Raw genomic sequence first — 121,896 nt, forward strand, 5'->3', positions numbered from 1 at the left:
TGATTACATATCCAAGTCTGTGTGTACATTTGAATTTGTACCATTGATTTATCTGCCTAGTCCTCTGCCAGCACCACATTGTTTTAACTATCCTCTGTTATTTAGCTCAACTCGTTTTTTTTGTTTTAAGTTTTTAAAAATATTTATTTATTTGTTAATTTATTCAGGCTGCACTAGGTCTCAGTTGTGGCATGTGGACTCAGTTGTGGCGTGTGAACTCAGTTGCAGCATGCAAACTCTTAGTTGCGGCACGCTGCGAGATCTAGCTCCTGGACCCGGATCCCCTGCATTGGGAGCACAGAGTCTTACCCACTGGACCACCAGGGAAGTCCTTCATTTATTTTTTTAAGTAATAAACATTTATATAGTACCACGTGCCCAATGTTATTTTTAGTGATTTATAACTATTAAATTATTTCATCTACAAGTAATCCTATGAAGTGATTTCCGTTATTGAATCCATCTTACAGATCAGCAAACTGGAGTACCAAGAGGCATGACATAAGTTCTAGCTCCCTCAATCCATATTCAGTGGGAATGTTAGTGGCCCCCCTTCCCCCCACGATTTCTGGAATTCCAAAAGACTTAATTTCTCATGGTAATTTTTTGTTTCAATTTTATGTGTCTTGCAAACTCTAAATTTTAATAGCGTTTCCTTTCACAGAGCTGTTTTCTGCTCTCTGCCTTGTGCCTAGTAAGCTAAGAAAAACAACCATCGTTTTTTCCATCTTGATGTCCCTAAAACACTCCTATATTCCCACAAGACTTTTTATGTAATAGTCAATTTTACAGAATGTTTTGCAAAATAGACAGTTATTATTACATCTCAGCATTGACATGTCCTTCAGTTCATTATCAAGGCTATGTCATTGTCTATCTAGTTTTCAGTCTTTCTCTTACTTTCATATATATATATATTTAATAGAGAGAATTCTTTTGCTTTTCTCTTTCCTCTTCTCCTTCTCTGTCCCCACCACACCAACACACATTTACCTCTGTTCTGTACAGAGACAGAACACCTTTTGTTCTGTTTTCTACCCTCGACGAAGTCATAAACACAGAAGATTAACTCTTACGTGCAAACTCTCCTATTAAGGCGGTTGCTGAAATAATAAAATGGGCATGTCCTCTGGATTGAAATGATACCAACTCAGTTAGGGACAGACAGAGCTGTAGTGAATTGTAGCTTTAAATGATAATTGACCCCCTTTTCCTCCTCATCATTGAAATATTGAGTGTTAATTTATGTTTGTTAAAGAAAAACTCATAGACTGTTACAACTGGAAGAGGATTTTGATGTCATATAGTCTGAGTTCTCTTTTATAGACCAGTAGTTCCCAACTTGGTTGCACATTGGAATCACCTGGGAACCTTAAAAATTACTGATGGCTGGGTGCACCCTCAGATATTCGGGTTAAATTAGTCTGGGTATTGTTTGGATATCTGAATTTTTTTTTAAGTTCCCATAAGATTCTAATGTACAGCCAAGTTGAGAATCACTGTTATAGATCCAGAAAAAGAAATCTGCCAAAGGTCATATGATTAGTTAGGGGCAGAGCTGGATTTAAATTCAGCTTGACGTTTAAGTCCAAGTTCTATTGTTTGCTGTGGTACCTTGGGTGAGTTTCTTAATGCTTCTCTGAGCCACTGTACACAACTATTGTACTCTGTCCAGGTTCAAAGTTGGGAGGTAATGGGGACTGACATGGTGGAGACCAGGGAGATATGTGCATGTCCATGGAAATTCTATTGCCTTTTTAGGGGTCACTCCTGGCATCTTTAAAATAAATTTACTAATAAGTAAGATTATTTACTCTCAATCAATATGATGAAAACAAGGGCTCTCTAAGCCAGGTGCACAAAGGGAAGAGAAAAACATTAAGAAAGGGATGACAGAGAGCAGTTGTTTTCAATATATTGAAAAGCTCCTTGTATTATTTTTCTCTGGCTGTGTCATGAATTATGAAACTCAGTGGCTTAAAACAGCACCCGTTTATTAGCTCAGAGTTCTCTAGGTCAGAAGTCTACCTGTCATGGCTGGATTCCCTCCTCAGGGTATCTCAAGATTGAAACCAAGATGTCAGCTAGATAGAGTTTTCATCTGAAGGCTCTGGGGGAAAATCTTCCAACTTTATTCTTAACCATTGGCAAAATTCAGTTCCTTTTAGCTCTAAGACTGAGATCTCCATCTCCATGCTGGCTGTATTAGCCAGGGGCTGCTCTGAGCTCTGATATGCCACCTGCATTCTTTGCTACATGACCCCCTCCGTCTTCAAGCTAGTGGTGGTATGCTGGTCAAATCATTCTTGTGCTTTAATCTTCGGCTTCTTCCTCTGCCACATGGCAAAGAAAATGCTCTGCTTTCAAAAGGCTCACATGATTAGATCAGGCCCATCTAACACTCTCTTTATTTTAAGGTTGACTGACTTGGGATCTTAATTACATGTACAAAATCCCTTCACAGCAGCACCTAGATTAATGTTTGATTGAATAACTGGGAGAAGATATGTGTACACCAGGGACTGGGAATTTTGGGGCCATCTTAAACTTTTGTCTACCACAGCCTATTCAAGTTTCATATTTGGTTGGAAAGCTTTTCATTCCATATTCCATCGTCAATTCTAAGAGCAGCGTGGCAGTATTTTTAAAAGGCTGTATGATATGCTGAATAAAGAGCAAATCTGCTTAATACAATAATTAAGCATCCAATCAACTTAATTCCTAAAATATAAAAAGTAATCAACCTCCATCCCCCACAAATATTAAAGTAAGAAATTGGTTTCTCTTCACCAAAATTTTTCTCATGGATAAGGGTAGGAAGTATATTCTGGGACAGAGGAAACTACAAAAAAGCCATAAAGGGTGAAACTGAATGCTGCTTTCCAGAAACTTGAAGTAAAGATTTTAAGCCATGGAGAGACTAGAGCAGATTTATAATTTAGGAATATCACCCTGAGACCAGAGGACTGGCTGGTCTGGGGGAAGGTTTGGAGGCTGGAGAGTCTGTCAGGTTTTCAAATGGGAAGTGATGAGGGCTGCTGCAGAGGGGAGGGGGAGAATGTTAAGGAAGAGAAATGGGCAGGATGGACAGACAGATCAGAAACATGAGGCATAGAGGGCAAGATGTGCCCCGTTTGTGTCCGGTTTTACTTGGCTGAATCCGGAAGGGGCTGTAAAGGGCAATCTGAAGCCCTGGTGGCTATGTTTTGGGGTTGGGGAAATGCAGGGGAAGTCAGAAGGGGGAGATGCATCAGAGCAACTGCTTTGAGGAAGAACACTTACTTTTCCACAATTCAGGAGAGGGCCCTTAACTGCCCGGATTTGTGGCAGTAGAAAGAGAGCTTGCTTTTGGCTTCAGGCTTGGTCGGAAGGCTACATTTATTTTCAGTCACCAACATCTTTCTCTCTTTTTTCTGCCTTCCCTCATCTGTGCACCTCAGCCACCTCCTATCTTGTGCCAAGAGGAATAATACCTAATAAAAAATGATTACTTACACTTAGAACATTAATGAGTACCAAGCACTTATCCATAGGCATTGATTTGTTTGGTCCTCATCACAGCATCGTGAGGTTGCAGGGCAGATGTCCTGCCCATTTGATAGATAAAGAAATAAAATTTGAGATTAAATGATTTGGCCCCATATTTGCTAAGTGGCAGAGTCCTGTCCGGCGCTCAAGTCTTCTGATCAGTAATGTGGCATCCTTTGCACTAGGTCACTTTTCAGTGTACTACTGGATGAGTACCTTTAAAGAGCATTGCATTTTATTTAAGGATCTAGAACAGTGGTTCTTGTAGTATTTCACAAATGCTGTCTTGACCCAGTTTTGATGTCATGACTAAAAACTCTCAATTCTCCTTGGCAGGCAGTTTGCTAAGCCCCTACTCCAGCTACTGTACTTGTCTCATCAGTCTCCAACACCACTGGGTTACAATACACACATACCCAGCTAGAGAGAGCCCCAGATACCTAACTTCCAGGGACGACCCCTTCTTCCTTGAGCCCAAGGAATTATTCAAATATATCCAATCTCCAGGAAGCCCATGAAACCTAGCTAAACCCACCCCACTTGCCAAACATACACCTCCTTCTACAATTCCAGTTTACACTGTAACCCTGTCCCTGGTACAACACACTATGTGGCCCTGCGTGGCAGCCTTCTGTTATTTGGAGAAGTAAGTGAAAAGGAGTTTTGCTTTTCATCTATCTGTGTGTCCAGCCATTCAAAGAATCTGTAATCACACCTAATATGTAAACTAACAGTTAGATCATACCTAGCAGTTCTCACCCTTGGCTGCACACTGGAAACCCAGAGAGCTTTACAAACTACTGATGCCTGGGTCCCAACTCAGAGATTCCAATTTAATTATAGTGACGACTAGGAAATTAAACGTTCCCCAGATGATTCTTCATGAAACCAAGGTAGAGACTCTGCTATTGATCTAAACATTGTGGGTGTGAAGAAGTGCAGGAGTCAACAAACCTCTAGAAAGTTTGGTATTTATAAAACCCCTTAGATTTTACCAAGTATTCTCGATTTGGTTCCAACCACATGTAAAATCTAGTAATGAAAAACTCTGAGCATAGAAATACTGGAAGAGTACTAAAGAAACATTTGGTCACAGCTCTGTAATCAGAAGTTGTCTGCATCAACAACAGTTATAGCTGATATTTACTGTTTATGGTCAGGTACTTTAAGGGCTATATCTAGTTTATCTCATTTTATCCTCAGAGTAAAGCCATGAGGGAGTTATTATTATTACCCGCATTTTACAAATAAGAAAACTGAGGCACAATTAAAATGCAGAGTCAGCATTCAAGACTGGAGTATTGATCTGTTTGATTTCAAAGCCGATGCTCTTAGCTACTGAATTGTACCTATTGATAACTTTGAAACATATAATATACCAGAAGCCAGCTAAGAAGTTCATCTTGTCATTAACAGCTATCAAGAAACGCCACATACACACCTATGTACACTTGCACTTAGGCACGCACACACACATAAACAGAACCAGTAATAGGTAGATCCTATTTACTAGATATATTACTATTGCAAGTTAACTTATATCTCTTGAAAGCTGAGTTTACCATAGTTAACCTATAGCATCAGAGTTATAAAGGGGTTTAGTGTTATGGGGTAGAAATGGACTAGGAATTAGGAAACCTGAGTCAGTTGCCTCTCCCAACCTGCCTCCATAGCACAGACCAGCCCCAGGACCCTGGGCTACCACTGCTCCCGTTGAATCTGATGTTCACAGTTGTGCAATATGGCATTTGCACTGAATAATTTCTAAGGTCTTTTCTAGTTTAAAAGACAATAATTTATTTTTGATTACTTGAAACAATTGTGTATCTAATACCTTTTCTCTAGTATTTATTTATTTAACTTTTTGGTCTTCAATTAGTTATTTTATTTTTGAAATCCAATTTTATATCAAATAGTTCAATAATAGTAAAACAATGGTAATGATAATTATGATGATAATAGCTAACATTTATGAAACACTAAATTCTAGGTATATTTATGAATTATATATATTAAATCATTTTTATTTTTGGAATCCAATTTTATACCAAATGGTTCAATAATAGTAAAATAATGGTGATGATAATTATGAGAATAGCTAATACTCATGAAATACTAAATTCTAGGTATATTTATGAATTGTATACATTAAATCATTTAATCCTCATAAGTGTCCAAAGAAATAGAAGCTATTATTACCCCCATTTTAGAGATGATGATACTGAGGCACGGGAGAGGTAAGTAGGTGGCACAGCCAGTATGTGGAAGAAGACTGAGGTAGTCTGACTCCGGAATTTGTTATTTAAACTACTACACTCTATCTTTCAATTTTCTTTAGGTGCTGTGAATGGAGGGTTTACTTACTAATTAGTGGAGTTTATTTAATGACACATTAAAAAACTGTGGAGCCCCGTAATAATAAAGCTGCTACATTTCATGGCCTTTAATAAAATTCTAGGTTTTTACCACCTTCCTCACCATATACACACACACCATATCCTGAAGCCTATTCTTTATTTTATTTATAGCCCATGAGACAGATAATCTCTGGGATATTCCTTTATGAGAAAAATATACATGTCATATTTAGAACAAACAAGAGCATCTGTTTTTATGTTCAGGACTTTACATCTCCTCACTTTTCTCTGCCTCCTGGGGATTTAATTAAAATAATAAAATGGAGAGAGCTACCATAGTTTGTCACATAATGATGATAGCAAAAAAAGAACAGCACAAAACTAATCTCTTCTTTCTACAATGTTGCCTTATGTGCACCTTCATCTGGAAACTAATCATTCCAGTCATATCAATAAAGGGCAGTGAGCTCACTGCAGAATCTGTGCGATTGGTTGATTGTAAACAGTGTTTCAAGTGTCAGCTATAAAGATCTAGAAAATACACAGCGCCATAGGAAGTTGCCTTTGCAGTGGCCGTCGGTTACCATGGTTTCTGGGTCTGAAGGTAGAGCTGCTGTAGCCGTAGAGGCTTCTGAGTCCAAACCCTTACTCCCAGGGCAAAAAAACTGAATCGGAGCAATAATCCAGATCATTATCACAATGAGAAGCGAAAGGGCCTCCCCCACTCCCCTAGGAATTATCTGTCTGAATGATAATTGAAAATCATTTCCCACCCCATTGTCTGGGTGATAACGCTGCTTGCTCCTCATGGCACGTGTGGATTAGCAGGGGGTGGGCAGTGCTATGCTTTTAGGTGAAAGTGAACTCTTGCAGAAAGGTTTGAGAATTTTGTTTTTTGAATAGCACCTATAGAACTGTACATATTATTTATTGTATATTACTTATATATTATGATGTTATATATTACATAATATATGTATGTTTTTTAGATACTAAGACAGCAGAAGCATATTAGAACAAAAATGAAATATTGTAGGTAGTCTCCAACTCAGCAATGTGTTACTTTCCCAAAGTCTATGTATAAATTAATTGTTTAGGAAACCCTGGGGTACTTTTCTACAGAAAATAACAGTCTGGCTAATTTCTTATCTCACTTTCCCTCTATGAAAATATATTTAGTGTTACATGTAGTTAAAGTATACCTTGATTTCTCTGGTTTGTGGAGTCAGGAGTCTTTTGTTGTTATAAAAAGGCGCTGGGGCTTCCCTGGTGGCGCAGTGGTTGAGAGTCCGCCTGCCGATGCAGGGGACACGGGTTCGTGCCCCGGTTTGGGAAGATCCCACATGCTGCGGAGCGGCTGGGCCCGTGAGCCATGGCCACTGAGCCTGCGCGTCCGGAGCCTGTGCTCCGCAACGGGAGAGGCCACAACAGTGAGAGGCCCGCGTACTGCAAAAAAAAAAGGCGCAGCAGAAGACACCGGAAATATCAGGGATGGGTCTGTGGGAAATTCCAAGTTTCCTCCTACCTCCTTTTGCCCTTCGTCACTCAGCTGAGTCCCTGGGCTCCTCTGCTAAGCACTATGAGATGCCCCTAAGAAGTGTTGCCATGGGTTGGGAAATGGATCCCATTCAAATTACTTTCAATTACGTGAGCTATTAGGGGGATTTCTTTGAATTATAAACAATATCAAGAGCCTTGAGGTGTCCCGCCACATATTTAGAGCACATGCACATTTACCTTTCGCTTGGATTAAACTGATTATGGATGCAAATTTGCACAACTGTATTGTATTTGATTATAAGTTATTGAAAGTCAGACCTAAGTAATAATGTGTGTATTTGAATCATTATCCTAACTTTAAAAAATTATCAAGGAAATAAAAAAAATTATAAAAAAAATTTAAAACATACAGATGAAAGCAGTCAAATGATACAAACTTCTAGTTATAAGATAAACAAGCACTAGGGACGCGATGTAGAACATGATAAATCTAGTGAGCACTGCTGTGTGTTATACATGAAAGCTGGGACCAGAGTAAATTCTACGGGTTCTTGTCACAAGGAAAAGTGTTTTTCTATTTCTTTAATTTTGTATCTATACAAAATGATGGATGTTCACTAAATTTACTGTGAAATTCATTCCATGATGTATGTAAGTTAAATCTTTGTGCTGTACACCTTAAACTTATACAGCGCTGTAGGTCAGTAAAGCTGAAGAAAAAAAAAACCCATATAGAACTCCAAGAATAGACTCATTCCCGAAATTGTACATGCCCTTTAGTTTTTTTCAGAGAACACAGGGTTACCAGCTGAAAGAGAGCTCTCTGCCTTCCTCAAGGGGGATCAGGGGAGACCACCCTGTTCTCCAAAGACCTAAGTCCAACTTTGTTCTGTTGTTAAAGCAGCCTTTTCCAATGGAGTTAAGCTTCTAGACACTCTGAACTCTCTGTAATACCTCCTGCAAAGATCTAATCCTACACCTCATACCAGGCCCAGATGGAGCATGTGTACACTCTGAGCAAGTGAGTAACTCACTCAATAAAGCACTTCTCTGAGTATTGTACATGGCTTAGAAAGTTCCCTAACCTTAACTTTCTGAAGTTAAATTCAGGCGTATTTGCTAGACTAGCATTCCAAGTAAAATGAATGATAGTAGAACTAGATCTATTATGATGATGTGGTACAATCTCAAGAATTAACCTTAATACAAGCTAACGATGTGACTTTCTGGGTGGCAAGCATTAATGGTGGCAGTACTGACAGAAACCTCACCATCATAGAAATTGTTGCTAACCTCATTGTCTCCTCTGCCCATCTGTTCTTTTGGCTCCTGCACCCTCCAATTCCCTAGTTGCATTTGGCTCTTTGTACTAAGGTTTCAACTTGCCGTGTCTCACATTTTCTTAGGGGTAAACTTGCTAATGTCCAACTGTCACACTTATATTACTCAGGCCTCTGGTAGTACATGTAACTGTCTCAAGATAATTGGCAATTCAGAAATCTTAGGTAGCACACATTAGACATATATTCATCAGCTGTGTCACTAATGCAACTCTAATTTCATAAGCATCCTCATAGAAAATCTCACATTGATTAGAAATGACAGTAGATTTTTCCTGTGTTTTTATCCTTTTATTTCCATATGGAACATATACTTTTATTTTTATATTTATATTTACTTTTACACAAAGTCAGAGCCACTACCAACCTAAAAGAGGTATTGTGAATATAAAATAAGTATCAACTACAGGCAAAAACACATTTTAGTACATGTACCATATGACTTGGTATAATAGAATTTAGAGATGAAGAAATCCCAAAGGATTTTTCGACCCAACCATTTATTTCATTATAGAATTTCCTCTGCTTAGAACACTATTCCTGATGGATGACCACTTTCCCGTTGCATGAATAATTCTAATGCATTATTTTCTTGTAAGGCAGTTCTTTCTACCTCTAAAGAGCACTGTTTGAAAGTATTTCCTAACATAAACTTAGATCTACTTCATCGTAATTTCTAGTGACTAGTTCCTGCAAATTCTTCCCCATGAGCTGCTCCTAATAATTTGAATTTCTTGATCACATAATCACCCTTCAAGTATTTAAGGATAATTCACATTCCTAGATAAAGCAAAGGAATTATCATGAAATGAAACAAGGAGGTATCTTATTCATTGGTGGAAAGAAACAAAGGCATGAATTGACAGAACCAAAAGAAAAGAAGGGAATGAGACTCAGAGCAAGAATAAAGGCAGGCAGAAGTTACCCTAATGCACTGGAACCAAAGAATACGTGAGAGTCCTTAAATTCAGAGAAAGACACTTGACCTTCAGGAAGAGAAGCAGTATGAAGCTCTGCAGACCTAATTGGGAGTCTAAAGGAAAGCAAAATCATTCTTGGTGCTGGTGGTGACCAGGGAAGAATGACCATATACAGGGTGAGATGCTTTGTCAATGAAAGGTAGATTTGTCCAACAGGAAGAGGTGTGCCGTGATGGTTATGGCTCCCAATAGGTAGAGGCAACTCTATGATTACCTAATGAGACCATCGGGAAGTGTTTCTTCTTCTTAAAACTTGTATATGGGATAAAAAAATGTCCTCATGTGTAAAATAAAGATGTACTTTGATTAGGACTATGTTGTCTTATATTGATACTCATAGTTGCCAAATGTATATATTATACAAATGTATACATAATAATATGAAACATATGTATTATAAAATATTATATATAAATATAATATAAAATATTATATATATATCTGACTGACAGAAGATTGAATAGAATTTTCCCCTTTGCCTGGAACCTGTGGGCATGCATATTTTGGTGATGTACACGCTGAGTTATGACCAAGCTAGGCAGGGAATGAGACAGATCACACCACTCTATGTGTGACTTTTTTTCTCCCTCTAGCTACTTCTCAAGAACACTTTCTCTGTTTCCTTGAATCTGGCAGCCAGCATCTTTATACCACTTATATCTGGAAGTAAGCTGAGAACTGTAGGAGACCGAGGACTTTTTCGAATATAAAGGGGGTCAGAGGCCCCTGGAGGACCTGAGATTACTTAATTTAGGCTATACTTAGTAATAAGTGGTCTAGATGTCTGTGGTAGTGAATAATGGTCCCTCAGAGATGTCCACATTCTTAATTCCTGAAACCTGTAAATGTCACCTTACGTGGCAAAAGGGACTTTGCAAATATGATTAAGTTAAGAATCTTGAGATGGGGAAATTATTCTGGATTATCCTAGTGGGCCCGAAATGTAATCACAAGGGTCCTTGTAAGAGGAATGTCAAATATTAGTCAGTAGTAGGAAATGTGATGGAAGAAGCAAGAGATCCCAGTGGTGTGGACAGGAGACAGGGATGCAGGCAGCCTCTAGAAGTTAGAAGAGGCAAGGAACAGATTCTCCCCTGGAGCTTCTAGAAGAAAAACACCCTTCCAACACCTTGACTTTGACCCTGTTAAGACTTATTTTAGATTTCTGACCTCCAGAATTCTAATAGAATAAATTTGTTTTCTTTTAAGTCACTGAATTTATGATAATTTGTTACAGCAGTGATAGGAAACTAACAATATTTTGTATGTTTTCTATTAATTTAACTTCTTTCTATAACTCTAGTAAAGAACATTTGTTTCTATATCAGATATTCCCAGGGAGCTGAAAGAGGAAGGCTGATTGAGGGAGTATACATTCAACCATGCCATAGTACATGAAACTGAATTGTATCAGTCAAGGTCTGTTAGTTGTAAGGTTCAGAAAACAACTCTGACAGATTTAAGCAGAAAATGAATTTACTTAGAGGATATTGGGAACATTACTGAGTGTAGGATTTGGAAAATAGGAACGAGGGAGCAAGGCATCAGCTAGGCCCAGGCTGAGAGTATGCCCCGAATGAGTGCTGTGGAGACGCAGCTGCTAGTGCCACTGACTCTGACCATCAAAGCTCACGGCAGTTCATCAAGGCACCAGACCCCAAGCACTACCCTGCCTGGCTGTCCCCGAGGTCTCTGGACACCTAATGGTTTTGCTGCCAGCTGCAAAACCATATCTGCTAAGAAAATGTAGTTTGCGTGGCCCCTGCATCTTTGAATCACTGACCCTTGTTCATAGTGTAAGTTGGGTACATCTGATTGATCAATTCTGGATCATATTTGGAACACCCAAGCTGCAAAGGAAGCTGGGAAATTAGCATCTGGTGGGTTTAGCTCCATCAGGGAGAGTTTGCTCTTTTTCTCATGAGTGGTAAGATGTGAATTCCCAAAATGCAGGGAAGAGTTTCAAATGATGGGTGGCTTAAAAAAGTACAGATGCTCATGACCTTAGTGTTAAGGGAGGCTGGTATAAAATGCACTGATACATGAGCAGGAAAATGAACATAACAATGTAGTAAAATATACATAATAAACATGGTATTTTGAAACTTGGAAAGACTGAGCTTAAAATTTAAAACAACCCTCACAAATGGAAAAGTATCACTTTTCAAAGAACTAATAGTAATAGTTAATATTTATTAAGTGCTTGTTATATACCAAGTGCTCTTTTAATATTTAACCTATGTTAACTCTATTAAGTCTTGTAGGAAAGCATTTGCCTCATTTGTAGGTAAATAAATGAAGGCATCAGATGTTTAAATAACACACCCAAGGTCGCACATCTAGAAGAAGCAGATCCAGGCTATAAACCCAGCAGTCTGATCCAGAGATGTAATCATTAGACTTTATTGACTCCTGAGAAAAAGACCTGCTTCTTTAAAAGAAACAAATAAGCAACAAACCTTTACTGGCTTTTTAATTTAAAAAGTTAGGCACACTTACTGTTGGAAGAGCAATCACTACAGAAGTTTATTTGGAATGGAAAGTGGTAGCGTTCTTCCCCTTTTCCCCATAGATCGCACACCGCTCAGATGGACATTTATTCATGTAGTGCAAGTTCCCATGGTCTCCATGGGATACCATGTGTTAGGCTGGCGCTTTTATTATATAAAATCCTGTGAAACTGAGCCTTGTTAACTTCAGGAGACTATATGAATGAGGATAAAAGGGTGGAGACACTTTAGTATTTCTAACGTGGGAAGGTTCTGTTGGGATTTTATCCACTTTTTTCCTGAGCCCCATCTTACACACCTGGGTTTTGGATAGTCTTTACATAATATTTGAGCTCAGGTAATGAGCCAGTGACAATGATACAGTGAAATTAACTTACACTCGCACAGTTTTTGTTTATAGGGGTGGGGGGCTTCAAGGTGGTCTACTGAATTTGGTAACTCTCGCCTACAAATTAAATTACAATTGAAGACTCTCAGAATAAGACTACAAATCTTACCCCCAAATCTTAGGGTAAAGGAATGGGATTGATGAGCTCTCAGTCCACACTACCATGTTGGAACCATTAATCCTCCTCCTTCATGTAAGTCTCCTACTTCTTTGAAGATTTTGTAATAAGCTGTGCTTTTTTTCTTTTTTTACGTCTTTATTGGAGTATAATTGCTTTACAATGGTGTGTTAGTTTCTGCTTTATAACAAAGTGAATCAGCTATACATATACATATGTTCCCATATGCATTTTGTATTATCTGTAGCTGTTGTCAACTTTCTTTTTCTTTCAACCTCTGCTTTCATCCCCTTCCAGGATCCAGGGTGAGGTCAACATCTCTGGATGAAGAGCCGACATCTGGGCTGCCCCATCTTTCAGGTGCCTCACCTGTACTGACATCTACAGCTTCTCAGTAACCCATTTCCATTGCCATATTGTGGACCAGATCAGCACTCAGAACTGGTCCAATCTATCACCCCTCCGCCTACCTCACTCAGTGTATCAGTCAGCGTTCTTTATTGCAAACAAAATAAACTAATCTGGATTTTTTATGAAAAACAGAAGTTAGCTCAAGGAAGCCAGAGAACCATGTCTAAATAAATGCCAGAAAGTAGGAAAGGGGTTTGACCCTATTAGGGACTGTTGTAGTGAAAATACCCCTGCTGCCAATATTCAGTACCATTGGTGTTGCTGGTACCAGTGATGACACTGGTGTCACTGGATGCTCAAAACTCTCCACCAGTTGTCCTGAAGAGCCAGGCATCTTTTTTTTTTTTTTTTTTTTTTTTTACAGAAAGGGTTAGGGTTCCCTAACCCTTTCCTTTTACGGAAGGGTTAGGGTTAGCTCCTCACTCCATCTTTCAGGGCCATGAGGTCTCTCTCAGTGGTTTTTTCAAGCAGGTCAGCTTCGTCCTTGCCCCCAGTGGATTGCCTTTTTCTGCTTCTCAGTGCACGTGGACAGCTGATGTTGGATTTACATTCTACATAGATAGTGTTCTCAATACAACACTAGAAATATTTCTCAGAGATCTCATGGTTTCCAAGGAAGTACTGCCCAAGTCCTAGTATCATCCATTCATCCTAGTTAAGAACTGTTTTCGGGTCTGAAATCAATGTTTTACTTGTATTTTACTCTGGATTTAGAAATCTTTTTCACTTGGCCCCTCTTTTTCTTCCTGCTCTAAAGTTATCATACCGTATCCTGGCTGATGAATGCATTCAGGTGTTCTTGTGACCTTGAACAAGCTATCTTATTTCCTTTCCAATTTCTTCCGGTGTTCTGCTCTTCATTTCTCTAAAACATCCTCTTCTTTACCCATCACATATTTTTCACTATAATTTTTAAACAACTCTCAAATTGTATTTTTTTTTAAATCCTCCTATAATCTTCTTAATAAAATGTATAAACTCTTAACCCAGGAACCATAGTTTTAAAAATGAAACCATCATCTATATAGTCAGTAAACATCTTTAAATGCATACCATGTATTGTATGATATGTATGGCTCTGAGTATGTAGAATGCATAAAATTTACTTCTAGTCCTCCATCTTCTGGCATCATGACCTAGTAATATTATCACTCTTATTTCATAAATGAAACATTGAGACTTGGAGAGCTTAAGTAATATTTGCCCAAGGTCTCATGGTTATAAATGTAGAGGCAGTATTCAAACTCATGTCTGAATCCTCAGAATCTGTGTCAAATTCTTGTGGAAATCTTCAGTAGTGGCAGATCTCCACCCCTTTTGTTTGGTGGAGAATTGCATTCAATGGAGGCTTCCAAAAGTAATAAAAAAGGTATTTTACTAGATTGATATGTATGATAATCACAATATGAATGTAAAGTTTTATATATATATATATATATTTATATTGGTCTCAGAACTTGAATAAAGGTAATTGTAAAACAAGTTCACAAAATATTTAGACTACTGACAGCCTCCCTGGAATGAGTATATGTCAGACTCTGAAGGATAACTTTCAATTATATGTACATGTTCTTAGGTTTCAAAAAAGATATCCTATTAATTTACCACTAGTCCTAGAAGGCTTTTATTTATTTTATTTACTTTTTTTTTTTGGTCACCAGCCTGTCAGGTTCCCTGACCAGGAATTGAACTTGCACCCCCTGCAGTGGAAGCGCCGAGTCTTAACCACTGGACCGCCATGGAAGTACCCTGGAAGGCTTTTAAAGGAGAAATAACTTACTTCAACATCCACCATTTACCACCATAGGCCAATTACTTTGTCATATTAATTTTTGTTACTTAGGCAACCCACGGGGAATAAGAGAACAAAGACTATTCAAATACTAAGCAAAAGGTATTCTGAAACATAACAGGCTCTACCATAAAGTTGACTTAAATGTATTTATGTAGCTGGGCTAGTAAAAAGATGAAGATCTATAACATCTCAAAATATGTATTTCTTATATTTTGATTTAGGCTATGAGTCAACCTTCTTTGGATTATAGTGTTTTTAATTGAAAGAAAATGTGCTCTTTCTTTTCATAGCACATGAAATCTACTTATCCTGATTGTTTGTTCATCATGTTATTCTTAAGGCAGTTTTCTGTTCTTTCATATCTTTCTGGATATCACTTCAAATAAAATAAATAAGCATCTCTTCATTCTTGTTCAAAAACACAGACAAATACCATCTGTTCCTTGAACTGTTCCAGGTACAGTGACCACCTAGTGCTCTCCATCTGTCAGATGTTCATTTATCCACCTCAGCTGTGCTGCCAATAGATTCTACGCTTTAACACAGTGAAAATAGTTTTTTACATCTCATTTTATGTTTGGTACAATGTGGAATTTTGATATAAAATAAAATATGAAACTATAAAACAGTGAATACTGTTTTCTAAGTTGACTTGGAAGGACATTTCAAGGGAGGATTTTCAAAAATGGTTGCAGCAGCATTGGAGTATGTGTTTAGCCTTTCAAGTGAATAATTTGGATGTTAGCACTCATTTGGATGTATACCGTTCAGTAAGTTAAATTTTTAAAAGTAAATCTTTCTATTTTATCGTTATAACTCATACAAGTAAATACTATAAGAGCAACTATATTAAATAAACTTAAATAAAGTAGGCATCTAAGTAGCAAAATATTAGCATTGTCCACCCCCACTTTTAAGTAGCTTTTATTGTAACAAAAAATTGTAATTTTAGCAACATTCATATTAAAACTTTTTGCCTCAAAATTTAAATTAAATGAAGATAAAGGGGGAGAACCCCCCAAATCATAGGGCATTTGACCACAATTACTAGACTTTTAACTATATATTAAAGTAATTCTATCTATTTGTCTTTAGAGTTGAAGAAGTTAGCTAGGAATGTTAAAAAAAAAATTACAAAATACACATTCATAGAAAGAGTTCCACAAAAATGGTAGAATAAGAACTCCTGGCCCTCATTACCCAACAGAAGCACCAATTTAAAAATAATATATGGATCAAAATAACTTTATGAGAAGTCTAGAATCTAGTTTAAAAATTGTTATACTTCAGGGCTTCCCTGGTGGCGCAGTTGTTGAGAGTCCTCCTGCTGATGCGGGGGACACGGGTTCGAGCCCCAGTCCGGGAAGATCCCACATGCCGCGGAGCGGCTGGGCCCGTGAGCCATGGCCGCTGAGCCTGCGCGTCCGGAGCCTGTGCTCCGCAACGGGAGAGGCCACAACAGTGAGAGGCCCGCATACGGCAAAAAAAAAAAAAAAAAAATTGTTATACTTCAGATGAGCATAAAACCAAGAACAGCCACACTGAAATGAATAAGAACAGCAATCTCACTTTACCTCCATCAGCCCCTCCCCAAGACAGCACCTGGGAGGAAAGAGAGAATGGAATAAGTCTTTTGGTGCACTGTCCTATGGGCCAGTTTCCTGTCTCACCTCACATGAAGGACTGTTGGAATTGACATAGTTCAGAGGCCTAGATTCAGTTAAGAACAAAGCAAAAAGAGCAGGTGACTTATTGTGGCTGACATGGCTCTATGAGACGGAGGTGAGGCACAGAACCTGAGGCTTCTTCCCCAGGAGAGAGGGAGAGTCATGGAGCATGTCTCCACCACCCCAATCTTTCACTTCATTGTCTGAGGGGCTCGCTTCTGTCTTGCCTCACCAAGAGCACTGACAGACCCTGCATAGTTTGGTGGAGACAGCTAAGAACAAAGGGAAAGGGACAGGAGACTGGTGACTGGGAGGATTGTGCCACTGGGTCCCTTAGGACATCTTCTACCTAAGGCTACTCTTTCAAGACAGGAGACATAGCTGATATGCCTAATACATAGAAATAAATACAGAGAGTTAGGCATAATATGGACACAAAGGAATACTTTCCAAATGAAAGAACAAGGCAAAACCTCAGAAAAAGAAATAAACAGACCAACCATTAGTAATGAAATTAAATTAGTATTAAAAAACCTCCCAATAAACAAAAGTCCAGGACCAGACAGCTTTACAAGTGAATTCCACCAAAAATTTAAAGAAGAGTTAATACTTATCCTTCTCAAACTATTCCAAAAAAATCAAAAAGAAAGGAATGCTTCCAACTCATTCTACAAGGCCAACATAACCCTGATAACAATACCAAACAAAGAACTACAAAAAAAGAAAATTACAGGCCAATATCCCTGATAAACAAGAGATTTAAAAATCTTCAACAAAATATTAGCCAACTAAATTCAGCAATAACATTAAAAGGATCATACACTATGATCAAATGGGATTTATTCCAGGAATGCAAGGGTGGTTTAATATCTGCAAATAAAAGTGATACACCACATTAACAAAACAAAAGATGAAAATCATATAATTATTTCAACAAATGCAGAAAAAAATTGACAAAATTCAACATCCATTTATGATAAAAACTGTCAACAAAGTGGATACAGATGAAGCATAGCTCAACTTAATGTAGGCCATATATGACAAACCCACAGCTAACGTCACACTCAACTGTGAAAACTTGTTCCCAAGATCAGGAACAACAAAGAGTACCCACTATCACCACTTCGACTCAACATAATATTGGAAGTCCTAGCCACAGTAATCAGACAAGAAAAAGAGATAAAACCATCCAAATAGGAAAGGAAGAAGCAAAACTGTCACTGTTTGCAGATGACATGACTATATATATAAAACCCTAAAGACCCCACCAAAAAACTATTAGAACTGATAAATGAATTCAGTAACATTGCAGGATACACCATCAATGTACAAACATCTGTTCTATTTTTGTACACTAATAACAAACTATCAGAAAGAGAAACTAAAACAAAAAAAAATCCCATTTACAATTGCATCAAAAAGAATAAAATATTTAGGAATAAATTTAACCAAGGTGGTGAAAGACCTGTACTCTGAAAACTATAAGACACTGATGAAAGAAACTGAAGATGACACAAATATATGGAAAATTATACCATGTTCATGGATTGGAAGAATTAATATTGTTAAAATGTCCATACTACCCCAAGCAATCTACCAATTTGATGCGGTTCCTATCAAAATATCAATGGTATTTTTCACAGAACTAGAGCAAATAATCATAAATTTTGTATGGAAACACAAAAGACCCCAAATAGTCAAAATAATCTTGAGAAAGAAGCTGGAAGTATTACACTCTCTGATTACAAACTATGCTACAAAGCTATACTAATCAAAATAGTATGGTTCTGGCACAAAAACAGGCACATATATCAATGGCAAAGGATAGAGAGCCCAGAAATGAACCTTCATAAATACGGTCAAGTAATTTATGACATAAAAGCCAAGAATATACAGTGGGAGAAAAGACAGTCTTTTCAATAACAGTTGGGAAAAGTGGACAGCTACACGCAAAAGAATCAAACTGGACCACTTTCTTATACCGTATACAAAAATAAACTCAAAAACGATAAAGACTCAAATGTAAGGCCTGAAACCATAAAACTCCTGGAAGAAAACCTAAAGAGTATTATCTTTGACATCTGTCTTAACAATAATGTTTTTGATTTGTTTCCTCAGGCACTGGCAGCAAAAGCAAAAATAAACAAATGGTACTACACCAAACTAAAAAGCTTTTGCAGAGTGAGGGAAACAAGCAACAAAATGAAAAGACTCCCAATAATCTATTGAATGGGAGAAGATATTTGCAAATGATGTATCTGATAAGGGGTTAATATCCAAAATATATAAAGAACTGACACAGCTCAATCTAAAAAATAAACAATCTGATTAAAATATGAGCAGAGGACCTATAAATTGGTGAAGCCACTATGGAAAACAGTATGGAGGTTCCTCAAAAAATTGAAAATTGAACTACCATATGATCTAGCAATTCTACTTCTGGGTATTTACCTGGCAAAAATGAAAACACTAATCTAAAAAGATACATATACCCTTATGTTCATTGTAGTATTATTTACAATAGTCAAGATATAGAAGCAACCTAAGTGTCCATTGATAGATGAATGGATAAAAATATATAGACTGGAAAGAAAAAGCAAAGAAACAAACAAATGAAACAGAAACAGATTCATAGATACAGAGAACAACCTGGTGGTCACCAGAGGGGAGGGTGGCAGAGGGTTAGGCAAAATAGATGAAGAGGTTAAGAGGTACAAACTTCAAGTTCTAAATAAATGATTCACAAGGATGTAATGTACATCATAGGGAGTATAGTCAGTAATATTTTAATAACTTCGTATGGTGACAGATGATTGATAGACTTATCATGGTGATCAATTCATAATGAATTTAAATCACTAGGTTTACTCCTGAAACTAATATAATATTGTATGTAAAGTATACTTCAATAAAAAAATAAAAAGGAAATAAAAAACAGGGAAAATGACTGAAAACAGTGAAGTAAGTCAGAGAAAGACAAATATCATATGATATTGCTTATATGTGGAATCTAAAACAATGGTATAAATGAACTTACTTACAAAACAGAGTCACAGATGTAGAAAACAATCCTATGCTTACCAAGGGGGAAGGGGCAGAGGGATAAATTAGGAAACTGGGATTGACATATACACACTACTATATATAAAATAGATAACTAATAAAGACCTACTGTATAGCACAGGGAACTCTACTCAATTCTCTGTAATGATCTATATGGGAAAAGAATCTAAAAAAGAGTGGAGATATATCTATATCTATATCTATATATCTGATTCACTCTGCTGTACACCTGAAACTAACACAACATTGTAAATCAACTATACTCCAATAAAAATTTTAAAAAAGACTCAAAACTGTAAAAAGGGCAAAGGTTATTATATAATAATAAAGGAGTCAATTTACCAGGAAGATATAACAATTATAAGTACATATGCATCCAACATCAAAGTATCCAAATATATGAAGCACATTGTCAGAACTGAAGGGAGAAATGGACAGTAACACAATAATAGAAGATTTCAATACCAAACTTTCAATAATGGATAGAACATCTAGACAGAAAATCAGTAAGGAAACAGAACTCGGACAACTTGCAATTAACTATTCTGTATAGATTTTGCTGGAAATTTTAAAGCTTGAAATTACTTCATTTATATTTCTCCTTTGTTTACTGTCATATTCCATACTTCTCTCCATGAAATCTACTTTAGTCTTATACAATAAAAGTTGTTTCTCACTATTGTTGGTGAAAGTAAATAGTATTATTAAGAACGGCAAGTCAGAATACACATAGTTCATCAAGGAATTTTGTTCCACTAGTCATGTACTCTATTCAGAGTCAAATCAAAGAATTCATATCAAACACTTCAATGTTAGGCCACAGTTTATCCAATTTGATAGGAGACTCTATTGACCTCATAACAGCAGGAGTTGCAATATAGAAGACATTAGGAGTAAGCAGGCATTAATGTTATACTGAAAAATGTCTTAAGTCTGCCTATAATACAGAATTAAAAAGAAATTCCATTATATTTCTTTTAGGCCTAGGATGAAATTAAAACCTCAGGGAATATCAATTTGGTTTCAGTATCCTTCAATAATTACTTTTTTAATTAAAAAATATATATTTCCTTCAGGTCTTATCTTTAAACACTAAGTGAATACTTGTTACTTCTCCCAGAAATAGTAAATTCAAATAAAACCATTATCTTTTTATTATGAAATCTACAAAACAAATTCTCTATGGATAGGTAAGGGACAATGGTATACCTATAAACAAATGTCTTTTTCTTTAAATTTCCTGTTTTCTGTAATGTTTAAAGTCAAGATCAACAGTAGGTCAACGTTTCAGTAGATGCGTCTGTTTCAGACTTCTGTTCTTAAGCCCTTGGAAAATGTTTTAAAGACATAAAACATTATAAGGGCATTGCCTGCAGGATGATGATTTATCCAAGTATTATATTCATTTGTCTAAGACATGATGTTGCTGCACCATCTTCCTCAATTTATGATCTTCAATCTCAGCATGGGAGGACTAGGAAGACAAGTGTAAGAGGTTAAAAAAAGGGATTGAGGGGCTTCCCTGGTGGCGCAGTGGTTGAGAGTCCGCCTGCCGTTGCAGGGGACACGGGTTCGTGCCCCGGTCCGGGAAGATCCCGCATGTTGCGGAGCGGCTAGGCCCGTGAGCCATGGCCGCTGAGCCTGCGTGTCCGGAGCCTGTGCTCCGCAATGGGAGAGGCCACAACAGTGAGAGGCCCGCGTACAAAAATGGATTGAGGATATTAAATGTCATCACAAAGAAAACATAAGATATTATAAATATAGTCTGAAACAGTATATATAGAAAGTTCCTATTGGACTATTAATAATGCTTTCCAAGAGGCAACTTAACCACTTTTAAATCTTTTAACTATTTCTTCTCTGGTTGTCTTTATATCTCTAAATAATATCCTCACATTGACATGTTTTACGTTATCAATTTTATGCCTCATAGTTTGATTTCATGTTATGCTGGCTTATTTACACTATCTCATCCCCTTCTTCATTTATTCATTTAGGAAATAGTCACTGTGTGGATATTGTGAGCCAGGTTGTGGGGATACAACAATTAATGAGACAGATAAGGTCCCTGCTCTCAAAGAGCATATGGTCTTGTGAGGAGAGAGATCAGCATGTAAATGAATTAATGAGAACGTTCAAATGTTAATGGAGTGAAATGACAATGAAGCATCGTAATGTTAGGAAACAACGTGCTTGGAACCACGGTACTGCTTTACATGGACTGTCAGGGAATGCTCTCTGGGGAACAGATCTTGAGTTGGGACCTGGTTAGAGGGATACCCCTTATGGAAATGGGCAGTACATTCCAGATAGCAAGAAAAGCAAACACAAAGGCCCTAAGGTGGGAATTTTCTATCGCGATTATAGTTACCTACTACATAAATTTTAACACATTTATATACTTAAGCAATTGGTTTTTTCCATTTATATTAGACTGCATATCTTCGTTTTTCAATACGTAAGATAAGGATTTCATTGTTTTCAAATCTCCTTTTCACCTTTTCCATTTTAGGGTTTTGTCATCTAAACTTTTGAATTGTTAATGTTAATAATATCTAAATTATGCTCTATAACCAAAACTAGTTGTTCAATTTTTCCATAAGTTCATTCTAAAAATTCAAAAGGAAAACAACGTTTACATTATTGTGAGCAGTAAAATCTTGCTCTTTAAAGAACCAGTGGTTTGCCATGAGCTTTTTTCCTTTTGTGTACAGTATTTTACTTTTCCTCAAGTTTCCCTTGCTTTTTTCTTTTCCTTGTATTATTTAGTTTATCATATTTTCATTTTTTAATCTACCAGTCAAGCATTATATTAACTTCCCTTTTGCTCTTGAGGCTCGCTTCTGAATTTTTTTGGCCTTGTTTGCCATCTAGACCTTTTATATCAATGTAACTATTATCTTGAGACTTTCTCTATTTTTCATATTTTATCCCAAAGTTTCCTGAATCCAACGCCTTTTTCTTTGAATCACTAGAATAGTTTGGACTACAAGTAACAAATCCATACCCAGATAACCTAAGTAATTACAAAAATAATCACCTCACACAAAAGAAGGCCTCAGATGGAATGATTCTAGGGTTGTTTAATTCAGTAACTAAGTGGAAACAAGGATGTAATTACTTTCCATCTTTTTGCTCTGCCAGCCTCAGTGCATCGTTTTTGTCTAACTGTCTTGCTGCTGTCAGGATGGCAACATGGAAGCCACAATTCTAAGTGTCATACATAGGCATGGAAATATGCAGTCTCTTCTTTATTTCTCTATTTCAGGCTTAGGAAAACTTCCTTAGAAGCCATTACGTAGACTTCTGCTCTTGTCTCACTCCTAAACAAATTATTGGCAAGGATAATGGAATTAGTATGATTAGTTTAAATAATCAAAATTTACTTAGATAGGAGCTAGGATCACCATTCCAAGATCATCTGGGAGAAAGGTAGGCACCTACCCACTCCTTTCCCCAACCTCAAAGTAAGAAGAACGGAAAGATTGGCTATTGAAATGTGTCTGCTGGACGTTGGGTTTTTTTTTTTTTTTTGCGGTACGCGGGCGTCTCACTGTTGTGGCTCTCCCGTTGCGGAGCACAGGCTCCAGACCCGCAGGCTCAGCGGCCATGGCTCACGGGACCAGCCGCTCCGCGGCATGTGGGGTCTTCCCGGACCGGGGCACGAACTTGTGTCCCCTGCATCGGCAGGCGTACTCTCAACCACTGCGCCACCAGGGAAGTCCTGCTGCATGTTTTTTTAACTGAGACCTTTTATGATGGGGCCCACATTGCCTTAAAGAGTGCCCTAAGGAAGAGTGTGTGGAGGTAAATTTTTGGGGCCCCTGCATGTGTGAAAAATCTCAATTTTACCTTCAAAAAGATTGGTAATTGCTTACTTTTGGACTCCTAGAATGAAAAAGTGCTTCTTCAGGACTTTGAAGGGATTGGTCTATGTCAAGCAGGTTCCGGTGATGAGACTTTCATACAGAACTTTGTAAGTGATCAGCTTAATCCTCTGTAGGTTTTTAAGATATGCTCTTTATTCTTGGTGTGCTAGTTTCATAATGTAGTGTTGTGTTTTGTTTTTTCATTCAGTGCCGTTCACCTTTGAATCTAGGGTCTTATGACCTACTTCCACTCTGGGATATTTGGTTTTATTGCTTAAATGACAAGTTCCTCCCACTTCTTTTCTTCATTCTCTCTTTCTGGAATTTCTATTAATTACGTGTTTGATGGCATGAATCGGTCTTCTAAGATTTTGTATTTTTTATCTTTGCTCTTTCATTTTTGCCTCTTTTTAATTGTTATGATTTCTGGGAGGCTATCTTCATTTTATCATCTAATTCTCAGCTGAATTTTTATTTCAGTAATCATATTCTTAATTTTCACGATCTTTTTAATTCACTCATATGATTACTTTCTTATTGCAGAGTATTCTGTTTCAAGTATAGACATAATATCTCCTCCAGGCTAAACTGCGTTTATACTAAAGTCTACTTGTCTCATTATTTACTATTAACAGACAGATAATGTATTTTTTGCATTTCTGAATTGACAAAAGGATCAAGGGGAAACTTTAATGGCTCTGTTTCTATACAGAGATATTGACTTTATAAAGCCATTACTCCTTAGCTGACAAGACTAATTCAGGCAGAGTGGAGGATGATATACACAAGGACCAACAACATACGACAGCTGGGATGTTGATTTCAGCAGTGTGATCTTGGGGACACCATCAAGATTTGCCATTGTCAAAATTGCAAAGATGCTGGATTTGTGTTGAGTGTTCACCTAGTTCTCTTTCTCTTTCCTATTCTGTATTGACATTTTCCCAATTTTCTCCAAACACAAATTGGTCACTGCTCTCACATTGCCTACACTGAGACTCTATTCCGGCCTTTCTTTCTTCAGAGTATGTCTAGTTTACTTATACTCTTCATCTATTAAATCTGCAAATCTGTAACATTTCAAAATTAGCTGATTAATTCATGTTTAGATGTGAATGATTAATGGTCCAAAGAGAGATCTTGAAAACTCAATAACCTTTAATTGGCATAACTGAGAAGGAAGAATATTTTTGAGAGTGTTTCCAGGGCCTCTTGTTTCCTCTAGGCAGAGTCTCAGAAGCTCCATCCCAGGCACATTAAAACAGTAATCAGCAAGTTAATGTCTTAATTCTGAAGGAGCTTTAGTATACCTAAAATGATTTGCAAATGTATTCACTTGATATAAATCTACATATACATTATATAGATAATCATAACCATCCTCTGTTTTTAGGCAGAAGAGTATTTCTGTCTTTCCATATTTTTCAAGATCCAGATACAAATTTTAGCCAATCTCTACACAATAAAGTCTTCAGAGACAAAAAGTTAACAGAATTGTTATACCTCATATGTTCCTTCCTTCTCAGAAATATCTAATGTCATTTTGACTGCAACTTGAAGTCCTTTTTCATACTGACTAAAGAAATTAGCTACACACAAATGAGGGTGTTGGACTTGTTATATATTGATTACTGATTTAAGAATGCACTTAGAAGCATATACCTGGTTTTTCAGTCTGATTATTGTAAACAAATTTGCAATATATGAGCCACAGCTGCAATCTGTGTCTATCAGTTCAAGGCCTCTGCTATGTTTATGCTGGACATGCTGCTTAACTTGTCATATCTTTTGCTAATCATCAGTAAAGGCTAGTACTGGATAAGACTTGTGTTTTGGGATATCTATTTAATGTTCTCAGCCTTTGTGATCATGCTGTCTGTTTAGGTACAAACATCTACTATTCATGATGTCTTTTGAAGAAAAATATGTTCAGGCAAACACACACATCCCATACTCTATTTGAATACAAGCACAGAAAAGGAGCTATTGTATAATTTAAAGAATAAGCACTTTGGAGTTGGACGTAGGCTTGAATTTCATTTTTGTAATTGACCAGTGTGTACATTTTAGCGAGTTTCTTACCTCTCTGAATTTCAGTTTCCTCATTAGCAAGAAGAGGGTATATTAGTAATCTTAATAGACCATGGCAATTAAATGAGATAATTTATTGATGATACTTTAGTCTTGTCAGATAGTAGATTCTTAAAATACCTAATTTTCTCCTTCTCTTCATTTCTCACAGGTCCCGCTTGGAAGTCTTTTCTGGCATAGCTGTTACACTGCTGCACATGCATGTATACATAAATGTACGCAATTATGCACATACCCAATTATGCACTTACATTTAGTGAGGGGGGTTGGTGAGTATAAATAATGATGCCTGAATAGGTAAGAAGACAGAAAAAGAAAATTTTCTTTAAAATGTTAGAATCAGTGACAAGCAGTAAAATCAAGGCTGAATATTAAATAAAAAACCAAGCTTTTCTATTACAATACAGATGTCACAGGTTTGTGCTTTGCAAAAATATCTAGGTTTTTGTCTTGGAATAATTTTTAACCTTGCACTCTATTTCCATACATAACCCATTTGTAGTTAGATGTTAATTTCATGCTTTAGTCCCTCTCTGTATAATCTGGGACAGCCCATTGCCTGTAATGGCTTTTAAATGCCTGTCATACAACTATAGCATGGGAGGTTTTGATGAAGAAATCTGTTGGTTTTTAGTTACAAGGACCAGGAAATATCAACAAAAGGTGGAAAGAGTATTTGTTGTTAGTGTTATTGAAATAATATCAGTGTTATTGATGTTTTTTGAAAAGGTTGTCTTAATATCACTTCCAGAAAGATAGAAATCTAAACATTATAATTATATATGGTATATAGTCTAGTGCTTAGTGGTATGATATTTATAATTTTACATGTATGTGTGTATTTAAATAATTATTTCCAGTTATAATTTCATCCATAATGTGTGTGTGGAACTATTTTCTGGTAATTCTTTTATTAAAAAAAAACAGATTAAGTAACTTAATGAGGTATTGATTTTGACTGACATAGTGGGAATTCCAGCTTAAGTTCAAACAATACTCGTATCTGGGAATCAGACATATATGGACATCTCTGGAGAACTGGTGGGACAATCATATGGAAATCCATTTTTATGGATAGTAATTCATCCTAAGAAGATGGAATAGTGCATAAAATATTTGACTTAGTAAGAAAACTTAAAGTGAGGGTGAATTCTTCTTTGTGTAACAGCAGATTACTATGGAAAGTTGGCATTTTGAAGACTGCAGTGCAGCTCCTTTGGTGGAGACAAAGTGGAGATTAGATATCTTAAGACTGTAGGAAAGACCTTTAAAGCTCAAGTCCACTTAGAAGCACTGGTGAAACAAAAACCTGCGTGGAGCACAGTGAGCACGACATGGAGTGGACTGATAATTAGGAATGAATTTTAATTGATTCATTACGTAGATTGAATTCAGTAGGGTATGACCAGGAAACAGGGATTTTCTCCTAACACCACCACGCAAACATAGTCTCCAGGATCAATCTTTCCTACCCCTTCTTGATATTTTGGAAAGATTTCATAGTTTTCAGTCATTTTCATTGCAAAATGAAATCTAATGTAAATCAAAATTCTAATTTTACCTATGATTTAAGGTTTATCTCCTTTTCTTAACTCAAGCCTAACCCAAGGCTTAAGAACAGGGATGGAAAGGAGAACCAGAGAGAAAGAGAGAGAGAGAGAGGGAAAGAGAGAGAGAAAGAGAGAGAGAGAGAGAAAACGCCTAGGCAAGCACCTGAGGTGAGATGACTATTTAAGAAACAATCACAGATTAATGCAGAAAATCTTCCTTTAGAATGACAATAGACTGGCATTTACAGCATACTTAAAAAAAAATGTCCAGACATTTTCTGGTTAAATCATAAAATGTAACAACCAAAGTGCATTTTATTTATTCTCAAACCATTTCTCCTGTGGCATTGTGCAAAATGATTTAAATGAGTGATAATGAGAGCAGGGGGTTTTTATCCCAGATATTTAGAATGTATGTGTGAAAACATAAATAATATATCCTCATCCCTGCAAAATTGAAGTGTGGAAACTGAGAGGTTGGAGTGTTGATATAGATTGATATTACCCTGGAGGGAAATAAGATATGCTAATGAATATTTATGTTCTCAATAAATACATGAAGGATTTCTACTATGGATATATAGCTAAAATTGCAGTACTGAACTCAGGTTAGAGGCAAAAAGGAATTGAAACATCTGAATATGTTCAAAATTCAGTTGGAAATAGCTGTTTTACAAGCACTCTATGAGCAATTCCTTTAGAAAAATCTTAATGTTAAAAAAAAGGTTAATGTTGATGTCATGATGCAAATATATTTAAACTTTTGCTGTTTATTGGTAAAACTTTGAATTAAAACTATTTATTTTTCTGCTTTTAAAAATTATACATAATGATGTACGTTATATTAAATTAGAAAACATTTTTAAGAAAAAAATTTAAAAACCCTGAAATTCTACCATTTAGAAATAATAATTATTGATAAATGTTTGATGTGTTTTAGTTTCTTTTTCTATGCAAATATAAATTTATATATGTATTTTATAAACATGGCATATAAAATGTATTTTTAATTTGAACTTTTTAATCACATGATTTTTTAATAAGAGAATGTCATAATTTTTTTGTTACTATAAATAGTGTCACAATAAAAATCCTTGCACATTTATCTTAGGTACTGCTATGATCTGAATGTTTGTGTCAAACTCCCCACACCAGCAGATTCATATTTTGAAATCCTAACACCCGATGTGATGGTATTAGGAGGTGGCACCTTTGGGAGGTGCTTCAGTCATGAGGGTGGAGCCCTCATGAATGGAATTTGTGCCCTTATGAAAGAGGTTTTACTAAGCTCCCTAGCTCCATCTGCCATGTGAAGATACAAGAAATCTGCAACCTGGAAGAGGGCTCTCATCCAATCACACTGGCACTCTGATCTCAGACTTCTAGCTTCCAGAACTGTGATAAATAAATGTTTGGTGTTCATAAGCCACCCAGGCTATGATATTCTCTTATAACAACCTGAACAGATTAAGATAGGTACGTACAAGTTCATCATTTGTATATATCTCTCTGATACAGGTGTATTTTTATTTTTATGTGTCTCTTTATCTTATAATGAATTTTTCCATAACATATTTTGTCTAAAATTAACATGCTACCTTGGCTTTCTTTTGATTAGTTTTTGCAAAATATATCTTCTCCCATCATTTTAAGTTCAATATGTGTATGTGTGTATGTGTACATATGTTTGTGTGTGCGTGTGAGTGTTTTGGATGTTTTCCTTGTCAGTAGTGTAGAGCTGGATTTCGTTAAAAAAATCTAACCCAACAATCTGTTTTTTTAATAGGTGGATTTAATCCATTTACCTATATTGGAGCTAATGATTATAGTTAACAATTAATACAATGGCTTTATTTTTGCAACTTATCTTGTGTTTTCTACTTTTTATTTTTTTTTCCTTTTCTTATTTTTCTCCTTCCCTGCCTTCTGCTGGATAGTATCTTTTTATTCCTCTGTTATTTTAGAAATTTTATTCAGTTCAGTATTAATTTGGCATTTTATGTATATTAAATGAATTATATATTAACTAATTCAAACAGCTCCATGAATTATATACTGTTAGTATGTTAATTTTATGGGTAAAGGAAAATGAGCCCTAGAGAGATAAAATAATTAGCCTAAAGTTACACAGTCAGTAAGTAAAAGAACCAGAATTCAACTCAAACATTTTTGCTCCAGAGTCTATGCTTTTCTCAACCACTGGGCTAAATCAGAGCCATGGAGCAAAATACAGAGTTTTGGACAAGGCTACAGGATATTTTGTGACAATACTACATACCATGGTAGTAAATAGCATACTAAGAAAGGCTTTATTAGAAGGTGATATTTGAGCAAAGACTTGAAGGGGGAGGAGAAAAAATTTATACAGATATCTGAAGAAAGAGAATTCCAGGGAGAAACGAATACTAAGCCCTGTGGTGACAGCCACAAACCAGGAGTCCTTGTGTCTGTGAGCAAACAAGTGTTGAATGATGACAGCGAGCAAACAAGAGGCTAGGTCATGTAGAGCCTTGTAGGTTATAGGAGAAGCTTTTGTTTTATTGGAACACAGGCCCACCCATTCATTTGTGCATCATAGAACTGCAGAATAGAATGGTTCCAACCGAGACTATATGGATTGCAAGGCCTAAAATATATACTATCTGGCTCCTTACAGAAAAGTTTGCCAACCTCTGTTCTACTCCAAAAATGTTTGAATGAATGAAAATAAAAGCTCAATTTTGATACTCTATCATAAAATTATATTGTTATAGACCACATAATGTATATTATATAATATATACTGTATGTATATTAAATACATAAATGTAATGTATATATACACACATAAAAATGTATATTGTAAATATATTCATTTCATGTATATTAGATACATATTAAAATCATGTTGTATAATATATAAATAATATATAATAGCATAACTATCTACACTATATAATTATATATAACTGTTTAACAATATGTAATTATAGCTCTGTATAGCTCTTATATAATACATACATATATGTGTGTATATTAAAAATATATATGTCTGTACAACTTTTATTCTCCTTTCTCAACTAAATTCTAAAATAGGAACTGTGCCTTATAATTGCTTTATTACTTTGTTCCCAATTTAGCCTGGTGGTAAAGCGTTTAATAAATACTTGAGTTGGCATAAAATTGTTTCAGTTATAGTAATTCTTAACCTACTGACCTATTATAACCACTTGCTCTTAAGTTGGAGGCTTATGTCAGAGATCTAGAAGAAAGATATGAAATGGAGTAACATAGTGATTCAAATACAAATCAGTAAATTATTGCTGGAATTATATGTTTGCAGGATAAATAAACTGTCCTTTATGAGGTGTGATTAAGCAGTCTCACAGAGTTAATGAACTTCTTAAAGTGCCTTGTTAGCAACAAATAGTTACACATAGGGACTATCTAGCTTGAGGTACTATTGAGTCAGAACTTTCTGTGTTAGATTTGTATGCTTCTTTTCCACAGGCGTTTTGGTCCATTTTAAAAGCTATGGACATTGATGGATTAAAAAGTACCATGGCCAATATTGCATGAAACCATGTAGTCCCAAACTATATCCTTCACTGAAGCTGCTTAAGGAAGTGTAACTCTTGTTTAGAAAGAAAATGTAAGTGAGAGAAGTGAAAACAACTTGGAGGAAGCTAAATCCACAAGTGAAGGGCAGTGATGTGTGTTGTTTGGAAAAATGTCTTTGATAATGTGTTCTGAGAGCAAAAATCTATAGTAGAGTTATTTTAGAGCTAGCTGTCTCTTCAATTATAATTTGTCACTAGCTGTGTGGACGTTTTAAGGTATCATAAACATTGCCTGACAACACACAAAATTTAAAATCTCTACGTTACACAATGGACACTATTTGTATCAGTGTCACTTATCCAATGACTCCACAAACCATATAAATGATATAGTTCATAAATGCACAAATATTTCACAAAGGAACATGAAATACTAAATTTTTATTGTATCAGTTTAAATCTGTTCTAGCTTATTATGTGGCATGGTGTCCACCTGATTGATACTCCAGGGTCGCTACAAAAAAAGATGGAAGTTTAAATCACAACTTATAGGTTAGAAGTTACTGATCCAATTGTTTCCTTGAACTACAAATGGTTATATGCAGGACCTTAGGTCTCCCACTCCTTTGGCATATGCATTTATGTATTTTGGGTTGAGTAAAACCCAGTGGTCTCCTCCAGTGCCTACAGTACTGGTACATTTTCTCCTTTGCTTTTATGTAAAAAATACTGCCTGAACATAGTCTGTACAGTTTGGTGAGAGAACACTCTTTCTGGTCTTAGACTTCAAACATGAGCTTTCAGCTCTGGATACTATGTTCCTATATTCCAATTTTTATTAACAGTGCTGTCAGGCATGTAAATTTAAAATTTTGTAGAAAAATTGGGGCTGGGAGGGTGGGAATTGACAAGGGATTTGTAATAATCTTGTTACTGGGAACAAAAGACAAAAACCATTTTTCTTGTTGAGGAATTGTACGCTTTTCTTCTGGAAACAGATGTGAGATTTATTTTTTTTTACCCTATGAAACAAAAAATAGAAAGCACTTTCCTTAATAAGTCTAGGGGTATGTGGGGAAAGAAAAGCTGAACCTCAGTATACAAGAAAGAAGAGGGAACTAATACGTATTGAGAACTGAATGTGCATGACACTGATAGAAGCTTTAAACACATTTTCATACCTTAAAATTTTTTTTTATTGAGTACAGTTGCTTTACAATGTGGTGTTAGTTTCTGCTGTACAACAAAGTGAATCAATTATATGTATACATATATCCACTCTTTTTAAGATTTCCTTCCCATTTAGGTCACCATAGATCATTGAGTAGAGTTCCCTGTGCTATATAGCAGGTTCTCACTAGTTATCTATTTTATACATAGCAGTATATATAAAACATTATCATATTTAATCATTACAAGGACTTTACAGATCCAAGAACTGAGCTTTAGCTATATTAATGACATTCTCCAATTCATCCCATTATGCTTTGGTCTGCAACTATTAGAATTTATGATTCAAACTTACACAATAAAAATTCACATTGCATGTAATTCAAAGCTAAGGGTGGGCTTCAGTGTTGACAGATTCACTGAACCAAATATGTTATCAAGGACTCAGGCTTCTTTGGTCTCTCTGTGCAGCCACACACAGTTTGGGTTTCAACCTCAGGTCAGTTCTCTCATGGTCATAAGATGCCTGCCAATAGCAATTGAGCATACTTCCTTGTTCACATGCAAGGGGAGTGACAGAGAACATTGTTTTTGGAGGCTCTCCCAGAAGAGGAAGGCAGACTTTCCCAGAACCTTCCAACGGGACAGCAGTCCTTTCCTTGAATTACATTAACTCCGGTAAAATCTCATCATCATGGAACCCAATAAATCTCATCACTAGCCAAAGAGATGAGATGATCTTTAGTGGGGTCAGGCCCACCTCCAGGAGCTGGTGGTAGAGTCAGTTCTCTTGAAAGTCAGGGACTGAATGGGATGGAGTGCATAAAGTTAAGTTCTGTTAGAGCCAGATGGCAGAATAGGAAGCCCCAAAACTTCCTTCCCCCACAGAGACACAACATTAACAGAACAAAGGATAAAGTCACATGGTCAATAGAGGAAGAAAAAGCATTTGACGAAATTCAACACACTTTCTTAAAGACACTCAACAAACTGTGAATAGAAAAATTTATGTCAGTATAGTAAAGGCCATAATATGAAGAAACCACAGCTAGCATAATCTCAATGGTGAAAACGTGAAAGCTTTTCCTCTAAGATCAAGAATAAGGCAGTGATGCCCACTGTTACCACTTCTATTCAACATAGTACTGAAGGTCCTAGTTAGAGCAATTAGGGAAGAAAAAGAAATAAAATCATCAAAATTGGAAAGTAAGAATTCAGATTATTTCTGTTCACAGATGACATGATTTTATATGTAGAAAACCCTAAAGACTAGCAACAACAACAAAAACCTGTTAGATCCAATAAGTTAATTCAGTAAAACTGCAAGATATAAAATCAACACATAAAAATCAATTGCATTTCTATATAATAAAAATGAATAATCCTCAAAGGAAATTAAGAAAACAGTCCTATTTATAATAGCATCTAAAAACACAAAATAGGTATAGACTTAACCAGGAGGTGAAAGATTTGTACACTGAAAACTTCAAAAATTATAAAAGAAATTAAAGACAAATAAATGGAAAGACATTCCATGTTCACAGATTGGAAGAATTAATATTGCTAAAATTTCCATGCTACCCAAAGTGATCTACATATTCAATGCAATCCCTATCAAAATTCTAATGGCATATTTCATAGAAAGAGAAAAAACAAGCCTAAAATTCATATGGAATGAAAAAGGATCCTGAATAGCCAAAAGAACCTTGATAAAGAATAAAGCTGGAGACCTCACACTTTCTGACTTCAAAACACATGACAATACCGTAGTATTCAAAACAGTGTAGTACTGGCATAAAGATGGACATATAAACTAATGGAATAGAATAGAGAGACTAGAAATAAATTTAGGTATATACAATCAAATAATAGTCAACAAGTGCCAAGGCTACACAATGGGGAAAAGACAATCTCTTCAACAAATTGTGCTGGGAAAGCTGGATATCCACATGTAAAAGAATAAAACTGAACTCTTATCTTATACCACACACAAAATCAACTCAGCATGGATTAAAGACTTAAAAGTAAGGCCTGAAACTATAAAAATCCTAAAAGAAAACACTGTGGCAAAGCTTCACAACATTGGTCTTGGCAATGATTTATTAGATATGACACCAAAAGTGCAGGCAACAAAAGCAAAAATATATAAGTAGGACTACTTCAAACTAAAATGTTTTGCACAGCAAAGGAAACAATCAACAAAGTGAAAAGGTAACATACTGAATAAGGGAAAATATTGGCAAACTATATATATATATGATAAGAGGTTAATATCCAAAATATATAAGAAACTCCTACAACTTAATAGTGCAAAAACAAATAACCCAATTAAAAATTAGGTAAAGGACTTGGATAGACATTTCTCCAAAGAAGACCTACAAATGGCCAAAAGGTATATAAAAAGATGCTCAATAACACTAATTATCAGGTAAATGAAAATCAAAACCATACAGAGATACAACCTCATATCTGTTAGGCTGGCCATTATAAATAAAGCAAAATAACAAGCCATGACGTGGGGAAATTGGAATTCTTGTGCACTCCTAGTGGCAACATAAAATGGTAGAGTCATTATGGCAAATTGTGTGAAGTTTCTTCAAAAAATTAAAAATAAAATTACCATATGATCCAGCCCCATATCTCATTTCTGGGTGTATTCCCAAAGAAACTGAAAGAGATGTTTGCCTTCTCATGTTCATTGCAGCATTATTCACAATAGCCAAGACGTGGAAACAAACTAAATATTCATTGATAGATGAGAGGATAAAGAAAATGCGGTATGCATATGCAACAGAATATTACTGATCCTCAAAAATAAGAAAATCCTATCATATGCTACAATATAGATGAAACTTGAGGACAGTATGCTAAGCAAAGTAACCCAGTCAAAGAATAAACACTGTGTTATTCCAGTTATATGAAGTATCTAAAGTAGTCAAACTCATAGAAGCAGGAAGTAGATTGATGGTTGCCTGGGGCTAAGGGGAAAGGGAGATGGGGAGTTGCGGGTTCGATGGGTATAGTTTCATTCATGCAAGATGAAAAAGTTCTAGGGATTTGCTGTACAACAATGTGTATGTAGTTAACAATACTGTACTGTACACTTAAAAATTTGTTAAGAGGGTAGATTTCATGTTATATGTTTTTTTACCACAATAAAAACAAATAAAAAAACAATCGAGTTCTGTTAAAAGGAAGAACAGAGTTAGATTCTGGGTAAGTTAAACAATCTACTCTGCTAAAACAGGATCTTTGAGTCCTGAGGAAACAAGACTATTTCAGCATCAGAGGCTGGGATGTGTTGGCCTATGACAACTAGTTTTCATTTAAAATAGAAAACTTACTTTAGGAAAAAGGAATGTATGTTATATAGAGCATAATATTATTAACTACCATTTCTTAAGTACATGTCAAATACTTATCTAAGCTCTTTGTTACCTAAAATGACCCTCACAACAATCTTATTAAAGTAGGTACAATTATGTTCATTTACTGATACGAAAATTAAGAGCAGAAAATTTAAGCAACTTGCTCCAGCTAGGGTGTGGAAGAATTCAAACACAGCAGCGTAATTGCAGAGTCCGCTCTCTAAAAATACGTGAGAGAAAAATCCAAAGAGGGCTCCACTATGAGAAAAATCTATGTTAGAGTTAGCCTGCCTTACATGATTGACAAAATCACTATAGCATCTCAAAAGCAATAAAAATATTAGCATTGATTCACAGCATCTTGTGCTATTGCTTGAAGATAAAGGGAGCAACTAGAATCATTAATAATGTTCTTTTTTTTTTTTCTGTACGCTTGCCTCTCACCGCCGTGGCCTCTCCCGTTTCAGAGCACAGGCTCTGGACGCATAGGCTCAGCAGCCATGGCTCACGGGCCCAGCCGCTCCGCGGCGCATGGGATCTTCCCGGACCGGGGCACGAACCCGTGTCCCCTGCATCGGCAGGCGGACTCTCAACCACTGCACCACCAGGGAAGCCTAATAATGTTCATATTTTGTCTCTCCTGATGTGACTCAAACATACACTCTTCTTCTTAACTGTTTGTGTGGTATACTCTTGACTTCCTGACAGAAAAATGTGAATTCTATTGTCCTTAGTTAATGCAGAAACAATTAGACACCTAATGTTTGCACTCTTTTCTTTTAACTTCTGCCTACTTTGACAGACACAAAGTATTATTAAATACTTGAAGAGGTGGCCATAAATCATTTAAGGTAATTAGCTACTCTCCACAGAAAGTTCAGCTCTGTATCTTTTTAGAAGAAACTGGGAAAATTGTCTTGATTGACTAGTACTAGCAGATTCTCCAGGGGACATTTACTCTCTTGGGTTAAATATTTCTTTTGTGCACTATGAGTAGCAGCAAGCCTGATGTTTTTCATCTCCATTTTTACTTGTATATTTTTACTTTATATTCCTTCCCTTCACATGTGACATGCTAAGGGCTGTCACACCTACACTGTGGTGTAATCATAAAGAATCTGTAGTCACTTTCTTGTGTCACCCTTCACCTGTATTATCATGTAAGGGTCTCAGAGTAAAGTAGTTGTGCAACATCATGATTTTCAAGGTCAAACCCTTCATTTTTCTCCTCAACACTATATTAAATTTTTACATATTCTTGGTTTTATTCTTGAATTATTTAAAACAATATATTCTAAGTTCCATTAAAGTCTTAAATTTCGAGTGTGCCAAGTCATGGTGTCAAAGAATTTGAAAATAATATATTCAAATTGTATTTTCTTATCATTTCCCTTTTCCACATAGTTCTTCTTACCCATTGTCCTGAGAAGAAATTTTAATGTTTGCTTTTTTATGCATAATTTTCCCTTAGGCTGTTTTTTTTGTTAGTCCATGGAATAATTTGAATAATCAGTGAACATTCTGAAAAGTGAAACTTTTGTCTATTGAAAGGGGATGAATTTAAATGGACTATCCAGGTCTAAAACTCTAAGAACTGTAATCTTGGACTTTCTCCAAAATTATCTTCTTGTCAGCATCGCAAGGAACCATTTACTTGACTAATTTACCATCTATGCTCCCAAGTGTAAGTTTCAAAATCCTCTTTATTTTCTTTAACTTTTCATTATGGGGATTTTCAAACATATACAAAATTAAAGAGAATAGCAAAACAAAGTCCCTTATATCCATTACCCAGTTTCAACAATTATCAACATTATCCCAAATGTTTTTAAACTTTCCACTAATCTCCATTTTTTTCCTAGCACATGCTTTAAAGTAAATCCCAGACATTCTGTCATTTCGCCTGTAAATAATTTCATTTACATAAAGCTCTTGCTAAAAAGTAAGAATTGTGCAAGAAAAACATTCAAATGAATATGAAAATCACAGCTGGGACTTCCCTGGTGGCTCAGTGGTTAAGAATCCTCCAACGCAGGGAACACGGGTTCGATCCCTGGTCCGGGAAGATCCCACATGCCGCGGAGCAACTAAGCCCGGGCGCCACAACTACTGAGCTCACGTGCCACAACTACTGAAGCCCGCACGCCTAGAGCCCGTGCTATGCAACAAGAGAAGCCACCGCAATGAGAAGCCCGCACACCGCAACGAAGAGTAGCCCCCGTTCGCAGCAACTACAGAAAGCCCGAGCGCAGCAACAAAGACCCAACACAACCAAAAATAAATAAAAATTAAAATAAAATCACAGTTATCCCTCTAGATATGCTCAAGTAGTACAGAGTGAAAAGGAGCCTTGGCAAACTTCTAGTTTCCTTGAGTTACAATCCTAACTCAGACACATATTAACAATGGGATTTCAGTCATGCACCTTCACCTCTGTGTCCTCAGTTCTCAATTCTTTTTTAAAAAAATTAATTAATTTTATTTTTGGCTGCATTGGGTCTTCTTTGCTGCCTGCGGGCTTTCCCTAGTTGCCGCGAACAGAGGCTACTCTTCGTTGCAGTGCATGGGCTTCTCATTTGCAGTGGCTTCTCTTGTGGCAGAGCTCGGGCTCTAGGCTCACGGGCTTCAGTAGTTGTGGCGCACAGGCTCTAGAGCGCAGGCTCAGTAGTGTGGCGCATGGGATTAGTTGCTCTGCAGCACATGGGATCTTCCTAGACCAGGGTTCGAACCCATGTCCCCTGCATTGGTAGGCGGATTCTTAACCACTGCGCCACCATGGAAGTCCCTCAGTTCTCATTTCTAAAGTGGAAATTTTAAAATGTCTTTTACCTCAGAGACAAATACTGGGTTGTTATAAGGATGCAACATACAGAGAATGCAAACTGACTTTGTAGACCTCAAATAGAATGGCACCTTTTATAGAAAGTTAGCATAAAAGCACTGAATAAATATGTGTCACATGGAAGAAAAAGTCTGTAAAACATGAATTAAAGACATTATCTGTACAATGTCAGATTGTTGTATGAAATGTATAGAGTTGAGTCACTTCACCAAGTGTTTTGCTAACTAATGTTGAGCAGGTAGCTATTTAGCGATAGCAATTTAATGTATAGTGTATATAAAGTATACATTTAGACCATTTGACATTTTAGTATTTTGCCAACAAAGCACCATATAATTGACAGACATTTTCTTTCTTCATTTAGAGGCTTTATCATTATGTAGTAATAGTAAGAAAAATACTCTATTTTCACACTACTGCTTAGGTTAAATGTCAGATCTTTTTTTTTGCGGTACGCGGGCCTCTCACTGTTGTGGCCTCTCCCGTTGCGGAGCACAGGCTCCAGACGCGCAGGCTCAGCGGCCATGGCTCACGGGCCCAGCCGCTCCGCGGCATGTGGGATCTTCCCGGACCGGGGCACGAACCCGTGTCTCCTGCATCGACAGGCAGACTCTCAACCACTGCGCCCCCAGGGAAGTCCTAAATGTCAGATCTTTGCCTCTCATCTGCAACCTGTGTGCTTAGGGCATTTTTGCTGCCTAACATGGTGACTAAATGGATCTCCTCACATGAAATTTTGTTGATCACTTGTCGTTCATGGTGACTGCAGTGATTTACTGTTTGCAAGAAATTATATTTTTCCCTAAATAATTTTTTTAAAGTAAGAATATTTTGGACTGGTTAAGTTAAACTTGCTTCAATTAGACACACAAAACCCTGAATTTTGTCTTTGGAGAGTACCATATCTTGTGGCTGCGAGGGATGCAAAGATGAAAAAGCCATGGGCACTGCCCTTTAAAAGCTTGAAATTCCATCATAGAGAAAAACATGCAAAAAAAAAAAAAGTTCTGCTGCTAGACAGAATAAAATATATACTTTAATAGAGGAACAAATAAGCAAGGACGGAGGAAGGAGCTATTGAGACCAGAGGAAAAGAAGAGTGGGAGAGAAACAAAATGTTAGGCTAGTAGGTGGCAGTTCGTGTCAAGAGCTTAAAAAAAATCAAATATCACACCCTTGACCCGAGATACCACTAAAAAAATGCATGAAATAAGTATGAAGTCTAAAAAAAAAATCAACATAGGTTTTTCCCTTCTTCTTTTTATCTACAACCTCAAAAGGAGGTTGATAATATGTAGCATATTTGTAATTGACAATAGAAAATAATCTACAAATAAAAAGAAAAAAGAGGGTTTTAATCAGCAGTTTTGCTAAATGCACTATATAACATTGTAGAAGTAAACATTTTTTGCGGGGAAAAAATGGCATAGAATTACAGTAAGCTTTTTAGTCAAAGCAGCTGCTCTCGTGGTTTGCTGTGAGGGTTCCTGAATTCACACAACCCGGAGAGCTTACTCTGACACCACAGTGGTCGCTCTTGTCTCATCACACTGCAATATTCAATTGTCTGTACAAACCATAAAAGATTTACAGCAACTAATAAATGGAGCTGATCAGATTTAATGCCATTGCTCTCACACTCTAGTGCTATGTAACAAACTGTGAAGAACCTCAGAATTTATTTTTTCCATTGTAAAAATGCTTTTGGGGAATCTTTGAGTGTATCACGGCAGCATAGGGAGGATGTGTTTTGGAATTCCCATTGCTGTGAGGCCTGGTGAGAGATACATCTGCACCCAACACTTTAAAGGCGCGTACTTTATGCTTCTGTCCTTGTAATGCACACCCCCTGGCTAATGGGAGAAGGGGCCTCCTTCGCCCTTCACTCAGATGCTCCCCTAAGTGCAAGCTTCTTCCATGGAGAAGCTCTGGATCTCCCTGGGGCCAGCACGTTAGAGAGTTTCCTCTACAGTACCCTCCTCAGGCCAGCTGGTACCTAAGTGGAGTGGGGCATGAATGGTGTGCTGTGCCTGTTTTTTCCTTGGCCACACATTCTCTGGGACCATCCTCAGCTTTCTGGAACTTCACTACAGTGCTGTGCGACATGCAGATGAAGCACATCTCTCTCCCCAGCCACCTTCATAGCTCCATTGTCCTAGACAGCAAAGGGAGGATCATGCTTATCATACAGATAGTCAATTGATTTCCATTCAGTGTGAGTCATGTTTGCTTTAATTGGGACATAATCAATGTCCATTCTACTAAGACAGTCAGTATGCTCTTTGATGAATTGCTTTTAATTTTGCTCTGACAGTTTGTGGTAGATTCTCAAAGGTGATATTACCTTTTTCATTTAAAACTGGAAATTCTATATCTATAGCCACATAACAACATACTGACATTAAATCATACTCATTTGAAAGAGTATAATACTAACTTTTTGAATTCTCCATGCCAGCTTCTATATTGCTCTAATCAAAGAAGCTAATGTATAAAAAGTTACCAATAAAAGATACAGAGTCAGAGAAAAAAGGCCGTTCAACTGAAAAGTGAATTTCTATCTAAGATTGAATTCTGGTAATTAAAATTGAATTGCTAAGAGCTGATTTAAGAGTGGGTTTCAAGACATCATTTAGAGTTGAGACAAACTTGTTTTCCACTTCAATTTTATTTAAGAATTAAATTTTTCATTCAGTAGCAAAATCACAAAAACAAACCACTTTATAAAGAGAGTATGAAAGATATTTAATCAAATCATAGTGACTAATAATATAGCCATTATATATTATAGCTAATAATATATACATTATTTCATTTACTCTCATTTTACACAACTGAAAAGAAGTAAACAAACCATATTGCTAGTTAAATAATCTGGGAAACATTCGTACTTTACATAGATGCTACCTCCATTTGTTATTATCTGAGTAGAGGATTTTAAATTTGAAAGGAGTGTAAGAAATCATCTAAGTGAACACCTTTACTTTACAAGTGAAGAAAAAGTGGTTAAGAGGTCTTAAATAACCTAACCTAATAACATAGCAAGTAAGAAAGACATAATTGATATTTGGTTTCTTGACTCAGACATTACTCATCTAATTTCTACCATATAATTCACAACTCTTTTTTTATTTGTTTTAAATTACTGTGATTATATTATTTTCTTTGATATATTTATTTGAGTTTTTTAATTCATTGAGAAACCTGGTATATTCTTTAAACCAGAAAACCAAATGATGTTTCACTAATTCAACATGTATTTATCACATCCCTACAAAACAAAGCCCTAACTTTACAGAACTTATGCGTACTAGGGAACAGGATAAACAAGGAGAAAGCAGGCAATTACACTGGAGCATGATATATGATACAGTAAGGTTATCATACATTGTTATGAGTACAGAGTAGGAGCACAGATCAATGGTGGACAGAGGGGGGTGGGTCGTATAATGAGGTTGATTGCAAACTGAGCCCTGAATGATTAGTGGTTGTTACCCCCGCAGTGAAGAAGAATAGAAAAAGCATGTACCAGGATTAGGGAGCAGAGTGTGGAAAGGCTCGGAAGCAAGACTGTGCAGTACTTTTACTTTCAAGGATGTGCTAGGAGATTGATTTTACTGAAGCTGAGTGAATGACAAGAGAAATGAGTAGAGAAGTATGAAAGGGTCAGATAATATTTGGACTTTAAACTGAGGGAAAAAGATATCTGTTTAAGGGGCTTCAGGAGGAGATACAAAGTTCACTCTGATTGAAGGGCAGAGACTGGCACCACCGTGGTTAGGGCAGTCATCTTGCTATGTGACATCCTGCTTTCAATTGTCTGATGGCTTCCATTTCCTTAGGACAGAGTCTAATCTCTTTACACAGTTTACAGGGATTTGCTTCTGTTTCTTCTACCTTGGTTCCAAATTTCAGCTGCACTGGAACAGAATGACTCATGTTAAGAAGTCTGGCTTCTGCGACATTGAAAATTCTCAGTATGTCAGCATGTTACAATGCGGCTTCTTACCTGGAACACTTCTCCTCTTCTTCTTTGTCCAGGCAGCACCTACTCATAATTTAAATTTCAGCCCAACTGTTACATCCTCCAGGAAGCTTTTTCTGAAATCACACAGTCCTACTCTAAGCTGGGTTTCATCTACTCTGTGTCTTCAAGACCAACCATACTATCACTGTCATATCATTGTCATCCATAATATGATTGCACGAAAATGCTTGTGTTCTTAATAAAACATCAAATGTGAATAATATATGTGTGATATTATACGAAATAAGAATAATAAAGCCGACATTGTTGGAAACAGAAGTTGTGACTGCAAATTTTCTTATCTTTTTCCTTGCTGGCTATAACCTCTGCTCAGTAAATGCTTGTTGAATAAATAAATTGGTATAAAGCTGGGACAATGAGACTAACATGAGGTGGTTACATATGTGATGTAACCAAGGGAATGACAATGGCATTGGAAGGAAGTGGATGGTCCTTAGAGCTACTAAAGAGATACAGGGGGGTGGGGGGGGGAAATTCCCTGGTGGCAAAGTAGTTAAGAATCCGCCTGCCAATGCAAGGCACATGGTTCTATTCCTGGTCCGGGAAGATCCCACATGCTGCGGAGCAACTAAGCCCGTGCGCCACAACTACTGGGACCACGTGCCTAGAGCCTGTGCTCCACAACAAGAGAAGCCACCACAACGAGAAGCCAGTGCACCACAACGAAGAGTAGCCCCTGCTCACTGCAACTAGAGAAAGCCCGCGCGCAGCAACGAAGACAAAACGCAGCCAAAAATTAAATAAATAAATAAATAATTTTTTTTTTTTTTTTTTTTTTTTTAAAGAGAGATACAGGGGAAGAATTGACTGAACCAAGCGATCGATAGTGAAGGATGATGGCAGAACAGTGGTTGACCTTCAGGTTTGGCTTACACAATGGCTTGATGGGGTTACCAGTCACTGAAATAGGGAACCCAGAGGCAGAGTACTTATGGAAGGTCAACGTGAAGACTACAGTGTTACGCATGTTGCATTTTTAGGCTGAAGGATCTACAAGTAGAAATAAGCTCAAGACTGTGGTAGGTGGGTCTGGAGCCCCTCAGGGAAATTTGGATAGAGAGGCGTAAGTCATTGGCATAAGAATGGCAGGGGAAGCGTGTAGAGTGATAGGAAAGAGCTGAAAATGCAACCCTGAGGAACAGAAATGTTTTAGAATTGGGAAAAGAGTAACGAAACTCCAAAGGTGCAGAGAGATAATAATAATAATAATGGTTAACATTTGTTGTGGGCTTACAGTATACCATAGATAGTGCCAAGTGCTGTATCATTTAATTAACTCGACAATACAATGAAGTATATTACATCCCTATTTCTCACCTTGTCTTTCACATTTTACAACAATCAAAATAATGTATGCTTTTACAAAATTCACAGTGATATAAATACAGAATTAGAAGGTAACTGTATTATATAATCCATTCTGCAAAATAACTTTCAGTAAAGTTTAGCACATATCTCTCTAATTTTTCCTTCTCTCTGCATATTTATGTTGTGATTGATAATTCTTTCTTCTTTTAAGATTGTGTTACTTTTGTGCAACTTAATTTTTCCAGATGATCACAACTGGTTTACTTTATATTTTAAAACAGCTGCTGGTATTTCATCGTATGGATACAATAAGCAGTCCGAGTAATGCTGCAATGAGTAATCTTTACAGTGAAGAAAATTAGGCTTATAGGTAAAAATAGGCTTAGAGTAAAATTGTCAAGGGAAACGGCTAATAAGCAGTGGAAGCAGGACTCAGAAGAGAGAAGCCAAATAAATATCAGATCACAGAAGCCCAAAGATGTCTGGAGAATATGTCAAGAAATGTGGGGATGGGCTTCCCTGGTGGCGCAGTGGTTGAGAGTCCACCTGCCGATGCAGGGGACACGGGTTCGTGCCCCGGTCCAGGGGGATCCCACATGCCGCAGAGCGGCTGGGCCCGTGAGCCATGGCCGCTGAGCCTGCGCGTCCGGAGCCTGTGCTCCGCAACGGGAGAGGCCACAACAGTGAGAGGCCCGCGTAGCGCAAAAAAAAAAAAAAAAAGAAATGTGGGGATATTAACAGTGCAAATGTTACAGAGATTAAGTAATATTTAGCAAGAATTTGTTCGTGACAACCACTAATGCATGGTGAGCACAACTTTAATGAAGCAAGTCCGAGGACAGGGTTGAGGGTGAGTGGAGGATGACCAAGAGGAGACGGTGACTCTAAACAGCCTTGTCAACAAGTTTAAAGGAGAGGAGATAGGGTGGTAGTCAGAGGTTTATGAGGTTGTAAACCCCATAAGCAATAACATTTTTTTTTTTTTCGGTACGCAGCCCTCTCACTGTTGTGGCCTCTCCCGTTGCGGAGCACAGGCTCCAGACGCGCAGGCTCAGCGGCCACGGCTCACGGGCCCAGCCGCTCCGCGGCATGTGGGATCTTCCCGGACCGGGGCACGAACCCGTGTCCCCTGCATCTGCAGGCGGACTCTCAACCACTGCACCACCAGGGAAGCCCAACAATAACATTTTTTTAAAAAATATAAAGCCATTTTGATAGCTCATCAAAATATTTTTCTTTGATTTGTAGTTGGATGAATATGGAAACATCAGAGAAGATGCGTGATTATGTGCCTAAAAGCAAAAATCATACTAAACAAATGTGCATCACATGCCTTGACCTGTATAAACGAGTCACCACAGTATGTGCATGATTGAAGCGACTGATTTCTTCTTTCTTAAAAGCTTATTGTGAAACATTTAAGACATAGAAATAGAAAGCACATTATGAGGTAACCCTTATATCCACTGATATACTAAAAAATAAATAGTGCCAAATTACTTAAAGCCGCATGATGCCCCTCTTTGATTTTATCTCCCTGCCTTCACCTAAACAGTTACCAATGTCATGAATTTGGTGACTCCTCTGCAGGAGATAAACTAAGAATACATTCTCATTGTGTTATTTTCACGGAAAATGATGGCTAATAGGGATTAGTATAATGTTGATCTATTATTTGACACTATGAGAAACTCTCAAGTTTGAGGAAGTTTAAAATATACTTTTATACGAACAGTAAAGTGAATTTTAGAAGGTGCTTTAAGGCATACAAACTAAGTAAGTTTTCATGTAAACCAGGCAGCCTGAGCAATTATCATAAAAGGTAAAGCTTATGAGCTAACCTAAGGTTTTTGCTTTGACTGATGTTCCTAATTTCATGCCATTTCCTTATTCTCATGGTGTCTAATATGGTATTTTATGCTCAAAATGATTTTTTTCCGGGGTGAAGCGTCGTAGGCTGAAACACCAGTCTTCCTTGTGAATGCTGCATTCACTTGGTGGAAAGGCAGTGCTGTTTATACAGGTAGTCTCTCAGTAGTACAAGTCAAGGCACTGGGTAGTGGTGTGAGATGAGAAGGGGACAGGATGGTACATAATTCCAGAAGCACACCACCAGATGGTAATAAAGTTCATTGCTTCTTCACGTGGCACTCCTTACGCATCCAATGACTTAAATCCTGGTCACGTTAAAATCACTCTGTCACCAGAGTATAGCTAACCATTTCCTATAGGACAGGAGTATTTGGTCTTGCAAAGATTTAGCTTCAATAGTTTTTAGTGTTCAAAGTGAAATATTTCAGCTTTATATTAATAAAGGGATGCAATTATTTTTACCAGTTTACTTTCCCCCCTCTTTGTAAAAGTCTCAATTACATTTTGATTCATTGATTGTTTTTGAAACAAATATACAGTTCTTGAAGCTCTGAAAGTCCCATTTCTTGTCTTTGGAGAAAAATAATTTTCAGTCTCATAATCACAAAACATCAAATCAACATAAACATCCACGACAGTTCCTTTGAGACATGATTGTATCAGCGGTTGGGACGTCAATACAAATGAGATTTAACCCTTTTCTTCAGGAAGCCCAAACATGTCCCGTGGATGCAAGTGGACACAGTTGTGCCTGCTGTTTCCAGGTCCTTTAAACCACAGCACACTCCAAAGGCTGGGATTATACTCAAAAACACGTTTAACTCAAACATCCACTGAGTTTCTCTGAGCTTTTTTTTTTTTTTTTTTGCTCTATGCGGACCTCTCACTGTTGTGGCCTCTTCCATTGCAGAGCACAGGCTCCGGACACACAGGCTCAGCGGCCATGGCTCACGGGCCCTGCCGCTCTGTGGCATGTGGGATCTTCCCGGGCCGGGGCACGAACCCGTGTCCACCACAACGGCAGGCGGACTCTCAACCACTGCGCTACCAGGGAAGCCCTCTTTGAACTTCTAATTCTCCAACCTCTCGATTCCCTTGCATGAGAAAGAGCAATATCCTAGAGCCTCTGCCTTCCCTACAAGAGTCAAGGCAATCACAAAAGATAGACCAGATAAATCAAACGACGGTCTTCCCAGGCTGCAGACATGCATAGTGAATTCCAGTGGAAAATGCCTCCTGAATCCACTGCTCCTATTACCCACACAGCTACCCCACAGTCCTGCAGCCCACTCTCCTGCAGACATTGGATCACATGACCTGACAGGCGCAGTGCCATCAGTATGAGCCTGGTCTTACCAGCTCCTTCCCTTAATTCTTCCCTGCTTCCATTTCTGGTATTGATAAAATAGGCCCTGCCTTTTACTGTTAAAGTTTCTTTCTTCCCCTCTGTAGGCAACAGACTTTTCAACTAAGCCTACCAGATAAAATATACGCTATCTGGTTAGATTTGGATTTAATTTTTTTTAGTATAAATACATATCAATTATTTTATGGGACATATTTATGCTAAAAATGTTATTTGTTATTTATCTGGAAATCAAATTTATCTGAGTGTATTTTGTTTTGTCTTTTTCTTAATCAGGCAACTCTACTTTCAACTGGCTTTAGATAGCCCAGACCCCACGTGACCACTGTGCTTTTGGTCCCTGGATGTTAGTCAAGCTCTAGCGAGTTTGTAGCTCCCTCTGCTGGCAAGCCAGACCACATCTTTGACTTGAGCTCCACTATGAAGTTATGAGCAGGAAATAATGGACGGCAATGGAAGAAAGTATAAAACGATTATGGGGGATGGTGAGTAAATCTATTCATTTGAAACAGGGGGTACCTTGAAGATTTGAGCCATACGTTTTTTCCTTCAGTTGTTTCATATTTTAGGAATTCTTACAGCCATATGAAGTCACTTATTGTTTAATTTTGAAATCATGATATCAGTGTTTTATTTCTTCTGTTCCACAATGAATATACATCAAACTGTTTTAATATTACATTGTAACTTGGATCCCAGAAAACTTGCAACTATCTTTAGAGTCCTGTCTTGTAGCTTCTGGAGGGTTACAGGATCAGAAGATAGAAGTAGGATATTATTTTCAGTGATTAGTGTTCTAGCAATAGACAATTTGAAAATTCTAATTGGAGAAAATTGATACTAACAGTTTTTTTTCTCATTATGATGTTAGTTTCTTATGTTTTGCCTCATTGTGAGAGTTGTTCAAATCTTTTTGCATAGTAACTTGACAGGTACATGCAGCAAAGTTGCTGAGGTGTGGGGAAGTATTTATAGTAAACATGTCTTTTAACCTTTGCAACCAAGTAGTATGAAACTGGACAGCTAGCAGGTTGACTGGGCCAAATCCCAGTTTTACAGGGCAGCACATCTTGGCCTGTGTATTACAGATGGCTTTCCATCTGGTGGCCAACACCAAGCTCCCCATCAGTTTCTTGAAATATGAGGAGAAACTTGCATAATCCAGTGAGTGGAAAACAGAAGGCCTATTCTGGCCTATTCAGGGTATATTTTGCCTTGAATTGTAATTTTGGTAGACTCCAGAACAATGTTGGCTGGATAAAGAAGAAAGATGGAGTCAGAAAATCTGTTTTCTGAGATGCTGCTGGGCTCCGGCTGCTTCTCCAGAAGGGCCTATATCTTTTCCACACAGTGTTGGCGGAGAGACGTGCCCTTAGGTCCTGGCGCCTGGCTGCATGTCCAGGCAGTCAAGGTGCAGCCTCCAGTGCTTAGATTGGTGGGAGAACATTCAGAAGTCAGAGAGTTCCTGGTCAACTTCTGGAGAAGTTTTTTTATTGAGGACTGATGCTTGGTTTCAGATACAAGGCAATGTTCTAGCCACAAGGACAGCAACCAGAACCAGCAAAGCGGAATAACAGATGGCTAGTCAGCGTGGAGGTGTCTGGGGCATGCTTTGCAGTTCAACCCCATGGACTGGGTCCACCTGTGGGTCAAATATGAGGGAGTTCTGAGGTGCTGTGACTTAGGGAATGTATGGGAGTGAGCTTCCGGCACACCATGTCCCAGGGAGTTTGGCTGCTAAAGCAGGGGAGGTCAGTGGGGCAGCACAGCTTGAGGGTCTGGGAGTTGCAGTGAATGGCCCACAGAATCTCATGTTTGAAACATGACAGAGGAATAGCTTAGGCAGAAAATATTAGCTTATGTCAAGGGATGCAAACTGGCAGCCCAGCAGATGTTCTGGTGGCTTGCATAGTGTGGAAACAAACCAGAAGGTCTGAACGTTGAGTATGCTTTCAAAATTTGCCACAGTTACCAACACTCCCTGTGGCCTTACACAGGCTGCTTCACAGTTTAAGATACCGGCTGCTGGGTCCCTAATGCCATTTGAATTTGGAAACTCTGGCTGACACTTTACTTTTGTTCTGATTGATCTGGGAGGATGAGAAGGACCAGAATCTTCAGAAGCAGCTAACACTGGATTCAGCTGTGAGAAGCTGGGTCAACAAGAGCCAGAGAAAGTAAGGTAGCTGCTGACATCGCTAAAGAGAAAACTGTCATCAAAAGTACTATCAAAGATGTCTAATTATTCAGATACAGAAACTAGCTAAACTTCACTTCAATTGATGAAGCCAAGACCAGTCACTCTTAATTACAGGGAGCCAACAGACACACTTTGTAAGGATCCCAGGTTGTATTCTTATAACTCACTCCTCTTTTATAATATACTTATTTGAGTGGCAGTATACTAGATAAGCAAGCTTTCCAGGGATTGCACAATACCCAAAGTTCTATCTTATTTATTGGTTCATGGGACAATATCTAAAATAGCTTGAGAAAACCTGTTTTGGATGGTTGAGAAAAATTTAGCTGCTCCTAAAGAGATGCTAAAAGGATGCTCTTTAGGTTAAAGCACCAATTTGAAAATCCACAGTATCCCCGATAGTGGTCATTATCCCAAAGGATTCTGTTTGAATTTACAGACCTGTGTCCATCTGAAACTAGAAAAATGACCTTTGCAATATAACCCTAAAAATGAGGCTTTTGCAAAATAATCGTCTAATAGTTCAAATAATTTAGCTCCAGTATATTCTACAGTGGTGAGCTAAAAAGGAAGCAGAAAGTTGCCTAGCGCAGGGTCTACATTGGTTCTCAATAAATATTTAGTGAAGAATAAATGAATTTGCAAAGAACTGAAACTCCACTCCCATCTTTAAACATTTTTTTTTCAAACTTCATGTGAGGATCAGTCCATGACTTACTAGAATGATTTTTTAAAGCACTCTTTGTATCAGTAAGAGTGTCATCTTAATAAGCCATCAACACGTATCCAGCTGGACAGTTTCAAGACTTTCTTCTACTATATAAATGCTCTTTAGTAAGCCAGAAGATAAACAGTTTGGAAGAGTCACAGGAATGTTTGTAACTGTAGCCTGAGAGGACTTGAACCAATGGAAATCTAAGGAAAGTACTTTCAAAGGATGATTTAACTGGACTGCAGAAGAAATCCTAGAAAACCACTTTATAACATTCAGGCAAATGTCAGAGACAACTGGTTTCAAAAATCTAAAATATTTCACTTGTATATTATGTGCACTATTCCCACTTTAAAAAATTCGCCTACAGTTGGAACATGTAGGGATTTTTTTAACTCCACAAGTTTTACTTTTCTTCCACTTGGGGCCTTTGGAGTATTTGATGTGTGCTGAGTACTGGGACTATAGACAGGGCAAACATACATATGGTTTCCATGTGCTTGTTGTATAAAATTTACTTCAAACTTTCATGAAGTTTAGCTAATTATGTTTCATTAGAACAAACCCAGGTCCTATTAGATGATTATTAACAGATATGGTGCAATAACAGCATTCTCAATATTTTGGAGAACAAAAATGAAAGAAATCCAAGTTTGAGCAGTTGGTATGAAAATATGTTAGAACTGAAATTACATGCCTCAAAATAAGAGCAAAGGAAGCAGAACTGAATTTGTTCTTATGTACTGATGAGACACTAGCAACAGGAGGACATTTAGTCACAGGCATGTTCACTGCCATTGACAAGCCTGGATACACTGCCTTTATTTAAGAAGCGACAACTCTGGGAAATTCAGCAAAATAGTAGTTTTCCACATTTTTTTAATTGAAGTATCTTCACCCTGATAGACTCTTTAGTATTCATATTCGGGGGACTCATTTTAGCGGTGTTAGTGTTGCTTATAATAAACTGCTGCCCAGGGAGTGAGCACCCAGCTGCTGATTGTATTAAAAATAGCTGAGGTTCATATACATTCAATCAGACCTTCACACACACACACACCCACACACACACACCCCTCTTAAACCTTTTATGGAGTGTTTTTCCTTGAGGTGGTCCTTAATGATTATTTTAATCTAGTTTCACCTGCCCAGCTATATTGGAACTAATGACACATAGAATTAAGTGATCCAGGCAAATCCCTTTATGAAAGCCTTATTTAAAAGTAGGGAGCAACTTTGCAAAATAAAATAAAATAACTAACAATTAATTTAATATAGATCTGTGATATGAAATAATAATTTAAATAGTTATATATAATATGTATTATAAATTTAATAAAACCTGTCAGGCTAATAAGATTTAATGTAATCACCTCCTTGAGTATATTTACTTCCTGAAAGAAGGGAGAGCAGTACAATCGCCCTCGCTGTATCAAATGGGGTCTCTGGGAAGCATTTGTATCATCAGGAGGATAGCTGGATCAATTTCCCATTACTGGTTTCTGTGAAGGTGTGATATCACTGGTAATACAACACTAAGATGAAATGAGAATTTGTCAACTACGTCTGCAACACCTAGTCTATGCAATGCTATTAAAGGCCATACTCTTATCTGTAGTTCTACCTATATGTGAGAAAAAGAGAGAGAGAGAAAACAAAACAAGATAAATCTCTGGAGGAAAGAATCTTGCCTATTAACTACTGCAATAGAGATCATTGTGACAATGACATTGGAATGAAGAACAACAAAAAGAATAAATATGTCTGTAAATATAAAGCAACAATTGTCAAGCTTTAGTGTAAATTATGAATGCCTGAAAGGCTGGCCAGATGACATTTTGATCTCCCTCACCAGGATTTCTGATTCAGTATGTCAGGGGTGGGAATTTACATTTCTAACAAGTTCTCAGGTGATGCTAATGCTACTGGCCTGGGGCCCACACTTTGAGAACCACTGAGAAATATTAGTTATATAAAACAATGATGTCTTGTGGGGCTTATAGTTTATATAGAGTTAAAATCCATGCATACAGGGACAGTTATTTTGTGACAATGGTAGCCCTTCTGCTCAGCAGGAAAAACAGATAGTCTTTTCAATAAATAGTCTCAGTAAATGGTGCTGAGTCAACTGGATATTCATATAGGAAAAAAAACAATGGTTGATCCCTTTCTTACACCGTGCACTAAACCCAGTCTCAAGTGATTGCAGGTCTAAATGTGAGAGGCAAAAGCAGCAAAACTTCTAGAAGGTAGTATGAGAGAATATCTCGGTGACCTGTTTAAGATATTCTTGAACAGGACACAAAAAACACTATTCATAGGGGAAAATTTAAATTACATTAAAATTCTTAATTATGTTAATCAAAAGACACTATTAAGAGTAAAAATGCAAGCTACAGACTGGAAGCAGATAGTTGTAACATGTGTAAATGACAAGGAGCTCATATTCCAAATCTATAAAGAACTCCAACAATAATAAACAATCCACTATAAAAATGGGCAAAATTCTTCAAATGACACTTCACAAAAAAGGTTATACAAATGGCCAAATATATAAAAACTAGCTAACCTCAGTAGTAATCATAGAAATGCATTTGAAAGTCACCATGCAATTCCCCTGTTCAAAATCAGATCATGGATGCAATTAAAATACAGTTAAAATGATGGACACTAGTAAGAACTTATGAGAACCGTGGCACAGTGAGAAACCTCATACACTGCTGGGGGGAAGGTGAAATGGCGCAATCATTTGGATATAAATAATTTGGCATTGTTTACTGAATTTGAAGATGCATATCCCACAAGACCCAGCAATTTCATTCCTAGGTATGTCCACGTGCACTAAGAGACTTGTACCAACATGTTTATACATCAGGAGTCCTAAGAGCCCCAAGTACAAAACAACCCAAATTTCCATCAACAGGAGAATCGATAAGTATGTTGTTTATAAAATGAAATTCCATGCATCATCACTGACTATGGATGAACTAACTACATGCAACAAGATAGGTGAATCATAATATTGAATGAAACACAAACATAATATTGAATGAAAGTGGCCAATCACAAAATTACATATGAATGATTACATTTATTTAACTTAAAGAACAAAAAACTAATTTATAGTGCATCGCTCCTTAGTTTGTAAATTTTTAAAGAAAAACTAGGAAGTGATTACTTTCAAAATGAAGACAGAATGGCTTTCTTTGTTGGGAAGAGAGGCCAGTAGTTATGAGGGGAGGAGATGGGTTTTTTTTGGGTACCTGCAATGTTCTGTTCCTTTACCTGGGTGGGTATTTACACAGGTGTTTGTTTTGTAATATATCATTGAACTGTACATCTTGTTTTTGCCCCTTTTCGTCTGTATACTGTATTGAACAGCAAATGGGATAAAATGCTTTAAAGCATAAATCACTCACTCTATCCATTTTTAAATACCGCAGTAAAACAAATTGTCCTTTCAGGTTGCTTGAAAACAGCTGAAGTCCTTGATTTAATTATTTTCTGATTACAATTTAATTAATCTTTTTGTTTAACTAACTTATTTTCATATTCTAGTTTCTACATTACTTGTATTAATTTGGCAAAGTGAGTTAATATTGAATGAGAATCAAATGCTCTGGTGTCATCTGGATAAACACCTTGTTTAATTCTTAGACGGCTTTACATATTTAATTTGATTTCAAATGTACAAGGGAGACAGAATAAAAGTAGGATCATTGCAGGACTGAATAGTTTGTAAATATAACTGACCAACTCCAATGATGCTACTGCATAACAGAAGCTATTTAGATCATATACTGATATGTTAAAATGAACCTTATTTGAGGCAATTCTATTATTGATATATAATAAAAATATCATCACTAAATATAGGTCACACCATACCAATGACCAACAAGTTTAATTTTATTTTATAAACTCCTTTCTAAAGGTATAGTCTAGTATTTCCATCTCAGAGAACAAAATTAAGCAATTGCATTTTAAGCACCTTGAAGGATTTGAGATTTAACCCTATTTGTAAGCTAACAAGTTAGCTGGTCACAGTTTCATGGATGCACAACTCCTGAGTTAGAGATGAAAGAGTCAGATGCAGAAAAGCACTCTGAGCATCAGCTTATTTGGGGCTGGTTTCCTGAGCCCCAATTCCCACAAGCCTAAGAGAAGTCAGGTTATATTTGCATACACCGTGGGTGGTGTTACAGGAGAGTAGCTCTGAGTTGAAGGAAACCAAATAAGCCTGCTTGCCCTTTGCTCAGGAAAGAGAGAGAGAGATGCTATCTTCTAAAGCTCTAAGCAAACCTACCCTTCGTTCAGATGGAGGTACTATCTCCAGCTGCCAAGGCTCTTCCAAGGCTGTTCACTATGCATACAGCCTTGAAAGGATAGTCTCGAAAAAAGGATAGCTAGTGCCTTGCTCATAAGACATGCAGAAACACAAGACCCCGGGAGAACTGTCTCTCCATATTGGTGATGGCTAAAACCTCTTTATACAGTTGATATAAGACATTTTCTTCAGTTAGAAACTGAATACTGGTCTAAACTGAATTTTTCCATTTTTTTTTTTTGAAATGAGAACCAAAAATTTTTAACAGTTCATATTGCATTCAGAATGCTTTTGAGAGTCATAATCACATGAAGTCCTAGAAGGACCTTGAATACATATAGTGCATATATATGTAATACACATACATCTGTATGGTTTGTTTTCCACCTCCCCCATTTAAAATGTAAATTCCCTGAGGATAATGACTTCGTGTGTGTGTATAATTTATTTTCTTATTCTGGTTCCTACATTACTTTGCACTACTTTAATTAATAAAGTGGTATAGGTCTGCCGTCCCTCTTCTTTCTCTTTGTCAACACCATCACCTTAAGAACAATAACTAAAAGTGTGTGCCTGTAATCTGAAGGTACTAATAGTCATCAAATATGACAATGTTTTCTTATCTTCAAGACCACCTATCCATAGAATCTAGGACAATGGCTCACACACAGTGGAGCTCAGTAAATATTTGTTGTTGCATTGAGTTAACCTGAACTCAGGACCCCATTCGACAGTCTGTAAGCCAAAAGTTGCTCTTGGTGACATGCTTGCTCAGTAACATGCTGTCCTTTGAAAATAGAAAACATTGCTTTTTCTCAAACCCGTAGACAGTCATCTCAAGCTCAAAGACTTCTGCTCATTTATGATGATTCTTGTGTACAGATGTATAAAACGGAGGGAACCATCATATGCATCTCCAGAAATGTGTGTTTTATTATGAGATGAGAAGGAAGTCAAGGAGCGCCTGTTTTTCCTTCCTCTGAGAACTGGTCCCACCCACGCCCCCACCCCACCCCGTGCTCATTTCCATCCTCTTCAACAGGAATTTAGCAGCCAGAGCTTATGGTCGAAATTCTATCCATATAAGTTCCTCCGGGGACTGAATCATCAGCACAATGCTTTGGAACCACTCTGGTCTTCTTTACCAAATTCAACCTTTCTGTCAACAACAAAATGTGGAAAGGACACAATGTTTCCGTACTCCTTCCACATCAAAAAATTACCTCCTACCGGAACTAGAAAATGTATGTCACTGTGAATTACCATCTGCTACAGCTCCTCGCCGCCGGGCAGCGCCGGGGTCTCGCACACAAAGGGTGAGAGCGGGGCGTGGGGAGGCTGCAAGGCGTCGCTGCTCCGCCCGGCCAGGCCATGTCCGCCCGAGCGGCCATCCCGGCAGTGGGGACCAGGAGCCGGCTCAACTTGGGGCTCGGGATATCTGAATGCCACGGAAACTGCGATCCTACCCAAACGAGTCAGGGAGAGAGCAGCCGAGGGCGTGCGCGAGCTGAGTGAGTGCTTACGTCGCAGCGAGATCTGTGCTGGGATAATTAGAGAGGAGTTAGGCTGAGCCGCGTCCTCTTTGAGCAGCGGCAGCCGCAGCCGCCGCCGCCGCAGCAGCAGCAGCCCGGAGGGGCGCGCCCGACTGCGGCCGCTGGGCAGCGCCCAGGGTGAGGCCCGCGCCCCGCAGCCGCCGCCCCGCCGCGCCCACGGTCCCGGCGGCTCCGGGCTCACAAAGGCGGCGGCTACCCGCGTGGCCTTCTCCATCCAGGCGTTCGATTCTCGCTCCCTTCCTTCTCCTCTCCCGAAGGCGAGAATGGCAGGGCCGGGCGAGAACCTGGGGCAACGGTGGCCCTAGCTCTGCTCCCCCACCCCTCTTGCGGGGAGAGGAAGCGGGCTGCTCGCGGACGATGTGGTCAGGGCTGCTCCCCAGAGCGTCTTCTGCCCGGGTCCCAGCTGCCGTCCCTCTTCTCTGCTCGCTCCAACCCACCGAGAGGGGCTGATGCTGCTATCGCCGCCGCCGCCTCCGAAGCCGCGGCCGATGGATGCCAGGGAGGGCCGCCTTGCTTAGCGTCCCCGCCTCCGGGTTTGCTGGTAGGAGCCGGCTGCTCTTTCTTCTCTCTCGCTTTGGGGTATTATAGAAAAGGTTTTATCCTCCACTCCTTTTTCCCACCCTCTCCTCCCCCAACCCTGCCTTTGCAATGTACCTTCCCGGCGAGATCCCTCCCCCCAACCTCTCCGCAGCAAGTCCGTTGAAATAAAGGGCTAGAGGAAGACAGAAGTTGGGGGTGGGGTTGAGGGGGGAGCCCACGCTGGTGCCAACGCCACCAAAACCCCTTCTGGTGCCTTATGAGATCACGGTGCATCCAGGAGGGGAGGAGGGAAGGTGCGCTATCTGCAGAGCCTCCGCCTAACTGGATCCCAGTCATTTTAAATGGAATCCCACAAATGTCTTAGAAATAGCATCTTTGAATAAGTAAAAGGAGAAATAAGCTCCTTCCCCCCTCTTTCTCTTTCTCTCTTTTTCCTTCTGGCAAAGACGCTCTCTCCCCCGCCCTGAGCTCCGCGCTGAAGAGCCGCCTTATTATTAATCAGAATTTCCATCGTTATCCCTGGCAGGAGCATCCTTCAGTAGGGACCGCAGAAGCATCACAGTGCTGGGGCTGAGATGTGCATGGGGGCTGTTTCTGTTACATCTCGGAAGAGAAGAGGACAGCACCAAAATCAGCACCACCTGTGCGGGGTGCAGTTAGGGGTGTTTTGTTAGGAGAGAGAAAGGACAAGAAGAGGAGTGCTGGGCCGCCAGAGGTCCACATCTCTTTAAAGGAAAGGGACAAGGGAACTAAAGTGGGACATTGTTTTTAGTGGGTGGGCAAAGAAGTTTATATCCTCCATAGAAAAGGTGTGGGGAAGCAGGAGCAACAGGGTACTTGACTGGACACCAAGACAAATCGTTTCCTGTAAAGAAGAGGAAGCAGGCAGCAGCGAGGTCTGGAGGCCGGTGTGTGGTAGTGACCAGGGCCAGCGGTGCAGTGGGACAGCCAGCAAGAGAAAGGCAGGGCTCAGGAACAAGCAGAACAATGACTCATTTACAGGCTGGTCTCTCTCCTGAGACCCTGGAGAAAGCCCGCCTGGAGCTCAATGAGAACCCAGACACACTGCACCAGGACATCCAGGAGGTGAGGGATATGGTCATCACCAGGCCGGACATTGGCTTTCTCCGCACAGATGATGCCTTCATCTTACGCTTCTTACGGGCCAGGAAGTTTCATCACTTCGAGGCTTTCCGCCTCCTGGCCCAGTACTTTGAGTACCGGCAGCAGAACCTGGACATGTTCAAAAGCTTCAAGGCCACTGATCCGGGCATCAAGCAGGCACTGAAGGATGGCTTCCCTGGGGGCCTAGCCAATCTGGACCACTATGGCAGGAAGATTCTAGTCCTTTTCGCTGCCAACTGGGATCAGAGCAGGTAAGTCCTAAATCCGAACTTGTACTAGGGCTTCTTTTACTCTCCCATTTTCCAGAATTTATCTTGAGTAGTGTCATAGTTTTACAGCGTTGACGTTACTGTTTATTTGGCTCGGAGTGGGTGGGTGGGGTGGGTGGGAAGAGAAACTGGAACGAAGAAATGCGTTTTTGGTGGGCACCCTGGGGAGGTGGTGGGACTTTTATCTTTACCTTTGAAACTCTTACTTCACTAGCACCCGTTTTCTACTGCAGCGTTAGGTGCTTCATGAACCATATTATTGTGCTGTACAATCTCAATCATTCAGCTTCTAAATAAAGCTGCTAATTTTTTCAACTCCTAAATAAGTTTACTGTTCTGTGGAGAAATGAGTATGAGAATGGAGACAACTTTCCCTCCTTCCTCCTAAAGAAATTCTTTTTTTTTTTTTTTTCCTAAAGAAATTCTTAAACTGGATTCATCACCATCATCGTGCTCCACCACTTCCCCCTCCTCTCTCTCTTTAGTACTGCGGTTTTATTTTTTTAAGACTACCCTGGCATTCAACCAAGATCAAGTAGTTTTATTGCTTGGAAACTTTTCTGCTTGGTGATGTGTAGATGAAGGAATAATATGATGTGTGTCACTTCAATAAAAAGGAAGAGTTGTCCCCTCTGTTGCTGAGCATGCCGCCGACCCTGAAAATAAAGGCTGACTTGTGTGCCTGTTCTACACCTGTCACTAATCTAAAGAATGCGTTTCCTGTCTGATGTGATTTTTCGTCATTTGGAAGGAAGTGAAAAATGTTCAGATCTGTCAGTTGGCAGACTTTTTGAGCTCTCTGGCTTTTTAATGGAGGAGAACTAATATTCTTACTTCATGTACATTACAATAGAAAAAAACAGACAATGACTCTTCTACTTCCTCAGTTGGAGGAATTATTTTCTCAGATTGAAAGATATAAGAAATTATAAAAGACCTTTGTGTAAGGTAGTTTCAATTAAGTTTGAAGTTAAATAAATGTCATGGAACTTAAAAGCGTTACCAGAATTATGAATCATAAGAAGCTTGTTGTTAAAACATCGCTGTATTTTTAGTGCGGTGAATGGTGATTTTTGATGCATCTGGTTAGTTTAAACCATCTCTGGAGCAACTTTAAAAGACTTTTACAGTTACTGAGAAATCTTATGGATCTTATAGGTCTCCAGATAGGCTTCTCAGAGTCTTGGGATTTTAGAATGCAAATTAATATTTTTAACAGGCGTTTAACCCTTCAGTTGGTCTCCTTTTTCCTGTAATTCTACGTTGAGAACTACAATTATTTTTTAGGTAAATATAAAGATAAACTACTACCTGAAGAATCATAAAGCTAAGAAACTCATAGAGTTAGCCATTGAGGGGAATGGAGCTCTCTTTCTGTCTCTTATTTTGGTTAATTATAGAGATTTTACTGTACTCTTTATCAGGTAGCAAAGTTTAAAGGCTCATGAAATGGCATCCTTTGACCACAATTTCTCTTTTAAAAGTTTTTATTTCATCTAAGAAGTACATTGTAGGGTTATGCAAACCAATTATTGTGTATATCAAAGCAGAAAAATTTTATTCAAGAAAGAACCTAGTATTTCATGAGTTAGACTGGAACTTAGTTTATTGAGTTGCCATGAAATGAGCGCTATGGAAATTGTATATTTAAATATGTCTCAAAGTCTGTTAAAGATATCATTAGGGAAGCAGGTTGCCCTTAGGGAGACATGAACATACATCAAACCTATTTTCATTTATTTCTATAAGTGAGCTAATATTGACATTGATTTATAAACCTAATTAAGATGAAAGCCTCTTGTAGTTCTCATGTATGTGGAAAGGTGATTATTATGGACTTACTAAAGAAACTGTGTTTTAGTTGTCTATCTCATATTTTCATGTAAAGGCTAAGTTACTAGTAATCAAAATATATCTCCCTGGAAATCTACAATGGGAGGGGACTTATTAATTGATATGTAGAACTATTTCTTTAAATCTACACAAAATCTTAAATATTAAAACTTTGTACATGTGACATTACAAATGAAAAGCCATGTCCTGTAAAAATACCTTACAGGGCCTATAGACTAATAATTGTGAATTCAATTTCTGTGGTTGGAAATGAACAGGTATGATCAAGAAGTTTTAGTACTTCAAGATCAAAAGGTATACAATTTATTTGGAGCTTATCTAAAATTCAGTTGAGTTTCCTCCTCCTATATAGTTTTAAAAAAGTCCCTCCCTCCTTTTCCCTGCCTGCACCCCCCATCCCATATCTACATGTACATATACAAGGACTAGTGGATAAGCAGGTCCCCCCTCTTGGCATCCTCTGTAAACCTTTATCCTTGGGAGATGTGCCTAAGAACTGTCTCTGCCCTGCTCTGAAACCAGCAGGACAACTGCCTTTCTGACAGTGCCCAGAGTTTCACCAGCTCTTTTCCTGCCTTTGGCCTGAATCCCCTTCCTTCCTCCACCGTACATTTTCAAGGCTTATCTGACTTGACTCCTACAGAAGTCTCTGCCACCTTCCCTAGGTGTTTACCTTACGATTGCTTTGTTAGCTGGATATGCCATGTGCCAAATTCTTTTACTCCTTATCCCTCCCTGTTCTGTGAGTGAGGTGTTCTCACTTTCCTGCTCTGATCCCACCAGTCCAAACAACCTGGGTCCCTGTAGAAGACTGCACATCTGAACATAATTCTAACCACCTTCTAGAGCTGTTCAGTGAATTACCTGGCTTTCAACAACTAAAAAAAAAAACAAAAAAAAACAACAAAAAAAACAAAACACTATTAAAAGAGACAAAATAGGGCTTCCGTGGTGGCGCAGTGGTTGAGAGTCCGCCTGCCAATGCAGGAGACACGGGTTCGTGCCCTGGTCCGGGAAGATCCCACCTGCCGCGGAGCGGCTGGGCCCGTGAGCCATGGCCACTGAGCCTGCATGTCCGGAGCCTGTGCTCCGCAACGGGAGAGGCCACAACGGTGAGAGCCCCGCGTACCGCAAAAAAAAAAAAAAAAGAGACACATAACATTGTTTTAAAGAAAGAATAGGTGGGAATTGTCCAGGATTGCACAGGGAAATTCCAGAAATGAATTAGAGGTAGAAGAAAATGTCCCCCTTTATTTGGATAACAGGTTATTTCCAACTTCCCAAAGGGAATATCAAGATTTTTTGTGAATTTTGAAAAACTTTGTAAAGAGTTTTGTGTAACAAAAAAATACTAAGCCTCATGTTATTATAACAGCACCTGAACTAGAGTTAATGTTCAGTAAATGTTTGTTGAGTTGAATTGAGTTATGCATTTTTTTAAAAAAGAATTCTAAGCAGGAAGTTATCTATATATACTTTCTCCTATATTGAATTTTTAGGACAGTTTTCTGTGCTTCTCAGGAGACTGGAAACAGTAAATGTGTGTGAGATGGTGACTATAAATAAAATAGTGTCTCTTCCTATTGCAGTATAGTGCAGGTCAGTTTCAGGTTATTGCAAGTAACTGGACCGTTTCCAAAGCCTTTACAAGAAATATGGAATCTTCAGGAGACTGAGGTATAATATTTACAGTGTACCCACCTTGTAATACAGCTAAAAAAATATTTGAAATACTGAAATGTCAAAATGACTTTCAGTGTGGTCTGTGGTTCTTTTATAAAAAAACAGAACAGGTTTCAGATGATTTGTTACGTTTATTGAGCAGGCTATCCTTGGCAAAGATTCACACAATTTTATCTTTTTTTTTTTTTTCAAATCGTCTAACATAATTTCTGAAAACAAAAGTAAATTCCACAAAATTAAAAACAAATGGATTCTATTTACTGTGATGCAGTAGTCTTCCATATATTACATGCTATCTTGCTTTCCTGAGTGACAGTGCCCTGCTTAGGACTCAGCAGATACCTTCAAATTGTCCACCTGATTTCATCAACAGAGTGTGATGATAATGTACCGAGAAGCTAGAATAGATTATACTACCTTAAGAAAAGGAAGTTTGGAACGGAAGTAGATTGTGGTCTAGACCCTAGGGCGTGAGAGCAGGTATCTGAGAAGTCGAAATTCACTGGCATGTAATTATTGGGAATATTCATGAGTAAACTGTGTTACCTGAAACATAATGATGACATGTATTCTGATATGTGGCCTGTAATTTGTCAGTTAGCCTGCAAGTAATATTTTACCTTCTTAGACTTATAAATGACATCTCTCTACTTAGTACCACAAACAACCAATTGTAAACAAACAATTTATCTGGAATCTGATTAACAGCCATTAGAAAACAATTAAATACAGCCAAGTTAAAATGATTCTAATATAGTGGCAATTCAGAAAGCACTGACCGTCTTGTACCATGTTTGGCTTATCATAATGGACATTGATTATCACTTATAGTACTGAAACTCTGAAAGGGCTCAAAGACTGATTGGTGAGACAATGCTATGATCCTCTAACTTATTCTGGAATTTGCCTAAAACATGTACTGTTGTCAGTTTGTTCGTTCCTATTGTGTGGCTTTTTCATACAAAGGAAAATATTATACAAATGGCCAGCTATTTGAAGCTTCAGTTTTAATTATGACTATGCTCTCATTTATTAAAATAATGTAGCCAGTCTTCAAATGAAAGAAGGTTATGATGATGGTAGCTTAAAAGTTTTTAAAAATAGCCATAGACTATACATATTTGCTTTATTCTCAGCCACAAAGCTTTACTCTTCTGTGGAAGTGCACTAAAATAAAATAAAATAAAATATAAAATAAAATAAAATGATTAGAAATAGATTAAAACAGACAAGGGCAATTAACTAGTTAATTAGGGAGAAACACTCTTACTTGATAATTTTAAAAACAAAAAACAAGCCAAAAAAGAGGCTTAATTTTTTTGGACTGATTTTTCAAGTCTTCTTGGCTCTGTTTATTAAAATATTTAAATATTTCTCAACTTTTTGTTTCTTGGTGTCATATATCCTGGCAGGGTCAGGAATCCTTACCTTCGAAAGCCTAGAGGCTCTGCTATGCCGTATTACGGCTGATTTTGAGATTAGGTCAATACTAGGAATGCAGGTGTGGGTTCCATGGGGTTTCTGTCCCAGCAGGGCTTCTGTATTGCTTCCTTATAGGGCTGCTCTTTAAACAAATACTCTGGGAACTGCAGCTTACTTCAAAATATGCCCTTTGTTCATACCATGGAAAATGGGAGAGAAAAAAAATTGTCCTGAGAAATGTTAGCTAAATATTGGGACAAATCTCTTTAAAAAAATAGGACAGTCTCTAAAAATTAGGGTAATTATGCAGTAATTAGTGAAATAATCCTGAAATAACAGCAATGACCAAGAGTTCCAAACTTCAGCAGGATGTTGATTGGGTCTGGCCCAAACCAGGCTATTTTCATGTTTCAAATATGCAACTTTAAACAAAGTTGAAAAGAAGCAACAGATTTGATGTTACTAAAGTGCTCTGAAAGGATGTCTCAAAAAATGTGTAAAGATATTTTAAAACATGAGCCAACAATTAATAAATTATTAAATTATCCTTAGTAAATTACTATATTTCCTCCATTCTGGGAAAAAGATTGAATTCTTTTACATCATTGAAAGCAGGTACATACATTTCATTAACATAGTAAGTGGCACTATTGACATGAGGGAAAAGATGTCCCCGTACATTGGTTGGGTCCTTACAACATCAAGTAAAATGAGTGAATAGAATAGTACTTGATTCAAATCAATGTTTTAAAAAGTATACTTTTTTCCAGCATTTGCTACATACGTGGACATTTAATAGGTGCTAGGTGCAAAAAAAGACACATGACACATTCTTTGTACCATGAAGGAACATACAACCTCTCCGGGAAGAAAAAACACAAAAAGCTAAATAACTCCAGAGAGGTCATTAAGTGCTAAATGAGGGTATTGCTTGTCAGTGCTGGAAGTTCAGGGCAGGGGCAGCAGGCTGCTCAGTGTTGTATAGAAAGAAAATCACCTGCTCGGGTAATGTAATCAACTTTTTATTTTTTCATTTTAATTAATTATTTAATTCATTCATTCATGTTGAAACACTTTTATAGCATATGCTATGTGTCAGGCACTATTCTAAGCACTTTATAAACATTAATTTATTAAATCTTTATCACATACATATGAGGTAGGTTCTGTTAATATCCACATTTTGCAGATGTGGAAACTGAGGCACAGAGCAATTATTCCACCCATAACCTCACAGCTAGTAAGTGAATTGGTCAAACTTGTTTTGTGTGTACAGGTAGTTAACCAACATAAATCTGGGAAAAGACAATTAAATATAATTATAAAAAAAGCAAGCTCTGATAATTAAAAAATTCATCTATGTTTTAGAAAATCTTGATTAAACATCAGAATGTAGACCATTAGGCACAGAAATTTAAGTTGGTAGAATAAATATTCTGAAGGCAAAGACTGTATTAAGCAGCTAAGCAGACACTTATTCTGCTCTGAGGAAGAGTTGCCTTTTCAATGTTTGTATTTTTCCAGCACAACTTTGTTTTATTTCATTTCATTTTATTTTGGCAGCAGCCCGTGCACACTTTTTAACCTTTTTTTTCCCCAAAGAATTACATTTTTCCTCTAGATGTTTCATTTACAAGGATTCTTTTGTCCTTACTCATGTACATTTCCACAGCAGTAAAATTAAAGCAAGGCTGAGACAACTAATCTGTGCCTAGTGATACAAACCAGACACTTAATTATTTTGGATTTCACATTTCCTCCAAGGTTTGTAGACTTAGCCTGTTCCCATTCTGACTTTTACAAATGTCTTGTTACTTTTCTTCCGCCAAAGCCCCTTGCTGGGACCAGGTTGGAGCTAACCTGATAACTGGCCTGGCGCCATGTTGGTATGGACTTTCTGATCCATCTTCTGACATACAGTATGCCACTGAGACATGAGAAAGCAGAACAGCTATTCATCAAACTCGGTTCTAGGTCTAGGCACCATAAGGAGTGGAGAGCACTGGGGTGTCAGAAAGACCCAGCTTCTCATCTAGGCTTCCAGTTTTACTCCCATAGTGATTTTGGACAAACTGTCTAAATTCTCTGAGATCTCATCTGTGTCCTCATCTCCAAAATAATAGGAACTAAGTCAGGCACAGAGACTTTGGGCTTATTTTGAGATTAAGATAATGCGTTTGAAATTGCTTTGGAAATCTTAAACGATTACACAGATAGAGATATTATTATTACCACTCAGTAATATAAAATACCTTGGTGAATTCATTGACTTTAGCACTAATGATACTCTGAGGCATTAATAAAAGTAACTCTTCTCCTTTGTCTCTTCCCCTGGCACCTTTCTAACACAAAGTGCTTCAGACATTAGAAAATGTGGCATAATGAAAACTGAGGGCTGGGGGCAGCCTTAATGAAGAATTTAATAATGGCTGATTGATTTAGTGACAGAGGGGAAGCTGCTTGCTCTTGTGCTGCTCAGTGTGATGCCAAGATGCCAGTTTTTCCTTGTCAGGCTAAAAGCAAGGGCTGGAGAGTAGGAAGGAAATGGCCTGTTTGTGATTTAAGTCGCTCTTTGCACTGATTGTAAGCTCTAGTAGGGGATAAGACGTTGTGAGCCCCAGGAGAGAAGCATAGGCTAGGTAGCTCCCCAAAACCTTGTAAGGCCAGAGGCAGAAGAAGCTTCCCTGCTCTTGATCACACTGGTACTAAATAGGAGAATTTTTTTTTTTTTTTTTTTTTTTACATATTATAGCAGCTTTGACTTCCTTCAAGAGCAGTGGTCTACTAGTCCCAGGTGTACTGGTGTCATTATTTCATCCTCTCCAAGTTGATTTCAGGTTCAGGCTTTACCTAATGCTGCTTTGGGAAGCACAGTCAGGAGCCAAGAGCTCCATTAATGGGCTAGTTTATTGTTTATGGCTTTCTTTCAACATAGAAGGGAAGAATAGCAATGGTAGAGCTACTATAATTGGGGTGAGCTTGTGAAATACTTATTGTAGTGACGTCTAATTTGTAAAATACAACAGTTCGGAAATAGTTTCAAAGAGAATAATGAAAGTAGGATTCCTGAAGACAGAAAATTCATAAAATGCTCCATTTCTTTGGAAGATATTTTGCAGACTTTGGCAAGGTCTCATGTAATAATGTTCTGCTTACGAATAACCTGCTGAGCTGCTAATGGTAGTAATGTGACATGTTTGACAACAGAGGATTGGAGTGTCAAGAGTGGGTTTTTTTGTTTTTTGTGGTACGCGGGCCTCTCGCTGTTGTGGCCTCTTCCGTTGCAGAACAACAGGCTCCGGACGCACAGGCTCAGCGTCCGTGGCTCACGGGCCCAGCCGCTCCGCGGCATGTGGGATCTTCCCGGACCGGGGCACAAACCCGTGTCCCCTGCATCGGCAGGTGGACTCTCAACCACTGAGCCACCAGGGAAGCCCTTTTTAAAAAAAAAAAAAAATTTATTTATTTTTGGCTGAGTTGGGTCTTCGCTGCTGCATGCGGGCTTTCTCTAGCCGCGGCGAGCGGGGGGCCACTTTTCGCTGCAGTGCGCGGGTTTCCTTATGCGGTGACTTCTCCGCTGCAGAGCACAGGCTCCAGGTACGCGGGCTTCAGCAGTTGTGGCTTGTGGGCTCTAGAGTGCAGGCTCAGTACTTGCGGCGCACGGGCTCAGCCGCTCCGCGGCACGTGGAATCCTCCCAGACCAGGGCTCGAACCCGTGTCCTCCACACCGGCAGGTGGAATCCCAACCACTGCGCCACCAGGGAAGCCCTCAAGAGTGGTTTTGACCTGCCCTTTGAATTCAGTTAGCTAGGATGTTTTTATGTTTCTTTTATTAAACTTATACATTAGTATAATTTATATAAAAATCACTTAATTCTCTTTTTGGAAGAAAGTATTAAATTAAAAAAACCATTGTTAGATTTACCCTTGAAAACTTTGCAAACCTGCTTTTCTCTATTGATGATCCTGGGATTTGCCTTATTTTCTTTCCTTTGGAATAATGATATGTATATAAGTTTCTCTCTTGATTTGACACAGTTTTGGAAAAGCCAAACTTAAAATGTGTTACTTAAAACAAATTGCCTCTTGTTTTCAGCCCTGCTGGTGCCATGGTTTATTCTTCATACATACAGTGCATCATTCTTCCAAAGCCGATTTCAGATTCCACTTTTACTTAAGGCTGTTTGGTATTAATGCTATTTGTCATTCTTATAGGAAATGTAAGAATGATCATAATGGGAGGAAGTTCTAAACTGGATTGTTCTAATTTTTAATTTTCTTAACTGTGATATTATTATGAACTTCAGAAATTAAAGTGAATACTTTTTTAGAGGGGGTAGCTCTAAATTTTAACCAGAACTAAAGCCTTCCTCCTCCAACTTTCCAGTCTGTGTAGGCTTATAGGCTTTTGGTCACAATACTGTGTTAGGCCATTATGTTTAAAAAGGAGATGAGCCAGCCATGAAGTGACAGATAAAGGTATTCAGTCATTCATATTTCACAGATTTAAAGACAGCTAACAGAGCTCTACAAAAAAATTTATCTCATTTGCTTATGTAGTATTTTGGGATGCCATAGCCTTAGGCCTATAAATACCCTGTATACTTTCCAGAGATTTAAAAATAATCTCTTGATCCTTGCCTTTCACAGTAGTAATAAGCTATCTAAAGATTATTGTTAATTTTTAAGTAAAATTTACAAGCAAATATTCTTTAGTTCTGATCATACCCTGCCTATGTCTGTGGTTACCATTACAGTAAAAAGTGTGCTATGTGTGTATTCCAACCAACATTTACTGAACACATGCTACATACCTAGCATTGTGCAAATGGTTTCACCTGAATCATGTCTTTGACTTCCCTTCCCATACCCCCTCCTCCCACCTTGCCACTGCCAGTGAGATGCAGTGAGATAATCATAGATACTCTCATTTAAGGGAACTAAACCTCAGAATGATAAATCATTGACATGTCCAGGGCCACACAGCTAATGAGGGACAGGAAGAGATTCCATCTTGAAGTCTTCTGACACCACGCCCTTTGCTTAATTAATGCTGGGACCCTAAAGAGATTCTATTCCAAACTACTGACTTTACAGATGAGGAAATGAGGCCCAGAGAAAGTGAGAAATTGCCTGAGGTTTCACTGTTAATTATTCCTTCCTTTCTGAACTACTACACTTTCTCCATTCGCCTCCAAATGTTTTTAGAAGTCAAAATAGAACTACTCCCTCACATGTGCTCACTGTCTCATGCATCTTCCTGGTGAGTCCATTGCTTCCACTGAATCCCAATGATTTCCACTCCTAATCCACCCCCCTCCCCACACCACCTCTCCCCTGAGGTCAGGATTTCTTTCTCTCGCTTTTCCCAGATACCTCCACCTGAATGTCTGAGCAGAAAAGTAAACTTGAAATGCAGGCTGCTAAAAACAGAAAATTGTTAACATCTTCTATAAATTTACTAATCCCTCTTGAAATGCTGGGATTCCCTCTTAGAGTAATTATCTCATTTTCTTCTCAGCTCAGATTGCATTACCTCATCCACTTCCTTGAACGTAGGATTGGTGTGCTTTTGATTCTGGAATTTTCAATCTTGAGCTCTCTCCTGAGTTTGGAATTTACTTTTTCAGATGTTTACTTGATATATCTTTCTGGGTATACTACCTGTTTCTCAAGTACAATGGATACTATTCCAAATTCCACATTTCCAGCCATCCTCAACTGTATCCTCTTTTTGCACTATTGATTTTGATGAACGATTTTTACCATCTAATCAGACTGAAGCTAGAATCTGTGTGTCATCTTATACTCTTCCCTCAATCTTAGCCCTCACATTTAATTAAGTATTAAATTTTAAAAAGTTTACCTCTAAAATACTTCTCAAATTTGGCTTCTTTTCTTCTTACTTCCGCTGCCTTCGTTGAGGCAGTGTCTTAATGCACAATTAGGGTCTTTGCACTCTAGTCTAGTTCCATTTTAGAAGAAAGTAAAGAGCATTTATGGAGTTTTTACAGTGTGCCAGGCACTGTGCTAAGTTGCAAAGTAGAAAAAGATAAAGTCTTGACCCCTAAATTTGGATGACCTATGTAATAACAGACAGGTACATTTTCCCTTTTATTTTCATTGATCTCCCTTTCTTTCTGTCCATCCCACCTTTCCTTTTTGTCTTTTCTTTTCTTTTATCTTTATGATATAAACTCAGTACAATTAAAATCTGTTGACACTTTCAATCATAACTGTTTACGTATAGTGTTGTTTATTGATGAAACTCCTTCAAATCTCATTCTCAAATTTTCCACATGTGAAGATATGAAATGTCAGTACTGCTGAGAGCATTCTTGAGCTATTTAAAAGTACCATGCCTAGTTTTTAGGGTTGTTGAAATGAGATTTTATAAACTCATAGCAAGGCCTAGAAGGAAAGGAAAAGGAAAAAAATTGTAGTATTTTCAAAAGCATTGGAATTTGTTTTGGTAGAATACATGTTAAATTCTAGTATGTCCCCTGAGTATAGCGAATAAAGTAAACTTCATCTTAAAAGAGGATTTTTAAACAAAATCGTTTCCTTAAGATTCCTGATGTAGTTTAAGAGGGAATTTTTAGTATGCTTCACAACTTTCTATAGCTTCTACACAAGTGGTTGTCAGATTTAATGCAGCCCTTTTCTGTTGCCGATAGGTACACACTGGTGGATATTTTGCGTGCCATCTTACTTTCTTTAGAAGCCATGATTGAAGATCCCGAGCTTCAAGTGAATGGATTTGTTTTGATCATAGACTGGAGTAACTTCACCTTCAAGCAAGCCTCTAAACTTACACCAAGCATGCTGCGCTTGGCTATCGAAGGCCTTCAGGTAATGATTTACAAATTACCCAGTTTCTCAGTCTCCCATGTTTGGCTTATCTGTGGTAGAACAACAGAAGATCTTACTTAAGGAATAATAAAAGCACATTTAAAAAACTAGTTTTCAAGCACAAACACTAACTGGACAAAGGATCATAGAAGAAAAGCTAGAAGATGTGGGCCTTTTAATGAATGGAAGCTTGTGACACTTGGCACTAAGCCCTCACTATGTCTATAAGTGCCAGTGATGATCTGGGATTTTTAGCTTGATAATCAGAACAAGCAACATCTTCTGTATTTTAATTATTAGCTATCTAGGCTTTTGTTTGTTTGTTTTTCTTTCCTTTTCTGTGTATAGTTGTTAATTAGCTAAATGTTTGCTTCATTGTTCCATTTAGTTGCCCAACAACTGTTGGAAAGCCAATCAATCAATATGTTTTTTGGTATCTGAGATATGGAATCACTGTTTTGAATTACTTCTTTATACTTAATTGGGGTTTTTTTTGCTCTTTTTTTTTTTTAATTGTGGAAGGGCCATCATGTGGAGTTGACAGAGGAATGGTGCATCTTCCAATGAATGACGTTTAACTGGTTGGGAATTATAAAATGGAAAATCAGTTATTATTTAGTGGCATGTTATAAACCTAATATCGACGATTTCTTTTTAAGTTTTAAGGTGTCTTTTTTCTGCTCTCTGCTTGGCTTTATGCTACTTTATATATACTATTTATGGAATAAAATTTAAATTCTTAAAAAGATTTGCAAATTAATTCTTAAGTGAGATTATTCAGTATTTATTCTCAGTATGTTCAACATGCTTTTTAGAAGTTTGCAGCAGTTAGTTTTTATAACGTTTATCACTGAAAATATCGCAAAATAACTAATTTTATCGTTGTCATTCATTAGTTCAGGATGTTAGATTTTTCTTTTTTTAAGTAGAACAACCAAAATTATCTAGATCTCTGCTTCACAGTAATTTCTGACTGTGTCTATAGGCACCTAAATTGAAGGATGATGGCCCCCTAAAAAAAGGTCACTTCTCCAAGCAGCAGGACATCTTAACCAAATTGAATTCACAGTTTGGGTTTTGCCCCTGGAGTGAATAAGACACATCCTTTTCTCTGATAGGTTTTCCCTGATGCAGGTTTCCTGAGTTGTTCTTGGTGAGTCAGCCTTGCTCCTGCCTTATCTTGAACTACACTTTCTTTTTAACTCCATAGAGACAGTTAATAAGAGTTGGGAGGGTATGGGGAAACACAGTGCTTGGAAATGTGTGTATCATGTAGAATCAGTCCTAATTCTGCCCTCCTGCCATCAGCGTGTAAAGTGTTCCTCACTTTATAGAGAAAATTGGTCACCACCAACCATATAACTTAACACAGAATGGTAACCTAGCCTTTTATAATCGTGATCCCAATTTAACTGGCATGAGGGGTAGTCTAGGCCTTCAGCATATGAAGAACTGGAGAACTCATATTATTTCCAAAAAATTGAAAAAAACAAACAACTCAAGGATAGACTCAATATCTTGCTGTTTGCTAATTTACACACTTTATGGAGTCATTTAATAGTAATATGATAAGTCCTCGGTGGAGGAAAAAACTGACCGCTTGGACACATTTGGGAACTTCCCCATTACCCATGGCTCCGATCAGGACTTTCTAAGTGCTGAGGGTCAGATTAAACCTCTGTGCTTGTGTTAGACAGGGAAATGGTCCCCCTCTCTGCAGGGACCTCTGCTGAACTGCCTTATCTCTATTCCCCATCACTGTCCCCATCCCCTTTCCTTGCTCCCAGGACCCAGACTGAGTAAGCAGGGTTGATTCCTCCTGGTTGCCAATTGGAAAGCCACTTAAAAGGAAGGAGATCCTCCTGGGAATAAATTTGACATGTTACTAACTTTTAAACTCATTTTTTCTCTAGTTCAAATTAAGTTTTAAATGCTCTATATCTATGTCTATATCTGTGTCTATGTCTATATCGATATCTATAAACAATGGTGATTCTGAATAAGAATATAAAATGTGCTAAAAATGTTCCATTGTGACATGTGATTTCATATTTACTTTCATACTGAAGTAACGTTTTCTGACTTTTCTAATTAAGACTCTGTTTTATTTTGTACTTACTATGTGAGAAATATTATTGTGTATTGATATGTTTCACGCAGAGCATGAATAAACTGTTTTTTTTGAGATTAGCGTGAAACCGTAAAGTGTTTGAAGTAAAGACACATATGCACAATTTTAGATTGTTAAACACAACTACCGCCATCACTAAGACCACCACTAAAACCACAATAATAAACCCCTTCCAATTAACCCAGTCAGGGAAATTAAGAGATGAGAATATTTTTAATAACTCAGTGATAATTTGTATCACGCTATCATTCTGCTATAATATGTTATTTTTATTTAGGCAAACAAAAAAATATCCTAGGGAATTAAACCAAAAGTAAGAAAAGCTACCAGTGGGTCTAGTGCCGAGGAGGAAACATTTAATGATGTGTATTATTAAGAGATGTAACTGTGTTTTGAAGAGGGCCCATCTCTCTTCCTTTATACAGAGGTGACTGTATAACCTCTCTACCTGCATACACCAATCCCCTTTTTCCTCAGGTATTTTGAGTGACCCAGCTAGAGATAGCACCTTATACTTTGGATAAAAACACAAAGACTATTGCTGTAAGATCCACCTGTGATCACAGTGGAAGGCCAATAGAGAGACACTGTTGAAGGATGGAAACGGGCTATAGAGGCAGACAGACCTGGGTTTGGATGGCAGCCCTGCCACATATCAAATATTTGGGCAAATTACTTAACTTGTTTGGATGTCAGTCTATTCATTTATACCAATTTTAAAGTATTACATTAGAAATAATACACCTCGCAGGTGATATTAATGATCAAAGTAATTGATGTGGGTAAGCTCATTTTTCAAGTGGCATATTTTCCTGGATGTGTGCTGTTTTTCTCACAATTCAGTGACTACCTAGGCTGTGAAGACTTAAAGATGATTGACTTTGGGAATCTGAAAAATATCGTATTTTGCTTTTAGTGCTCAGATTATAGATACACAGATTCCATTTTTTAAAAATCACTTACTTTGTGGTTAAATAGCATCTAGATATTTTCATGTTAGCTGCCAAATAATATATTTTTTTCTCGTTGGAAGCCAAACAAAACATGAGATGTTTTTTTACCTGGTGAAAATTAGTCTTCGTTTCTTTTGGGAGAAACTCCTGGCAGAGTTGGAAAGGTGGTGATTGTGGAGATAGCTTTGGCCTTGAGAGAAAAGCAAGAGTTTGCTAAGGGAATAAGGACAGGAAGAGCATTTGGGGCAGGGAAACTTTGGGGGAGGTGCCTTGAACAGACAGCTACAAAGCATTGAAAGTAAATGATAAATCAGTTTCGATACGGCTAGAGTGAGAAATGAATTGAAACAAATGACCAGAGGTGATCTGGGAAGGGCAGGCTGAGACCTGGCCCTATGGGCTGGAGGAAGGCATGCTGTGTGGTTTGACCTGTGTACTCCAGACATGGGGACATTTGGGACAGGAAAGTGACCCGGTCACTCTTCTTCTTTGGAAAGATCTGTTGGGTAGAAGAATTGACTTGGATCAAAGGAGAGGGCTTAGATATAGAGAACACCCAGACCACCCTAGAGGTACTTATATTGATCCCATTTTGTAGGACAGATAATGAAGCTTCAGGGAGTTTAAGATGCTTACCTGAATTTTCTCAGCTGGCCTCAAGGCTTGAGTCCAGGTTGTCTGATTCCAAAGAATGAATGTCTTTCCTGAATCTTGTTTTTTCTGGTTTTCTGTTAATTAGAAAAATGATACAATTTTAAAGGTTACTTTCCATTTACAGTTATTACAAAATATTGGCTATACTCCTCGTGTTGTACAATACATCCTTGAGCTTATTTTACATCCAATAGTTTGTGCCTCCCATGCCCCCTTGTTTCTGTTGTTTCCAGGGCTGTGCCTAAGAAAAAATGGGTAGCCTCAGGTTAAAGTAACTTTCCTCCCCCATGCCAAAAATCCTCACATTTCAGTACAGGTGAAGTTTCTTTGTTGGGATAGTACAGTACTAAAATAGTCACAAATGGCTGACCTTGCACTTTTTTGGACACCAAGTGGCAGAACCATTTTCTTCTTCCCAGTGAGTGGTCTCTTTGAGTGACTACCAACCTCCCAGTTCCCTGTGATGAAGGGCAAGGGCAAGGCACTTTTCTGCTAGCCAAAGAGAACTTTTATCCTCACAACCACAAATTGGTAAGCCACTCATTATACCAATCCAAGGCAATTCTGTACGCTTTCTCTTTGCAGAATCTTCAAACATTTTTTTTTAAAGGAAAGGCATAAAAGATTTTTTTACCAACACAATGCGGCTCCTTGATAGATAGGAGGCAACATCAGATATATTTTGTGGAAATAAAGTATTCATTCTTAGCCGGAAGGAAAAGAGAAAGAGAAAATTGTCTTGCACCTTACAAGAATTTAATTGATTAGGGTAGTCATAGTAACAGGAAGCATCTTAGAAAATCAATACAAGATTAAGTGGATGTGACTTGTTGACTCTAAGATATCTGCTGGGGAAGCCAATTAAAACATGAAATGTTTGGAAATACCTAGAACAGCTTAGACTGAATTTATAATGAAGCAGTATGCTTTTAATATTTTTTGGTTTCTGTTGCTCTATTTTAATATTTTTCTTATAAAATATTACCATTCTTAAAACTCTTTGGTAGTGAAAAACTCAAACTCTCTTATGAATCCAGAATCTCTTATTTGTGATGTTTTTAAACATATCCTGACCCTACCTTTGTTGTTTGTTGCCCTTTGGATGTATTTACCTGTTATTCCCCCTTAGCTCTGTTCTGCTGAGTCTCTGTGCTGTTGCTTTCACAATTTCACAGGAATCCCCAAACTCCATCTGCTGAAAAGTACATAATGAAGTCAAGAGGTTGCTTGCTGACAAGGGGTTTGGCTGTAACAAAGAATTGAATAGCTCTTTGAATTGCTACCTAAGACTCAGATGTAGGGCCATCACAAAGTACCTAAATCAGTGCCAGATATTGTAAGAGCCCTTAATAAATAGGACTTGTGAAAGAATCAAGAACATGTAATCAATTCACAGTACTTAATGCTGGCCCTTTCTTTTGACTCAAGGGTCCAGTGTTACTAGCAGCCACCAATCTGCTAGCTCTGAGAGCTCTGGTCATTCATGTGGAAGGCAGAAAGTGCTGCCAACTACAAATTCTGGCTCTGACTGTTTGGAAGCCCAGTCCTACCTAGGGGATCTTGCCAAAAACAGAGGCTATGCTAATGACTTGGAACATCCCTGTCCAGGGCTAGCGGGTGAGGAGTGCCATTAACTTCAGTCTAGCGTTAGCTTATTCAGTCTTCCCGATCTTACCCACAGCTCCTGCTAGCTTTGAAATTGCACATGTGTGTGTGCGCGCGCGCGTGTGTGTGTGTGTGTGTGTGTATGGAGGACAGTTATGGGAGAATATTAAAGAGGAAGTCAATGAGATATTGAGTAAATTGGGCTTTCGTAATAAGACAAAAGGACTCTGTTTTGCAACAGTGTTTTTTGCAATGGTTTTTAACCTGCCAATAGTTTTCAGGCTTATAATGCTTCTGACAACAGCAGAAACCTCTTGCATGCAAGCTGCCTTGTAAATTTAAGGCAGCATGATGGTGCATTGATGGTAGAGGTCTGAAACAATACCTGTCTTTTTGAAAATGAACACACGGACTCATGAACTGTATTTATTCAGACAGCCTGGAGGGTGGGAGCATTTATTTCCACATTTTGTATGCACCGTCAGAACCATGTTGAGAAACAGTGACAAGGGCAGTGTATAAAAAAAAAGTGACATTTTGTTCATCACATGCATAGCTGTCTGAACTAAGTGTGCTTCCTTTCAGTTGTTTCTTAACCTAAAACAAAATGAGTGAAAACCCTAAAGCTGCTTGATTTCATGGTATGAGACTGTGGCTTGGCTGCGAGGTTTAGTCCCCAGAAGTAGGACGTTGGATGTCTTTTTAAAATCTGACTATAGACATGTAAAAGCTATATATAATATTCAGTTCAGCAAGCAGGCTAAGGATTATATAAACTTTGCTAACAGGCCAGGTTAATTCTGCATATATATGTACATATATACACATAAACATAACACATACATGTACCTACATACATGTGTATGTGCATATATCTCACTATTTTTTCTTGCATTAAAATTGCTGGGTTTTTTTTTTTTTTTGATTAGCAGCTAAATCCATTTAAAATGTCTAGTTAGAGGAAGTAGTTGTCAACTTTGAAAAAAAAAATAAAGAGATGAGTGCTCTAGACTTACTTAACATACACTTACTGAATTAAAGGAAGGAGTATCAGTAACTATCCATAACATTTAATACCTGTACACTTTCAACCACTGAAAAGGAGACTAGCTATCATTTTTCTTCTAACAGCCAAATAATTTAAGCAACAAAAGGGAAGGAAGGGGCTTCCCTGGTGGCACAGCGGTTGAGAGTCCGCCTGTCGATGCAGGGGACACGGGTTCGTGCCCCAGTCCGGGAAGATCCCACATGCCGCGGAGTGACTGGGCCCGTGAGCCATGGCCGCTGAGCCTGCGCGTCCGGAGCCTGTGCTCCGCAACGGGAGAGGCCACAGCAGTGAGAGGCCCGCGTACCGCAAAAAAAAAAGGGAAGGAAGCAAATAATCTTTCTGTTTGAGTCATTGAGATAATGATAAATGGATAGAAAGTAACCACCTATAATGAAAAACTGAATAAACCATACGAGCTATTCTCCATTTCATTTTATTGGCTATGTTAAGACAAGTCCTTAACTGGAGAACAAAAAAGATGAGTAACTGCAAGTTCTCTCTTACTCTTTTTATTATCAATGTAAATGCATCTTGATATATTCTTCTATCCCAGTAGAACTTCATTTTTTTCACTCTCTTCAAATCAAAATGGCAAAATGTGAACATTCATTTATCTTAAAAAAATTAGTTTAGATACAACCTTAAAAAAGAAAGGAATCCTGCTGTTTGCAACAATACGGGTGAACCTTGAGGACATTATGCTAAGTGAAGTAAGCCAGGCACTGAAAGACAAGTACTGCATGATCTCACTTACACGTGGGATCTACAAAGTTAAATTCATAGTAACAGGGAGGAGAATGGTGGTTACCAGGGGTCGGGAGGTTGGGGAAATGGGGAGATGCTGGTCAAAGGGTACAACATTTCAGTTATAAGATGAAAAAATCCTGGAGACCTAATGGACAGAATGGTGACTATAGTTAATAATAATGTGTTGTATACTTGAAATTTGCTAAGAGAGTAGATCTCAACTGTTTTTACCACACACATAAAAAAAGGTAATTATGTGAGGTGATAGATATTGCCTGATTGTGGCAATTATTTTACAGTGTGTGTGTATACCAAAATATCATGCTGTCTGTATACCTTAAGTTTATCCAATTTTTGTCAATCATGCCTTGATAAAACTGGAAAAAATTAGTTTAAGACCCCAGTGCTATCAGATTTTCCTACAGATGTTGATAAAACTGACATGCTTATCTTTCAAATGTTTAGTCATTTCACCTTCATAAATGTACCCTCCTGGACATCTAAATCAAAATCTTTTGAAATCTCAAATTAAGGTGTCATTTTTGTTTTCTTAAGTTTTAAAATTCTGGTACCATATTGCCCGAATCTTGGAGGTAAGTGATTCTTCTGTCCCATCCATGAGTAGCACTCTTGTTATATTCTCTTAAGATTGATCTGGAAATTAAAATACTCTTTATTCTTCATTTTAACTATTCTGAGGATTTGTTTTTAATGGGCTTCATTTTCTTCATATCAGCAATCGGAGAAGTCACAATAAACTTATAAGAGGAATGCCTCCTTGTATTAATCCTGGGCTTCTATTTGATGCACAATTAAAAATAGTGTGTTTCTATGGCTTGAGGTCAACTGCATTTTGAAAGGCCTCAGTCAGTTGGAATTTTAAGATGTGAGGGAGTGTGAGGTAGTTATATAAGGTAATGATAGCTGCTGTAACAAACAAACGAAAATGTGTGCATTTGCTCAACCATCTCACGGTGAAATCAAATAGGGTGCTTTGATCAAGGTATGGTGCTTCTCCTAGTGAGTCAGTAACCCATGTTCCTTCCACTTTGTTGCCCTGCCGTTTTCTATGTGTAGTTTCCCAGGTCACTTTGGTCAGTTTCATTGCATTTCCCTATAAGGTGAAAAAGCATGGAAAATCACGTATGATACATGTCTATGGACCAAAGCTGAAAACAGTGTACATTGTTTATTTGAACTTGAATTCTGTTGGCTAGAAAACTCAGTCAGGTCGACACCCATAACTATAAAGGAGATGAAGAAATGTAGTCTGTGATTCTAGGAAGAAAAGGAATGGTGGACACCTCGTCCTCTCCTTCACAATGCTGATTCCCTAAAATACCTATGATGACTCTTCTATCAGCTCTTTATAGCATGTTTGCTTATGTTCTCTGAAAGGAAGAGGTGATAATTAGACAGTGTTTCAAGAAAGTTTTATTCCAACCTTTAAGCACAAAGAAATAAATGCAGTTTTCCTACAATCCATTCTGTGTACTTACTGCAATCTCTGTACCCGACTAGCTTTGCGTAGGTAGGGGTGCTGGCCATTTCTATGTACGTGGGTCCCTATAGCTATATCCCCATAACAAAGGTAACACAGCTGTGATTCAGTCAGTTCAGCGCTCCTAAGATCCCGATTTTAAAAGGAGAAAAATAGTAAATCATTCTTCTAGCGTCTTAAGACTACATGTAAGACAGCTATAGTGATATTTTTGTTGCTTTACCTTGAAGGTTAGAAATCCTCTGAATTGGGGATTTAATTTTCATAAAATGAGAATATGACTTTAAAAAATTCGAGATTACCTACCTTGAGAAACTCCCCAAAAAAGAATACTAGCTGCTGAAACACTGAAAGGATTTCACTGTAGAGTCTTGTTGCATAGGCTTAAAGACTGAAATCAATGTCAAATTTTAGGATGCAGAGTCCACCAGCTTTCACCATTTTGTCAATATCTATCAAGTGCTTTAAAAACCAGTTGAAGTTTTACTTATTGTTTAGTCATCTAGAGAAAACATGCAAAAAGTCAATATAATTTTAGTACATAAATTAATAAAGTAAAAGTTATACTATCAGTACCTAGTTTTTCAATCATGTTGTGTACCATAAGGAATCCACTTTCCTCTTGAAGGTATTCTAGGAGCTCTTTATTTCCTGTTATGACTTTTTCCTCTTGTTTATTAGGTCTGTATTAGAGCTGTCATTCTAGAAGACTTTCAAATTTCATTCTTGTGTAATATTTGCTGTGTCTTAGATTTCCTTTCCTCAAGTCCTTGAATTCTTTTCTCTCTTTTTTGTTTTGTTTACATATATATATATATATATATATATATATTTATTTATTTATTTATTTCCACCTGAAGGAGTATGAGGAAGGTAAAGTTGCAGAGCACTTGCATTCTCTAAAGTGTGTTTATTTTTTCACATCGGTTAATAGTTTTGTCTAGATATATAGATTCAAAATAATTTCCCTCAAGTACTTTGAAATCATTATTTTATAGTTGTTAGGCATCCATTATTTCTGATAAGAAGCCTGGATTCAGACAAATTTTTGATACTTTGTAGGTACCCGTAAAAGATTTTAGGATCTTTTTTCCATCTTTGGCATTTACAAGCATGCATTTGGGAACAGATCTTCTTGTGTCTACCACACCTTAATGAATCCTTCAGATAGAAACAGAAACATTTTTGTTATTCTTTCCTTTCAATTTTTCTCTGATCCCTTTTCTGGTATTACTATTGCGTGGACATTGTATCTGTGGTCTTAATCCTCTGTGTATCATAATGTTTCTGGATCACATGTTTTTTAATTAAACCTTTCATTTTTATATTAATGTAGATTCACATGCAGTTGTAAGAAATAGTGCAGAGAGATCTCATATATGTTTTCCTTAATGGTAGCATCTTGCAAAAATATTGTGCAATCTCACAACCAGGATATTAACATCGATATAATAGGGATGAAAGTCCTGGCTGCGTACTCAGTCTTCTCTTACATGACCCTGGTGGGAGCTGGGATACCTCATCACAGCTTGATGAGGGTGCTTTCATCCTTTGCTGGTGTGGGTAGGAGTGAGGTCACATGTGTTTGTTTTTGTTTTTTTCTTTTCCTCTAGTGCTTGGCTGGAATAGAGTAGTTATTGCCTAAAACTTTTGTGTGTTGCTAGTATGCGTCTTTCGTGGTCCTTTGGCCAGTGAGAGCAAGCTTTAGTTAGGGCTTTTTTGTCTGTGCCTGTTTCCAGTTGCCAGTTTCCTGAGCTATAAATCTGGGATATCTGAGGCAAAATCAAGCCCGGGGAATGTGCTAGTATTTCATTCTTTGGGTCCCAAAGTCTCTAGCTGGTCTGCCTTTTTCTTTTCACCATTTATAGTCTTCTTATGTTTGTTTTATGGATACTGCCCAGTTTTTTAGTTATATTTAATGAGAAGAATAGGGAAAAGTATGATTTGATTATTCTGTCTTTCTGGAAGTGGAAGTTAGAACCACATGTATTTTTCATCTTCTAAAATTTTATCAAATATCTGATTTAATAAAGTTACTTTGCCTCATTTAGTTTTCAGTGTTGTAAATTTATTATAGTTTGTACCGTTTACTGTCATTTAAATTTGTGGAAGGAGGTGAGGAAAGTGTGCTTATTCAGTCAGCCTTATTGACTTGGAAGCTCCTTAACTCCTTAAAGCAACCATTTTCTTTTCTTTTTCTTTTTCTTTTCTTTTTTTTTTTTGTGGTACGCGGGCCTCTCACTGTTGTGGCCTCTCCCGTTGCGGAGCACAGGCTCCGGACGCACAGGCTCAGCGGCCATGGCTCACGGGCCCAGCTGCTCCGCGGCATGTGGGATCTTCCCGGACTGGGGCATGAACCCGTGTCCCCTGCATCGGCAGGCGGACTCTCAACCACTGTGCCACCAGGGAAGCCCAAAGCAACCATTTTCCAGTTTAGGACCACAAGACGATAGAAATGAAGGTCATGAGCCATCATTTTTATCTATAGATAATGATCTAAGGGAGAAATTCTTCTTCTTCTATGTAGTAATAGCTTTTATTATTATGTTCTTTAAATCCCCAGAGATATTTTTCTAGGATTAAATATGGAGTAAATTTATTTCCAAAAACCCAAAAATATTCCAAGAGATATATCCATAATTATTTGCAAATTATTATGAACTAAGACGTTAAAGCTTAGAAAACCAGGTTTATTTTCAAGTAAGATGAAATTCAGGCAGATAGGCAATTTTATCACTTGGTTTTAAAAGAAAACCTCCAAAAGATGCTACCAGTCAGAGCATTGTCTCTCCTAAGATGGCTAAGAAAAGCACATTCTACCCCACGCAAGACCACGATGGGCCACAACAGAACTGGTAAACAAGCTACATTTAGTGGTGTTTGAGGCCTACTGTCCCAACAGGGGGTAGATAATCAGCATCATAATGGGTTACTACTATATGCTAAACTTAGAGCTATAATTTAGTCAGTGAAAGGAGGGTAAACGCACTCTGCTGTAAATCATAACAGGCTGTTTTCTAGTTTCATAGATATTTGGGTCTGGAAAGTGCCTTAACTCAGAAAAGAGCTAATGTGACCTCAATGCTGCATAGAAACCATCAAAGTAGGCTTAGGCTGAATTGAAATCAGCCTAAGTGCAGGTGATTGAGTAAGGTGCAGCCTTAAGCAGCACCACGGAGAGCTCCCAGAAATTCCATTGCTGCGGTCTGTCTTTTCCGCTTTGCAGTTCTGGTTTTCTCTTGTCATCACTGCCCTTAAAGTTAGCCCCTCTACCTCTTAGAATAGTCACAGTACTCACAGAAGTGGAGGTTTCCTTCATTTTCCCTGAGTCTCATACGTTCTATGTTTGGGTCAAGGCTACATTTTTCACGTCGTCCAAGGTTTTCCTTTTAAGACTTTCCCTTTATTATTTAGCTCCTGTTTTTTTGGAATTGTTTACTGGAAACTCATGTATCGGCATTGGAATTAGAATTATCGCCTCTCTTTCCTCTATTCTTGGAATCTTCCCATAAGTTATTTATGTCCTAATTTTAAAAACACAAAAACATTCCTAAGTTGGATATAGGGTAAGAGAAATGACACTGTGATTTGTGTTTCATCATAAGGCCATGTAAGGAAGAAAGCGATTGTCTTCTTTCACCCACGAAAACTGCTAGGAAAGTCATGGTTTGATTATATGCTGTCTTCATAAAGAGGTATTTGGACAAAAATTATATAGGATATAGTTGAAAGCAGAATTGTCTCTCCCCTGACAAGTGCTAGAATAGGTCAGACTTTAGAAGCAAGCATTCCTGGGCTTAAGTCTTGTCTCAGCCACATCCAGATTTCAACTTTAGATAGACTACTTAACTGATCGCGGTCATTGTTACCACATATAAAATGGGAGTGATACCTTCCACCTGGTGTTACTTTGAGGATTAAACAAGATAACATATATGAAAGAGATTGGCATGATACCTAGTCAGAGAAGTCACTTGGTTACAGTCAGTCCTGACCATGCACTTCTTCCCTGCCCCACGCTGGAGAAGATAATATAAATAAACTATGTAACAAGAAGATTATGTCTTTAGAACAAAATACAGTGGTTATATAATATAATTAATCAACCTAACTTGGCAGATCATGCAAAACTCACCAACTAAAATTAGGTGGGAAGAAAGTCTCCCACCCCCTTTTTCTGAAAATAATGCATCTTTTAAGAAATTAAGTGGGTAATTTTCTCTTTGAAGTTTATAGTCACTACATTTGTTCTTCCAAGTTGTAAGATAATGGTTAAATGTGATAATAAAAAGTATTGTGATTTATAACATGTGGAACTCGTTGGTTTGTTCTTAGGACTTTGGGGATTTTCACTCTTGGGAATATCACAAATATTTTCTGTTGAAATACATGAAGAGACTTGTATTTACATGATTAATATACATATCTCTCCTCACTGTTTTCAATTAGATGAAGACTTCCTCAATGGCAAGATAACAGTTCCGCTAAATAACTCACCAGTTGGCTGGCAAGGAGGATCATATCATTGGTCCTGGGTGGACTAAAAGCATGTTATAGACCTGCAATTCTTAAAACTTTCATAGTGAGGAAATAGGGTGGGATACTCATGGGAGAACATACACTGGAGAGTGCAATATCTAAGACATGTGAAAGCTGCAGGGGAATTAGTAATCAAAAGGACTATGGTAAAGAAACTCGGTCAAAGGATTTCCTGAACAATGGGGATGACAGGATTCAGAAATACTGCTGGCTAGGTGATGGCATTTAAACACCAGAAGTATGTTGGGTGCAGTTATTATAATGAGTGGCAAGGTTGGAGTGGCAATCGTAAGGGCCTGGCCCTAAGGGAGCTGTGGATATGGTTATTAAGCATGGTGTTCCTATGGGAAAGAAAGATAGGAAGACAATAAATGTTGCTTAAAATATTAAACGAGAAAAAAGAGAAAAGGAATGAAGGCAGCTATCCGAATATAAAGTTAGAATATTATGCCTAGTTTTCTGACCTGAGATAGTTCTCAGACTCAGAATCCATGAGCTGAAGGAGAATATAGATCCTTGTGAGGAAGAACCCTGCAGCACCAAGATGTTTCTATGATGGATGATCTTTCAACGGCTAGGGGTAATGTTTGCAAAGAGTTTGTGATAATATGGGCAATGATTATTAATAATCTTAAGTGTGTGTGATAGAAATGAATGTATGAAAATATGATCACATTTATATTAACAATATGTTAAGCAAAGAGGAGAATAAAATGCATTGGAATGTAAGCAATGACTATATGAGAGTGGTAGGACTGTGGAGAAATTTTCCTTTTCCTACTCTCTGCATTTTACACATTTTACCATTGGGAACATAGTATTTTTATCATAAAAATTTTATTTCAAGTAGTCATGATATACAGTAGAAAATAAAGAAAATTATTTAACAAATAAGTATACAATGTGCCATGTTAAAAAGGTTAGCTCCTATTTTAAAGTGATATTAACATAGTCTGATGAGAAAATTAATAGAAGCAGGCAGCTGCAGCTGCTCATCTTAAGAAAATTATGCAGTGCTAACTCATATAGCTGTGACGGGTCACATTTGGGAACCACAAAGGAAATTTACAGCAAGACCTAGGAAAACAGAGTCAGTGGAAATGTAAATATGCTTCAGAGTTAAAGATCAGACATGCTTAAAAAAGCATGTTTTATGAAGCTACCAGGCTGATATATAAACCAAAATATTATGCTAATATACCTGATATGAACTAACCAGTGTTTGGTAGGAGGAAAGAAGGAAGTTGAATTTTTAAACAGCCATCAATAAGCCCCATTTAAAAACATTTTTATGCAAATCTGAATAAGATAGCCATCGATGAATTAAGTAAAAGACAAAAAGTGGACATAAATTACACCTTATAAGGACAATCATGCTTTTAAACAGTACATCTTATTTCTGCCTACCAGTCATATCCTTATATTATTAAAATTGGTTCTATAAATGGCAAAATAAATTTTTACAGACAGAAATTGTTTAATAGTTCAGAAGAGGGAGTTGTGGTGTGTGGACTAAAATGCTATAAATGTTTTATGTAAGAGTTAAAGATTGAGCATATCTTCAAGGATGACATGATTTGGTATATAGAGATGCATAGGGAGGGAAACAGTGCAGCTAAGTATAGAGTGAAAATTCATACACTGCATTTTGGATATGTTATAAGTCTAGGCAGTCTCATGTGACGAGTTGATGTAAGGTAGGCAAGAAAGATACACTGGAGAAATCTGATAGGTTGGGGTCAAAGTGGGATGGACTTTGAATTTAAACTGTATTTTATGAAGACTGGAGAATCAATGAGTATTTTAAGTGAGAAAACAAATCATGGAAAATGGCCAACTGAAAAACTAATGTGATATAATTCATTTGTTCATGACTTCAGCCCACCAATATCTATGGAGTGGGATAATCTTAAAGAAAGAAGTTGGAAAAGTGGGAATTTAGGAGACAATTTTATAGCAATCCAGCCCAGAGATGCTGAATGTCTGCATTAGTTCAGGCCAAGTGATATGAAAAAGAAGGGGAGGGTACTTTTTGTCTGTGTCCTTTCCAATTCATATTTTTTCCCTATCCTCCTTTAAATCTTTGTTACCTCTCACCTTTGTTATCTCCAAAGATAAATCAGTGGCCCTGCCTCCAACTGGACCCCGTCCAGTTCCTCCTCAACATGGACGTGGTAATCACAGTTGTCTTTCTAAAACATGATCTAGTCACCAGACACTCTCCCCCAGCCCATGTCTTTGCTCATATTGGTCTCTTTGAACAGACGAGAAGTAAGGGTTCTGGCATGCTCCATAGACCCAGAGCTTGTCAGGCTTACCTTAAATGAAACAAACCAGAGGTTTTGGCGAGGCAGCGGTTTGGGACCCAAATTAGAATGCCATCCGGTTTGCAAGGCAGAAATAGAGACACAGATGTAGAGAACAAATGTATGGACACCAAGGGGGGAAAGTGGTGGGGGGTGGGGTGGGGGGATGAACTGGGAGACTGGGATTGACGTGTATACACTAATATGTATAAAATGGATAACTAATAAGAACCTGCTGTATAAAAAATAAATAAAATAAAATTCAAAAAAAGATACTCTTAAAAAATTAAATTAGTTGTTACTCATGGTAAAGCCTTTTGTGGAAAAAATTTTCTTGAAAAGGTTTATACTTTCATTTGCTCAAGATCTGATGATAAATTGTATTTATGATATTGAATGTACAAAAAAGTGCATTCTGTTTTATAAGACTTTTTAATGAATTAATTTTCTTCTAAAATCTGATCAAATGTTGGTAAATTATAAACAACTATTCACATATTTTAAATATTTAAGGGTTACAGATTCATGACTAGATTCTTCTTTTTCCTGTTGACTTTCTAGACTAATACTAAGTACAAGTGAATGGAAAACCAAGTATTAAAATAACAGAGTGCAACCTAATGTGATCTTTCTTATCTGATTAGGATGCTATTTCTTGGCATTTTATGTCATTCCGTATTGGGCTCTTGACCATTCTATATAGATCTAAATTAGTTTCAGCAGGTACACAACACAGGAGCACATTCTGTCAGATGCTGTCATGAAAAGCTTAGCGTAGACATGGCTAGAATCTTTAGAATCTTAGCATTTGAAGGAAACGTAGAAGTCACACAGGCCATCTTATGTAAGAATTACTTCTGTGGTAGTCTTAAGAGATGATTCTTCAGCTTCCGTTTATACACAATCTGAGCCAGCTAGTGCAGCACCTCAAAAGGCAGTCCTTTCCGTCTCTGAGTTTGGCAACAAAGCTCTTTCTTAAATTCAGCTAAAATCTGCTTCTGAATCTTGCACCCATTGGTCCTTATACCAACTCATGAAGACAGGATCAATGCTACTGCACCTAGTACCTGGCCCTTTGCATAACAATATTTCAAAAACATAGAGTGTTGTTCCTTTGAACATTTGGAGCTATCTGATATTTTTTATTTTATGATTTTCTTCTCCAAATACCAATGGCCTGTTCCTCCATCCTTTCTCTCATGACAAAGTTTTTAAATAGTGTATCATTCTAGTTTCCTTCTTCTAAATTCAAAACTTTTTTTTTCAGTTTATCCCCAAGTAAAAAAATAATTACTCCACATGTGTTTGGATCAGTGTGGCAAATATTTGCCACGATTAGTAAAGTATATTATTAAATAGCCAAAGATGATGTTAACTTAAAATCGCAAATGCTCTGTAAAAGTGCAAATAACATACTAAAGAGGGAGAAAGGAAAGGGCAGTTATATTTTACTTAAGGAAAGGATTAAGAAAAAAGATATCCATAGAAGGCCCTGGAAGGATTTTGAGAGAAGGGAAATGCATCATTAAAAGCATTACACGCTGAGGGACAGTTAGGGGAAAAAACAGAGATGAATATGTACATGATGTACATGATGGGTATTAGCAAGTAGATTAATTTAGTTGTATATTAGCATTCATGAAAAAGTAAAGTAGGAAATAAGGTTGCAAAAGTTAATTGATACCAATAGTATAAGGTCATGAATGCAACTCTAGAGTTCAAATATTTTTCTGTGGGAGATCAGTCAAGTTTTTGACTTGACAGGGAAAGTGTATTTTAATAGAAAATCTGGTGGACCTGTTATAAAGGATGGGTTAAACAGAGGGAAACACTGTAACAGTTGCAACATGCTGTTGGTTCATTTAAGCATATCATCAACTGTACTTATAGCAAATACTGTCTGATGATGGAATTCACAGGTAGCAAGGAACCTGTGTATTAAAACACAGATTGATGAGGCAGTTTTTGTTAAAACTACTGTGAGAATAGTTCTCATGAATCATCTTACATGGAGAAGGCTATTGGACTTGGAGATGCATCATCCTCACTTAGCGAAATGCTCATAACCTCTGTACACCAGACCTTTAGCGAGCTGTACAGAGAGCCGAGTCAAAGCTCTATCACAGCTCTGCAATACCAACTGGAAAAAGGCAGGAAGTTACAGTTTATCACCATCACACTGTTGCCTTATAATATCCCAATGTCTCCTTTTATGTCATTTTTTTCTTATTTCTTTGAAATAGTCTTTTAAATAGGCTGTTAATAAAAGTGTGTACATTTTGTTCTTTTCTTGTTCAATTCTATCTGTGTCTGATCTTTGATCTCTCTCTGGTGTTTGATCTCATCTCTGGTCTTATGGAGCTATTATAAGAGACTGGATTCTTGAATTCTTTGCATAATATTTAATCTCCAGTGGAGTCCCAGTTATCCAAGAACCTTATCTCAGGTTCTGTTTTAATGTTCTCAGCACTATAGGAGAGAGAAGCAGGAATGAGTCATGTTGAAGTCAAGCTTTATGCCACCTAAACTATATGTTCTTCAGACTCATATATGACTGCTCAGAGAATTGCTCACTCCCCGCTAGCTAAGCATAATGGTCAGCCCTATCTTCAGTAACATTTTCTTTAGATCTCCTTCCCTTTGTCTTTTTTTCATAGCTCCAAACTGGACTTTGCTGTCCAGGTAGTATTGGAGTGGAACCAAGGTGGGAAGATACAAATGACAGCACATGCTTTCTTCTTCACATTAATATCTGAGACTAAAACTCGCTCTGCCAAGGAAGGTGGAATAAATCCTAGGGCCTTAACTGCTACTTTGCTTGCTACACATTAGGACGGGGTTGAAATCATTTTCTAAGGAGAATCTTAATCCTGTCTGAAAGGTTATCATTCAGCTTATCACAGAGTAGAGGAAGGGTGAATTTCTGTTGTGTTAGGTGTCTCTATTAGGCCACCTCTAAAAGTTGCTTGTTTTCACAAGCAAATGCCAATTCTAATTCCAGCTCACATGTCTACTCACAAATCTGATGAACTTCTAAGTGACTATTTCCAGAAGATTTTCAGGGATTATAACTTCAAATGCTGCTGCTAAAACACTCAGGGATATATCTGTACTAACTAGTACTACATATACCTTACTGCATTAGTCTCATTATTGAGAATCTTGGTCTTATTTTTCCTTCTTTTATACTTAACTCCATTTAAAAATATTATATCAAGATATTTACTTCTTCATAAAAAATAAAAGAGCTTATAACTAAAAGTAGAAGACCTTTTCCCACGATTCACTGCCAGTATCTTATAGTCATCTTTTCATATTTACTCATGAAATTCTTTTTATTCCTTTAAAAATCATTTTTCTTTTAGCCCAGTCACTTTCTCTTCTAATTTGTCTAATTGCTTTCTAGTTTTTCTGCATGACTATCATTCTGTATTGTTTTTCAGTGAATTCCTGGTTTAAATCTACTGTTTCTTGTTTAAAATCCCTTTCTTCTTATTCTCATACCCGTCTGTATTGCCTCTGTTTTATTCATTAGACTTTTAAATCCTTCAACTATTCTAAAAATGCTTTGAAATAATTTATGTGATCATGTTTTTTTCTCCACTCCGCTCACTATTTATGGTTTCATTTCCTCAAAAAAATTCCTTTCCCATAATTGTAATGAAGTCTCAGGAGTAAGGGAGACAAATGCACATGCTCAGTCTGTCATTTTAAATCAGAAACTACTCATTTACTTTAAAATAAAGTTTTGTATCATTGTAAGCCACCAAAATGCTCTCTGGTAAAACATAGAATATAACATTTTTATTTCAACTAAATGGCAAAATCCATGGGTGGCAGAGATGGTATCTTACTCACCATCACTAAGGGAATGGCAAAAAGTGGGGCTTAATGAATGTTCCTTCAATACATATATCATCAATAAAATGTGAAGCTCTTTTTTGCTTAAACTAAGAAAAGGATAAAGGTGTGTGTTGGCTGTAGAGTGACTGAAGCAGTGTCACTGCTACAGGAGTATGTGCAGTATTTTCTTAGTATGATACTTAACTCTAATATTCAAAATTTGGTCTCTTTCTCACTAATAGACAAAAAATTATAGCAGAGTGGACTAAGAAGTAGATTTGAAACTGTGGTAGAGTCCATGCTCACCTTAACTAACAACAGTTTGATTAACTTTAATCCTTTCAATTTCAAACTTTCTGTGTCTCAGTTTTGTCAGTAATAAAATTAAGATCATGTAATGACAGATTTGTCCAAGATGCTATGGGCATTCTGTATATCATAAACACCAAAGGTTTATTTGTTGTCTGTTGTTTCTTTATCTATGTCAGAGTTTTTTTTAAAAATTAATTATTTCTTAGTTGTATATTTTTTCCTAGTAATTTTTCTCAATCTTTAGATATGTATTTTTTATTCAGGTTTGGGGTTTATTTTTTTCATGTTGGCATATTAATCTTTTTTTGCTTTAACAGAAACATTTCAAACTAACATTATTTGGCCCATGAAATTGAAAGGTATAAAATGGCAAGTTAATTTTCAGTTTTTTCTAGGGATGGAATTGTTTCCTTAAAAATCAACTTTTATTTATGTTTCAGAGAACAACATAGTGATATATTTGGAAAATAGTTTTAATTTACATCTTGAGAAGAAGTAGATTTTGTTCTTTCTGTGTCAAATTTATATAGCTACAGTAATATTAGATATAAATATTAGAACGTTGAACTGGTAGAGGGATAAACACATAGAAAAATGGAGCAAAATAGAGAACCTAGAAATAGACTTACACAAATATGCCCTGGTTTTTTACAGAAATGTGAGAGCTATTCAGTGGAGGAAGTATAGCTTTTTCAACAAATGATGCAGGAAGTAACTGGACATCCATAGGCAAAAAAATGAATCCCGACTTAATCCTCAAACTTTATGCAAAAATTAACTCAAAATGGATTACGGAATTAAATGTAAGACACAAAACTATAACTTCTAAAAAATCAAAGAAAATCTTTAGGATCTAAGGCTAGGAAAAGTTTTCTTAGACTTGATGTTGAAAGCACAATCTATAAAAGAAAAAAAAAATAAATTGAACCTCATCAAAATTAAAGAAATATTTACTCTGTGAAACACCCTGTTTAAAGGATGAAAAGACAAGCTGCAAGCAAGGAGAAAATATTTGCAAACCACATAACCAAGAAAGAACTTTTATCTAGGAAACAAACAACTCTTAAAAAGTCAACATTTGAAAAAAACCTCCAATAATAAAATGAGCAAAGTAAATGAACAGATATATCACTGAGGAGGATATACTGATGACAAATAAGTACATGAAAAGATGTTCAACATTTTTGCCTTTAGGGAAATGCAATTAATACCACAATGAGATATCAGTATATACCTACCAGAATTGCTAAAATAAAAACAAAATTAAAAACAGTGAAAATACTAAATGATGGTAAAGATGCAGAGAAACCAGATGTCTCATACATTGCTTGTGGGAATGTAAAATACTGCAGCAATTCTGAAGATCAATTGGCAGTTTTCTATAAAACTAAATATGCAACCATATCACCCAGCAATTTCACTCTGGAGCACTTATCACAGATAAATGAAAACTTATGTTCACACAAAACGCTACACACAAATATCCTTAATAATAGCCCCAAACTGGAAACAACCCAAATGTCCTAAAATGAGTGAATGGTGGTACATCCATACCATGGCATACTACTTAGTAATAAAAAGGGGAAAAAATGACTATTGCTACATACAACAATTTTGAAGTATATCAAGGGCATTATGTAAATGAGAAAAGCCAGTCTCAAAAGGTTATATACTGTATGATTCTACTTGTATATAAAATTCTCAAAATAACAAAATTATAGAGATGGAAGACAGATTAATGGTTACCAGAGGTGAGGGATTGGGGTCAGGTTGGGTGTGACCCTGGAGGGGTGGCAGGAGGGAGCCCTGTGGTGATAGATCATTTTGGCATCTTGAATGTGGTGAGCTACACAGATGATACAAATTGCATAGAAATACATACAAACACACTCACAAATGAATACTTGTAAAACTGATGTCATCTGAGTAAACTTTGTGGATTGTACAAATATTCCATTGGGCGAGGAAGGGGGAGTAGTGCTGGGGGTCTCTTTCAGTTTTGCAGCTTCCTGTGAGTCTATTATTAAAAATTTAAAAATCAGTGAGTAAATAGATAAATACAAGTACCTTCTGAATGGTTAAAAAAGTGAAAATATTAGAGTCTGGATCTCACCACCAGCATCGTACTTAAAACAATAAATCCTTGTTGAATGAGAAATAAACTTTTATTACCTCTTTTGAAGAAGACCATAGAATAACATTCAGAATAACATTTTTATTTTGCATCATTGAAAGAAGTAGAATAGTTTTTCCTGTTTTGTTTTGTTTTTGATCAGATCTATATGGCAGAGACTATTGGAGAGATAAAAGCAACACTTTTTAAAGTAAAATCTACTCCTCTGGTAATATTTACTTGTAAAGGAATTTTTTGATGACTTTACCTAAAGGTGGGGGTTATTTTTTTAGAGTTAATACATAGAACTTCATGTGGAGCTTTCCATCAAATACATACATATGTACATACATGAACACAGATAAGACCCATGTTAAAGGAATTGTAAGTAGATGATAGAAAAAAAGGAATAGGATCAAAACCTGATCCAATGACAAACTACATGTATGGGGTGGGGAGAGTGTTGAAGTTGGAGAAAAGATGTAGCTGTCTGTGTTTTGTCTCCAAAATCTCTGGAATCCACCTAAACTGTAACTCACGGTTGAGCCATGGACTATTCTAAAGATTAGAGAGTGAGTTTTTAAAAATTACACTGAACAAAATATCAGCCTAAATATGTCACATACTTCAATTTTTTAAATGACATGCGTTGCCCCAGTCAGATTTACACGTTATATAAAACGGATAAAACCAGCTTTGTCACTAGTTCAGAATTGTTGTGTTCCCTTCAAGGGCAGGTGAAGGGCAAGGCATGCAATCTCTTCTACCCATGAATTGCGAAGAAGACGTTGAAGCTACGGAGCTTTCTTAAACACATACATCCATGCATACAGCAATCATTGGAAATAACAGCTCTTTGTTCAGGAAATCTGTGCTTTCTTGAGGATTTTCTGCAACTTTGTGTGGCTGGGCTAGAATTTTATTTTATTTTTTATGTATATACCATGACTGAGATTAAGGAAAGAAAGACTACAGATGTGTTTGGTTGCCCTGATATGAATGCTTGGACAAATAAAGATGCTTCCATATCTTGTTCATGCAAATTGGCAGACCAAAGACTAATATGAACTCTCCAGTTCTGTGCACTCAAGGAGGCCCTGAGTGCATAGGAATGCTATGGGGGGACAGTAAGTGCCAATCTTTGACATCTCCACTCCGAGGAAATGCACCATGGTGCAACAGCTTGTTGACTACAACTTCCCAAGGAGCTTGATTTGTAGGAGGAGTTTGCAGCAATGTGAAGGCAAACTTCCAGGGAATAGCTTGGGGTGATTATTACTGCCAGTAAAGTCACAGAAGGTAAAGCAAAAGGAAGAAGAATCCTATACAGCGCACATGAATTTCCTGTAGCTTTAATTAGAATCTTCTCAAAGTAACCAAAATGCATAAGTATCTTTGATTTTGTAATAAACACACGGGAAGCACAGTAAAATATTTGAAGCATTGAATTAGAAGTTCTTTTTTTTAGAGGTACATTCATTACGAGTTTTCAGATTTTGGAGGCAGTGGGGGGGTGACCATCCCAAGCTATACCCTTGCTTTCTTCCTGTTGTAAAACTAACAGGTAAGAGAACGTAAATATTCCCAGATTAGCTAAACTGAGGAATCATCCTCCTTACCCCTGGCCTTGCAGGAGACATTCAGAGACCAAATGGGATCTCCTCATTAGCAGTGTCAGGCAGAGGGGCTGCCTACACCGTGAGCCTCGGCCGTGCTGTTTTTCATATGTGCTTCTTTGAAGGACACGTGCCTGAACATCTTTAGAACCTCTCAAGCTATCTTTATAATCCACTGCCTCACAATCCATATGGACACCACATAGTCTTGGAAGGAGTTGGTAGAGCTAAAATTGTCCTGGCAAATGATTGGAAAACATCACACTGGCTTCAGTGACCTCTTCTCTCCAATGCCGGCAACATGATATTGGTCAAGAACTTCAATTAGGGGGACAAATGTGTATTATTATCATTTTAAAATTTACAGGTGTCTGTAGCCTTTTAAAGTGTTTTTCAGTGTATTCATGAATCTCCATTTTTTGCTCTGTTTCTGCTTTTCTATATCTCTACTCCAGTCTGAGCTATCCAAACTTGGGGACATCTCCACATGGCCTACTGCCACTTGAAATTCGACAGATCACACTTCCTCTCAAATATAATCCTTTTCCTCTTTCAGTTTCTAGTACAAGTAGTGGTCTCTCAACTAACCAAGATTAAAATGTAGCATCCTACTTTCAGCCATTCTCTTGTAGGCTCCCTCTTCTGTCTTCACCGTATTTCTGACGAGTGTATCTTGTTTTCCTTTTATACTTAACACCTTAATATGACTCGCATTCGGCTCTTTTACCTGCATAGTGCTAATAGGCTTGACCTCATGTGTCCATCCTCCCTGTCTCCCTACTTGAAATCAGGTAAAGTAGGACATTTTGCAAGGCTTCACCAAACGATTGGGCAGGTGAAAACATAAAAATCAGTTTCATATTCCAAGAAATGTGCATCAGAGACACCCAGGACTCTTATTCCATCCTTATCTCCATTAGTTCCCAAGTCTTACTCCAGCCCCGTCCCATCCCTTACCCTCACCACCTTATCCCTGCTGCGGGTGAGCATGTGGTAGGTGAGCATGATGGGAGGACCTGGTGGATGGATGTGTGTGTCACACATCACTTGGTCATTAAAAAACAAAACGACAAAACTAACACTCTAGTTGTTTTTTTATTTTTAACCTGAGACAGAATGTCTCTACATTACAATGGTTGCACTAAAACATAAATATTAAAATGTCAAATTTCCATAACAAACTACACAACCCTGCTAGATTAATTTTCCCACAGCACGACTGCAACATGCCACTCTTCTCAAGGAGACCTAGTGCAAGGTACACACGAGCTCTTTTGTGAGACAGCTTGGATGGTTCAGGTGGCCTGCGAAACCGTCTTGCTGACAGCCATGCTGTCAACACTTCTTCACGCTTACCTTCAACTCCAGACAAACAGTCCTGGCAACTGGATCCCAAAGGTGGCCCAGTCTCCCCATGTTTAGTCCCACTTCTCCTTCTCTCTGAGATGCTCTCTTCCACTCACTCTGTTGCCTCATCTACAGCGACCAGATTCTCATTGACACCCTAAGATTTATGCCAAATACTACCTCTTTTGGGAGTTCTTTCCTCATCATTCCAGCTTCTGTTCAATCTGTCATCCTTTCTCTCCTTTAAACCTTATAACATTTTGTGAACATTGTCTTTCCTTGGTTTACATTACTTATTCTTTTTACCAGAATATAAATTCCTTCAAAGTAAGGACTCTGCTTCATTCATATTCCCCTTATGTTTCCTAGGCTTGAGCAGTTTTCAGTAAATATTTGTTAGCATTAATCAATGCTTAGAGTTCTGTGTTGTCTTTGTATTGATTTTTAAAAAATATTTCTCTAAGTGTGTGTGTGTGTATGTGTGTGTGGTCATTTCGGAACATTTGAAAAATATAAAATATACAAAGAATAAAATAAAAGTCATCTAGTATTCTATTACACAGAGTTAACCAGGCCAATATTTGATGTATATTTCTAATTCTTTTCTTTTATATTCTTTGTTAAAATAAAATTTTTTCCTGGTTTATTGCCTAATATTATATTTTGATTGTTTTCTGTTATTAAGAATTCTTTGAAAATGCCATTTCAATGGCTCTTTAGTATTATATATTATAAATACACTATTCATTTATTCACTCTTTTGTTAAATAAATTTAAATTGTTTCCAGTGTTTTCCTCATTACAAAATATGTACAAAACATTCAAGTACAGAAAATTTTGCCCCAATTAATGATAATTTCTTTATAATTTATTTCTAGAAATAGTATTAGGAGAAATAAAGTATATGCTTTGAGGCTTCTTTCAGGAATGTTTCACCAATTTCTATTTCCTTAACAAAATATGACAGATCCTGTCTTGCCAAACCCTTGCAGCACTGTTTCACCATTACAAACAATCTTGGCCAGTTTCACCTGCCTGATGTAGGCAGGAGTGTCCTGAAATGTTCACTTAAGGATTTCTGCCTAATTACTTTTATAATTTGCTCTTCTGAATTCCTCTGGCTGAAGTTCTGCTGCTTCATTCCCCTTTGGCAATTTTGAATATGAGACCGTTAGCATTTCTGAATGTGTGTTACTAAGGTAGTTTAAAAGTCAAGTGGGAGACCTAATTCATTATTGATATACCGGCTGGGGTTAAAGTAAGGCTGTCTTGCTACAGCTAACACATAGATTGAAGCCACAAGACTCAGGTACAGGTCATAGAAAATTACTATATATTCTATTTTGATTGGAAATGGCACAATTAACTGTGACCTTTGCTTTGTGTTCAGTTTTAATAAAAGAACCTAGTGTTTTTATAAGGTGGTAGGGTTTTTTTTTTTTTTTTTTTTGCGGTACGTGGGCCTGTCACTGTTGTGGCCTCTCCTGTTGCGGAGCACAGGCTCCAGACGCGCAGGCTCAGCGGCCATGGCTCACCGGCCTAGCCCTTCCGCGGCATGTGGGATTTTCTTGGACCGGGGCTCGAACCGGTGTCCCCTGCATCGGCAGGCAGACTCTCAAACACTGCGCCACCAGGGAAGCCCGAGGTGGTAGCTTTGACTTTGGGTTCTCTCCTGCTGTTATAGTTGATTAAAATTGGTACTTCATGGATGGTGAAGAGGTGTGAGAATGGCTTTGTGTCCTGTCCTCTTGGCTGTCTCACCTCCCGCATGTACCAGGCACACACCAGCAGAGACTAACTTAAATAAGTCTTGTGTCTTCGTGTCAAGGCTCTGTTGCTGTGATTCGTTTCAATCTGTTTTCAACCTTCTCTGACAGAAAAAATAGCTAGGGAGAATACCAACTTATTTTGCTCATGAAAGAGAAATCTTCTTGTTCATTCAGTTATGTGATGACTAAACATGGTACAAATTAATTTTCAGTGTTGGTTATACTTTAAGCAACTTTTTTATCTAGGTAGTGCTCTTTCGAGGAGGAATATTTTATATACTATCCCACTTTAAGTTGTCTGTATTTTACTGTACTCAAGACTCAGACATACCCTTCCATATGCAAAGTTGATGTCACTGTGTCACCAGTGTAATTTGAGAGTTTTATCTAGGTATAGGGATTTATCCACTGTAATGTACCAACATTGTGTTCCAGGGTTCCTTACAGTATGGGAAGGGTTGTATTTGAACCAAAGTTAACCAACACCAGATGATCAACTATAAGCACAAGAACACAATAATAAAACAGTGATTTGTCTGGAATTAGAATATACCTGAGATTTTGAGAAAGATTAGTCAGTTCTAGCCCACAAATTTCAGAGACCCTGATCATATAGTCATAATGTACTCTCGTAAGCTTTCTCTCCATAGTAATCCCTCTGGTCTATTTAATAATTCTGATTATGTGGCTGAGAGGAAGGGACAGGAATACTTTTGCTGACAGAGACATTTACCTAATAGGTACGTGGATTTATCCCTGGAACCTAGAAGCCAAGAGTGTTATGGATTACCTCAATACATGTGTTCGAAACATAGCAGGAATAGGAAAAAATGGAATAACATTTGTGTTTTTTCCTGTGGAATTAGTGTATAACCATTATTTAGAAGTGATAATTTACTGGTGAGAGAGGAAGTGAGGTTATTCTTTGTAGATTTAGGCAAGCGAACTATACTGTATTTAAGATTTTTATAACAAAATTAAAAATTGGGAAATGATGGTCTACATTAAAATTACAACAATAAGAACATTACACAATTCTCATTTTCATGTGAGCAGATGACAATCATGTGCCGTCTTGGACGAGGAAAGGATCACTCCTTCCCTTTCTCTAGGCCTGTAGCTTTGTGAGCTGGAGCAGTCCTTGGCCACCACTGGGTTCTGAGTGACCCAGAGAAGTTTCCTCCTAGACCTCTGGAGTGGAAGTTGGAAGACTCTCTCAGTCCAAGCAATCACCAAAGCAATGCAGTCAAATGCCTCTGCCTTCAAAATGTTGGTGTGAGACCTGCTCTCCCTACAGCTCATGTCCACTCACAGTTTAAAGGACATGATAATTTAATACCTGAGGATCCTATAGCAGTTTTCCTAGTTATTTGCATTGAGAAGATAGAGCCCTCCATTGAGCCCCTCTAAGTTTTCTTTTATGTTCCCCAGAAAGGAGAATATCAGGCAACATCACTGCACTTGCACTTGGGCATCATTTCAAATTAACTTAAAAAACAAAACAAAACAAACCAGAGAACACCCTCAGACAAAACTGAAAAAGAACAAAGCTAGCATATCTCTATAATGGGAACTGAATTTTATAAAAGGAGAGTGACAGGGCAAAAGAGACATTATTAGGAGTCCTGGCGCCATGAAATCTTCTTTAGCCAAGTATCGATGCATATAGGATGAAGGAAAGTGGCTATTTTTAAAAATAGAAGTGTTGTAAATGGTATGCATTTGCCTTTGGGTAGAGCACATTCTGTTGATCACCCTTAATAGAAATTCATGTTGACACACTTGTATTCATGATAGACACTTTAAACAATAGCTGACATTTTGCCAGAGGTCTTAAAACAAACAGATACTGTAAAGTTTGCAAATGCAAATCTAAGAACATCAATTTTCAAATTTAACATAAAAAGTTATCTATATTTTAGTGTGTATTTGGATTTAAGATTTTAACCTTTATAAGGGTAAACTCATTTCAAAATGTATTCATATCTCAAAAATTTTTAATTCTAAAAAGAATATCACTTATTAATGGGAAATTAATGTATCCTATTCATCACTCTTTTAAATGATCCATCATGGTTAATCCATGTTTCTTAAAACACTTATTAAAATTAAGACACTGTTTTCTGAGGAATCATAAAAATTTAAATCTGTAATTTACATGCATTTTGTTTCAGAGATTGCTCATCAAACAAAAAGCTTTGCTAAGTGCTTATTTTGGAATACAATGTGATATATCTTTGAAGGCTGACTTGTTTCCTGAAACAGGAATTCACTAGTCATTTTCCAACCATTCGCTTATTTTCTTCTCTTTTCTCCGATGACAAACTCTAAATGTTAAACAAACTGGTTGTAGAAAATGTTAATCATTATTGTTTCCCTACATGTCAGAGCAATTACTTCCTTTTGGTGAAATTTTGTTTCTACACAATTTTTTTCATCTAAGTTCCTTTATTTGATGCCTACCTGGATAGCATGAGGTTTTAATGGACAGTTACAAGTTAAGAGGATGGAGATGAAGCATCCTCCTGCATGTGTACGATTTCAATGTAAACTCTCTTATCTCCATACCAGGGTCAAGATCCTTTGTTTTCAATGTCACTTACATATGGCTTATTTCCAGTCATGAGACGGGCACAGAAAAAGACATACCAATTAGCTGATAATTAAATACTTTCCTGCCTGTCTTCTTGCAGTTTGGCAGAAGGCACTAGTTAGAATGTTTTGGTAAAAATTTTTGTTTCCCTTGTGAAAGCAGTTGAATGACTTGCCTGGATCTGTCTGTCCACTATGGATGGCACTAAATATATGGGATCACAACTATAGTTCCATTCTTTTCAGTTACAGACTCTGTGCAGGGTGCTAGTGGTAGGGAATGGGAGCAGGGCTTTGGAACTAGAACAAACGTGATTTCATTCAGGAATCTTAAGCTTCTGAAGATGGGTACAACATGTAGACAAATAGCTAGTACAACATTCTAAAAGACGGATATGAGGACTTCCCTGGTGGCGCAGTGGTTGGGAGTCTGCCTTCCGATGCAGAGGACACGGGTTCGTGCCCCGGTCCGCGAGGATCCCACATGCCGCGGAGCGGCTGGGCCCGTGAGCCATGGCCGCTGAGACTGCGCGTCCGGAGCCTGTGCTCCACAACGGAAGAGGCCGCAACTGTGAGAGGTCCGCGTACCGCAAATAAATAAATAAATAAATAAATAAATAAATAAATAAAAGACGGATATGAGATTAAAATACTATTTTACCATCTAGAAAGAATACCCTCAATATACATATTTAGCAAAACATTCTACGGTTAGCACCTCAAAGCAGACCAATCGTGGTTTTTTTTTTTTTCAGATACAAGATGAAATTTTACTCATAATGAAATGAATCGCTATAAACTAGACATTTTAAGAAGCTGACACATACCACAAATATCATAAAATCTATACAAATAACATAATATTCTTAATAACTACTTAACACCATCTTTTGTATCTTTTTTCTCTTCACCTTTTGATTGCATATTTTTTATGCTTTCTTTTCAAAGTTTTTATTTTTTTAACATCTTTATTGGAGTATAATTGCTTTACAACGTTGTGTTAGTTGCTGCTGTATAACAAAGCAAATTGGCTATATGTATACATATATCCCCATATCTCCTCCCTCTTGTGTTTCCCTCCCACCCTCCCTAGCCCACCCCTTTAGGTGGACACAAAGCACCGAGCTGAGCTCCCTGTGCTATGCGGCTGCTTCCCACTAGCTATCAAAGCAGACCGATCTTAAGAAGTTTGGACATATCTGAAGGAAGCTAATGTTGATCCTACCTAAGGAACCAGTAGTACCAACTGCTACAATAATCACCTACTTTCTATACCTACTCATACTTTTAGAGAAAGTGATATCGTGTATGTTGCACACATATGAGCCATTATAAAAAACTATTATCATAATTTCAGACTGTTAGAGTTTCATGTCATCTATATAAAACATAACTGAAAAGAAATGGAGCCATACCCCAAGATGCTTAGAGTATTGCTTTTGTCTCTAGGTGGTAAAGTTATCAGTGACTTTTTAAAAATTATATTTTGGGCTTCCCTGGTGACGCAGTAGTTGAGAGTCCGCCTGCCGATGCAGGGGACTTGGGTTCGTGCCCCAGTCCGGGAAGATCCCACATGCCACGGAGCGGCTAGGTCCGTGAGCCATGGCCACTGAGCCTGCACGTCCAGAGCCTGTGCTCCGCAAGAGGAGAGGCCACAACAATGAGAGGCCCGCGTACCACAAAAAAAATTATATTTTATTTTGTGTTCAAAATTTCTACAACAAGCGTGTTTTATATTTATTCTAAAAGCTTCATAAAAGAATAGTCCAATATTTTTGATCCTAGTATAACTTCAGAGGTAGAGTTGTGGAATTAAAGGTGTAATTTCTAGGTGCTGGTGCTACAATTTATCACTAAATGCATTTTGCCATAGCGCATATAGTAGTTGAAACTAAGTGCTACAAAAAGTGCAAGAAAAGAGGAAAAGAAAAACAAACATTAAAAAAGGCCGAATAGATTTAATTCTGAATGGGTGAGTTACAAATACAATTTTTGCCTATGTTCACACTGAGGACAATTCTTAAACCCAGTTGATAAGTTTAAGAAGAAGTTGAGGAACCGTAGACAGTCTGGTTTAGGAGTCCTAGACAGTCTTACTTGTGAAACAAGACCAGAGCTGTGATGTAATAATAGAAAAGTTCATTTTCCTCACATTTATTACCTCAACCTTTAATTACACCAGAAACTATATTGATTTATGTTCTCAAATCTGACAATTTACTCATAGTAGTGTTAATCTTAATACACAATTTTTATATTTCATCAAAATCAGTTAAAAATTTGAGTTACATGCTAATAGTTCAGATTCTCTAATTTTTTTTTTCTCGAATAGCTAGATATTTAGGGCAAACGTATTTTTTTTTTTGCTAGAAATATGTGAATAATTCTCTTATGTATATTTGGTAGATATAAATATGTTTACCCCTCTATATGGTGCCCATGATGCCAAAGTCTCTTGTGTTCATAGTGTTTTTATGCCAATGAGGAGAAGATCAAGGCTTTGCTTTGACTGAGCTCATTTTGCAGTTGTTTGCCATGGCCGTCAACTCTTAAGGAAACCCACCTATTACATGCTGGAAGTACTTCCAAATCCATCTTCTCCCAAAGAAGGATATTTATTTGAGTTTGTGGTCAGCAGAAGCTTGGAGACATGCCGAGTTCCACTAGAGCTTTGGCGGGTCAAGTTTCCATTAACTGAAGAATTCAGGCCAGACAATCTGTACCTCAAGCACAAAGTGTTCTGCTCAAGGAAAAACGAATGGAAGTAGGTGAATTGGCAAAAGCTTTTGGAAGGTAGAAATTCTATTAACTCTTTTCAGCCCATTTTGGCTATATTCTCACTAATTGCAAAGCACTTATTTCCTTGTCTCCAGTGAAGAGCAGTGTGGCCAGAGCCAATGATCAACATACTGTATATTCTTAATATTTTGATTATTATTTTCTACTATGTAGTGTTATTTAGGGCCAAACAATTGCCCAATAAACTATATTATAAAATTACCACTGCGGTCATTTCCACGTGTGTAAAGTGGGAGTTAATATGGTAGCTCAGCACCAAGAAGGTGAGCTCAATGAGTGGCACCAATGGGGAGCCATTAGCAGTCCTGTTAAATATTGTTCCCATGTTGCAGATAAATTGTAGCTCAGAGAATGTAAATAGTTGACTTAAATAATAAATATCAGAATGTATTTCATTTAATAAATATTCATCTAGCTTACACACACATTCACATACACAGGTTTTCAAAATGCTGGGAGTAGAAGGATGAATCAGGCACAGTCTGGATCAGCATTCAGTGCACAAAGCAGAAATCTCTCTGCATAGTTCAAGGAAAAATGGATTTAAATGCAGTGAGTGAGTGCTTAAAACCTCACTGGAAGAGCAGGAGGAATGAAAATTACGGAGGACTGTGACTGCTCTCTTGGTTTTGAGGTCCCAACCCTGCAGATGTGATTCAGAGGTCAAGAAACTGATGTCTTCACCCTCTTACTGCAAATGTCCCAGCAGACTTTTACCTTCCAAAGGTGGTAACTAGAAAGTGGAAGGTGGTGTGCAGATACTACTGTAAACAATTGCTCTTCTAGAGCTTGCTTAGCAGCTGTCATTGCACAGGAAGGTGACTGCTGCCTCCCTTTAGTCCTTTAAATCTTATTCAAGTGCATCTCATTGACAGATCTCACCTAGTCAGAACCCTAGCTAACATAGATTCCTGTTTTAGCCTTCCATCCCCTGCTCTGTTAGGTGGGGCATGAAGTAGGTGGAAATGGATGCCAGGCCCAGCACCAACAGACCATATGGAACACACAACCTCTGCACTCAAAGAGCTCACAATTTAGTAGTGGAGGCAGATAAATAAAGAGACAATTTTAGTATCATGGCAAGTGCAGTGATGGACTTAGGCACTGTGATGGTAGAGATGGGCTTTGATGTGAGAGCAGTGGGATAAGTCAGGAAAAGGATCAAAAGAGCTTCCTGGAAATGGTGTTGCCTGAGCTAATTCTTAAGGGATTAGTAAGAGCAGATGATACAAAAAGGGAGGGATGCATATGGGTAGGAACAGAATCAACAAGTGATAAAACAGCATGTGAACATGAACAGACATGAAGGGGATGGGGGGAAGTGACATGGTACTAAGGAGTGGAATGGAGGTAGTGAGTTTCGGATTTTACTGTGATCACACTAGCATCATATGGAAGGTGAATATGAAAACATGAAGCTACACAGAGGTGGGGGTATAAATACTGCAAGACCTGAGGTGTGATCAGAAATAAAGGGGATCAGACTTCTGGTTTCCAGTTCCTAATATAAACAGCTTGGAAGTCACCACTCTGTCCTAACAAGGAAAAGACTGAACAGACTGAAAAATCAACAACTATTCTTAGATCTATAAAAGTGGTGTGAGGACACAGGGCAATCCCCTACCCCCCAGGATTAGAGAAACAGGTGAATACAGGGAGTCTTGGCTTATTGGGGCAGAAAGTCATGATCAGAAACCTACGTGGGAACCAATCTGGGGAAGGACAGCCTGAATTGTTAATGACGAATTGCTGGAGCCTCATTGTATAAAATGCTGAGAGTTAAAGCTCCAGGGAGAGGAGCAGGTATAGGGGGGCCTTCCACACTTTTGTGAGATTTACCTCCAGGACCTTGACCAAGTTCTCACCGTAAATATTTGAGAAAAATCTCCTTGTGTTTGCATCAGGAGGAGGGGAAAAGGGACCATTTTTACATATGCCAGAGTACTCTGCTCTACTCATCAAGGCTTGCTCTCAGGAGAAACCAGGTAACCAGAACCTAACCTGCTGGGGTATTATTAGAGCTTAACTGACCTGTGGGGGAGGGAAACTCCCAACTTTAGTCTTCCATATGGGAAAAAGCAAATACCCAACTCCAGGTACTTTAGCCATCCTGCTCCACCCAAGCGGGGAGAAAAAAATCAAGAAACACTTGTGAGTTAACAGTCCAGAGGCACATGATCATTAAAAGCCCAAGAGCTAATCCATTGGACCATAGAATGCTTTACCTTCCCCCACCTCTTACCATTTTATTACTGAAGGCCTTTTACAATAGTTCCTTTTACCTGGTACATCATGCCTGGCTATCAAGAAAAAATTATAAGTCATAACTGAAAAAAGGTGGTAAACAAAATTTGAAGAGACAGGGTAAGCATCTGAATGAGACATGGCAGGGATATTGGAATTATTAGACTGGGAATTTTAAACTATGATTAATATGCTAAGGGCTTTAATGAATAACTAGACAGCATGCTAAAACAGCTGGACAATGTAAGCAGAGAGGAGGAAATCCTAAAAAAGAACCAAAAAGAAACGCTAGCGATCAAAAACTGTGACAGAAATGAAGAATGCTTTTGATAAGCTTTTCAGTAGACTGGACACAGCTGAGGAAAGAATCTCTGAGCTTGAGGATATATCAATAGAAACCTCAAAAACTGAAATGCAAAGAGAACAAAGGGAAAAAAGAACAGAACAGAATATCCAAGGACTGCAGGGCAACTACAAAAGGTGTACCATGTGTATAATGGTAATACCACAAGGAGAAGAAAAAGAGAAAGGAAATGAGTGATATCACACTGAGGAAAGGAAGGAATCAAGTATTATGTCCTTGCTTTGGACTTTGATACTTTGATACCTTTTTAACACAGAGGTACAGTTAAGTCAGAATTTTAACCTAGGTCTACTTGATTGCAAAGTCAGTGCTTTCCTTTCTCTTTCACACTGCCTTAACTGTGATTTGGTACTGACCAAGTCATTCTGTATTGAAAGATGTGTCCAAGGAATCCATGGCATCATGTGTAAGTTATGTGTTTACATGTGTATATTCTTTGTTCGCAGTAGAAGGCATGACCTCAAGTGGTTCTCAAAGTTTAAAAATCACTGAGCTAAGACTTCTGGCTTAAAAACCTGATAGCTGGTGTTCATTCAGTTTTGTTCTAGAGATCAAATGCTCACTCAGGAGTATATTTTAAAAGTGTACTAAGTAGTTCTGCTTTAGGTAGTGCTGTAGGTTAAAAATTCTTAAAGATCTCCCTGCCATGAAGCACCAGGGTGTTGAATAAATCACAATGAAAATACGTCTAGGTGCTCTACTGAACTCTGTGAACATAAAACAAGTCCCAACAGAGACAAACACATGGAGTCTATTGGAAAGAAACAGAATAAGGGAAGCTTGAGTGGTTCTGGAGGCCAATGTTGACTGTAGGAACCTAGAGTTTGGGAGAGTAATGATTGCTGGGGGTGCACGGTGGGCAGGAGAAGACGTGAGGCCTGCACACACTGAGGGCAAGTTGGGGACTGGATGTGAGAACCTGCATTCCTCCAGGTGCTGCATCCTTAGGGAAAGGTTGTGCTGGGGAAATCCCTGCTGGCCAGGAAACATTTAAGGAACCTCTCTGCCTCTCCCATATCCAGGGATAGAACCTAGTGGGAGCTAATATAGGTCTTGTCGGGACAAAAGCATCCTCAAACTATCTCTTTCAGGATTCCCAAGGATTAATATTAGCCAAATATGATCCACCATAAACAAGATATCATGAACAAGACCAGCAGAGATAACAAATTCAGGCCCTCAAGGACCCAGAAACAAAACACCTCTGTGTAAAATGGTTATGTTATCAAACAATGTTATTAATGATGGAATTAAAATAAGCAAAGACGAAGCAACTAACAAATTAAAGTGTCACGAGAATCTATTTTACACCCACTAGATTGGCAGAAGTTAGAAAGATGGGTAATACCAAGTGTAGTATGTGGAGCAGCCAGAACTTTCCTGCATTACTGGGGGAAAGAAGAGTATAAATTGGTGCAGTTTGCTCCTAACAATTTTGTAAAGTTGAACTGTATACACTCTATGACTCAACGTTAACACTTTTAGATAAATACCCTGCACATACACCTGAACGTGCACAAGAGACACTTCTGAGAATGAAGTCTGCAGAGCAGCTGTGTTGGTGATAGCAAAACAAACCGAAAATTTGGAAAACAATGTGCAGGGACAGGAGAAAATAAACTGTGGTGTTCCATACAATGGTATGCTATACAACAGTGACAATGAACTATAGCTATGCACAACGTGTTTAAATTTCAGATACAACGAACCGCAAAAACACTGTTACCCGACCACATTGACTATGACATTTTTATAAAGCTTAAGTACTTAAAAAACTTAACAGTATGTTTTAAGGGATATATATATATATATATATATATATAAAATATATAAAATATGCAAAATAAAAATATAATATTTATATATTTATAACATTTATAAAATAAAATATTGATATAAGCAAGAGAAATCCTTATATTTGAAATACAATGTGAAATTTTAAAATGTGGGGGAAATGAAAGAATATATAAATACAGTGATCTTCAAGGTTACCAATTATATTCTATTTCTTAAGCTGAGTGGAGGGCACATATTAGTATTCTCTTTATTGTATATACATTATTTATCTTCATTTTATGTATAAAAATGTCATAATTTTAAAAGACACTATGAATCATATATACATATATGATTCATATATCCCCTCTTTTCTGGATTTCCTTCCCATGTAGGTTACCACAGAACACTGAGTAGAGTTCCCTGTGCTATACAGTAGGTTCTCATTAGTTATCTATTTTATACGTAGTATCAATAGTGTATGTATGTCAACCTCAGTGTCCCAATTCATCCCCCCCCATTTCCCCCTTGGTATCCATATGTTTGTTCTCTATGCCTGTGTACGGTAGAAACTAACACAACATTGTAAAGCAACTATACTCCAATAAAAATTTTTTAAAAAGTAACCTGCTATGTGGAAGTCAGATGTATTTTTTCACATGAAAATAAAAGCATATTTAGCTGAAAAAATAAAAAAATTAAAAGACACTATGTCTGCATTTCTACCTGATTCATTTCTGTTTTGTAATACTCTTGATGAATGAAAGCTACAAATTTATAAAAGAAGTAAGACATTGACATAAAATAAGACACAGCTTACGAATGTATTTATTATTTGAAGTACTGTGGTTTTTTCGTAGTGTGTTATTCTCAAAGATAGAAATTTTGTTGCAGAAAAAATGTTTGTTGACTCTAAAAATCAATATATAAAATCACTAATGAATTTCTAATGCTCATAAGTGTCCCCTAAAAACAAAATAATTTAATGATGTTACACCATGCATGTTTTTAAATCTTTTGAATCTTGTTCAAGAGAAAATTTAAATTAAGAAAATAGATCTACAATTATTTCAGTTTCTTCTCTTTTGTTCCTGTTTATGTTCTCAGTAGAATCTAGATGTATGCCAATTATTATGATGCCACTCAAGAGACACTTCCAGTGGTACAGTTTTTTAAAGGAGACTTTTGTAGTCAGTTCAGCGTGGAATGTTGAACCAGTAGCAAAATCTATGTCCATTTACGTAGAATCCGTAGCACTGTCAAATGGTGTAACTTATTTGGCTTAAGGATTCTCTTCAGATTTGGGGGTGGACTTGAGATGCACCTATTTAGTCACAGAGAGGAGGAAAACACCTCTACATCACTTCAGATGCAAACCTTACATGGTTGAGTTCTTGCTGAAGGAGAGGCTGGCTTTGTGATAGCCCCGTTTTCCTCCTGTTGGGTGAGCTCAGAGGGTTTAACTTTCATTTAACTTGGCAAAATGCATGTGCAAATTTCTTACACTACAATTCCAGGTTTTTATTTTGCTTAAGCGTGTTTCCTTTTTTTGTAGTTGGAATAAGGAAAGGAGAGTGTTTATAGTAAAGTTGGTAATAAAATAAAGAGAATAAAGTGAGTTTTGATATCTGACTGTCCTCACATTATAGATAACTACATTGAAATTTAATAAAACATTTTAATTTAAATACATTTTAATAGACACTTATCTAACATAGATTCATTATTTGACAAATTTCTAAAGTCTTTTACATATATTTCTTGGTCTATAATGACTGTTAGCAGTTTGCAGGCTTAAAACGTGGCACTCCTAAAAATGCTGAAATTCCTATCAACAACCTATTCTTGAGAAAGATGTGCTTTATTCCATATTGCTTCAGTTTCTGTATGAAAGTTACAATGATTAATTGCAGTAAGGTTCTTCCTAAGGTTCTTCCTTCTTTCTTCTCCTTAGCTATACACATAATCATTTAAGTGTACGGAATAACAAATTTGTATACCATATGGCCTTCCCTAAACCTCCTCAGTGTTTTAAAGCGTGTTTTGATTTTTTTTCCCCGCCATGTTACTCTAGGATAGTTTCCCAGCACGATTTGGAGGAATTCATTTTGTCAACCAACCATGGTATATCCATGCCCTGTATACCGTGATCCGGCCTTTCCTGAAGGAGAAGACTCGGAAAAGGGTATTTGTTTGCTTCTTTGTTTTTTTATTTCCTTTCTGCTCCCCCGTTCAATAAATTATGATGCATACTGTATGTATAACATGTGCTGTGGTAAAATGTGTTTCTGTATTGAATATAACTCTAAAAGATAACATAAAAGATATTTTACAAAATGTAAAAACTTGTGATTAATTCTGAACAGTGTATCTGTGAAAGAAATACTTAAAAACTAGCTCTCTTTCTTTTCCACAAATGGGGAACATTTTAGCACATTCATTATACATTAAAGCCTCAGTTTAAAAGTAAAAAAAATTATACCGTGTTACTATATTGTTATTGGTACACTTAATTTCAAGTAGTATGCAGGGAAAAGTTATAATTTTTTATGTTATAAATAGGCGTTAGTTATTTCACAATATGTATTACATTGAATATAGTGAATTTTGTGATCTCTAATATAATTTTGTAGTGATTGTCTTGATCAATCACACATTTCAGAAAGAATACTAATATATAGAAATTTTAATATCTCTTTAAATTACAAGTTACTTGAATTCCAAGATTCAGTTTTATCCAACAATGAGGATATTCAAAGTAGGTTCCAAAATAATCATTTTTCTGAGAATAAGAATATTTATATAAATTATTTAATGCAGTGCATGGCACATTGTAAATACCGAACACATTTATCACTATTGATAATATTTTAAAATGCATTTTAATGTACATTATTTCATTTTATCCTCCAAACATCTCTGAAAAGTAAACTTAGTAAGCATCATCTCCTATTGAAAAGCTGAGGAAAGTAAGTCTTAGGATGGATAAATAACTTGCTTATTCATTTACACAGCTGTAAAGTTGTAGAGTTAACATTTGAATACAAATAGCTCTGCATTTAGAGATATTTTTACCACTGTGCTGTGACCAATTTTCAAATGATTAGTTCCACAGGAAAATATAGTTACTTCTAAATCCATAGGGAAGATAATTTTCCATGTTTCTCATGAATGAGAAGGCACTTCAGGTATCTCAGTGCCATAAAAGCCTTACTGTGAGTGTGAAAGTGAAATCATTGTTAGTATGTGTCGGTGTCAAACATTTGTGAACAGAGAGTTTTCTGTTTATGAATTTGTTGAATATGTTTTAGTAATTTAGGAGGAAGAATTCTGTAAACAATTATAATTTATATTAGGAATTATTTCTACCACCAAGATTCATATTAATTTACATTTTATAATTTGGAAAAATGTATTGATGTGCCTCAGAAAAAACACTTTCAGCATTGTTTTATGAAGGGATGATCAGGTGATCCAAAATACCTGCTGGGGCTTTTAGCACAAATTGTACTAATGAATGCTTTTGTAGTGTTCACGCTATGCCGTGTGCTGTTCTAAGTACTCTTGGTATGTTAACTCATTTAGTCCCTCCAACAAAGCTTTAGGGTAAGCATTGTTATTTTCCTCCTTTTATAGATGGGAAAATGAGGCATAGAAAGTGAAACCATTTGCTCTAAATCACAGCTAGGAGGTAGTAGAGCTGAAAATGTGGATGTATTGGGAAGACTGTTCCAGGTAGAGGGACTAGCAAAGGCAATGGTCCTTAGGTAGAAACAGGCCTGGAATATTTGACAAACAGCAAGGAGGCCAGAAAAGCTGGAGACGAATAAGCTACTGGGGAGGATATTAGGGGACTGGATGGGCAGGAGCATAGTGTGCCCACTCACAGAGGGTCTTGTACACTGTCGTAAAGATCTGGGCTTTCAGTCAGAGTGAAATGAGGAGCACTTGAAAGACTTTGAGTGCAGGAGTGACTTGTTGTGACATGATTTTGACATGATTTTGCTCTGTTGAAAAGACTGAAGAGTTTCAAGTCTACAAAACAAGGAAAGTTCTAGGTTTGGGGGTTATTTGATGGAATTTGATGATTTTGACAATGCCTACAAGAATGCATTGCTAGCACTATTCCAGATGGAATTGAGGTATTTGAATTTTACCATTTTAATTAAAACTATATGACTTGGAAATTTTTGTATGAGAAAATAATTATAGATTGAAACACCTTTAATTTTTAAGTATATAATCAATGCACAATGCAACGTTATTATATTTCCTTACTGGAATCCCAAGTGATTCAGCATTACAGTATTACTCAAACGACTTATAACACAGATGCTGTAAATCTATGTTCTGAAAAACTGGTAAAAGGAAACCTAGGAAAGAGTCGTGAATCCTCTTTCACAGTAGACATTTAGCTCTTCATTTTCTTAAATTAAATCAGACTTTGAGTTTCCAACATACTGGGCTGATGGGAATGTCAACCTTAGGGGTTGACAGGGGTCCCTTCTCAAAATTTCACCAGTGTCTAGAATCTTTCATGTAGAGCCTAACTTCCCATCCATCATGGCCACTTTTGACATGCTCACTGTTCAAGCTAGTATTAGTTCCTTGAATTAAGGTCTCCTTCTGCTCCAGCAGAAGGAGATGCTTCAGCATCTTTACTGAAGCCAGAACCCAATGGCGAGGTTTCAGTCCACTACCCTAGTGCACTCTTCAGCTGGTCCACAGATGTGGTCCTGCCACACCCCAAGAGCTGACAGGAAACAGGTTTTCCTGCTAGTTGTCACAAATTTCCACTTCTTCCTCAATCGTGGGCTTGCTATTCTATTCCTTGCTAATTCTTAAAAATATTATACCCTCTTTCTACCATAATTATGGTCAGCTACCATAATCTCTTCAATGGCACGGTTTAGGAAAATAAAATTTTTTTAAATTTAAAAGTTCAGCCTAAGTATAATTGTAAGGTAATCTGAGGCAAAGGAGACCCAAAGAACCAGACTTCTTGCATGAAATGGAGGAAGAAAAAATATACACGGGGGAGAATATAGTAAAACTTCAATAAATGATGAGACAAATGTGTGCATGGCATATTCCAGCAGGGTGTGAGTAGTAGGAGATGTGCTCACAGAAAGAGTTCATAGAGGATCTTATAGGACTTACTCTAAGAGAAAGAAGAAGGCAATGGGGGATTATGAGCAGAATAATGTGACCTGATGGATGTTTTAACATGGTCATTCGGTCTGCTGTGTTGAGAATAGAGTGTTGGTGGCAAGAGTGGAAGTCAGGAGGGCAGTTAGGAGGCAGTAACACAGTGTGAAGGATGATGGGAGTTGTGTTAGGGTTGTAAGGGTGGAGTTGTTCAGATGTTTGAATTCAGGATAGATTTTGGAGGTAGTACCAAAAGAATTTACTGACAACTTAGATTATGAGAGAAGTAAAAGATGAGTCAAATGTTTTGGCCTGAGAAACTAGAAGCATATTTGTACGATTAACTGACATTGAAAATAGGGAGGAGTTGATTTGGGGGAGAGAATTATAAGTTCAATCTTGGATATGTTAAGCTCCAGGTGCCCATTTACCATTTAAGTGGAGGTGTGACATAGGGAGTAGAAATACCAATATGGAGTTCAAAAGAGAGTTCTGGCTTCAAAATATAAATTTTCAGTGTATGGACAATACTTAAAGGCACTAGACTGAATGACATCACCAAGGAGTGAGTATAGTTAGAGAAGAGAATAAATCCGAGAACTGAAGCCTGGAGCTCTCTGATGTTAAGATGCTGGGGAGGTGAGGAATAACCAGCAAAAGAGTCTGAAAAAAGCATCTATCAAATAGAAGGAAACCAAGAGATCCTGGGAGAAAGTGTTTCAATGAGGAGAGCCATCTACTATATCCAGTGCTGCTGAGAGTTTAAGGAAAATAAGGACAGAGAATTATTGGACACTGAATTTAGCAGTGAGAAGGATCTTGACAAGAGCTATTTTCATGCAATGGTGGGAGGCAAAGCCTATTTGGATTCGATTCAGGAAAAATGGGACAAAAGTACTTGGACAATGAATATAGATGACTCCTTTGATGAGTTTTGCAATGAAAGGAAGGAGAAAAATAGGATAATAACTGGAGGTAAGGTCAAGAGAGGTTTTATGCATCTGTATGGTGGGGGAGGGAAGAGTAGAGTTGGCATGTTTGTTCTTTGATGGGAAAGATACAGAAGAGGAGGAAATCTGATGATGTGAGAGAGACAAGAGAGAATTGTTTGGGAAATATAACTGAGTGGAAGAGAGAATGAATTCTAGTGCACAGGTGGAGGGGTTGGCCTTTGTAGAGTTTATTCTTCCATTGTGCTGGGAGCAAAGGCAAAGCATATGGACACAGATGCTAGTGGGTGGGTCTCATCTGGTTGCCCTATTTTTTCAGGGAAAGAGGAAACAAGACCAAAGCTGAAAGTGATGTTGAGGGAGGAGGGAACAGAGTGTTAGTGAAAAGAGAAGTAGTGTGAATTACATTTACTTTTCTAAGGATTTATTACCTAACTCTTGCATGACTTGAAAGATAAGGTTTCTGACATGAAGTAGTACATCTGATGAAATAAAGGTTGTATACCTAATAAAGTAGGGATTTCAGGTGCTAGAACTTAATTTTCCCAGGAAAATTATAAGAGTGAGAGCGAGAGCGAGAGCGAGAGAGAGAGAGAGAGAGAGAGAGAGAGAGAGAGAGAGAGAGAGAGAGAGGGAGAGAGAGGGAGAGAGTGTGTGTGTTTTCCTGTTGTGCTCTGTAAGTAGGAAGGGGAAGGTGTAAAGTGCAATTAACCTGATTTAACTTGGGGAAGACAGTATCTTCCACCTCTGTAAGCCCCACATTGTGTATTCCACCAGCCACTTGCTGTGATCATTTTGACCAGTGACCCAATCTCAGATGCTTTTATACTCTTCCACAATTTGTTGAAATTATTTGTTGACTGGTGACTCCCACTCCTCTCATTTTATTTGATATAGACTAGTCTTTGTTTTCCAGTATATTTACTTCCATGGATTCTAAAAGTATGGAAAGCAAGATGAACCTCTGTTCATCTTGAACCTGAAGTGTGAGATTTCTAAGCCACTTATAAATTATAATCTTTAAATAAATATAAAAGTTTATATGAGGTGACAAGAGTACTTTATCAGAGAAGACTGATCTGAAGTCTTGAGATTGAAATGAAAGAAGAGGAAAGAGGTAGCAATTTATGGAGAAACAAATCTTGAGTATGTAGCTTAAATAATTCTCCAGTTCAACCAAAAGCTGTATGTAGAGAGTGATAAGAATAATTAACAGATGCACACAGCTTTACAGTTTCAACTCATTCCACTTCTGATTTGAATGATAACCATGGAAATCTCTAGCAGAGAAGATGCTGGCAACATTATAGAACATTGGTCCTTTGGGATGTGAAACTTCAGTCAACCTTTCATTGTGATGATGCTAATCTACTTTTATTTACATCACATACTTTGTATTATAAAGCAGTAATTTAGTGGTTACAGTATTCTTATTTTTACCGAAGATAAAGAGAAAGCCATACTGGTGACAGCTTTTGGGTTTAATAACGTGAATGGGCTCAGCAGTTGTTGAGTCCTTATGAGAAGAGTCTTTTAACAGCATTCATTATGCACATCATCAGCTTTGTATAGCTAACACCAGGATAATGTGCAGATCAACGTGCACATTAGATTCTGCTCATGTTCCCAGCTATGAAGCAGGAAACGAAATTTCTTGTTCCAGTTCTTTAAACCAATAATGATCTGGCCTTCTAGAAGCTACCTAAAATCCCTGAGCCTCAGGATTTTTATATGAAGTATTAGGATTACAGAACCAGCCTTCCTGTTTCACAGAGTAGATGAAGGGCTTAAATATTTTAACAGACATGGAAAACTCTTGCTTTGACTTTCCTATCCTCAATCCTCCATCCCCCCCACCCCCCGCCCAGTTCCCAAAATCTGGGTGATATTTATTCTCCTCTGTGTGTTTTCTCCCACCCTCTTCTTGCATTTGTAGATATTTTTGCACGGTAACAACCTGAACAGTCTGCACCAACTAATTCATCCTGAGATTTTGCCCTCTGAGTTTGGAGGAATGCTCCCCCCTTATGATATGGGAACCTGGGCAAGAACACTGCTAGACCACGAGTATGATGACGACAGTGAATACAATGTGGACTCCTACAGCATGCCTGTGAAGGAGGTAGAGAAGGAACTCTCCCCCAAGTCCATGAAGAGGTATGCTGGAGGTTGCTGGGAAGCGGGCTGGGCCAGGGTGGGGACACCTGATACAACTCCAGATTTTATATTTTTCTGAAGTAGCTATTTGATGACATTTTAAAGCCTTTCATGCTCCTATGATTGGATGTCTAAGGAGTTTCAAGTCAAAGATAAATTCATTCAAGGTAACCTCAACTCAATGTTGCTCCAAATTCACAATCCAGCTGGCCCCTTAGAAGTCAGCCAATCCAGTGGCTTTTCAAACTGTTCTTTAAGGTTCTGGTTGAGTGCCTCAGGGCAAGCAGGTAGCGGGTGGGGACAGTGCCCATCTCCACTGCGGTGAGACTGACTATCTAAACAAATTTTTGGACTCCTGTGTAAGATTTCATTTGAAGGAAGGGATCCATAGAGCGAACAGACACACACTTCAAACACTAACATTCAAAGCTTACGTTCTTTTTTCAGCATCTCTGCCAAGTTTCTGTTTAAAAGTTTCTGTCTAGCCATTCCTGGGGAAAAACACTGTCTTTCCCTACAGCTTTAATCTTTACAGAATTCACTGTTGAGTCAGAATCTGATTTCCTGCTTTGACTCTCATAGTGTTATTAGGCCTGTTTTCTTTCAGTCAATGGGTATTTATTCAACACATGCTCTGTAATAAAAACTTTCCTAGGCGTTTTGTATCCAATATGGGTAAAACATATGTCCAGCCATGATCTACTGGTGATCGAGGGCAAGGGGGTTGCCAGACACACACAAATGCGTAACTGCCTCTGAGTTTGCATTCTGTAGCAATTAGATGAAGACATCTAATTCTTATGCTACCCCAGGCCACACCAGCCCAGCGTTCATTTGGATCACAAATATTATTTCTTGGTTCATTTCCTATCCTGGAAATATAGGAACCACAGCTCCTACAAGTCTCTCTTCACGTAATTCAGGGAGGACACAAGGGCATCTCCCATGTCATTGCAAACACTATCTTGCATCCTTCTCTGAGGAAAGCCTTAGGGTCATTCGGTCACCACTGACTCATGCAGTGGCATCTTTGAGACTGGCCTCTTTTATTTGCTGCTGCAGCTGCTGCTGTTCTTGGGGGGCAGGGTGTGATGCCTTTCTCTCCCCAGGCTGCTCCACAACTCCTTGGAGAGAACGGAAAGGCCAGGAACATCTTCAACTTTAATTTCTCCACTAATTGACAAGCTTATCTTTAAATCAAGTTTGGGCTTTTCAACTCCCTCCTCTTAAAACAAGGCTTCCTAATTTGAGTTATATGCTCTTCTCACCAAAGGGGTTCATTGATGGACTCTCAAAGTGGTCTGTAAAGTGATAAAAGTTGTATTCAAAACTGTGTGTGTATATGTTTGAATGTATGTATGTATATATAGATATATAAATGTATATATAGTGCTTTTTTTTTCTGGAGAGAAGGCATATTTCATCAAATTCTCAAAGTTGTCTAAGACAAAAATGGTTAAAAGCCATTACCTAAGAATAGGTTCCTTCTGATAAAAATTAAAATTCTAACAGTGATAATTGTTACAATCTACCATTTTTAATAAACTTCTCATGAGTTAGGCCCTTACTAGGTACTTTTTTGGTAACATTCACTTATTTAATTCTCACAGCAACCTTGTTAAACAGATATTCGTATCCCCAAAGTCACATAGTCTATATGTGATGGAACAAGGTTCCAATCCATGAGGTACAGAGTCTTTCATGTTGTTGATATACATCTTGTCTACTCTTCTGTGACAGCATGACACAGAGTGCCCTCACTGTAGAACTGAGCTTCAGGAGGATTTGGAGACAGCTCTCATAGGTGTCCCTTAGTCTTTTCCTTTGCCAGCTAGCAATGCTCATTTCCTTTAGCCCCTCCTTCTGTGACTTGTTAACTAATGTGGTCCCCTCCTCTGAGCACACCTCTCTCCATATCCTCTACAGCCTTAGCTGCATCCCCATCACCTACACTTCCTCCAAAACTTCCTACCTGCTCTCTTTGCCTCCACCTTTACCCTGCTCCCCTACCTTCCATTTATTATATTATCCATGTGGCAGTCAAAATAATATTTTAAAAATGTAAATCAGATCATTTCACCTCTCTGCTTTGAATTTCTAAGTGACTGCTGATTATACAATGAATACAATCAACTCCATATCGAGACTTACAATATGCTGCATGATCTGATCCTGCCTACCTCTCTCCTCTAAGTTTATTTACCTTTTCTCTCCTCCCCTACCTTTCAGACACAACATCCTTCTTTATTCTCCTTCAGCCTCCCCAGTTTGTTCCTATCCAAAGGTCTTTATTCTTGTCACCTCTGGCTGGAATATTCTTTTCCTCTGTCTTCCAATGGCTGGCCCCAATCAAAGGTCATCTCCTCAAGAGGGTCTTTTGGTCTTTCTCAGTCACCAGGTCTTAATCAGCTCTACTTCCTACTCATTCTAGACACTTCCTATCAATCACCTTCTTTATTTTCTTCATAGTTCATTATTAGTCAGTGAAATGATTGATTTTATTTAGTTATTTATCCCCCTGTCCTGCAATGTAAGCTTCAGGGAGACTTTAGTGGCTTTGTCTATCCTGTTCTCTTCTGAATCCTCAGTGCCTGGAGTGGAGCCTGGCACACAAACCATGCTCACTAGGCACCAGTTAAATGAATGAAGGAGTCCTCTGCTGTCTGTCAGTGGCCCCTTTTAGGTGCAGTGTTTAGAATTGTAGAGGTGACATCTGACGTTATCATTACTTGCATAGAGGTTCCAGAATTCTGGCTTTGCAGTGAGGACCTCATTGGCTTCCTTTAGTTGCTGTTGCTGTCACTGTTGCTGCCGTTCAAGCAGCCAAGGCACATTGCTGACTCATATTGAACCCCTTAAAACTGGTCTCTTTACTTATAGATCCTTATCCTCATAATTCTTTATTTCTGTGTTTAGCTTTTTCCTCCAAGCACATTATTTTAATTGACATCATCTTGTTAGATTTGGTTCAGGCGATCCACATTTTGAAGTCTTTTTGGATCCTGATTTTCTTCTCCAATTAATTAGGACATTTTGTCCCCTGAAGACTTGGCTTACAGCACGATGACCTCCCCAACCCTGAGTTTCTTGCTTCTGACATGGGCTGATTGGAATTCCAGACATCCTTTGTCTGGTGTAGCTTTTGTATCATATGAAGCTTATATGGTTCTCTTTGAAAACTCCTGAAGAATGAGATCAAGAAAGTTGTTTCACTTTATTTTTATCTTCTCTCTGGCAGGGGATGGTAGTTCCCCATCAAGGACGGGAGAAAATTGTTTCTAGGTTCCACCCTTCCTCCATCTCCTTTTCCAGTTTTATATCATTCTTAGATTGAGAGGGGAAAAATCATTCCTTCACCAAAGAGTTGTAGATAACTGTTCCTTTGGGTGAATTTAGCTACGTGTATAGCTAGAAGATTATGTTCCTCCGTGTAAATTTGTGGAGAGATAGTATAATCATGTGAAAGAATACAAACTTCACTAGAGAATGGGTTCCTTGAACTCGGGGAATGTCTTTTACCTTATGCCTCTAGGACCCAGGATAGTGTCTGGCACACAACAGTTGCAGTGAGCATCAACACTAATGTTGTTAATGGTAATATGCACTTCCATTTTATTAAATAATATTCAACACCTATTGTTACTACGTGCCAAACCCTACCTAATGCTTTGTATACATCAACTCCTTTGCTTTTCTAAACAACTAATAAGGTAATACTATACCCATCTTATTGATGAGGAGACCCAGATACAGAGAAGGTAAGTAACTTCTGCATTTCACATAGCTCCAAAGCTACAATACTAATGCTGGAACACAGGTAATAGTGTTCTCTAAGTTATTTCCTTAACCACTACCATATGCTATCTGCCGGAATTAATGCCGGGGGTTATGCATGCATTATTGCACTTGATCCTCAATACATCTGTATGATGTAGGTATTATTTTCCCCATTTTACAGATAAGGGAACAAAATCTTAGGAAGTTTAAATAGCCTTCCCTTGGTCACAGAACTAATAAATAGCAGAAGGTGGAATTGGAATCCATTTCTGTCTAAAATCTAGTCTCTTAAACACTAAGGTATAGCACAATATTGTAGATACATAATAAATGAATAAATGATACCTGGATAATTAAAGTTAAACTATAGGTTTTCATGAGGAAAAAAAGTTATTCATTGAAAGACAGTAGAGGCTGGAGACTGCTAAGATGTACTGTGAGTTAATGTTAGGTAACTTCCTCTATTGCAATTGAAACAGACCAATTTATTAACAGTTATGATCCTGCACAAATAACCCTGTTTTTTGGTATAAGAGAGCACAAAAGAAAATCTAGACTAAAACAACAGTACACTTGGGGCAATTAAATATCAAAAAAATCTTAATCAGAAATTGTTTCTGCCTGGCTTGTTTTATTGAGGAATCATTCTGCGTATTGAGCCAGCAGCATTCATCATCCAACAATTCTGACATCTGTAGTGCATGATAAAAGCAAACTAGGACATATACACACTACCAAACATAAAATAGATAGCTAGTGGGCAGCAGCCACATAGCACAGGGAGATCAGCTCGGTGCTTTGTGACCACCTAGAGGGGTAGGATAGGGAGGGTGGGAGGGAGACGCAAGAGGGAGGGGATATGGGGATATATGTATGCATATAGCTGATTCACTTTGTTTTAAAGCAGAAACTAACACACCATTGTAAAGCAATTATACTCCAATAAAGACGTTTTTAAAAAAAGCAAACTAGGAACTTAATCCCAGGCTGGATAGTGCACTGTAATTTAAACTATTTTATTAAAATTGCCATATCCTCTAATATTTTTTTATTAAAAAAATTTTTTTAACATCTTTATTGGAGTATAATTGCTTTACAATTGTGTTAGTTTCTGCTTTATAACAAAGTGAATCAGTTATGCATATACATATGTCCCCATATCTCTTCCCTCTTGTGTCTCCCTCCCTCCCACCCTCCCCATCCCACCCCTCTAGTGTGGTCACAAAGCACCAAGCTGATCTCCCTGTGCTATGCGGCTGCTGCCCACTAGCTATCTATTTTACATTTGATAGTAAAAGTAGTCAAGGAACGTAAGGATTTAAAAGATGTGTGTGCATGTGTATGTGTATTTGTATGATGTGTGTTTTAATAGAACATTATGGCAAATGATTATATTGTAGACTCTGTGCTGTCTGAAGAGCTTTGGTGTGTACTTGAATATATTATTAGGATATGCCTCAACATTTATATATTTAACTTTGTGAGAATTTTAAAATAAATGTTTTTGTTAAGAATTTCTTTCTCCACAGGATAAATTGCTTTATCTTCATCACTCTTCGCTTTGAATGCTTGATAGCCATCTTCTTTCAGTATGGAAACTATTTATTGGATAAAAGTTAATCGAAATCCTACTGTGTAACAGACTCTGTGACATGCATTGTGTTCACAGCAAGGAGAGAAACTGATAAAGTCCCTGCTCATGGAATTTATAGTCTAGTGGGTACTCGTTGTCAAGTAACCCTCTAGTGCAGGACATTAAATGAACCCCTGTATATTTTAGCATGGATTCATCTTGGGAAACCAATTATTTCAGTTGAGTCTAAGAAAAACAATGTTACAAGTCTAATTATTAAGTGCTTTGTGCAATTGTCAATTGTGTTAAAATGTATTTTATTCATGTACTTTTTTCTAAGATAAATTATCATTTCTCCTTCTCCTTCCCTCTCTCTCTGTCTCTTTCTCTCTCCTGCACACCCACAGACACACACACACACACACACACACACACACACACCCCACATTCAACTGCAGCCAGTCTCCATTCTGACATATGCATCTAATACCTATTATTGAGGTAAAATAGTGAAAGTGACTTAGGAAATAAACCTCCTTATTTTAAAGTTCTCACCTTCCTTTTCATTCTCTCTTTAGAAATGAATTTAAGTTTATTTAAATGAAGGAGTCAATTTATCAGTTAATTCTGTAATTATTTTTGCTTTGATAATTAGTTCCATTGCTGTTCTTCTTCATTAGCATGTGTGGTTGTATTTTAGCTTATAGTCTTTCTTTTTGAAAATTAATGAGGTCTGTGAAGAGGCATATTGCCACAGCAATAGCCAAATGGTTGGAATGCAGCAGCAGGGGAAAAATTCATTATGGAGGAGAATTTAAAAGGGCAGCTGCTTCTTTAATGCCATAGCCATTAAGATGACAGCTTCCTGCCACCACAGTAGCACTTTTCATTGACTTTCCTCCTTCCCAGTTTTATGTTGTTTCCTAGTGAGGAACTGAGATATAATTCCCGCCTGCTATCAAAGGCATGTGCAAGGGGTTTTCACATTATTTGCTTTCCTAATCATAAAGTGCTCCTGACTAAACAAGAGGGATTTCTACTTTTCTTAAAGTTTTCAAGAGTAAGATTGATTTTATTCAGATGCCCTAGTGGAAAATTGAACAAAACTCATATTGAAATATTGATTTTTTTCCTAAAGTTCTCATTAAATATAAAAAAAGATGGTTAAAAATGCACATTCCTGTTGAAGTCGTTTCATAGAGCCCTTTCAGACAGGAATCAAGGCTCCTTTTATTTCTACTTCTTTTCTTATAACAATAAGTTCACTGTAATAATTCCCCCATTTGGTGATCTCTTGGAATGCATCAGTCCTGTACTAGAAATTCTCAGACTCAAAGAAAAGTCTCTTCCTTGACTGTAAAGAAGAGAACTTAAGCCTATTATTATGTATTTAGAATCCTCTGCTGTGCATTTTTCTATTCAGAGGCCAGAGGGGATTGTTTCCTTTGATGCAAAACATCACCATAAATGTATCTCTTTAAATGTGCAGCATTCTCAGTTCATAAGTCTCTTGTTGTAGAAAAAGTTAATCCGCATCCATGAGAGAGGTAATAAAGGAGAAAAGACAGAGAACAGAAGGTGATTGTTTGGCAGTAACGCACTGACATTGGCTTTATCGTTTCTAGATCCCAATCAGTTGTGGATCCTACAGTGTTAAAACGCATGGATAAAAATGAGGAAGAAAACATGCAACCTTTGCTCTCTCTGGACTGATAACTTCTCTACCCTCCCCATGGATTAGAAATGGAAGGTACTTGTTTTCAGCACCAGGGCCAGCGCTGTGGAGGAATTACCAGCTGGAAATTTATTTATTCACGTTAATGTAGCATAATATATAAGACATCAGGCTTTCCCGTTTGCCTGAACCATGGGTGCCCTGGTCTGAATTTTTTTTAAAAGGTCAATAATTTATTCTGTAAGTGCCAAGTTCTTTGTAAATACAATGTACTCTTCACGTCAAGTTTGTAAATTTTGGTAGTAACTTAAATTGGAAGATTGGCTTATGAGTCTATGCCAGTGATATGAACTATAACAAGAACAGAAAAGACACATAAGCAATTAAAGCTAATTAAATGTAGCCCTGTTTCCTATGAAGCCATATTTCAGCTATCATAGTGATTGTTTCATTGTTTTTCTCTGAAACTGTCGTACTCAAATGTACATTTAATGGGCACAGGGAACTAGATGATTCTAGGAAATTATTATGATAAATGTATTAACTGTCTAGTGATTTTCAGTTCACAGAAAATGTACCCTGGTGACTATCACTGGCCTTGCATTTGGGAGACAAGGAATGGCAAATGACCTGGTAAACTCAACACTTGAACTCTTCTATGTTGTTTAATTCCTGGAGTCTTGTGAAAAAATATGTTCCCCAAATTAAGATGTGGAATTCTGAAAGAGAGTGGATTCTTTTTAAACTGCTGTCTTCACAATGTGTCCTTTATTCCAGACCCCATTTTATCCCTGTCTGATGTACTTTAAGAAACTTTTTCCCCCAAAACTCTTTGATCAAGAGAAAGAGAACTCATACATGAATAGTATTTGACAGCTAATTTTGAACATAAAAGTTGCCAAGTACCAATAAGGGGCTAATTTCTAATTCTTGTGCACTGGTTGAAAAAATATATATATTCTCACACACGTATATATTTTTACTGAGCTCTAATAAATCCTCAATGTGACAGGCTTACAAAGTAAATCACACATATTCAATGGTCTTAGAGACGTAATAGATTACTGTATGCAATGCTAACTCTGGAAAACCACTTCCATTAAAGTTAATGAAAATGAGGTATAGTAAAACAGACTTTCA

At 37.6% G+C, this 121,896-nt stretch overlaps 1 protein-coding gene across 2 annotated transcripts; it reads left to right on the forward strand.

Annotated features, from left to right (window-relative positions):
• Nucleotides 1–55,964: 55,964 nt before the first annotated feature.
• Nucleotides 55,965–120,794, forward strand: CLVS2 (clavesin 2; the record flags this gene model as incomplete). Of its 2 annotated transcripts, none has more annotated exons than XM_082668587.1 (6): nucleotides 55,965–56,013; nucleotides 56,817–57,388; nucleotides 69,043–69,217; nucleotides 107,551–107,661; nucleotides 113,511–113,731; nucleotides 120,707–120,794. In XM_082668587.1, the coding sequence occupies exons 2-6, from the start codon at nucleotides 57,000–57,002 to the stop codon at nucleotides 120,792–120,794; spliced, it is 984 nt and encodes a 327-aa protein (XP_082524713.1). In that variant the 5' UTR covers nucleotides 55,965–56,013; nucleotides 56,817–56,999. The 2 variants fall into 2 exon arrangements, with proteins under 2 accessions (XP_082524713.1, XP_082524714.1); XM_082668588.1 differs by having other exon boundaries at nucleotides 56,889–57,388.
• Between the last annotated feature and the right edge of the window lie 1,102 nt (nucleotides 120,795–121,896).

The sequence above is a fragment of the Grampus griseus genome (assembly GCF_964374135.1).
Source record: "Grampus griseus genome assembly, chromosome: 13".
Classification (NCBI taxonomy): domain Eukaryota; kingdom Metazoa; phylum Chordata; class Mammalia; order Artiodactyla; family Delphinidae; genus Grampus; species Grampus griseus.